The 144,179-nt window shown below is 37.4% G+C and overlaps 5 protein-coding genes and 1 pseudogene across 7 annotated transcripts; 1 reads left to right on the top strand and 5 right to left on the bottom strand.

The window, feature by feature from the left end:
- Nucleotides 1–26,085: 26,085 nt before the first annotated feature.
- On the bottom strand, nucleotides 26,086–28,185 carry LOC124100735 (adaptin ear-binding coat-associated protein 1-like). The gene is given in 2 exon segments (XM_046456352.2): nucleotides 26,086–28,109; nucleotides 28,111–28,185. Coding segments are annotated over 2 exon segments (828 nt in total). The 3' UTR covers nucleotides 26,086–27,356.
- A 10,488-nt stretch (nucleotides 28,186–38,673) lies between these two features.
- Nucleotides 38,674–106,113, top strand: Cdc20b (cell division cycle 20B). 2 transcript variants are annotated; one of them, XM_058583119.1, is made up of 12 exons: nucleotides 38,674–38,783; nucleotides 52,035–52,097; nucleotides 70,854–71,076; nucleotides 73,456–73,586; nucleotides 78,881–78,974; nucleotides 84,189–84,305; nucleotides 95,117–95,313; nucleotides 96,505–96,599; nucleotides 98,963–99,188; nucleotides 101,353–101,478; nucleotides 101,967–102,084; nucleotides 105,521–106,113. In XM_058583119.1, exons 2-12 carry the CDS (start codon nucleotides 52,044–52,046, stop codon nucleotides 105,637–105,639), a joined length of 1,500 nt encoding a protein of 499 aa, XP_058439102.1. In that variant the 5' UTR covers nucleotides 38,674–38,783; nucleotides 52,035–52,043; the 3' UTR covers nucleotides 105,640–106,113. The 2 variants fall into 2 exon arrangements, with proteins under 2 accessions (XP_058439102.1, XP_046312337.1); XM_046456381.2 differs by lacking the exon at nucleotides 38,674–38,783 and adding an exon at nucleotides 51,675–51,791.
- On the bottom strand, nucleotides 40,775–40,905 carry LOC124100772 (U4 spliceosomal RNA; annotated as a pseudogene).
- On the bottom strand, nucleotides 58,289–62,916 carry Gpx8 (glutathione peroxidase 8 (putative)). Of its 2 annotated transcripts, XM_046456385.2 has the most exons (3): nucleotides 62,468–62,896; nucleotides 61,637–61,898; nucleotides 58,289–58,867 (listed from the first exon to the last, which is right to left on the bottom strand). In XM_046456385.2, the coding sequence occupies exons 1-3, from the start codon at nucleotides 62,669–62,671 to the stop codon at nucleotides 58,704–58,706; spliced, it is 630 nt and encodes a 209-aa protein (XP_046312341.1). In that variant the 5' UTR covers nucleotides 62,672–62,896; the 3' UTR covers nucleotides 58,289–58,703. The 2 variants fall into 2 exon arrangements, with proteins under 2 accessions (XP_046312341.1, XP_046312342.1); XM_046456386.2 differs by lacking the exon at nucleotides 61,637–61,898 and having other exon boundaries at nucleotides 62,468–62,916.
- Nucleotides 106,114–106,450: 337 nt separating the features above from the next.
- LOC124100719 (granzyme A) lies at nucleotides 106,451–114,335 on the bottom strand. Its single transcript, XM_046456327.1, has 5 exons — nucleotides 114,221–114,335; nucleotides 111,155–111,299; nucleotides 109,228–109,369; nucleotides 108,558–108,827; nucleotides 106,451–106,803 (listed from the first exon to the last, which is right to left on the bottom strand). The coding sequence occupies exons 1-5, from the start codon at nucleotides 114,288–114,290 to the stop codon at nucleotides 106,642–106,644; spliced, it is 789 nt and encodes a 262-aa protein (XP_046312283.1). The 5' UTR covers nucleotides 114,291–114,335; the 3' UTR covers nucleotides 106,451–106,641.
- Nucleotides 114,336–117,982: 3,647 nt separating this feature from the next.
- On the bottom strand, nucleotides 117,983–128,672 carry LOC124100724 (granzyme A-like). Its single transcript, XM_046456332.1, has 5 exons — nucleotides 128,501–128,672; nucleotides 125,240–125,387; nucleotides 123,380–123,521; nucleotides 121,005–121,277; nucleotides 117,983–118,957 (listed from the first exon to the last, which is right to left on the bottom strand). Exons 1-5 carry the CDS (start codon nucleotides 128,589–128,591, stop codon nucleotides 118,805–118,807), a joined length of 807 nt encoding a protein of 268 aa, XP_046312288.1. The 5' UTR covers nucleotides 128,592–128,672; the 3' UTR covers nucleotides 117,983–118,804.
- Nucleotides 128,673–144,179: the final 15,507 nt, after the last annotated feature.

The following is a 144,179-nucleotide window of genomic DNA, read 5'->3' as shown; positions in this document are numbered from 1 at the left end:
TAGTGTTAGGAGAATAAGATAAATATATCCATAATAATGGACCTTCTTGCCAAAATACTCCTGTAGGAATATTTTTTGTTGGTAGTACAATAAATAATAAAGGCAAACTTATATCAAATCTATCCAAATGCATATTTTCCATATATGTTTCAATGATTTTTAATGCCTTTCTTGCTTCAGGCGTTAATATTCGGGGTGAATTTGGATCTGATGGACCTTTTAGGATATCAAATAAAGGTCCCAACTCTCCTGTTGGTATACCTAGATAAGGCCTTATCCAATTTATGTCTCCTAATAACTTTTGAAAGTCGTTAAGTGATTTGAGTTGATCTACTCGTATTTGAATTTTTGGTGGACGGACCATGGTTGAGGATAATAGAACTCCTAAATAATTAATTGGAAAATTTAATTGTACTTTATCTATTGCTATCTCTAGATTTTAATTTTTTAATAAGTTTGTAAGTGTGGCATAACATTCTAGCAATGTGTTTTTATCTTTGTGTGCTAATAATACATCATCCATATAGTGAAATACTTGTAGTTCAGGATTTTGATTTCTAAGTGGCTGGATTACTTTGTTAACATAAATTTGACACATAGTTGGGCTGTTAGCCATCCCTTGAGGAAGTATTTTCTATTCATATCTCTGATCAGGACCTTCATGATTCAGTGCAGGGATAGTAAATGCAAAATGTGGACTATCCTCAGGATGAATTGGAATTGATAAAAAACAATCTTTAATATCTATAACTAAAACATACCAGGTTTTTGGCAAAGCAGACAATTGAGGAATCCCTGATTGAGCAGGTCCCATAATAACCACCTCATTATTAATGGCTCTTAAATCTTGCAATAATCTCCATTTACCAGATTTCTTTTTGATGACAAAAATAGGAGTATTATGGGGAGATACAGAAGGTTGTATATGTCCTTCCACTAATTGTTGTTTGACCAGGTCATGGGCTGCTTGTATCTTTCCTTTAGTCAGGGGCCACTGAGGAACCCATACTGGTCTTTCTGATTTCCAAGTAATTTTTATTGTCTCAGTGACCCCTCCTGAAAATCCAATCCATGTCTGTATGTTCCTTGATCTACTTGTATTGGGGTGCTGCTATACCTTGTTCTTGTTCTCCTAATCTTTTTCCTTTCCTAAAACCTGTCTAGCCATAATAGTGGGTGCATTTGGATTGATGTTATTTGTTAATGTTAATCCTAATTGATCTAGGACATCTTGTCCCCATAAATTTACGGGAAGATGATCCAATACATATGGCTATATAGTTCCTTCACATCCTTCAGGATCCTTCCAATCTAATACCATTGCACTTCTATGGGGATTAGTTGCCACTCCTAGGCCTTGAAGCGTTTGAGTGGCTTGTTGTAATGGCCAATGTTTTGGCCATTCTTGACGAGAGATGATGCTAAGGTCTGCACCTGTATCCAGTAGCCCATTAAATTCATGTCCTTGAATATTTAGTTTTAGCATGGGGCGAGAATCTAAATTTAAAGAAAGCATAGCCCAATCTACACCTGTGGAGCCTAATCCCCTGGAACCTCTTTCTACAGTACGACTGGAAAATTTATCATGTAGGCTGGGTATTATTAGTAACTGTGCTATTCTATCTCCTGGTGAAATTATTGATATACCCTTTGGAGAACTGGCTATAATTTTTTATTTCACCTTTATAATCGGGATCAATTACCCCAGGACTTATCATAAGTCCTTTTAGAGTAGAAGAACTGTGTCCCAGTAATAATCCTACTGTTCCTTTGGGAAGAGGTCCTTTTACCCCTGTGGGAATGATTTGAACTCCCATCTCTGGAGTTATTACTGTTCTGGCGGAAGCACAGATGTCCAATCCTGCGCTTCCTCTGGTTTGTCTAGTGAGGGATTTAATGGACAATGTGTCCTGGGCACTACCTGATGGGGTTGCTGGGTTCCTCCAGTGCTCCATATATTTGTGGTCTTGGGCCCCGGAGCATTGGGCCCCCCTGTCCATTTTTTGGCAATGGAGCCCGATGCCTTTCTCCACGATATCGTGGATAAACACCTGGTCCTTGTTCGTTTTTTGATAATGGAGTACCCTCTATGGTGGTTTGAGAACGGCATTCATTAGCCCAATGTCTCCCTCTACAGCATCGTGGGCAAATACCTGGTATTCTACTCCTTTGATACCTAGTTTTGTTAAACCCTCCTCCTATGGGGCAATTCCTTTTAAAATGTCCTGTTTGTTCACAATTGTAGCATGTTTTTGGCCTGGCATCTAAAACCTGTTATACTGCAGCTGCCACGACTTGCCTTGTTCATTAATGTCTCTACATAATTTAATATATGTGTTTAAATCTTCATGTTTCCATGGTCTAATGACTTCTCTGCACCAACGATTCGCTTGCTCATAAGCCAGTTATTTTATTAATGGCATTGCTTGTTCTGTATTCCCAAAAACTCTGGTAGCTGTTTGAATAAGCCTATCTACAAATTCAGCATAAGGTTCATTAGCTCCTTGTATTACCTTAGATAATTGACCTTGTAAACCTCCATGTCCTTGTAAAGTCTTCCATGCCTTAACCGCATCTACAGCAATTTGTGAGTATACGCCATGATCATATGCAATTTGTTGCTGCGGATCCTCATAAGGTCCATTTCCTAACAACATATCTATATTTCTCTGAGGATAACCAGCTGCTGCATTTCGCCTAGCCATCTCCTTGCAAAATTCCTCATTGGCAACCTTCCATAACAGGTATTGTCCTCCATTTAGCACAGCTTTACACATATTAGCCCAATCTGCTGGTGTCATGTTCAAGTTGGTAATGGATTCGACCATGCTTACAGTGAAGGGTGCTTGAGGACCATAGGTTGTTACAGCCTCTTTTAGCTGCTTCACTGTTTTGAAATCTAAAGCATGGTGAATTCGCTGCCCTCCTGCCTGCTCAAATACAGGGCATGTTAATATTTGAGGTCCTGTCTCAGGATCCCATCTATCAACTGTGGGGGTTGGGGGCCTCCCAGCATATGGAGGTGGCGTTGTTGGTTGGACACTTACGCCCTCTGGTGATAGAAAGGTGTTAGTAGCAGTCTCCTGTTGTAACTTTTCCCCTGATGGCTTTTTCTGCTCTAAACTTTCTTCCTCTGTCTGACTAGCTTGAGAGACCTTCTCTTTTACTTGAATGTTTTTCCTCTGTCTGACTAGTTCGAGAGACCTTCTTTTTTACTTGAATTTTTTTCTCTGACTAGCTCAAGAGACCTTCTCTTTTACTTGAATTTTTCTACTATAACTATAATACAACCCAACAAGATAATGCCAAACAAAACTGAAACAGAGTGAAACAAAATTGGAACAACAAAAAATCATTATAATAGCCTTTCTATCCTCCCAAAATGTCCATCCGTCCTTTCTCCCTATCTGTTCCTCAGATGTGAGTGGTTTTTCTTCCATCGTACACATCTCCAGGGACAGGCAACTTAAAACAAAAGTGAAGCAAAACAAAAGAAGAATCTTAAAATGGCTACCCATCCTCTTGCCCTGCCCTCAGGGGTGAGCAGTTTACCTTATCACTTACCCTCAGTTGTTCCCCTTGCGGGCCACCAAATGCCACAGTCTGGCTGGGCACAATTCACGAGCCACTTGTCAAGCAGAAACAAACTTTATTTTTAGAACACACACGCCACACCACACAAGCTCTTCAGGAATTCCCTCAGAGCCCAACTGCCACCACCGGCTTCCCACAAGCCTCTCAACCTCCCCCACTCCTCCTGCTCTTGAGGCCGATTGGCTGGGTTGCATGGGCGGAGCCAAAAAAAGTCCCCCAATGAGCAGCTCTGTGGTCTGAAAGGGCGGGGAAACAGCCCAATGAGCATCACCACAGAGGAGCCAATCAGTTGGCAGCTAGAAGTTTGCTGGGGCCACTGTGAGCCAATCATCAGCTGTCAGCTGGAAGTTTGCTGGCAGCTGAAAGTTTGCTGGGGCCCCTTCAGCTATGGCTCTCAACACAAGGCAGTCTACCAGAGGAAATGTCCACTGGTCATTCCCAGACACCAGATTCTCCTATTCAATAGGCTTTGGTGCGCGGCCGCCCACATGCAGCCCCATGGATGGCTTGTAATAATTGGCCATTAGCAGGAGAAAAGATAGAAAGAGAATCCAGGAAAACAGTAAAGTGAGAGAAAAAACACATACAAAGAAAAAAATAGAAATATAAGAATATCAGGGCTGAGGTTGTGGCTCAGTGGTAGAGCGCTAGCCTAGTGCGTGCAATGCCCTGGGTTTAATCCTCAGTACCACATAAAAATAAATAAATAAAACAAAGTTATTGTGTCCAATTACAACTAAAAAAATAAAATAAAAAAGAAATATAATATACAACAAAACTGAAAAATACCATTCATATATCACAATCTTTAATAAACTGATGCATGAAACATACCTGGTTTCAAATATGGTAGAGATGCTAGAGAAGAAGCAAAAAACCTCTATGGAAAATTAAACACCTGTTTCCATCCACATTCAAAAGTTTTTCAGCCCTGTTTCCAACTTTTCATGGGATTGGCAGGCTTAGACTGGCCCACGCAGACCCAGTCACTATCCCATGGATCTGGGTTTCAGATACCCCAGGCTTGGTCACTTTGAAGTTCTAAGATCTCAATGCCCTTCCATTTTGCAGAGAGACCACCAGGGATATGTTCACATAGAGGAGTGACCCTCAGAAGAAGCAGCAAGATGACACTCCCAACAGGAAGATCCCAGGTGTAGCCAAACCTGCAGGGACCCCGACACGGGACCTACAGGTCCTGGCCTCAGACAGAGACAGTTGCATCCTGAGTTGGTGGTGGTGGCAAAACTGCTGGCACCCTGGGCCCTCAGGCCCTGGCCAGTGTCCCAAGATGGAGGTGGCTGCATGCAATCAAACCTGCAGGCAATCTGGCAGCAGACATCTGCGTGGCTATGGTTGCAGGTGTGTCTGGAGAAAAGACCTCCAAGAGTTGGCGTTGATGGTGACAGGAGGTTGGAGTTGGCAGCTTTGGCTTTGGGGCTGCTGTATTTTCTTTTAGAAAATTTTTATGGGTATGTGTGTATGTGTGTGTGTGTGTGTGTGTGTGTGTGTGAGAGAGAGAGAGAGAGAGAGAGAGAGAGAGAGAATGTATGTATGTGTGCATGGCTGTTTTTTGTGTGTATGTTTAGAAGTTTGAACCTTCATACATATTATTATTGAGTAGCAACACTTGATCATTGTATAGCAATGGTTAGGGTTATGGAGTCATACCGAGACAGATGGGTTCTTATTCTGGCATAGCTAGGAAGAGACAGCTGGGTGATCTGGACCTCATCTTCAACTGGGATAATAAGAGTGGTGAGTGAGGTGGTGCACAGCAAATGTTGGACACAATGTCTGTTATCTGTTTGTGTTGGTTTTCTATTGCTGCTGTGATGAATTGCCACAAATGTAGTCACATTTTATTGTCTTACAGTGTCACATGTCAGGAGTCTAGATTGATTCTGATGGTTTCCTTGTGGTGGGTTTTTTCTTGGAAGTCAAGGTGTCAGCTGGACTTTCATGAGGAGTGTTGGAAGACTTTTACAATAGTTTCTTGTATGTTCATCTACAACTAAATATATATTTTTAAAAAATTGAGTACCATTAAATGGAAGGAAATGGACACAGTTAGACAGGGCTTTGATTATTCTTAGATTCAAATCATTCCTAAACTTAAAGACATACAATTTTCCTTTAGGCAAACACCTGTTCAAACTTGCCAAATATTTCCAATATTTACTTTTAGCCACTTAACAAAATACTATGTAAATCAGACATGGCATTACTTATATTTATTCATGTTTTACCAGGAAAAGAAACTCCGCAGATTTACTTAGGATTTATATGAGCAGCCAAGCAATAATTAGAAGTTGAGCTTAATTATAGGATGTGGAGATTTCAACTATTTCTAAACCATACCATGGTTGAAAGTAAATACAGATGAATAACATGTTCTGTGAATGATAATAATAGCTTTGAGAACTTTGCACAAGATCAAGCCTAACTCCCAAGGTTTCAGGATTTGTATTACTTTTACTTCTTTAAAGTGGAAATTCCTAATGTAGAGGATACCTTCTGGGTTGCTTCCAAACTCAGTGATTCCTTCCCTCTTTTCTGGGAACAGACCCAAATGCCCGTGGTTGAGTTTGTTTGGTTTGGGTTTGTCACTGCCTTTCCTTCACCCCAAGTGTCCACATTATTAGCAATAGCTGATTGAGCAGAAAGATTACTTCATCAGATTTATGGAGATGTAATTCACATGCTACATAATTCATCCATTTAAAGTATACAATTCAAAGTTTTTTCATATATTCATAGTTTTGCAACAATATCCACAATCTTATTTATTAATTCTTTATTCATTTTTTGTTGTGGTTCTGGGGATTAAACCCAGGGGAATTCTATCATTGAGATACAACCCAGCCCTTTTTAAATTTCAAGACAGGTGTCTCACCAAGTTTCCCAGACTGGTCGCAAACTTTCAATCCCCTTCCTCAGCCTCCTGAGTAGCTGGCATTACATGTGCCCCTGTGCCCAACTCCCACAATCTAATTTTAGAATATTTAGAATTTTAGAATATTGTTGTCTCCCTAATAAAAATTCTGTCTCTATTAGCAGTCACTTCTTAGTCTTCTTCCTCATCATCTAGCCCTAGGCAACCACTAATTTATTCTCATAGATATGCTTATATTTATATTTAATATAAATGAGGTTCTAGAATATGTGGCCTTTTGTGACTGATCTCTCTCCTTTACTGAGCTGTTTTTCAGGGTTCATCCATCTTATAGTACTCCTCAGGATTTCACTCCTTTTTTAAAAAAAATTTCTTTGTAGTTGTAGATGGACAGCATCCCTTCATTTTATTTGTTTATTTTTATGTAGTACTAAGGATTCAACCAGTGCCTCACACATGGTAGGCAAGCACTCTGCCACTGAACTACAGCCCCAGCCCTTCATTTCTTCTTATTGGCAAATAATATTTCATTGTATGCACATTGTATGGACATTTTATTTATCCATTCATCAGTTGATGGATTCCTGAGTTGTTTCCACTCCCTGGCTACTATGAATAATGCTTCTGTGGACATTCTGTACAAGTTTTTGTGTAGACATACATTTTCATTTCTCTTGGGTATACCTAGGTATGGAATTGCCAGATTATAGATTAATTCTGTGCTTAGAATTTTGAGGAACTGCCAAACGGATTTTCAAAACAGCTGCATCATTTTACAGTCCCACCAACACTGTATGAGGCATGTCACTACATCTTTGCCAATAATTGTTACTGTCTCTTTATAATAACTGCATTAGTGGGTGTGAAGTGGTATCTTATGATTTTCATTTCTATTTCCTTAATGATTAATGATGCTGAACATCTTTTTATGTGCTTATTGGTCATTAGTTTATGTTTGAAGAATAGATTTCTCAAATCCTCTGCCCACTTTAAAATTAGATTGTCTTTTTGTTGCTAAGTTTTAAGAGTTCTTTATATATTCTAGATACAAATCCTTACCAGATATGTGATATGATACTCTCTCCCTTTTTGTGGTTCACCTTTTCTTTTTATTTATTTTTCTTTTCTTTTTATTGATGATATCATTTGTAGTGGTTATTTCAATGTAATCCAATTTATTTTTTGTTTTTGTCACTTGTGATTTTAGTGTAATAACCAAGAAATAATTGCCTAACCAAAAATCACAAATATTTACTTCTATGTTTTCTTCAAAGAGTTTTATATGTCTGTTAATTTATGCCTCTGTTACGTTTTAAATTAATTTTTACGTATAGTGGGAGGGGTCCAAGTTTGCTTTTTTTTAATTGGATATCCAGTTATGTCTGCACTATTTGTTGAAAAGACTATTTTTTCTCCATTGGATAGTTTTGGCACCTTTTTTGAAAATCAATCCAACATAAATGTAAGGGTTTATTTTTGAACTCTTAATACTGTTGCATTGAGCAGTATGTCTACATTTGAAGTATCATGCTGTCTTGCTTACTGTAGGACTGTAGTAAGTTTTGAAATCAGAAAGCATATTTTAAATTTATTATTTTTCAAGATTGATTGACAATTTTGGGTCCTTGGATTTCCACATAAATTTTGGAATTAACATAATTTTCTGAAAACAAACAGTTTTGATAGGGATTACATTGAATCTGTGAATCAATGTGGGGAGTATTGCCATCTTAACAATATTAAGTCTTCTGATACATGGATATAATGTCTTTCCTTTAAAAAGATTTAGATTTGTATTTTCTTTAATTTTATTGACAATGTTTTATAGCTTTTAGTGAATGTCTTAAACTTCTTTTATTAAATTCATGAACATTTTATTTTTCTTGATATTATAAATGGAAATAGTTTTCTTAGTTTTATTTTCAGATTGTATTTTTGGGGGTGGGGTGCTGGGGATTGAATGCAGGACCTTACACATACTAAGCATGCACTTTACCACTGAGCTATACCCCTAACCCCTATAACTAATTTTTGTATATTTATCTTATTTTCTATAACCTTGTTAAATTAGTTAGTTCTAATGATTTTATTTTTAAAAAAGAAGTCGATTAGGATTTTCTTTTCTTTTCCTTTTTTGTTGATGCTGGGGATCAAACCCAGGGTCTCCTGCATATATGCATGCACACTATCATTGGCCATACCCTCCAGTCCTAGGATTTTCTATATTCAAGATTATAACATCTGTAGTCAAGATAGTTTTACTTCTTTCTTTCCAATATGAATATCTTCTTTTCTTGCCTACTTGCCCTCTTGAATACCTGTAATGCAATATTGAACAGCAGTAGGGTGAGCAGTTTTCTTTTGTCTTTTTCATTATCTTAGGGGGAAAACAGTCTTTTACCATTAAGCATGATGTTCACATTTTTTTTTAAAGAGAGAGAGAGAGAGAGAGAGAGAGAGAGAGAGAGAGAGAGAGAGAGAGAGAGAGAATTTTTTTTTTAATATTTATTTTTTAGTTATTGGCGGACACAACATCTTTGTTTGTATGTGGTGCTGAGGATCGAACCCGGGCCGCACGAATGCCAGGCGAGCGCGCTACCGCTTGAGCCACATCCCCAGCCCATGTTCACATTTTTTATATTGAGGAAATTCATTTTTTTTCTCTAATTTACTATTTTTTGTCATGGAAGAGTTTTGCATTTTTCCAAGTACTATTTAATTTGCATTTACTGAGATAACCACTTATTTTTTATTCTATTATTGTTTTGACTTTCAGATCCAGAAGATTCTTGTTTTTCTTTCCAGGAAGACAAAATAAAACAAAAAAAAAAAAAAACCGTTGCAACTGAACGGTTTGAGATTTATAGTCATTTCGATGTCAGTATTCCAGGAGAAGATCTGAAACTTGATAACATCAACATTTGGGAGGGGAACACCATTCAGGGAGAGGACTGTGGGTGGAGCATTCCATGTGGTGACCATCAATGAAATGATCTCTAAATGTTGGAAGAAGAGCTTCATTGTGCCTAAGAGAAGTAAGTGAAACTTTCCATGCAAAGGAGCTCTTTGTAGGGGTGGGGAATGGTGTAGGGCAAAAGGACACTGACAACTAGGGGGCATAAAGCCCTTCTCCTTTTTTCCAGAACAACAACAACAACAACAACAACAACAAAAGGGAGATGTTTGGGTTAGGGAGGTCTGAGTGGAAAAGTTTCCATGCCTAGGTTAAACTCCCCCCCCCCCCCACCTCAGTGACTTCAAAGCATTGGGGAAAATCAATGGTAACTCCTGCTTATACCAAAATCAGGAAGCCCTGTAGTATAAAGTCTTCTAAATATAAATACACTTCCAAGAGTTGGAGTCCTTATGATATTATTAACTCTATTGGGTTTTGCTTTTGTTTTGTTTTTGGTTGTTACAAAGCTAAGCACCAAAAAAATCCAAATAACCCAATCAACAAATGGGTCAAGGACCAGAACAGACATTTCTCAGAAGAGGATATACAATAAATCAACAAATATATGAAAAAATGCTCATCATCTTTAGCAATTAAGAAATGAAAATCAAAACTACTCTAAGATATCATCTCACTCCAGTCAGAATGGCAGCTATTATAAAGACAAACAACAATAAGTACTGGCGAAGATATGGGGAAAAAGGTACACTCATACATTGCTGGTGAGACTGCAAATTGGTGCAGCCAATATGGAAAGCAGTATGGAGATTCCTTGGAAATCTGGGAATGGAACCACCATTTGACCCAGCTATCCCATTCCTCAGACTATACCCAAAGAACTTAAAAACAGCATACTACAGGGACACAGTCACATCAATATTTATAGCAGCACAATTCACAATAGCTAAACTGTGGAGCCAACCTAGATGCCCTTCAGTGGATGAATGGATTAAAAAAATGTGGCCTATATACACAATGGAATTTTACTCAGCAATAAAAGAGAATAAAATTATGGCCTTTGCAGGTAAATGGATAGCATTGGAGAAGATAATGGTAAGTGAAGTTAGCCAATCCCAAAAAAACAAATGCCAATGTTTTCTCTGATATAAGGAGGCTGATTCATAGTGGAGTAGGGAGGGGGAGGATGGGAGGAATAGATGAATTCTAGATAGGGAAGAGGGGTGGAAGGGGAAGGGAGAGGGCAATTAGCAAGGATGGTGGAATGTGATGGACAGCATTATCCTAAGTACATGTATGAAGACACGAATTGGGTGTCAACATACTTTATATACAGAGATATGAAAAATTGTGGTATACATGTGTAATAAGAATTGTAATGCAAAAAAGTACACGTATAAAGACATGAATTGTCATGAGCATACTTTATATACAAACATATGAAAAATTGTGCTCTATTTGTGTAATAAGAATTGTAATGCATTCCGCTGTCGTGTATTTAAAAAAATAAAATCAATTAAAAAAAATAAAAATAAAAACTGTTCAACTTAAAAACAACAACAAATCACTTTTCAGAGTAGTTTTAGGTTTACAGCAAAATTAAGTGGGAGATGCAGATATTTCCCCTCTATTTCCTGACTCCACACAAACACAGCTTCCTCCATCATCAACATCCCCCACCAGAGTGGTGCACTTGTTACCACTGGTAAACATATTGTTATTATCAGAAGTCTCTGTTAGCATTGCATTTTCTGTGGGTTTGGACAAATGTATTATTACAAGTATCCAACATTATAGTATACAGAGTAGATCCAATTCCCCCCAAATCCTGTGTGATCCACTTAATCATTCCTCCTTCCCCTCTAACCTTTGAAAACTACTGATCTTTTTTACTGTCTCCATAGTTGTGCCTTTTCTGGAATGTCATATAATTGAAATTATACAGCATGTAGCCTTTTCAGACTACTTTTTTCCCCACATAGTAATATCCATGTATGTTTCTTCCATGTCTTTTCACAGCTTGACAACTCATATAATAATGCTGAATAACATCTCTTGATCTGGGCGTTCCACAATTTATTTAGCCATTCAGCTACTGAAGGACATTTTTATCGCTTCCAAATTTTGGCAATTGTGAATAAAGCTGTTAAATATCTTGGAAAAGACTTTTTTGTCTGGATATGTTTTTTAGTTTCTTTGGGTAAATACCAAGGAGAATAATTGCTGGATTGCATGGTAAGGTCATGTTTAATTTTGTAAGAAGTTGCCAAATTATCTTCCAAAGTGTCTATAACATTTTGCTCCCACCAGTAATGAATGAGAATTCCTGTTGCTCTACACCCTCTCAGGATTTGGTATTATCAGTGTTCTGGATTTGGACAATTCTAATAGATGTGTAGTCATATCACATTATATTTTAATTTGCATTTCCCTGATGACATGTGATATGGGGCATCTTTTCATATGTTTATTTTCCATCTGTATTTCCCAGTGAGGTGTCCACTAAAGTCTTTGGCTGTTTTGTAACTGGGTTGTTTTCTTTTTATTCTTTGTTTTTTGAGATGGGGCTTTGCTATGTTGCCCAGGCTGAACAAAAACTACTGGGCTTAAATCGGCCTCCAGCCTTAGCTCCCTGCCAGCCAGCATGCCTGGATGGGTCATTTAATTATTGTTGAGTTTTAAGAATTTTTTATGTATTTTGGATAACAATAATTTATTAGAAATGTCTTCTATAAATATTTTCTCCCAATAGGTGGCTTGCATGTGACAGTGTCCTTAACAGATCAGAAAATTTTAATTTTGGTAAAGTCTAACTTATTTTTTCATGGACTGTGCCTTTGATGTTGTACCTAAAAAGTTATTGCTAAATTCAAGGTCATCTAGATGCTCTCTTATACTGTCTTCTAAGAGGTTTGTACTTCTTCATTTTACATTTATATCTGTGATCCATTCTGAGTTAATTTCTTGTGAAGAGTGTATGATCTGTGTCTAGATTCCTGTTTATGCATGTGGATGTCCAATTGTTCCAGCATCATTTTTTGAAAAATCTATCTTTTCTACAGTGGTAGCTGTAGAAATAACTTTGCTCCTTGGAAAAGATCAGTTGACTATATTTGTGTCGGTCTATTTCTAAGCTCCTTCTTTTGTTTCAGAGATCTATTTGTCTATTCTTTTGCCGATACCACATTGTCTTGATAAACTGTAATGTTATGATCAATCCTGAAATTGGGTAGTATTTGTTTTTTTTTATTTTTTTAATAGTTGTACACAATACTTTTGTTTATTATTTTTTTATGTGGTGCTGAGGATCGAACCCAAGGCCTTGAAGGTGCTAGGCAAGCGCTCTACCACTGAGCCACAACCCCAGCCCTGAGTAATAATTGTTCTGCAATTTAATTTTCTCCTTCAATATTGTTTAGCCATTTCTGCATCTCTTGTTTTTCCTTATACACTTTAGAATAAATTTGCTGATATATACAAAATAACTTGCTGGCATTTTGATTGGAGTTACATTGACTATATATTGACTCTTTTTGATAGTTGGAAAAACTGACAGTCTTACGACATCTTGACAATGTAGTCTTCCCAACATGAACATGGAATATTTCTCCATTTATTTGAAGTTTCTTTCATCAGAGTTTTATAATTTTGCTTTTTTAGATATTGTACACATTTGTTAATTTATACTTTAAGTGTTTCATTTTGGGGGGCTAATGTAAATAGTATTGTGTTAATAACTTCAAATTCTACTTCATTGCATCTTGTTCATTATTAGTGTAAAGGAAAATAATTGATTTCTTTATAAATTAATATTGTATTCTGCAACATTTCTATATTTGTTTATTAGCTTCATGAGTTTTTGTTTTGTTATTTCAGATTTTCAACATAGATGATCATTCTTCTGCAAAGAAAGATAATTTTGTTTCTTCTTTCTTCAGGTATATACCTTTTGTTTCCTGTTTTTATCTTATTGCCTTAGCTAGGACTACCAGTATGATGTACAAAAGCAGAGATGAGATGTTCTTATCTTGTTCTGATTTTAGTGAGAATGTTGAGTTTCTCACCATTAAGTATGATGTTAGCCGTATGAGTTTTGTAGATATCTTTATCAAGTTAAGGAAGTTCTTTTCTATTCCTATTCCTAGTTACTGAGAGTTTTTATCATGAATGATGAAATTTATAAAATACTTTTTCTGCCTCTATTGATATGATTAGATTAGTTGCCATGAGTGCTGAGCCACAGGGATTGCAGGTGTGTGCCACCGAGCCCGGCTAGAAGGCTATTAATTCTTGATTTAATGTCTTTAGATATAGGCTCATTTAGATTGTCTATTTCCCTCTCCAAGTGCTTTACCACTGAGCTACAACCCCAGCTTTCCTTATTTCATTTCTGATCTTAATTTATGTCTCATTTGTGACTTAGAGGTTTATAAATTTTCTTGAACTTTTCAAAGAAGCTGCTTTTGGTTTCATTGATTTTTCTCTGTTGAATTCTTATTTTTGGTTTCATTGATTTCTGCTTTAATATGTATTATTTTTTTCTTTTGCTCTCTGCAGATTTAATTTGCTCTTCTCCTAGTTTCTTATCTTTTTTCTTCTCTAACATATGAATTCAATGCTATAAGTTTCATTCTAACTAGAAGGAACTTCTAGAAGAAAATGTAGGACCGACACTTCAGCATATAAGCACAGTCAATGACTCCCTTAATAGAACTTCTAAAGCTCAGGAAATAATACTAAGAATTAATAAATGGGATAATACCAGATTTAAAAGCTTCTGCACAACAAAGGAAAGAAGAGTGTAAACAGAGAATGGGAGAAAAACTTTGCTAACTACTCTTTTGACAGAGGATTAACATCCAGAATAAAGAACTTAAAAAACTTAACACCAAAAAATAATAACACCATGGGCAAATGAACTAAAGAGACACTTTTCAAAAAACGAAATACAAATGGTCAACAAATATATGAAAAAAATGTTCAATGTCTTTAGCAATTAGGGAAATGCAAATCGAAACTACACTTTTATCTCATTCCTGTTAGAATGACAACCATCATACAAATAATAAATGCTGAAGAGGATATGGAAAAAAGGAACAATTTTATATTGTTGGATTGTGAATTAGTACAATCACTATGGAAATCAGCGTGGAAGTTCCTCAAAAGACTAGGTATTTATCCTAAAAAAATTAAGGTCAGCATACCCATGTTTATAGTAGCACAATTCACAACAGCTGAATATGGAAGCAGCCTAGATGTCAATCAATGAATGAATGGACAAAGAAAATGTGATTATATTTTCCATATACACAAACACACAATGGAATTTTATTCAGTCATAATGCAGAATGAAGTTGTCATTTATAGGAAAATAGAACTTGAGAACATTATGGTTAAGAAAAATAAGCTAAACTCAAAAAAAGGGTTTTACTGTTTCCTCTTATGTGGAAGCTAGAGAGAAAAAAGGGAAAACAAAGGTGTGTAGTTGTAGACCTCCCAAGTTATCTGATAATTATTTCAAATTTAATTTTACTGTAGTCTGAAAGCAGACATTTTATGATTTCTATTCTTTTAAATTTGTTAAGGTGTGTTGTATGGCTCAGAATGTGACTATGTTGATAAATGTTCCATCTGAGCTTGATAATGTATATTCTCCTGTTGTTGGATGAAGTAGTCTATAGATGTCCATTACATTCAGTGGACCACTGGTGTTGCTGAGTTCAATTATGTGTTTACTAATCTACATTTTGGATATGTCTATTTTTGACAAGGGGGTATTGAAGCCTCAAACTAAAATAATGGGTCCATCAATTCTTCCCTGTAGTTTTATTAGTGTTTGCATTACATATTTTGAGGCTCTGTAAGTAGACCCATACATATTAAGGATTGTTATGTCTTCTTGGTAAACTGACCCCATTATCCATTTTTTTTTATCCCTGATAACTGTCCTTGCTCTGAAGATTGCAGTATCTGAAGTTAATTTAGTCACTCTGGCTTAACAAATTTTAAAATATTTTTTAGTTATAGGTGGACACAATATTTTTATTTTATTTTTATGTGGTGCTGGAGATTGAACCCAGTGCCTCACACATTAGTAGGTGAGACTCTACCTCTGAGCCACAACCCCAGCCCCAGGTTTAACCATTTTTAAATTTTTTTAATTGACAAATAAAGATTGTATATATTCAATGTATACAGTGTGGTGATTTGATATATGTATAAATTGTATAATGATTATCACAACAAATTAATACATCCATAACCACCTTCTCCTCCGAGTTCATCTTTTTTAGGTTCCATTTATAAGGAGATCATATAGTACTTTCCTTTTTGTGTCCAGCTTATTTTACTTATGAGTTGTCCATGTTGTCACAAATAGCAGGATTTTTTTTTTCCTTTTGGTACTAGGGATTGAACCCAGAGGTGCTTTACCATTGAGCTACATCCTCAGCCCTTTAAAAAAATTTTTTTAGTTGTAGATGTAAATACCTTTATTTATTTTTATGTGGTGCTGAAGATCGAACCCAGTGCCTCACGCAAGCTAGGCAAGTGCTCTACCATTGAGCTACAACCCCAGCCCCTCAGATCTTTTTAAAAATATTTGAGACAGGGTCTTGCTAAGCTTCCTAGGGCTTCACTAAGTTGCTGAATCTGGCCTTGAACTTGTGATCCTCCTGCCTCAGCCCACCAAGTTGTTGGGGCCACAGTGTGCCACTACACCCAGCTTTGCCTCATAAAATTTTTAATGGGTTATAATTACATATAATATTGGGATCCATTGTTACATGCAAATTATATAATGATATAATTTCTTCTTTCTTACGGCTAAATCATATATTGTATATATTACCACAATTTCTTTATCCATTCTTCTGTTAATGGACATTTAAGTAGTTTCTGTACCTTGGCTATTGTGAATAATGCTGCAGTGAGTTTGGGATGAAGATATATCTTCAGGCTACTGATTGTTATTTCCCTCAGATATATACCTACAAGAGGGGTTGCTGGATTGCTCAGTAGTTCTATTTTTAATTTAAGGAAAACTATGCTGTTTTCCAAAAGTGCTGTACTTATTTATATTGCCATCAGTAGCATAAGGGAGTTGTCTTTTCTTTACATCATCACCAATTGTTATCTCTTTTAGATAACCATTCTAAGAGGTGGGAGGTGATATCTCACTGGGATTTTTATTTGCATTTTCCTATTGATTAGTAATGTGGAACATCTTTTCATGTGCCTGTTGGCCATTTGTATATTTTCTTTGGAGAAATATCTATGTAGGTACTCTGTCCATTTAAAAAATCAGATTTTTTTTTTTTTGCTACAAACCACATTCTGTTAAGCCAAAGTAAAACCAGAGAAAGCAGTAACTTTAGATTATTCTAATGTTAAAAGATGTGAGAAAGTTTCATAAAATTGAAGGTGCCAGAGTTTGATTCATGATGTTTATGGCAAGAGGCCCAATTTACATAAAATAAAAGTGCAAGGTGAAGAAGCAACTGCTGGTGTAGAAGCTGCAGCAAGTTATGAAGAAGATATTGCTATTTGATGAAGATGTGTTATGTTTTATTCACTAGGAGTCCCCAAAAGCTCACAAATTAGACAATGCAAAAAGGTTTAAAGGTGAAATGATTCGGTTTTGAGAGCCTTAACTCAATCATTGAATTAATCCTCTGAGAAGCATGAATAGTCAGCATGCATGGAAGGGGATGTCCTTGGCCTTCCCCAAGCTTGGAGGAGTAGGTGGCACCTACAGAGGCATCTATTGGCTGTGAAAGAAGTCCAGTTGCCAAGACAGAAGCAGATGGTGGCCAGCCTCAGTGTTCACAGCAGGGTTCACATGGAAGTGCTCAGCAGTGCCATTGAGTTTTTGTGAGGTATATTTTTTGGATATTAACCCCTTATAAGATAAGTATTTTTAATTTTGTTGAATTCTCCTTTGCTATGCAGAAGCTTTTTAGCTAGATGAAGCCACGCTTATTTTTGCTTTTGTTCCTTGAGCTTTCGGGTTCATATTCAGAAAATCATCACCTAGACCAATGTCTGGAAGCTTTTTCTACTATGTTTTCTTCTAAGAATAGTTTCAGGTCTTACATTTAATTTTTTAATCCATTTTAAGCCATTTTTTGTAACTGATGTAAGATAGGGTCTAATTTCATTCCTTCCATGTGGACATCCAGTTTCCCCAGTACCAGTAATGGAGGAGACTATCCTTTTCCCATTGTGTATTATTGGCAAGCTCGTCAAATGACTACATTCCCATTTTTTATTGTATCCACATGGTATGTCTATGTATTCTAATTTCTACATATCTGTATCAATAAAGTTGGTTTTTAAGATAAGTAACATAGTTGAGGGTATTGTTTTTTGATCCTCTCTGGCAATCTGTCTTTCAATTAGTATATTTAGATCACTGACATTTAAAGTGATTATTGATGTAATTGTATTAGTAGCTGTTATTTTGGTTACTGTTTTCTATATGTTGCCTTTATTATTTATTCCTATTTTTGCTTTCCATTCTTTTTCTGTCATTTGGGGTTTTAATTGAGTATTTTATATGATTATATTTCTTTCTTTTCTTAGTATATCAATCATACATTGAAAAAAGCTTTTTAAAGTGGTTACCCTAGAATTTGCACTATATATTTACAAATAACCTATGACCACTTTCAAATAATACATATGCTATTTTGTGGATAGTTGGAAATACCTTATAATAACAAAATTATTGTGATTTCTTCCTCTCCTCCCTTATGTTATTGCTACCATTAATTTCACTTATACATAAGCATTCATAAGCACATGTACACATATATTGAATACATTTTGGACAAATTCTTACTAGTATATCAATTAAAAATAAGAAAAATAATTCTTTTACCTTCACCTATTTTCTGATGTCTTCCTTTGTTGATATAGATCCAAATTTCTTACCTATATAATTATATAATTTCTTTCACTCTAGAAAATTTCTTTTAACATTTCTTGCAAGTCAGGTCTACTGGCAACAAATTCCTTCAATTTTAATTTTTCTGGAAAGATCTTCATCTCTTCTTCTCTTTTGAAGGATAATTTTGTAGAATAAAGAATTATAAGTTATTTTTTTCACTCTCAACTTAAAAGATTTCATTCCATTTCTTTTTTTGCTTTCATGATTTTCAGAGGAAAAGGGTCATGATATCAGATATCAGATATGATGTGATTATTTGTTTCTCTATAGGTAATTTTTTTAAGTTGAAAATTATGTGTTTAGGTAAGTTTTTCAGGCATTTATCCTGATTTGTGTCCTCTGAGTTTCCTGGACCTGTGGTTTAGTGTCTGACATCAATTTGGGGGAAATCCTCAGTCATTATTATTTCAGGTATTTTTTCTGCTTCTTTCTTTTCTTTTTGTATTCCAATTGTCCTACATCCTTGGGTATTCTGTTATCTGTTCTCCCAGTCTTTTTTCCTCTTTGTTTTTCAGTTTTGGAACTTAATCTATTGATATAGTCTCAAGCTCAGAGAATTTCCTCAACTGTGTCTAGTCTACTCATAAGTCCATCAAAGGCAGGCTACATTGTTGATATACTGTTTTTGATCTGTATCATTTCTTTTTTGGTTCTTTCTTAGGGTTTCCATCTCTCTATTTACATTGCCCACCTATCTTTTTTTTTTTTTTTGATACCAGGGATTGAACACAGGGTCACTTGACTACTGAGCCACATCCCCAGCCCTATTTTGTATTTTATTTAGAGATAGGGCCTCACTGTTGCTGAGGCTGGCTTTGAACTCGTGATCCTCCTGCCTCAGCCTCTGGGATTACAGGCGTGCGCCACTGTGCCCAGCTTGCACACCTATTCTTGCATGCTTTGTATTTTATCTGTTAGATCCCTCAAAATATTAATCATAATGATACCAGATTGAGCCCCCCTATCAGCTCTGTTTGCTTACAGATGCTATTTTCTATGAAAGTTAAAACTGGATGTGGAAAACCATATGATCCCAATTGCTGACCATCAAGTTTTCATATGCTCCCAATAACAAAGGAACTCCAGACTGGCTCCATATGATTTAAATGCCATATTGACACTCTAGGCAACTTTAAATTCATTGTAATCTCATTGTAATGATAAAAACACATTTGCTGGTGCCATGACAGATCTGGTCATGCCAAAATTATGACAGAAAAGAAGTGGCCACTCTGACTCCTGGAAATCTCTCTTTTCAGTGAAAAACTGATGATGGCATATATACAATGCTTTTTCAGTCCTAACAAAAACCCAGACCTGCTTGGGAAGAAAATGCCTGTAGACCAATATTTATTAACCATTAATGAAATTCTCATCTATTCCCAGAACTTTTGGTTATTTACAAATAGCATTTTAAAAAAATATTTTTGGATTAACAATTTTTATTAGCACATATTATAGTGAGATTTATTGTTACATATTTGTATATGCATTCAATATAACAATATAATTTAGTCAGTTTCATTCCTTAGAACCTCCCCCTTTCTTTTCCCACACATACCTTTCCTCTATTCTACTGGTCTCCCTTCTATGCTCATGACATTCCCCCTGTTTTCATTAGCTTTTTGTCACTATGACCAAAATATCTGACAAGGACAACTTAGAGGAAAGTTTATTTTGGTTCATTGTTTCAGAGGTCTCGGTCCATAGACCACTGACTTCATTACTCTGGGCTCAAGGTGAGCAGAACATCATGGTGGAAGGGCAGGGTGGATGAGTACTGCTCCACTCATGGTTGTGGGGTGTGTGGCAAGAAATATTAACCCTTCCCAGGGCACCCCTCCAGTGACCTTACCTCCTCTAGTCATGCCCCACCTGCCTACAGTTACCACCCAATCTGTTCAAACTAGGATGGACTGATTAAGTTACAGCTCTCACAATTCAATCATTTCACTTCTGAACATTCCTACATTAACACAGGAGCTATGGGGAAACAATATCAAAACCACAGTACCCTCTTTACCTTTTTCCCTCTTTTTTTCTCTGTAACTTCCACATAATGAGAGAAAACATATAACTCTTGACTTCTGAGTTTGGCTTGTTAGATATAATGCTTTCAAGTTCCATCTATTTTTGGAAATGACATAATTTCATTCTTCTTTATAACTGAATAAAACTTAATAGTATGGGTTTGGGTTGTAGCTCAGTGGTAGAGCAATTGCCTCTCATGCTTGAGGCCCTAGGTTCAATCCTCAGCATCACATAAAAATAAATGAAGATATTGCGTCCATCTATGACTAGAAAAAAGAATGAAAAAAAAAACTTAATAGTGTATATGTACCACATTTTCTTTACCTGTTCATTCATTGACAGACACCTAGGTTAGGTGTTCCATAGTTTGGCTTTTGTGAGTTATGCTGCTATAAACATGAGCATGCAGGTATCCCTGTAGTATGCTAATTCTTTAGGACAAATCCTGAGGAATAGCATAGCTGGGTCATATTTTGGTTCCATATTTGGAAGTTCTTTGAGGAACTTCCATACTGATTTCCATGGTGGTCATACTGATTTATAATCCCACCAGTAGAGTGAAAATGTTCCTTTTCTTCCACATATTCTCCAGCACTTATTATTCTTTGTATTTGTTTTTTGTGCCAGGGGTTGAAGGTGCTTAACTACTGGGCCCTTTTTATTCTTTATTTTAAGACAGGGTCTTGCTAAATTGCTGGCTGGCTTTGAATTTGGCAATCCTCCTGCCTCAACCTTCCAAGTTGCTGGGATTGCAGGTATGCACCACCGTGCTTGGCTTATTGTTTGTATTTTATTTATTTATATTTGGTGCTGAGGATCAAAACCAGGGCCTTACATATGCTAGGCAAGCGCTCTACCACTGAGCCACAACCCCAGCCCTTATTGTTTGTATTTGATGGCTGCCTTTCTAACTGGAATGAGATAAAAAATCTCAGTGTAGCTTTGATTTTCACTTTCCTGATTGCTAAGGATATTCAACATTTTTTTCATGTTTGTTGGCCATTAGTATTTCTTCTTTTGAGAAGTGATTTTTTTAAAGTTCATTTACCTGATTATTAATATTGTGTGTGTGCTTGTTAAGTTTTTTGCATTCTTTTATATTCTACATATTAATTCCCTGTAGTTAGCAAAGATTTCCTCTCTTCATACTCTTGTTTTCTTTGCTTTGCTAAAGAATTTTAATTTGATCCCATCCCACTTATTAAATCTTGGTGTTATTTTGTGAGCTTTAGGGATTCCTACTGAGGGAATCACTGCCTGTGCCTATGTTTTGGAGTGTTGACCTTATATTTTCTCCTAGCTGTTGTAGTTTTTGGTCTAATTCCTAGGTCATTGATCCACTTTGAGTTGACTTCGGTATAGGTTGAAAGATAGGGATCTAGTTTTGTTAATAAGGATATACTTTTGTTAATTTTATTGAGTAGGAAAAATAAGCTTCAGCTTCAATAACAGATTTCTGGCTACTCTACCAAGCCTCCCAGATTGGAGGGGTCTCCCAAGCTTCCAGGAGTTCCCTGACTCCCAGTGGTGGCACAAGCAGTGGGTGGCAGCAGCTTGTCCAGGACTAATTCTGTCAAGTTGTTGAAACTGGAGGGAGCCTTGTTGCTAGATGACTGAGAGATACCCCAAGATTGTCCTACTTAACATTGAATTTTTCCTTCCCTTGGCCTTCTTTTTCTAGGGCCAGGGACCCAAGACCAGGAAGAACTGCAACCAAGTGGCAAGACAGCTTTTGTTCTCAGCTAATTAGCAACCCCCAAAGCCACAGGAAATCTAATGGACTCATTCTTGGGTCATTGAAAGATGTCGATGCTGTGAGGTTGAGGGCTAAGATCTAAGAAGGGACCAGGACTCCCAGTCAACCCCCAGGAAGGTGCCAGAGACACTAGAGTACATGGTCAATACAGATATATTTGCAACTACCTTTTTAGTTTTTCATTTTTTTATGTGACTCTGGTTAAGATACCACTAACATCTGCTTCCTTTCCACTGCTTATTGCTTCTTAATATTTGGGGAGCCTTGCCTTCTTTTTTCTTTAATTCTTGATAGTCCCCCTATTTTTATATATTTATTTTTTAGTTTTAGGTGGACACAATATCTTTATTTTATTTTTATGTGGTGCTGAAGATCAAACCCAGTGCCTCATGCATGCTAGAAGAGCACTTTACCACTGAGCCACAACCCCAGCCCATAAGCCCCCTATTTTTGTCAGCTTTTTCACCACTTTGATCAAAAGACCTGACAAGAACAATTTTAGAGGAGGAAAAGTTTATCTGGATCTCACGGTTTCAGAAGTCACAGTCCATTCAGCCACCTCCATTGCTCTGTGCCCAAAGTGAGGAAGAACATCATAGTGGAATGGTGTGCCCTAGTAAAAGCAGCCCAGGACATGACAATCAGGAAGAACTCTTCTCACCAAGAACAAAATATATACCCCAAAAGCATGTCTCCATTGACCACCCTGTTAATCCCTATCTGGGGATTCATGTACTGATTAGGTTAAAACTCTCATAACTTAATTGTTTCACTTTTGAACTTTCTTGCATTGTCTCAGACAAGAGCTTTTGAAGGACATCTTGTATCTAACCATAATACTGCCCCCCAACCAAGAAAAGAAAAAATTAAAGATTGACCACTAGGGAGTTCTACTTAGCTATCAAAAGGAATGAAATTATGGCATTTGCCAGTAAATGGATGGAAATGGATAATGTCATGCTAAGCCAAACTTAGAAACTCAAAGTTCAAATGTTTTCTTTTATATATGGAAGCTGGAATAAAATAAATGGCAGGGAAGGATAGAATAACAAAGAACCAATCAAATACAAATAAATATATAAGTGAAAGGTAATCTAGTAGAAGGAAAATGGTTGGGGGGACGATAGGGGGAAAAAGGAAGAGGGAAAAGGGAGGAGGATCATGAACTGAAATCAATATCCATTTATGTATGAGTTTTTTTTAGGATAAACCCAACTACTATGCACAACTATAAAGCTCTAAAAAAAGAAAGGGAGATCAGTAAAGGAAAGGGACCAAGTGGTGGAAGATAGAGAAAGAGGAGGTGAGTGCTGGGGAGTGATATTGGCCAAATTATATTGTTATATCGTGCACATGTAAAATATGTAACAACAAATTCTATCATTATGTACAACTATAATGCACCAATTAAAAATGTGGGACATGGGGGCTGGGTTGTGGCTCAGTGGTGGAGTGCTTGCCTGGCACATTTGAGGCACTGGGTTCGATCCTCAGCACCATATAAAGATAAATAAATAAAGGTATTATGTCCATTTACAACTAAAAATATATTTTTTAAAAGTGTGGAAAAGCCAGGCACAGTGGTGCACACCTGCAATCCCAGTGGCTTGGGAGGCTGAGGTAGGAGGATTATGAGTTCAAAGCCAGCCTCAGCAAAAGTGAGGTGCTAAGCAACTTAGTGAGATCCTGTCTCTAAATAAAATACAAAATAGGGCTGGGGATGTGGCTCATGGTGGAATGCCCCTGAATTCAATGTCCAGCACCCCCAAAAAATGTGGGAAAAAAGACCGCCCTTTGGAATTGGTGAGTACTCAATGGGTCCCAACTAGGAAGGAATGCCTGTTGAGGAGGTTGTTAACATGGCACCTGTGCAGTAAGGGACCCACAGTAGATCCCCAGGCTAAAGAAATGGCTGGAGATCTCTTTAATCTTTAGACCACACCTGATCTCATGGTCTCTCACACTCCTTGGGATCTCTGGTCTAGTTCTGCTCTGGTCAAAAAATGCACTCTGGTTTACAGTAATTGCTTTACATATTCTCTTGTCTATAAATTTATTAGTCTGTGTTTGTGATAACTGGCTTGATAGAGGCTAAGGATTTGATGGCTACAGCGACAGTCCTATTAGAACTTTATATCCATGAGGGTCCCATTCTGGGACCTAGGCGACTAGCATCTTCATGGAGGTATCAGAACTTACCCATGTTGTGAAGCAGTCTCATAGGGAACCACATAAGAAGAATACATCTTGTTTCTGGGTTGGAGGAAAACAGGAGATGCTAAGGCAGCCTCCCCTGCATCTTGAGCTGTTCCACACCTCTTGGTGTTTAGGTTTTCAGAATACCTGGTGACTCTCTGCAAAGGAATTTCCATAAGTTGTATGTTACCAGACCCCAGACATTTCGTTAGAACTGACTCTTGCTCCAGATAAGCTTCTCACAAAATGTATCCCAGAGACAACAGCAGGCAAAATTCAGTTCTAATTCATCAAGATAATCTGCTCCCAGGATTCCTAGGAATAGTTTTGGTGGAGGTTTCCATGGCTGCTCCCCGTTTTTTGGCAGGGATTTCTCCTATACTTTTAAAATAATTGAGCTTAAGGTAATTATTTTATGGCCTTTTCCTGGTAAATTCACTTTTGGATCAGCATAGCTATTTTTTTTTTAAACAGATGTTTACTGAATAACGGAAATGACAGCACTACCTGAGCTGGGACTGGATAACTCCTAATATGTTTTGATCAGAATAGATGTCCTCTGCCCATTCCAGTTATAAACCTGTATGGTTCTGAGTTCATGAAATTTAGGAAACCCAACTCATCTTGCTCTTTGTTTTGGCATTATCAATACCTGCTTTAGGTCACCAGTCTGGGAAGTGAAATGCAACATGAATCGATCAGTTTTATTTGGTAGTGCACAGCCAGATTCCCTCTAGTGCAGGTGGGCTAGTGATGAACTGCATCAGATTGTGTAAGTCTGATGAAGTTATTTTCCCTTCAGTTTTGAAAGCTATTTTCATTGAGGTTAGAATATCAGATTCCTGTTTTTCTTTTCTTACAGTGCATTGATGATGTCATTTTACTATCTCTTGCTGTACCATTTCTGATGGGAAATTTGCCACGATCCTTCACTTTTCCCCTCTGTCTTTTTTTTTATGGCTTGTTTTCATAATTTCTTTTCTTTTCGAAAAATATTTTGATTGGCATGCCTAATTTAAAATTTTTTACTGAACATCTTTAAAATAATTCCTAGGCTGGCTTTGTAGAGTTTACATGAAATGGCTTTTAACCTTTCATCTATGTTAAATCTATTGACCTTTGCACATCTTATTTATTTATTTACTTACTTATTTTCTTTTTTTTTCATTTTCCATATTTTTAATTACCATTATTGCACCAATACAGCATACGCTTTATATACATATATCTTAAACTTCATTTTCAATTTTTCAGCAATTCAAATACATAATATATTATCATCTTGAGAATACAAAGAACACAACATGGAGGAAGATTGAGAAAATAGGTTCCCAATGTTAGTCACTAGTGATTCTACAGACTTTCTTTTTAGTGTTTTCTATTGGAATTTTAAAATGTCCTGCCATGGCTCTGCAAGAATAGAGCTGCCTGGAAGGGGAAGCAATGAAAATTATGGACCCAAAGTTAGAAAGAGTTAAGAATGGAAACGGGCTGGGGATGTGGCTCAAGCGGTAGCATGCTCGCCTGGCATGCATGCGGCCCGGGTTTGATCCTCAGCACCACATACAAAGATGCTGTATCCGCCGAGAACTAAAAAATAAATATTAAAAAATTCTCTCTCTCTCTCTTAAAAAAATTCTCTCTCTCTCTTAAAAAAAAAAAAGAATGGAATCCAGGAGAAACAATACATTTTCAAACTAAACATAAGGATCCCCCTTCAGCCAGAATGTATATCTCCAAATAGGTGCTAAGGGAAGTAATTACATCCTCCCATCTAATTCTCAAAATTGCCCTTTAACAAACAAAATAGGTAGTGCCCATTCATCTGAGGAGGTGAACTGTTTTCACAGCATTGTAAAAGGAATGGCAGGGCAGAGGGAAAGGAAAGTGAAGGGAGAGCAACTTGCTTTTAAGATACCCTAGCTAGCGGGTATCAAAGTCCAAGACAAAAACTGTCACAATAAAGCTGTGACTTTCTAACATCCTTCATAAGTGACAATATATGTAATAGCAGCTTTCTATTGAAGAGCCAGATGGATTGAAAAAAAAATGCTTATGGAAAGGGGTCAGATACCCAGGCAGCAAGGCAATGTGGGTACTGAATAAGACTTAAGTGCTTTCAACCTCTCTGTTCTACAGATCAGGTTAAAAACACAACTCTTCAAATTAGGTCAAATAAAGGGGTGAACATAAATTAATGCTGTGCTTCAAATGCAGCAACGAGGTGGAGCTGCAAGAAATTAAACATGTCTATGGAATATAACTTGGAAAGCACAGCCCCTTGAACTTCCTCCATCCCAGAAACATCCAAAGATGTCAAAGATGTTGCACTATTCAATAAACACAACAGTAGGGATGCCACCAATACAACCCTCTTATCATAGGAAAAGACATGTAAACACACAAGAGGGCGATGGAGCTGCACCTAGCGCTGGACGTTCATTGAATAGGACAAGCCTGGAGGCTATACAGAAGAGACCCAAGATACCCATCTTTCTCCAAACATACCCTTATCAAAATTCTGAATCTGTAAATACTGAGGTCAGCCTGTCCATTTTTAGAGTCTTGGGTTAGTGGAAAAGAAAGTTTCAAGGCTTTGTCTCCCCTGAAATTGTAAAATAGGGTTTCACAAAGAGGCACACAAGGATCATGAGATGATTCTAAAATAAGTTCAAGAATTTAAAAGATGGAGAAAAATTTTACGGATTAAAGGTCATTTCCCCTCAAAAAGACACTGGTCTTTTGAACCCTGCATAGCTAGCCACAAGTATAGTTAAGATCTACTGTTCTCCTGCATTGGTAATCACCAGGAAATAACAGATACTCTCTTGGCTGTATAGCAAGTAATGACATAGAAGAGTGACATAAATCAACTTGAATATAATGGAAAAGCTATGAAGAAGATTGTCCATTAATTTTGGTTTGGGGGAGGGAAGGGGTTCCTAACCTCCCTCACAGATTGGTGCCCTCAACGTCATTTTTATTCTTCAAGTCTGTCCTTACTGTCTTGCAATGCTATTCAAGACTGGACCCAGTTGGATGGCTGTGGTGCCTGGTTTGGAACTGAGCTGGATGCAGTACTAAAGTCTCCCCACAAGTCATTGCTTGCAGAAACTGGAGCTGGTGCTGTTGTTGTGACAGGTACAGGAGAATCCAAATCTAAAAGGATATCTGAATTACTACCTCCATGGTTAGATTTTGGAATGGGTGGTGGAGTGACATGATTACTGATGGCAACTGAGGAAGATGGTGGGGGAATAGTGACTTTGCCTCCAGGGGGAGGAGGAAGTAAACTTAGGCCCCCAGCTCCTGTAGTCCTGGGCTTAGAAGCAGCTCCTTTCTTGGTTGTAATGTTCCCAATACTCAACTTGATGGTCTGTCCTTCCTTGAAGCTTAGATCCAACTTGGGACGAGTATCCATTTCCTGAGATTCTTTGGAAATCTCAGATTCCTGCTTTACCCACTTGAAGTGATCTTGCAAGGAAACATTAAAGTCAAAGGCATCTCCCCGATCTGTGAATCCAATGCCAATGAACGCACTTTGACCAGTACCATCCTGGATCCGAATTACAAAGTAGCGGCTAGAATCTGTCACTGTCTCCACAGCAATACCAGGATATTGTTCTACTGGTGCCTGAGCAAAGAGCTCTCCTGAAACTTTATCTTCAAGTTTGATATAGGCAATCTTTCCTTTTGAAGTAATTCCGAGACGACGGGTCCAATCAGGTTGGTCTAATTTCCAGTCAGATGCCCTGTAACCGCGTTTGGAGGCCCCGGGGTGGAATCCGGTAGACGCTGACTTCCGGCTTTACACACAGCACAGATTCATACTCCAACTCGGCCGCCATCTTGACTCCGCTCTCCGCGTTGCCAGGGGCGGCCTTACTTATTTTCTTTATTGGTACTGGGATCTGAACCCAGGGGCACTTTACACTGAGTTACATCACCAGTCCATTTTGTATTTTATTTGGAGACATTGTTTCTCTAAATTGACAAGACTGGCCTTGGCATTCTAAGTAGCTGGCATTACAGGCAATGTTGGACCAGATCAGACCAACAACTAGGACAGGTCAATCCTGGCAATGGACAATCAACATGGATAAGATTGTTGATCACTGATGTTTTCAGAAAATGAAAGGAAGAAATGTAAAAAAATTGTAAAATTTGTCAAAATAAAAATAAGGGTTACTTGTGTCAACCTTACCAACAGGTAAATAAAGCCAGGAGGTTATAAAGGAAGGCTACTTATGCATGATTGCTTGATAATATCAGAAAAGACCACAAGTGTGTATGGAGGCCACCATAACCATAAATAAAAAGTACTACTGATAATTATTCTCAATTACCTGGTAGCAAAGGAGGTAACAGTTTCTAATGCTTTTTCTTATTTTTCATCTTCTTTCTTTCTTTGGTATCAGGAATTGAACCCAGATATGCTTAACCACAGAGCCATATCCCCAGCCCTTTTTCTTTTTTCTTTTGAGAGAGGCTCTCACAAAGTTGCTTAGAGCTTTGCTAAGTTTCTGAGATTGGCTTTGAATCTGTGATCCTCCTGTCTCAAACTCCCAAGTTGCTGGGATTACAGATTGGTGCCACCATGCCCTGCTTATTTTTTATATTCTTGATAAGTTTTGAGAAGCATTGGTCAAGCATATTGTAGGATGCCCCTTTATTAAAACTTTTCTGATATTTTTCTGATGATTAGATTGGAATAATATTTTTTTCAGAGAAAGAGTATATCATATCAGGAGCATGTTCTTATCAACACAATTTATGATGACTGATGTTCACTTTGATTACCTGATGGAACACTATTTGTCAGATTTTGCCATTGTAATGATACCCTCTTATCCCTTTCCCTGCTGTACTCTTTGGGAGGACATCTTTATATGTAGTCTGATTTAGAAGTGAGGGGTTGGACATCCTCTTCTTTGGAACACAGCATGTACATAAATTATTTGGAGGTCTCTTGAACAGGAAATTTGTCTCCTATCCCCCAGACACTCATGTTTTAATTCTATCTATTTATCTATCCAACCATCCATCCATCCTTTCCTTTCCTGGTTAAACAAGGAAAACAGTAAAATATGACCTTGTTCTATAAGGCTTAATTTTGTTTCTTAATCTAGAATGAAATGTTATTTCTTTATGCCAAAATTTAAATAGAATAATGCCATTATGTTTGCTTCATCTTTACTAATATTTGATTTTTTTACCTAAAATATTAAAATAAAATTCTCTATTCCTTTTACTATTTAGTTTTTCAAGAGTTTGGCCTATAGGATAGAGCTATTAATCTTGTTTCACAGATGAAAAGACAAAAGTGCCATTACTAAGTTCTGACAACAAATGTATTAGCTGCTGCAAAAATTGATTCTTAGTGTGGCCCCCACTTCACAGTGTTGTTACTTAATCAGCTCTGTCAATTTTAGTAAATTTTTTTTTTTTTTTGGTACTGGGAATTGAACCCACAAGCACTTTATCCCTGAGCTATATTCCTAGCCTTTAAAATTTTTTTTTTTTAGTTGTAGATGGATACAACACCTTTATTTTATTTATTTTTATGTGGTGTTGAGGATTGAACCCTGAATTATAACCCCAGCCCCTGAGCTACAACCCCAGTCCCTCCCCAGCCCTTTTTATTTTTTATTTTGAGACAGGGTCTTGCTAAATTGCTGAGGCTGGCTTTGAACTTGTGATCTTCCTGCAAACCTCCTAAGCCTCAGGCATGTGCCACTGTGCTTGGCTAGTTGAGTTTTTTGACATGTAGTTACAGTGGGAAGATTTGGGCTGGACATGGTATGTTGACCAGGATAGTGTCTGGAAAGTTCTCCAAATACCTGTGTGTTGAAAGCTTAGTTCCCACTTGGCACTATGGGAGATGATGGGAACTTTAAGTGGTATAGTCTAGAGGGAGGTCATCTGGTCATCTGAGATGTGCCCCTGAAGGTGATAGTGGGACCCAGGGCCCTTCCTCTATTTTTTGCTATTCTGACACCAGGTGACGGATTTTGCTTTACTGTGAGATTCCAATATGATGTGCCACCATAGGTCGCAGGCAGTGGGGTCAACTGATCAAGGACTAAAACCTCTAAACTGTGAGCCAGAATAAACCTTTTCTCTTTAAGTTATCTCACTTATTTTTTACAGTAATGAAAAACTAACTAATTTAGTATCTATGGATATTTGTTGGGTCTACTTATTTTTAGTGCTTCTCCTTAAAAATGCCTGAAAAGATTCTTTTACTTTGAGAGATTATAAAGAAAACTAATTGAAGAAAATCTCTACACCAGATGAAATAAATCATGCATGATTTATATACAAGTACATGCATTTACACAGTGAATGACAAAGGGCTGATAGCCCCATTGTGTGTCTGCACACTTGATAACCAGCCATTTCCCACAAAGGTAATGACTAAACCTTGGGCCAGAATTACTTAATATAACCTGCTTATTATCTCCTTTTTAAAATTTTTCCTCTTTTATATAATTTCCCATTTCTGTATTCTTATAGTCTACACTAGTTCATTTGAAATTGACTGCTTCTTTGAATAATCTGCTAATTGCAGGATTTGCATTCTGTTCATAGTTGCTCTTTCAATTATAGATTTTTCTACCTAAACTAGGGAGAATCCATTAATGATACTCCACAGTGTTGTCTGTTTATGTTTTTATTTCTTATTCTGCAAATTTGTATGGTATGGGAAATTAGGTGGTATTAAAAATTATCAACATGAATAATTAATACAGTAGAATTATTAAATTATTATTCTGTAAATGCTTATTAATACTTATTTATTCTGTCTATAAAACGAACCAACTAAATTATCACTGTTGCATGAGAAGAGGTTTTATAAATTGCGTTGGCTTCAGTCAAGAAAAAAAATCTTCTAGGCTCAGTGTTAACCAGAAATGTTTTTTTTTTATTATTTCAGAGATTATGTAATTGAGTAAACAAACCTTGGGTTTGTTCCTCACCTGAAAAGATAAAAAAGAGACTAGGCCTTATGGGCATTTTCCTCTATGATCAGAGATAAATTCATAAACAATCCTTAAGAATTTAAAAGGGGGTATGATTAAGTTAATGCAAGCAGAAAATATTTTCTTTTTTTTTTAAATCAAAGTAATGACCGCTATAAGTATGTAGAATGACATTTAAAAACACATGGTTATTTTGGTTTTGTCTTGAGACTGAGTTATTGCCAATATAAATGTTGAGAAAATTTAGTTTTTGTGTGCTAGAATAATCAAGAGAAGCAAAAAAGCATAAGTTAAAGAAAAAAAAACAGATTGAGATATGTTTGGATTTAAGACTACTCCTATCAAGAGTAGTAATGACGTTTATATGGTCAACACATGAAGTGTGGATGCCTGCATTGTTGAAAAGTTCAGGTGAATGTTGTCAATACAGAACAGTTTTAATGCAAAATTGGAAAGACAAAGGCTATTCCTATACACATAAAGTGAAATTGAGGCAACTGATTTTCTAGATGTTTTCCACAAAATCAATTTTGACTTGCAAAATTCTGAAAATTGCTCAGTGACCCCTCTTCCTGCCTATACAAAGATAATGTCTAAGGTGTTTTGTAATGGAGTTCCTTATTCTAATTTTAGCTTTTAAGTAAACTATAGGAAATTTCTACTATTACTAGGGTCCGGGGAGTCTTCAATTTGTAAAGTGGTTTTATGTTGTGGAAACAGGTGGGTGTTTTGGAAACATTTTTGGATTCAAAAATGACATTGGGGAAAGAATTGCAAAAAGTACTGTTTGCTTAGGAAATCTCATGTCAAGCTAGGGAAGGCCTCTTGCCCTGCCCAGGTACACCTCCTTCAAGTCTTTTCAATTCTTTTAGACAGACACATTGTTGGACTTTCCTTTGATTAATAATTAATTTTGGTTAATAAATAGACTCTTAAAAATATGACTTCCCCCATTATAACTAGTATGTGTTCATTAATATTGTTTTAGAAAATAGAGAGTTTCCCTAGTTTCACCTTCCAAACAATCATTGTTAATATTTTGGTGCATTTCATATTGGTTTTTGGTAATTATTGGTTTTATTTTCCCCATAGTTGTGATTATCCAGTCAATAACACTTAGCAATTTTGTTTCACTTTTTAACATACCTCTCTCCCATAAATTATTTTGACAACTTCAAAGAAGGAACATGAGACTCCATAGCATTCCTGACTTAGTGCAGTTTTTTATACCAGGTTATTTCTCTCCTCCTACCTACCCAAGATATTGTGTTTAACAGGTGCTTTGAATGAAGGCAGAAGCTTGGTCCTTGAGGAGCTCGTGGACAACTTGGGAAAAACTATCAACCAAAGGATGAAAGTTTTGACAAAGAGGGAGAACCCTGGAATACTTGGGGAGATATGACAGATCAGGGCAGAACTATGAAAAGCATGAGGATTACATCTTCCAAGATCATCAGAGAAACGAGTACAGAAATAAAGGGGGGAAGTTACCAAAAAGAACTCCTCAGTATGACATTTTCCTAGGTAAATCTGAGGGTGTTGAAGTCAGAGTAACCATTGGCGAGAGGTGTTGACCAGGGAAAGAGGATGAAGAAACCTCATCTTTATCTAAATGCTGGTTGCATAGGTGTATTCACAGGAGAATCATCATCAAGCTATACACTTTAGATTAGCACACTTGATGGGAGTTATATATCAGCAAAAAACCTCTTGGACTGCCCTTCTGCTCCAGTGGGAGAGGCTTAGAGTTGGTTTCTTCTGCTCTCTCCTGAGCTGCATCTCACTGTTCACAGGCACTAGGACTCAGGCTTGGCAATTAATATCATGGCTCTGCTATAAGTTGAAAAGCCTTTTGTGAACTAATTTTATACACCTTTTAAAGTTAACTCTATAGGGAAATGCAGTTGACTTACAAAAGAACATCAGGGAGGTAATTCAGCAAACATTTATGGAACATCTCTACTGTGTAAAAATGGACTTTTGTGCTGCAAATGTCTACAAGATGAATGAGACCAGGATTCTATTGTCAGAAACTTGTCCCTCGGTTAGGGTCTTTCCCATATTACTATTGGGACAAGTTTTAATTTTCCAAGTTTTAGAAATAATAAAAAATAGTGTTTTATGATAAGATACCATCTTGTGCTGCTGTCGCAGAATACCATAGAGTGGGCAATTAATAAATGATTTTATTCTCTTATAGTTCTAAAGGCCGGGAAGTCTAAGATTAAGGTGCTTGTCTTAGCACCTTTGTTTCTGGTTCCAAGAAAGGTGCCTGACTGTTTCATGTTCCAGAGACAAGGAAATTGTGTCCTCATGTGGCAGAAGAGAGAATCCCTCTTACAAGCCCTTTTTACAGTAGCATTGCATTTGTTTAGGAGGGCAGAGGCTTCTAGACCTAAACACCTCCCCAAAGGCTCTGTCTCCCAGTGCTGTTGCCTTGGGGACTGAGTTTCTAACATATGCATTTTTTTTTAAGGAACACAATCAACCCATAGCAGATGCAAACATCATTAGCTATCATAGAAATACAAATAAAACCACAATTATATTCCACTTTATACCCACTAAAATGGCTATAAGTGTTGACAAGATATGGAAAAATTAGAATCCTCATACACTGGTCTTGGCAATGTTTAAATGGTACAGCTGCTTTGGAAGACAGCTTGGCAGTTCCTTAAAAATAGAGCTACTGTATGACCTAGCTTTACTCTTTTAGGTATTTATCTAAGAGAAATAGAGACATAAAGGGCAAAACAAAACCTTTTGCATGAATGTTCATAGCAGCATTATTCACAATAGTCAAGAGGTGGAAACAACCTAAATGTGCATCAATTGATGGATAAATAAAATATGGTTTATGTCCATACATACAATAGAATATTATTCAGCAATAAAAAGGAATTAAGTATTATATATTCTACAACATAGATAAAATCATGCTAAATGAAATAAACTAGTCACAAAAGATCATATATTGCAAGTTTCTATTTATGTAAAATGTCCCATAATAAGCAACTATGCAGACAGAAAATCGATTAGTGGTTGCCTAAGGCCGGGGAGAGATGACTGCTAAATGGTAAGTAATTTCTTTTGGAAGAATCAAAATATTCTGTAACTGATTGCATTTATGGTTCTACAATACTGAATACGCTAAAGATCATTAAATCACACACTTTAAATGGCGAATTTTATACTATGTGAATTACATCTCAGTAAAGTTGTTTTAAAATATTGGCGTCTTTGAAGAAAGCACAAGTTAACACCACCATTCAGTTAAAAATTAAGAGGTACTCGGTTAAGAGGTACCCTGAAAAAGACCACTTGTGTTTTAACCTGGGCTAACTATCTGCTAGCTGTGGGATGGTGGGCATGTTATTTATCCTATCTGTGCCTCAGTTTTCTGTCTGGAAAATGGAGATAATGGTATGGCCTACTTCAATTGTAGGTAGATATGCACACAGGCCTTATGCATAACTGTAGTAATAAAATAAGCTCATGAACAGCATTCTTGATCAGTGCTTAATAAATGTTAGCTATTATTTGTAGAGCACTCTAACATTTTAAAAACACTCTTATACATTTTTTCATTTCATAATACAAGTACTCAGGGAACTTTCTTTCCTTCTGCCTCCGTAATGTTTTGAGCAACTTGTTTTTGGCACTCAAAGCTCTGCTCACATCTGTGGCTCTCTTACCACTCCTCCACCCATAACACCCAGGGTTTGTCACTATTTAATTCTTGCTTTCACCTAATTTCACAGTCCGTTCTTCTAATAAGTGTTTGAAGAGTAGATGGGTTTACCCTGCTTTGAACATTATACAATGTATGCATGTCTCAAAACGCTGCCTGGTATTTGCTCCATAAATATGTAAAATTGTTGTGTATCAGCTAAAAAATGTGACCCAGCCAAGGACATTTCCATGTTAAAAGCAAAATCTTAAAAACCAAAAGAACTTGTAGCATCCAAAGCACCGGAAAATCCCCAAGCACATCATTAGAGAGGCCAGTTCCAATTACTATGGTTTTGACTTTTTTGGGGATTAGCTTAGTATTTGGTATGCAAAATGTGTCTACTTTAAAATTAGCTTAAAAGTTCTAAAATTTAAGAATCATCTCCTTTTTACAATGTATACTTTTTAGGTTTATGAGATCTCATGCTAATAATTTACTTTAACTTTAAATATTATGAGGTATCTTAGTTTTGTCTTCTTTCAAAATAAAGCCAAAAAAAAGTCAACATAAAACATTCATATTCCTTCCATTTTGAAGGAGACTTCCAGACAGCCATGATGATCCCTCCAGATCCCCTCCTCCTCCTTCTTCTTCCTTTCCCTTTCTCCTCCTCCTTCTTCTTCTTCTTCCAGGGATTGAATCCCTGGATGCTTTAACACTGAGTTGCACCCGAAGTCCTTGTTTTTATTTTAAGACAGGGTTTCACTAAGTTGCTTAGAGTCTTGCTAAGTTTCTGTGCCTGGCTTTGAACTTGAAATTCTCCTGCCTCAGCCTCCCCAGTCATTGGGATTACAAATGTGTGTCACCAGACCTGGCACTTCCAGACTCTGTGTGTATAAAGCACATATACATACATATAAATAGAATTTTGGTAAATTAGGATAGGAATCATAACCCACTGTGTGCCTTCTTCTTCTAACTAGCAGTGGTTATGGTTCTTTTATGATTTTTCTGATTTTTTTTTTGGTTCTGGGGATCAAACTTTGGGCCCTATACCTGCTAAAACTGCACTCTACCACTGAGCTGTATCTTCAGCTGACATAATTTATGACTTCATTTCATTATATAGATATTATTTAATCAATTTGCCCTGACTATTTAACAAATATGCACTGGATCATCATCACCATTTTTCTGGTACACAGACTGAACCCAGGGACGGTTAACCTCTGAACCACATCCCCAGCCCTTTTTTGTATTTTATTTGGAGACAAGATCTCACTAAGTAGCTGAGGGTGGCTTTGAATTTTTAAACCTACTAAATCAGCTTTCAGAATTACAGGCCTGCACCACTGCACCCAGCTTGGATCATTAACATTTACTATAATTATTTCAAAAGTGAATGAAATGCTAGCAAACTAAAGTAAGCAAGACATTTCTTCCAAAATTCAACCTTTGAACCTGGTGGTAAAATTTTGAGTTCTATAATCTAAGATAAATATTGAAACCTGAGGATTCAGGAGGACAGTAAACAAAGCATTGAGAAATAGAAATTGAAATTATTTAAACTTAAGAACAGAAAGCTTAAATATGGTTAGAGTTACATTTACAATATATAACTCCTATAATCCCTGATAGCACCTTGTATTTTCACTATATCACTCTCACATTCTGTCCATATTAGAATAATTATCTTAAATACCTTTTACCTTCTGGCCCAAGATCTCCCAGAGGAAATTATTTTCTATTTCCCATGCAGTGTGTGCTGTTTGAAGCATATATTTTTAAAAAAACTCAAGTTGAATATAATCATGATACTTCAAAGGAAGAGAGCAGGGATACTTTGGTCCTGCCTCTAGTCACAGTGTTAACTTTTATGAATTTCTAAAGGAATTGCCAGGAACGTGACCATAAATCTTGCTAGTATGCTCTTATTTGTTTCCTACTCCCATGAAGAATTATTTAAGGGCTTTTCCTCACTGTCTTGCTCTAATAAATCAGGTCTTTCTGTGTAATAGTACTGAAATGTCAACACATTTGTGTTGAAATAATGACCCACGTGCTAATATGAACTTCACGAAATGTTAACTAAATGCTTCTGTATTTACACAGGTATGTTTACTTGCTGGATAAGCATAGTTGGAAGTGTTTCATTTAAGTGTGATGATCTGCTAATCTTGTGGTGCAGCTGAAGGGTAAGTTTTCCACACTGCAATGTAAGTCAATTCAAGTTTTTGTTTTATTTTTGACTAAATATCTAGGAGATACCAAATTCATGTATTCAAATTATATTGCCTCAAATTTCCAGTGATATTGTAAAATTTTAGTCTCTCGAGCAGCAACATTTTGGGTTGTTTGAATCACAACTTCCCATATTGGATGACAAAATTTCTTGGCTGGCTTATGCCTTGCTAAACTAGGTCTGATTCTAGCATTGTTAGTGGCTGTTTGTTCAAAGAAAACAGAAATTGTCTTTGATTTGATCTTCTTTTTCCCTTTGCCTTTCCTTTTCTTCTTTCCCCTCTCACTCCCTCTACCCTTCTTTCCTCCTTTCCCTCCTTCCTTCCCTCCCTTTCTCCTTTTTGGTAACAGGTAACAAAAGAATCAGATCTTCATTTAATAAAAACTTGATGTTTTGTTTCCTTATATGTTGTCCCCCCCCAAAAAAAAGCAGAGAAACAAGTTTATAAACTCTTAATTTCTCTACAAAAATCAAATTAAGTTAAAGCTATAGGACTCAAATGCTCTTTCCTTGAAACTGGGGATTAAACCTAGGGATACTATCACTCAGATACACCTCCAACCCTTTAAAAATTCTTTTGAGACAGGGCCTTGCCCAGGCTGGCCTTGAACTGTGTGTGATCCTCCTGCCTCAGCCTCCTGAGTCATTGGGATTGCAGGCGTATACCACAGTGCCAGGCTCAAATACTCTTTTTAAAATAGCTCCTCCTGGGCTGGGGTTGTAGCTCAGTGGTAGAGCACTTGCCTCACATGTGTGAGGCACTGGGTTCGATTCTTCAGCACTACATGTGAATAAAATAAAGGCCTATCAACAAACTAAAAAGATTTGACTCTTCTTTTCTGAATTCCACTACTACTTAGTATAGTGTCTGAACATAGTTACTATTCAATAAATTTTAGCCATTAGATTTTTAAAAAACAGTATTTTAACATTAAAAATTCACTCAAAAAGTTAATAATGGGATAGGAGTATAGCTGAAGCTTAGTGTGTGCAAGGTTTCAGAACAAAAACAAAAAGAAAAAAGTTAATGGGTACAGTTACTATAGACAATATATTTGATTTTCAAAGGGAAGGAAAAAGAATTGCTATTTTCCTTCCATTTTGATTAAGATTATCAAAATCATCAAAATAATCGAGATGCTTATTATATTACCTTTAAAAAATCTAAAAAAATAGTCTTATAATTCCAAAATAAAATAGTGAACAGAGCTAAGTACTTTTTATGTTCACAGCACCACCTTCCGGAAATAAAAGTGTTCTTTTAATTTATTCCATATGTATCCTTTGAGGAGGCTAGATCAAGTACCTAAACAGGTGTGATAATAATAATGTTTTAGTTTGTCATGATAATGTCTATTACTTCATTGTTTTGGGAGGTACCAGGGATTGAACTTGGGGGCACTTGAGCACTGAACCACATCCCCAGCCCTATTTTGTATTTTATTTCGAGACAGGGTCTCACTGAGTTGCTTAGCACCTCTCTGTTGCTGAAGCTGGCTTTGAATTCGTGATCATCCTGTCTCAGCCTCCTGAGCCGATGGGTTACAGGTGTGTGCTAGTGCTCCCTGCTGATAATGTCTATTCTCAATCTTTCAGCCTTACTGTGTTCAATTTAGAAGAACAACCTGTGAGTCTAACTTTTGCAATGAGGCATTGAAAAAAAATGGGTTAGAGATGAAATGTATATGATTTCTAATTTATTCTGTTTGGAATACCAAATTTAGATAATTATATGTAAATTATGGGAATTTTATAAATCTCCAGGAGATTTAAGGATCTCCATTGATAATCTGTTCTTTTAACCAGTCTCATAAGGAAATCTTCAATTATATAAATAATGGGATTAAGCAATTACTCACTTTAAATACCAGAAATCGTACCCAGTGAATGAACAATTAGTTGAGGAGGCCAGTGTGAATCAGATTAGACAGCAGACAGCCTGAGGGAAGAGAAGGGGAAAAGCTACTAGAACTCTCTAGGGCTACATTGTCTTTTAATACTGTAGCCACCAGCCACCTGTGGCTATTGAACACATGATATCCAGATGGTAAGAATTGAGGTGTGTTGTAACTGTAGAATACCCACAGGATTCTGAAGAACTAAAAAATAAATAAAATATATCATTAGCAATTTTGTATTGATGACATGTAGGAATTATATATGTGTGTGTATGTATATATATGTATATATTTTGTTGTTGTTTGTTTGTTTTGTTTTGTTTTGTACCAGGGATTGAACTCAGGGACACTGGACCACTGAGCCACATCCTCAGCACTATTTTGTATTTTACTTAAAGACAGGGTCTCAGTGAGTTGCTTAGTGCCTCGCCATTGCTGAGGCTGGCTTTGTACTTGCAAACCTCCTGCCTCAGCCTCCTGAGCTGCTGGAATTACAGGCATGCGCCACCACACCTAACTGAAATAATAATATTTTATGTACATATTCAGTTAAATAAAATGTTTTAAAATTAATTTTACTTATTTAATTTTATATTTATAAAATATTTATATATTTATATTCATAAATATAAAATTAAAATATATTTATAAAACCTTGGCTATCACAAGTTTAAATATGTGGCCTAAATTTTATTTCTATTTGCCACTTATGCTCTGGGGCATATGAATTATAGTGGAAGCAGCACTCAATCACAATAGGTGTTTTGAGCACACGACATGTGTTTGGTGCTGAACTAAGTGCTCATAAGAAAGCTGTATGGTAAAGTTCTCTGATTACTCCTGTTTTTACCTGGTAATTGAGGCTGACATTAAATAACTCTCTAAGATATCATAGCTAGTAAGTAGAATAGGTATTTGAAGTAATTTGATTCTATTCTAGACTACACTCTACACCTATCTGGAATAACCTTTACTTGAAATCATAGAATGCAGAAAAATATAGAGAAGAAAGAAATTTTAATTCAAACTCACAATAGCTGGGAGATATGAGGCCAAGAAAAGTTAGGTGACTTGACTGAGATCTATTGTAGTTGAGTCTCATGTGACTTATATCTTCATTTGGTGTGGGTTGAATCATTTATACATCCTAAGCAGGAAAAGATGAGACTGTCAGGAGAGCAAATGATTTGAGGGGTGGATATGTTCTGAAAGATCAAGAGAGGAAGTGATGGGTAAGAGCAGAAATTAACTAGGTCAAGGAGGAGGGACATTAAGAGGGAAAAATACACAATGAACTCTAGGTGAAAAGGAGTACGACTCTTTCAAGGGAGAATGCAAGGGCAAGTGTGGGTCCAGAGCAGGCTGCTGAGGCAGGCTTTTAGGTCTTATTAAAATGAATCTGCTTTTTTGTTCACTTGTTTTTTTTTGCTGTCCTGGGGACTGACGCAGGGCTTCGTACATACTATGCAAGTGCTCTACCAAGGATTCTGGCTTTTGGAAAGTCAGAAACAGTGGAGTGACATGATCTTATTAATCTGCTCTTAAATGAGATCACTATGGGCTTTATTGTTAAAAAAAAAAATAGAGTCGGAAGCAGGCTACTATGGCTGTTGTTAGAAGCAAGTGATTTTCACCTCCAGCAGCCTCTCTGCAGTTTCATGGCATGGATTTACTTAAGGGAAAATGCCACACATTTGGGAAAAGTTTTCAATTAGCAATAATCGCGCCTCGGATAAACCTCATTGGCTATGATACTGCCACTGCACAAAGCTAATGCCACACATTTGGATACAGTCTTAGGACTTTTGTAACTGAAGAGAGAGCAATAGGAATGTAGTATTATTGTTCTGCATATGAATATATGGTGGTGCTTTTTAATCATTACCTCTCTCCTTCCTCCATAACAATATTTGGAAGAATATGTTTTTGATTTTTTTAAGGATAATACAGATTTTTATATTTGGCCCAATGAAGTGTTATTTTGGTAACTGATGTATTGCTCATAGCCTGTGAAAGTTGTTTTAGACTTTTGTATTGCTCCCAGACATGTTGACTCTTTTTCAAATCATATAAATATTTGGGATGATAGAAAAATATATTAGAAACAACAAATACACAATAAAATACAAATGACAAGCCATAACAGCTAATGGGCTAGCTACTAAATTGAAAAGATGGACTCTATAATATCCTACATATAATTTTTCTTTTTTTAAATGAAACATTCAGCAGTCTCCTCTTTTTATTTTTTTAGAGAGAGAGAGAGAGAGAGAATTTTTAATATTTATTTTTTAGTAAATAAACAATTTACGGACACAACATCTTTGTTTGTATGTGGTGCTGAGGATCGAACCCGGGCCGCACGCATGCCAGGCGAGCGTGCTATCGCTTGAGCCACATTCCAGCCCCCATATAATTTTTCAAAGATAAAATTCGGCCAGGTGGCACACATTTGTAATCCCAGCAGCTCAGGAGGATGAGGCAGGAGGATCCTGAGTTCAAAGCCAGCTTCAGCAACTTAGTGAGGCCCTAAGCAACTAAGTGAGACCCTGTCTCTAAAATATTAAAAAGGGTTAGGGATGTGGCTTAGTGGTTAAGCACCCCTGGGTTCAATCCCTAGTACCAATAAATAATTAAATAAATAATAAAAAATTTGGTAATTTTTCTCTTCTCTTTTTTTGTGTGGTTCTGGAGATTGAACCCTTGCCTTCATGAATGCTAGGCAAGAGCTCTACCACTGAGCTACATCTCCAGCCCTAAGGGTAAAATTTGGACCATTAATTATTCCCTATACCTCATTTGATCTCAAATAATAAGATTTTTTAAGAATGCTTAAGATATAATTTCTACATGGATCAAAGTCATATTTAATTTGTGTTGTGATTCATGTAGACTTATGTATTTGAGTGAACATTTAAAAACTTAAGTACTATATATGGATTAAGTTTTTTCAAAGATATGAGATATTCTCATGTTCAAATTAATAAAGGTAAGCTTATAGTTTTAAAAATAATTTCAATTTTTAAAAATGCAGCAACTAAAACAATTTAAAAAATAGTTAATATCCTCATGAGGGAAAAACCTCATTTAATCAAAAGATCAGTATACTAAAAACCAGAAGAAATGATAAAACCATAATATATTCTGATATTTCTGGATCTTAGTGTTAAGAGTAAAGATGAAGAAAGTGGAACAAACTGAAAATGAAATTGAGAAGGAGTTAGTGAAGCTTTCACAGGCCGTGGAGATGATCAGTCTAGAGATTTCAGAGTAAGACTTCCTTCTTTACTCAAGAAAAACTAAGTTTCCCTCTTTTCTGTCTACCACTGCATCCCACAAATTATTAAAAGGATAAAAGACAAAGGCTTAGTCTTTGAAAATGCCTTAGTTTGCCTAGTAAGATTGTACAGAATTTAAAACAAAAACAAATCAAAGAGAAAGGCTTTTCTTGATATGACATATTTCATTAATGCTAAAATATATGTAGTAAGCAAAATATAAGTGAACATAATTTTTTGTTTCAGAATCAGAACATTATAGGCCAATTGTACTTTGAACACATTGTTTCAATTAGAATAAAGGAGGTATAATGGCTTAAAAGGAATTATAGCAAAATCCTCAAGCAATGTAAGTTTTATTTATTTAGAATGCAAAATTTTAATGCATTTTTGGGCTTTTTGATTCTGATATGTCATATTTGAATTAACTGAATTTTAATGAAGGTAGTCAAATGATTTTACTATTTAGAAATAAATTTAATAAACTGAATAGTCAGGAAATTGAAGTAATAATTTCAACGATGTTAATATTTTACAAACCTTGTGGGTTAACAAAATTTCAATGACATCTAAATTTCTAGCCTGTCTGGTGGTGCACACCTGTAATCCCATCTACTCAGAAAGCTGAGGCAAGAGAGTTTGTAAAATTTGAGGCCCGCCTCAGCAATTTAGCAAGACTGTCTTTATAACAAACAAATTAAGAGCTATCTGTAGATATCTTGAAATCAGACTGTGAAAATGATATAAAGGGAAACAAAAATTCTGTGGCCATATAGGACTCAGTTCCCTGCTCTCATGATATTCTGTTACCTAAGGGTATGGATAATATTCATTCTTAGAAAGCAAAATGCTTAACCATTTTCACTAACTATGTTTAAATAAAACATTTTATTGAGATAATTGTAGATCCACATGCAGTTTTAAGAAATATGGTGTGATTCTGTTCATCTGTTACCCAGTTTATTCGATCATAACATCTTGCAAAACCACAGTACAATACTATAACCATTGACATTGATAGAATTCAATGACTTTATTCAAGTCTTTCCTAGTTTTACTAACACTTATTTTCATGCACATGCATTTAGTTCTATACATTCTTTCACATGGGTAGGTACTGTGTATTTACCACCAAATTCAATATTCAGAACTACCAATCTGCTTTCCAGTTCCAAAATTTTGTCTTTTCAAAAGTATTATCTATGTGGAGTAATACAGTATATAACCTTTTGGGATTGGCCTTCCCCCCCACCCCCCAGCATAGTTCCCTGGAGATTAAAGATAGTTTGTCCTTTTTATTATCGAGTAGTACTCCGTGGTATGGATATATCACTGTTTAACCATTCACCTGTGGAAGGGCATCTGGGCTGTATGTATCTAGCTTTTTGCTATTACAAATAACTTCCAGATAATTTTTAAACAGATGTAGGAAATTTTGGCATATTTCAGTTGTTTGCAATTTTTGGTGATTGGCTCTTACCTTTTGCAAAGTTTTCCCCTAAATTTGTCTTCCACTTGATATTCATTCCAACATGTGTATTATTATTGCTATTTTGCAGATGAGGAAACTGAGGTTTTTAGAAGGGATTGTTAAATGACTTGGCCAAGTTCACACAGCTAGTAGATGGAAAAGCTAGGATTCCAACAGATCCTCTGACTCCAAAGCCTGTGTTCTTTCTACAAGTCTGTGCTACAAAGGAGCAAAAGGGAAGAGGGTGTGATTTTTATGTCAGTCTAGGCTTAAAGGAGGTAATACAATTCTACAGAAATAAAAGCAGAAACCTAACATATATTTTGGAAGATGCTCTTCAGGGTCTCTAGCATTCGTACATGTCTTGCTGGATATGCCAAGGATGACCCTTTATTGTTTCTCAGAATTGACGTGCAGCAAGCCACCCTGAGGGCTGAAGTAACCTGGGACAAAAAACAACCTTGCTATTGCTGACTATAAAAGCATGAATTCTCCAAGCTAAGTGTTCCGCTCTTCTCTAATGCAGTCTACAGTGGGTGTAGGCATATATATTTGGGCCTTCTGCATCACCTCTGTGGGATATGGGAGCAAAGTGAATTGATGTAATCAGATGCTCATGCCTCTTGCTATTTTGTAATAAAGCTTTTTGTCTCTGACCCAGGATTCGTTTATCTTCTGCTAACTTCCACGAAACAGTAATAGGCTAATTTATTAGATTATAATTAGGATAAAATCAAATCCCAGACCCAAAAGTTTGTATCTAAAAGTCTCTGTAGCCCCTGGAAAACTTGGGAAAAGAAGGTACACGATCAAGCAGTCACAAGATAGTTAAAAAAGAGAAAGCTGGATTTTAAATTAATCACTTTTGGCATGGGTTTATTTAAACTGCCCCTTGAACTCTTCACCCTATGGCTTTGTAAAAGAAGACTTTTAGTGCTTCAGGCTCCAAATTGCTCCTTGGGTGGTACTCTGCTCCCTGTATGTTAAGCTCAGGAATGCAAACTTCTCATGTGTTGGGGGCTACTTTTTCAGTGGGTCTTAGTGTTGTCATGATCATATGTGTTAAGAGGTTGGTTGACTGATTCCTGACAGTTTCCCAGTCAGGAAGTACTGTGAGGAAACACTACTTGGTAATTTATTAGCTGCAACGATAGGGCAGAGCTCCTTCTCTCTCGTCTCCTCCTTTATAAGTAACTAGACTTTAAGAGAGGAGTAACCAGGCCAGTTATCACACTGCAAAATTTATGTCTGGGGCAGGTGGGCAAAGCATGTTTCCCACATTGCAGAATTAAAGCTCTACCTTCCTGATGTCAAAAAACAAAACAAAACAAAAAAGTTCATAACAGAGCAAGAGTGTTTCCTGGAGCCAAACCCAACTGTTCTCACCACTTCAGTTCAATTCTAGTTCTCCAGAAGTGTTCTTAATTAATAGCAATTATGGGGTACTTACATTAAGTAAGCTCAAGTCTGGTGAAAAAGCTGGAATGAATTCATTTACAATTAAGAAATATATAGCTGTCTAGAGTAGGGGTACTTCCTTGTTAGGGGCAAGTCTTCCCGGGCTTCAGCTCAAGTCACAAATCAGTTGCTTGGTGAACACAGAACTGAATACATTTACACGCAAATATGTACTCTCTAAAGTGACATAACCATCCAACTAAAGCAGCCACACAGATTACTCTTGATTTACTAAATTTCTATCTAAAAATTGGTGTGGAAGTTTAGAAATCACTCATAATATTTACTGACCACCTATTAGGTCAGACACTTAAACTACATGTAAGTTCTGAATGTGCAGATCTATTTTCTCAACAAGTGCTTTATTTTTTATTTTTAAAATATTTATTTAGTTGTATATGAACACACAGTATCTTTATTTTTATGTAGTGCTGGGGATTGAACCCAGTACCTCACACATGCAAGGCAAGCACTTTACTACTGAGCTACAACCTCAGCCCCAACAAGTGCTTTATAATGACATATTTATTATCCAAATGCCCTTTTTAGTTCATCATTTAACCAACATTACTTCATCCCCAAAGAATGAAATTTATACTTTTAGGGGCTTTATATTTTCTCTCTTGATCCTCATCATAAATCTGTATAGTATATAATAATCATCTCATTTTACAGTTGAGAAACCTGAAATTTAAAGGAGCCAAGTAACATGTTTCAAGTTACACAATTAGCAAGTAGCAGCCATGGGACCTGCCTTACTCCATGGAACCTTTGCTTTCCATTCTACAAAGATCCAGATTGATTCAAGGAACAAATTATTGAGCACCAACCAAATGCAAAGCTCACTATGTGCAAAGTACTGAGCCAATCTCCAAAGAGGACAAAATGGGTAGAAAAGCTCCTTGTATTCTTAGACCTTGCAGTATAGTGGGGAACACACACACACAGACACACACACACACACACATGAATTAAGCAGATTAGAGGTCAAATAATAGACTATGGGAGCATAAAGAAGATAAAGAAAATCTAGCTAGCAGAATTTGAGAAGGCTTTTTGGAAAAGGTAGCTGAAATTTGAATAAAAAGATTTTGCCAGGAGAATATGGAGAAAAAGTCAAAAAGTGAGGCAGCATCAGCAAAGATCTGAAGGCAGGGGGGAACTGGACATCAACTACATTATGGAGACAGAAGGTATTGGAGGCATTGTGGGAGATGAGAATGGCAGAGATAAGTTCAATTATAGAGGGCTTTTGTGTGAGTCAGAGAACTAGGAACTTTATTTTATATGTAAGGCAAGGATACTGGGCAGGGGAAGATTGCTCAAAACAATTTTCTTCTTCTTCTGGATCTCCACTGTTTTGCATAGTGGAGGGCACTTTCTAGATGCAAATAAATATGTTAAATTAATGGACTGGAAAAGGAATAGACTGGAGGTTGAGTTATCACGTTATTGTTATTGTCTGAGAAGATGGCAGATGTAATCAACACCACAGAGGGAAAAATGACTATGATTTGGTCATATGGGAAAGAAGGCTGACTGAGTCTGGCCCATCAGAAAGATAGTTACATTGGCTATTGGCAACAGGGCGCACACATAGGAGGTATAGATAGATGATCTGGGTAGAATAGGAATAGAAAAGATTCTTCCCTTAATTACGTTGCTTTTGAAGTGCTGGTAGAATATGCAGTTTTTCTGGTAGCTGGGAGAAATGTAAACTTTTTGGGTCCAGAGCATTCACCAGCCAGCCTTTCTTTGAAGAAGTTATCCTCATATGTCTGATTTCATCTATTGCATTAACACATTTTTTGAACCAATTTCAGTTTGATGTTCTTCTTACATTGCCATTTTGTCTTATTTGGGTAGTAAACTAAGGAGAAAGTGGGGAGAAAAGCATTAAAGAAAATGAGGGGTTGGAGGTGAAGTGATCTGATTACCATGCTTTAAAAGCTGGGCAGACTTGACTCTCCGCCTTCTTTAACTGGGGTATGGATGTAGAAATAAAATTTAAAGGACAAACCCTGTACTTAGGAATCAGGGAGTAATCGAATAGCATATACACGAACTATACCAACCCCCATCACAAAATAAGCCACATAACCCCAGGTGTCCGATTACTTTATTGACTACTCTTCTGACTGGAGCGTTTATATTGCAAGTTCAATGTTTGGGAGATCTACGGTTAGTAGCGCTATTTTGAGCTATATTACGCTGGGGAGCTGACGCGCCCTGAGAATTTGGTAGTCTGGGACAAGAGGATTTCCTTTCCCTTCTCTTCCCTTGGTGGCGACCTCCTCGCTTCACCAGAGAGAAGCTGCCCGCCGCTTTCCCCTTGGTCCAGTCCTTCCCTAGCCCACACCCACTGCAGCTGTACCAGCCCAGCCGCGTGGCACTTTCCCTCAGACACCCCCAGCTCCGCTGCACCCGCCCCCCGACCATCCAGGCAGGGCACGCGCCCCTGGTACCGTTGAAGCAAACTCCAACCGTCCCTTTTGTCCAGTAGGCGCGCGCGGGCGGGGCGGGCTGGCGCGCGAGCTGGGGGCGCAAGCCGCGGCGGGCGGGCGGGCGCGGGAGCCGGGCGGGGGCCAAGCGAGCGCGAGGTCGGGGGGCGGGAGCCCGCGGGAGCCCGCGGGAGCCCGCGGGTGCAAGTGCGCGCGGGACCAGCCTCGAGCCGGCGGGAAGAGCAGCGCGCAGAAGGGGCGCGCGAAGCGGCCGTTGGAGTCGCGGATGGGGAGCTCTCCCGTTTGCACTTCTGGTAGTAACTGAATACAGTGAAGTAGAAAAAGCAAAATGATAATTATAACGGATCCCATTTTATGTGGGAAGATTCCTAGGGCCAAACTGTGTGTGCCCACGGATGTGGGTTAAAGGCACCAAGAATGGTCTGAGGATGCTATGGGGGAGGGAAGAGGTCCGGAGAACGGATGAAGGGAGTTAGCTTTTTACGTTGTATATTTTTGATACATTGAACATTATTATTGAGAATGAACGTATAATTGTGTAGTTAAAAAAAATCAGCATTTGGGAACTTTGGATACCCTCTTGGTTCCCATCCATAGGGATCTGCTTAGTCTCTCAGAGCAAAGCAAATTTGAGGGTCAAGAAAAATTTTCTGCTCTTTTATCTCTCTTCCTCACCGCTCCACCTCTTCTCCTGACCCTGAAATCCTTCCCTTTCGCCTTTGCCAAGGAGTCTCCCTCACAGCCCGACCTCTCACATCCTCCCTGCAAATCCGACTCTCAAGGAGGAGATATTTTGAAGCTAGTTAATTACAGGCACAGGAACATTTGAATTGACTTCGTTCCTGAATCATATTTGATAAAAATTGAGATAAATGTTTACAGGATATTCCTATTCCTTCTAAATAGTGTGCCTTAATGTTTTTATTAGAATGACCACATGATGTTAAGATTTTTTTCTCATTTTGAAACACTTTCAGACTTAGAAAAAAGTTACAGAATTTGTAAAAAGAATTCCATTGTTTTCTTCCCACAGCTTCCCCAAATATTGACAATTTATGTAACCGTAGCACGGTGATTATAACTAGGAAATTAGCATGACTACTCCTCTTTTAACTAATTTACAGATATTATTCAAACGTCTACAATTTTCTGACTAACCAGTGTCCTCCCACCCCACCCCACCACCCCTTAATCCAGAATTCAATCCAGAATCTTACAATGCACGCAGTTGACATGTCTACATAGTTTCTTTTAATCTGTGACAGTTCTTAGTCTTTCTTATGACTGTGACGCTTTTTGAAGAGTACTGTTCAATTATTTTGTGGAATGTCCTTCAACTTGAATTTGTCTAGTACTTTCTCACAATTAACTTCAGATTATGCATTTTGGGTAAGAATACTACAGAATTGAGTTGTTCTCTTCTCAGTGCACTATATCAGGAGGTACACAATACCAATAGGTCCCATTAACGGTGATGGCTAACTCTGATCACTTGGTTAAGGTAGTATCTGCCAGGTTTGTTTATTGAAAAGTTGTGGGTTTTCTTTTTGTATTTAATTTTAGGGGTCACATATTTTTATTATATGCACAATAATTCAGCACTTATTATTATTTGGTACTAGGGATTGAACTCAGGGGGCACTCAACCACTGAGCCACGTCTCCAGCCCTATTTTGTACTTTATTTTGAGACAGGGTCTCACTGAGTTGCTTAAGGCCTGCTTTTGCAGAGGCTGGCTTTGAATTCAAGATCCTCCTGTCTCAGCCTCCCAAGCCGCTAGGATTATAGGCGTGTGCCACCGCGTCCGGCATTGCCAATGGATGCAATACCTTTATTTTATTTATTTTTATATGGTACTGAGGATTGAACCCAGTGCCTCACATGTACTAGACAAGCCCTCTACCACTGAGCTACAACCCCAGCTCTGCATTCATGATTCTTGATTGCAACAGATTACCGAAGTATTTGTCAAATGATGATTCTATTTCTACTATCATGATGGAAATTTAAATCTGAATATTTAAATGCACACTAATTTTAAAGAAAGATTTTTATTTACTATTTTTTCATGTTTTGCACTTGAAAGAAAAAGGCATTTGGACACTGCATATGTGTGCTGTGGAATTAATGACTAAAAAGTAATTTATAAATGTATTACAGATAACTTTATTCTAAGGAATGATTTACTGTTCTTAGTACTTGTAAGACCTTGGATTCTAAAAACCCCAATTTACATAGATTTAAGAGCTCAATAATTGAGTTGGTTTTATTCTTTGTACAAAATATGTACATTTAAAATGAAACAAAGATAAAACAATTTCATATTATTTCCAACCTATTGTTAATTTTAGTTGGCATTTGCAAAATTGATCATTTAAATTAACAATGCATTTGTCTCAAACAATGATTGTTCACTTTATTTAGCTTCAATGTTTGCTGAAAGGATTTACTGGAAGTTGGAATGAGTACACCTTTTGAATGCACTGCAAGGAAAGTGGAATTTTTGTGGTAAAACTTAGAGGTCTTTTGATCTCAGTTGTTTGACTATCAAGCATTTTGGTAAATTCTCATTTGAAGATTAAGTTACCCTGTGAAGCAGTTTCCTTAACCTTTGTCATTGTGTATGGGAAACTGATCTAATATTGGGTCTTAAATCTTGATGCCATGCTTTTATTTTTTTTTTCTTATTTTTTGCTACCATGGAAAGCAATAGAATGAGTTTTCACTTTTTTTTTTTTAAATCATGAACCCTTTCCCCAGAAAATGCACAAACCCACGTACTGCATTAGAGCAAAATGCAATCTGATGTCAAATTGTGTGTGTGTGTGTGTGTTGCAGGAGTGAAAAGTGGGCTGCCAGATCATAGTTTTTCCAGACACTATTTACACTCCTGCCATGTGGCACAGCTTGCCTTTCTAGGCAGCTCAGATGGGCAGCCAAAGCAACAGCCCATCTGTCTCCTCCTTATTCCCCTGTAGATCCCTTTCTCACCACCAACATCATCCTCTCCTCCATCACCGAGCCCCTACTGTGCTCAGCTTTCTTACTGGCTCTTCGCTCCTTATCTCTGTAACCGGTTCTTTCCCCTCTCAGAAACCTCTAGTTTAAGAAGATAGCTCAAAAGCTCCAGTGACAGAATCTGACCCCTTCCTAATGGATGGAGCTGAGAATTTATTGAATATGTATGTCAATGCTTTCCCTTCTCATCCAATAAGACGTCTTGCTACCTTTTCCCTGCTTGAAATAGAGGAAGAGCTGATAAGCACGATTGGGAAACAGGTCTAAGAATCAGTAGCTTTCCCAAACGGTGATCATTATCGAAGGACAGAAGATCACGGGTTAACAGGGTCCCTAAAATCCCTCGAAGGCAAGACGGGGCTGGAGGAAGATGGAGCTGAGGAAAAGGGACCAGAGCCCATTAGAACGAAACGTTTTGTTTTTGAAAAAGGACAGGTGAATTGCGGGAACCCGCTCCTTCGCCCGCCAACCACTGGCCCCCTGCCGCGGGAACAGCCCACCGCGCCGGTCCCAGGCTCGGGCCCGCCACTTCCCGCGGCTGAGCTTGGCGCTCTCTCTCGCGCCGCTGCAGCCGTAGCTCCGGTGGTGGCCGGGTGGGGCCGCAAGTGAGCGGAGGGAATCCCTCCCGGGCTTGACGTCACCGAGCGCTGGCCAATGAGAAGCCCGAGACGGGGATTCCCGCTCCCGCTGCCGCCAGCCCGGCTTTTTAAATGGTACCCAGGGGAACGCTTCTGGAGCTGTGGGAAGAATGGGGGAAAAGAAGGTAGGTGGTGAAATATGAGTGACCTGGGGAACGAGACTCTAGGGGTTTGACGATTAGACCTTAAGTCTGGCTTAGGCGGGGGGGGGGGGGTGACCGGAAGTGGTCGCGAAGAGGCCAAACTCGGGTCCCGCGAAGTCCGCCCGAGATGGAGTGGAAACTAGAGCGCACCGCCCGGCGGCGGATCCGGACGGAAGAAGAGATGCGGTGGGTGAGTAACGCCCTCTTGTTTCCTCGCTCAACGCTTTAAAGGGGCTTCTCGACGAAGGCACTGCTTGTAACCTGCTTAGAACCAAGAAACTATTACCTGGTCTTAATTTTGAGTTTTCTGATTCTGGAGGTGCCTCACAAAAAGGTGAATGTGGTTTTGATAAACTCATGAGCTAGAAAAATTCCACACCTGAAATGATTTTCCTAAACAATTTCTCTCTCAATGTGTTACCTGTTTTCAAAGGAGAACGTCATGAAGGTGCTCTCCAATGACATGAAGCAGAAGAGAAGTCAAGTTTCTCCCAAGGTATGTGTCCAGGGCTTGCCTTGCTGTCTTCATTCTGATCTCGAGCAAACTAATTCTTGCTGAAAAAGGCATTTAGAGGAAGTATGGGCTTGTCAGGAAATATGAGAATTAAAAAACCTCCATAATCTCAAGTGCAGAATCTAATTACATACCTTTAAAAATTCAAGAAACTGAAGATCTCTGACAAATAATGGTATCTGAATGGTGCTGTCTAGTTTTTTATCTGAATGTATATGAGTGATGCTGTAGTTTTGCCTCAGTAGCAAAGGATGAAGCTTGGATGTGTCAGGTAGGCAGTGCATTGCTAGCTGGCTGTTAGAATTTCATCTTAACAGTTGCTAGTTGCACTCCCCTCTGCTGCATTCTGAAACGTGCTTCCTAAAGAAATGAAAATGGTGCCATCTCGTGGACAATGCGGAGAAGTGGCATAATGCATCGCCCTTGAAAGATCCAGCCCAAAGGCTGTAAAAATCTAAAAAATTAACCTAACCCAAAGGCTTTTAGTTTCTCTTGTAATCACTGAAAAATCTAAAAATTAAAAATCTCTCCACATAAACAACCCTCATTTGCTTTAAATCTCTAATTTTGACCATTTTCATGTTTCTCACTGTTTTAATAAAAATTTCTAGATAATTTACAATTTTAGTTTCTATATTAAAGTGTGACACTCTAAATTGAACACATAGCCAAACTTTCAGAATGTAATGACTACTGTTATTTATAGTGGAAGACAACTAATGACTATTAAACTTTTAAATTTTTTAAATACTTTAATGTTAAATACTGGAATATTCCACTTTAAATACTTTAATATTGATTTCCACCTCCCAGTTTGCTGGAGTTGTCTCTCATGCCCAGCTTATATATTATTATGACTCCTAGATATTTTACTGCCTAATAAGACAACTTATCTTTTAGTTAATAAGTGGAAGTAATTTGAAAAGTTATAGTAAGTAAGTAACTTGGTTAATTTGTTTGTGTTGCAGTAATGTATGTTCATTATCCAATAGTTTAATTGTAAAAAACCTAAGCATAAGTATTCTGAAAGTTAAATTTTTTTCTTCATAACTTTTTTTTTACCTAGATTAAGGTAAATAATGATATTTCTCATGGTAGTTGTGAGAAATAAGATATGCATATAAATATGTAAAATTAAAGTTCTGTTCTGTGTTTCATATTGTGAATTTAGCCTCACTAACTTCATGGGATGTGAAAAGCAGCAATGACCTGAATCAGGTAGGCAGTGTATTGTTAGCTGGCTGCTTTGGTCAAGTCAGCAGCCACAGCTACCCTGCCACTTGCTTCTGGATAAATTCCTCTTGTTAATGAAGTGCCTTGGTGACCTGTGTGTGATGGGTTGGCAGTGTATTGTTAGCTGGTTGATATATAAATGGCATCAGCTAACATGCAACTGCTATCTTATTGCATATACAATGAACATCAGAGTGTAATTAAATCTGTAATTAATGTGTGTATTGTTTTGCTATGAAGCAGTGTACTATATACCATAACAGTTATTATTGTTATTGGTTACTTAATTATAACACAATGGGCAGCCTCATAATGGTGAGGGAAGTACCATAGTTACTTTAAAAATTTCAAGTAATATTTTTGACTGGAGTCTTAGCTAAACAATATTAAAGTAATTGTGAAATTATGTATTTTTTAAAATAAAATATTTAGAACATAAAGACAATTTTATTTTTCCCCAAGTTTTCAACTGAGTCTTTTGTATTCTTTCTGGACTATCAGTTTCTTAATTTGGCAGTAGAATATATCTCTATGACCATGTATACATACAGCTAAAGGGAGAATTGAAGTAATTTCTTAGTAAGTTGACTAAAACATTTTAACTCAAAATATGAAGAAAACTGTGGATTTTTTTTTTTTTTTGCCGGAAAATGAGTTGAATTTGGAATACTTACCTCCATTTTGAAAAAAATTATACTTCATATATTTATTATGTAATATTTGGAAATAATATGAGATTTGGCTTATGAAGTAGGAAGAACTGACCATAAATATAATTTTAAATATTTTCTCATTCCCTTGGAGGCCATTTTGACCTATGAAGCAGGGTCAGATGTATGTTGGGTCTCAAACATATGGTGTCCTAATGTGGACATTTGCAGCAAGTTAGTGCAACTGATTTTCATGATCTGGTTTATTAATTACTCCTAAGAGAAATATAATACAATAATGTAAACATTGTACTATATTTCTTATAAGTTAGTTGGTAATTTTTGTGCTTATTTAAATTTAAACATTTCTAGAACATAGGTTGAATAGGTACTGTAATTTGATGTTTATGCATCTTACTACTTTCAGATTTCATTTCTGTTTTTGTTATTTGCCCAATCTGATTCTATTTTTAGGGTATTTGTGTTTAAGGATGCCTAATATGTAGATATTGTTTTCATTTTTTGTTGTTGTTGAGGATTGAACCCAGGGGTGCTTTATCACCAAGCTACTTTCTCCAGTTCCCCCCTTTTTTAACTTTGTATTTTGAGACAAGATCTCACTGAGTTGCTTAGGGCCTCACTAAGTTGCTGAGGCTGGTCTTGAACTTTCAATCCTCCCGCCTCAGTTTCCAAGTCATTGGGATTGTAGGCATGTACCACCATGTCTGGCTTCTTTTCATCTTTTTCAAAAGATTACATTTTGATGTGTTATTTCCTATAGATAGTCACTGACTTATCAATAAAAATAAAATCTACTGAATTTAGAGGGCTTGTCATTTGTGTTTTATTCTTTTTAAATTAAAGAGCAAGACACAAGACACCAGTATTTGTACTCAATTAGCAGAATACATATTTAAGCTTTCTTTAATTTCATATTATTGAGATGATGAGAAAGGAAAGAAAAGGAATAAAATGAAATAAAAATAAGTTAAAGAGATCAATGGGTAAGGGGAAAGATGAACACATCAATTAAAAAAGAAAATGTTTCCAAAGGTATGAGAAAGCCAGGGATACATGCTGGGAAGTCAAGGGGTAAGTAGAGGGAAAAGGGATTGGTGGAGTGGAAGGAAGCTCTACTGATGGTGAAGTATTTGCTCGTGGGCAGCCATTATGCTGTTCTCTGAGCTGAGAACGTAAATGCTCCCCATCACTGACCTCTAACTGGCTTCCTTATCTCTTGCTCTTTACTGCTCTTTATTCTTCCAAAAGAGAATGTGTCTCAACTCTGCAAAGTACGGCCCTAATAGTTTAGCTGGAGAAAGGGAACAAAAGGAAGAAGAGCTTGATGGGTTAGTCTGTATTTGTAACAGCTAGTTGACTTTTTTTTTTGTGGTTCTGGGGATTGAACCCAGGGCCTTGTGCATGTGAGGCAAGCACTCTACCAACTGAGCTATATCCCCAGCCCCAAGCTAGTTGACTTTTATTATTCCATGGAAAAGATGACATCAGTCTAAGGAATAAATATGGACAGAACATCCCTTTATCAGTTCTATCCAAATGTCTGTCATTTTTCTTTCAAAGAAATACTGCTAATTAAGATGCTACTTTGTTCAGAAACCACCTAACACAAGGCAGTCTTCTGAAACAAATATTTTTAAAGAAAATATAGTGAAAAAATTTTTTTTGGAGTGGGGGCTTTGTCTTTCTGTCCTTTCCTCCCTCTCTGCCTTCAATTCTCTTGGAGTTTTTTCTTTTTCTTTTTCTTTTCTTTCTTCTTTTTTTTATCTGCAGACAGCCTAGTTAAGTTGAGAGATTTTAGTGTAACTTCATATACTCCTACATTTTTATATAACCTGTCAAAATAGTGTATAACAGAAATAGAGTATGTATGATAGATTTTTGCTCTAGACTTTTCTCTTTGGAAATCCTTATGATTCCTTGATCAAGTCTTAATTTTTAGGAATTTTGATGTGCTAGAGCCAGTTTGTATTATTGGTCTGTGAAAATAAATTATTACATTTTCAGAAAATTTACAAATTAGTTATTAAATAAACCATTGGTAGACTGAAATTGGCCACAGGGGAGCATTCATCCTTAGGGAATCCTGAATGGACACATTCCCTTTCTTTCAAGGAAATACATAGGACACCATGGAAATTGGCTAATTCCACAAGTCCAGGATTCCTTCCTCCTCCAGAATCTCTTGTTGAACATTCACCAGCCACCACTATAGATGTGCTATATATGCTAGAATTAAGACTTGTATATATGTACATATCCACATACTATAGATACACTAAAATTATTAACATTTAAGAAAATGAAGTACAACTTTCAGGTAAATTCATACTTATTTCAGCCCCCAATACTCTCTTGTTAAATCTGCCAAGAAATGATGATCAGGAATTATTATAATTTTTTCTCCACCATCCATCCAATGAAACTATCAAACTTCAAGTAAAATTATTGGATAGGAAAGATGGTGAAATGAGACAGACATCATTACCCTAGGTACATGTATGACTGCACATATGGTGCAACTCTACATCATATACTACCAGATAAATGAAAAGCTGTGCTCCATTTGTGTACAATGAACTGAAATGCATTCTGTTATAACTAATTAGAACAAATACAAAATTATTTACCTCAGTTAAAACACATTTGATTTTGCCCTTTTGCTTTGTCATGAAGAGTTAAATACCCTTTTATGTAATGCCTGATATTTTTCTGTTATACTCTTTAGTTTAGGGATACTATTGCATTATGTGTTCCAGACAAGATTACAAGAGGACTGCTTAAGAAAATATGCGACTTTTTCTCGGCACGTGTTTGTTTAGCAGTATTTGTGTAAAACATTTGACTTAAGGGTGGCAGCATATTAGCAAATGGCTCCACTCTCTCTCAGCACATGTAGCCTCATCCTTAGGGAATCCTGAATGGACACATTTCCTTTCTTTCAAGGAAATGGATAGGACACATTTTTAAAGCCCCACCTGCCTGCTGTGAATAGCCAAAGCCTAAGGGGAGACTGGCTATTGAAGAGGCAATAGGTTGGATAAGGCAACCAGGGTTGGAAATTTTTAAATGAGAAGTGCATTTATATGGCTTTGGAAAGAACTAAGGCAGGGTGGGCATCTGAATAACATTTGTGGGGACAGTGAAGACCATCTCGCAGTGCATCTGTTACAGTCTGGCATTGGGGACTTGCCTGTGTGGGGCTGGCACATGCAATTCTGCTCACACCCTTAATGAGGTACACCAAAACACCCTGGCAGTGCCACTGTGCTGAAGGGGAGCTCAAGGAAGTAAGTGGGGGCATGAGGCAAGAATGCTCTGGAAGCAACACTTGAAGGGGTTACCTGGACTAAATTTTTGTTTAGAGGCTCAGAATTCAATTGCTAAGACTCCGGGGTAAATTGCAAAGGATACCTACTAGAAATCTAGTTAGGTAGCTCCTGTGTCTTTGCCAACATCTAGGCTAGTTCTGATTTCTTTTCTGCTAAGTATATTCATTGACTTTTAAGGGGGCTCTGTGTTTCTTTCCGTCCTCTACTTAATTTGTAGGTGAGGAAACTGAAAGTGACAAGTCACATAGCAGCTGAGAGGGGAGCAGGTTTGCTGATACACTAATCTGGCGTTCTTGAGGCTATCCCTGTAAATCACTAGGATGGAAACTGCCTCCACCGCCACCTACTATTACACTACGCACACTTGAAGCTGAATAGTTGCATGGATACTTTAAAGCAGAAGGTACTCCAGGAAATATTTGTTGTTTTCCTAAGAACTTAATCCAGACCTAGAACTATAAGCTTTGGTGGTGTTACTGAATTCACCACAAAAATCTTTCACCTATCAAATCAGAATTTGGGAGTCAAACCACAGGCTATTAGGTCTTCTTCCTCCTTAGCCAAATTTTACATAAGTGCATTTTTTTTTCTCTCATTGTCATACAGATTTTGCTTCAGTCTTTAATCCTTTTATGCAGTGAAAACATATTTCATGAGGTTATAATTAACCTTCACCAACTTGGCAGGTTGTTGCTAAATGATCACATGCTCATGGCCTTTTTCCTACACTTGGGATTTTTCACTCAAAAATAAGGCAGACTCAACTGTTCTGTCTGGAATTTGGATTGCTTCCAGAAAACAATGGTGGTGTTGAAAATGACAGACTTTTTAAAATACTATAATATCATTTAAAAAGACTAAGTATAGTAAAACACACTAGAAACCTATACTTAAAAGAGCAAAATTCTGTACATGAAACAAAGGTATGTAAGGATTTGAATGTATTTTACATTTTCATTATTTGTTTTATTGCATCAACATAGCCATTTATAGTTACATCAAAAATTTCAGTCACACAGAATTCATGAAATCCAAATAGTGGTCTAGGGTGTTGGCATTTCCATAAAGTACAATCCAATAAAATGTCAAGTTGGACAATGGGATATGGAACACATTGGTGACTGTGTATTCTGAAATTTTTAGTATATCAGATGAAGTATTTTAATTCTTTGGCTACTTTTTTTTTTTTAAGCTTTGGGTTACATCTCTGTCCTGAGGATGTTCATTACCATTGACTAGCAAGATAACATTAAAAAAAAATTCTTCAGTGCTGTAAATGCTGTCAAAGTATTTAAAAAGAGATCAAATCCTCATGGAGATATTTCTCTGTGAATTAGAGTGGCTTGATGGTATTTTCATAGGTCCTCTTTCTTTTTTAGGATGAGTTTTCCAACCAGATTTGCTATCTCAGGTCTGATGGCTTCAATGGGCTCCTCTGGCCTCCAGAACTTCACGACTTGACCCTCAGGGTTGACTAGATACTTCCAAAAATTCCACCGTGGTTCCTTCTTTGAAGAATCTAAAATATACACAACATATTTTCATGAGCATAACTTTATTCTTAAGATTTTCTTTTCTTTTTGTATTTGCATAAGTGACAACTTTAGAATCAGGTTCTAGAAAGCAAAACAAAACACCCAAACAAAGTAGAGCACAAGTTTGAGTAATGAGGTTTTAATATACTCAATGGGTTCACTGATGACTCTACTGATCTGGAACCATAAAATGAAACAAAGTTGTTTAATTTTTAATTTCTTTTCAGTTCTGGGAATTGAACCTAGGACCTTGTGCACGCTAGGCAAGCACTCTACCCCCAGCTCCCAAAGCAGTCTATTTTAGATTTGTTGATCTAAATAAGAAATTTACCTTGTCACTAACTCAAAAATTTTTAAGAATAAGTCCTTGGTAATGAAAATGTGGGAATTAATTTTCATGTTAAATATATGAATGTTTTAAAAACTATTACATAGCTGAAAATGACAAGGAATTTAGCCACTTTATTTTGAAAAATTATGAATCTTTTGATAAATCTAAGAAATGTAGATTTTTCCTCCTGTATATTATCCATAATTTATGTTCAGATCATTGATATACATCAGAACAAGATATAATAACTATAAAATTTATCAAGTGGGGGCTGGGGTTGTATCTCAGTGGTAGAACACTCGCCTAGCATGTGTGAGGCACTGGGTTCGATCCTCAGCACCACATAAAAATAAAATAAAGTTATTGTCCACCTACAACACATACACACATACATATACATATATATATAATATATAATATATATATATATTATATATATATATATAATTTTTTTAAGTTTATCAAGTGCTTACTCTGTGCCTAGTAAAGTATGTTCAGTGCTTTGAATAGATCCTCTTTTTTTTTTTTCCCAGTACTGGGGATTCAACTCAGGGGTTCTCTAACACTGAGCTAAATTCCCAGCCCTTTTTATTTTGCACTTTGAGGCCAGGTTCTCATCAAGTGCTGAGGTGGGCCTCCAACTTGCTATCCTCCTGACTCAGCCTCCCAAGTTGCCAGAATTACAGGCCTGGACCACAGTGCCCGGTCTGTTGTAGCTTTACAGAACCCCTCTGAGATGGGTATTATTATTTAATCCCCATTTTGCAGATGGGGAGAAGGAGGCCTACACTGAAGATGATGTGGTTAGTGATTGACAGGGCCAAGGTTGATAGTCAGGCCTTCTTCTAGTGTTTGTGCTCTTAACCTCTGGGCACTATTACCTTCCTCTCCCAAGTGCAGGTGGAAGCTTAGTCACTGCCAACTTTTTTATTAGTGCACTTTAATTATACAGAGTAGTGAGTTTAATTGTGAACTATTATCTTTTTGATTATACAGATTAAGTGGAGTTGTATAAACAAGCCTTTTTTTAAAAAAAATTTTTTTAGTTGTAGATAAACACACAGTATATATTACATTTATGTGGTGCTAAGGATTGAACCCAGTGCCTCACACATGAGGCTACAGCCCCAGCCCCTTACAAGCTTTTTTAGTGATGAAGAGGAATAACCTATGAGCTACTATGTCTAAGCATTTGGCTACTATAATTGATGAAAGATTATTTTAAGGACATATATTCTGGATTTTCTTTTTTCCACTAAACCCCAGAAATAAAAGGAATAAAGACTTCCTGGTTGGTATTCATGATGTTAGGCACTAAATCAACTTTCCCTACAAATTGAATATAATGTTTTTAGAAGTTTCTTATTACTTACATAAAATATTATTGAACATCTTGTTTGTTGAATTGAAGCTTGATATGCCTGAGGTCATGGTTTTATCAAAACTCAAATTATTTACAGTGAAAATAGGTCTGAAGATGACATCAGTATAAGGTAAGAGACCATTAGCTGAGTGCCATTTAGAGTAGTATCTGGTACAGAGTGAGCAGTGTGTAAGTGTTTGACTATGAATATACTTAATCCTCCCAAAAAACTTAGTGAGTAGGTACTACTTATAGCCCCATTTTACAAATGAGGAAACAGGTACAGGAAGTTAAGTTGTATGCTTGAAGCCACACAGCAAAAGCAACTGAGCAGGAGTTTGTACCCAGGTAAGACCAAAGTTTCTATCCACACTACCTTTTTTTTTTTTTTTTTGGTGGTGGTACTGAGAATTGAATCCAGGGCCTTGTGCATGCAAGGCAAGCACTCTACCAACTGAGCTATATCCCCAGCCCCTATCTACACTACCTTTATGCTAACTAACCTTAGGAAGTCTTTAAATAAATTCTTCTGTGCTAGCTTAATTGTAAAGAAAGCCTAATATTAATGCTTTCTGCAAAAAAATTCAAGTTTTATTTTAGTAAAAACCTGGTAAACTGAGAAATTCATCCTTGAGGATAATGTCTCAGATAAGAAATATAAAATCAACCATAAAGATATGTTCAGTTGATAATGCTCAGTAATAGTTATGAAATGTGCAGATTTAATAATGGGGAGGGACATTTCCCCAAAATGCTACTTAAGCAAAAGGAGAATTATGATAATTTGTTAAAAATGTCACAGTCATATTTCAAGTAAAGTCTTCAGGAAGATGGTCGTAAGAAATTAAATACATTGGAGTAAACTTCTTTTGCCATCTAAGAATACTGATTTTTATGGTAGCATAACTTCTAGAAAGTTACAAAGACTCTGTCTTTTTGATCGTTTTATGAAAATTTTCCCAATAAAAAATTTCAAATGAAATAAAAAGTATAGTCCTGGTATATTTGTGTAAGAATGAATAGCAATTAAAGACATACTGGTGAGGCAAATATATTTACCAACAAGAAATCTAAATGCGGGTTCTGCTTCAGATCCTAGGATCTTAATCTTGTGGAAGATGGGGAATGTTATTCCGTAGTTTTGTCTTGCAAAAGATTCTACTTCCTTGCTCGAACGGGGTTCCGATTCTCCAAACTGATTGCATGGAAACGCCAGGACGCTGAAGTGGAATGGTCCAAACTCTTTGTGCAGTTCCTTCAGTGCTAAGTAATTTCTGTCTGTGAGTTGGCAGTCACTAGCCACGTTTACAACTAGTGAAACCTCCCGGAAAAAGAAAAACATCCAACCGGAAAGTGAAGCAAAAGATTAAAAAACCCCTCCCCTCCTGCATGTAGTTAAAATCCTAAGCCATTTTAGGGGAATATAACCTCTGATGGATGATGATTTCATGCTTTTTAGACATACCGTTTTATTGAAAACTATACCTAAATGCACAAGTTCAGACTGATACATTACTGCCATTAAAAAGCATTAGGGATGCATGAAAACTTATTTAAAAATAAATGATAATATCATCACTGATAGGGTGCTTTTTATTGTTAGATTATAGATGATACTTTTACTAGTAATCATCACTATATTCACATTACTAACTATAAGCATTTTCTAGACAACTTAAAACACAAAAAATAGAGCATTTTTGTGAAAAATAAGATAATTAGAAAGCATATAAACTCTCAAAACTGATAACTAAAGTGATGTACTAATAACATTACGTTGAAGACCAAATTTTAACTAGTAACTATGCAATGGCAAGGCATTGATTCTACTAAGAGAGAAAGCAGAGACATGGAAAATCAACAGATATAAAATCCGAAAATTCTACTTACTTTGCCTTTAAACTTTTCCAGAGAAACAGTTCTTCCTTTTGCATCTTTCACTTCAAAGGCATAAAAGCTGTTGATTCTAGGTTTTAGGAATTTTAGTTGTAGGAGAAATAGCATCATTGTGCACAGAACCATAGAGAGCAAAACTGCAAATATTTTCACTTTGGGCCCAGAACATTTTAACGGATGAGCAGCGAGAGGCTCCATTTTGGTTGATTCTACAGGGAAGTTTCATCAGGCTGGAATTCAAAGGAGGAGCTGAAACTTGAAACCCGCTTAATCTAACAAACCAGGAAGGATAGACTAGCTCCTTTCACTGCTGAGGAGTAGAAGAATACTTCTCAGAAGGCAGATGTAGTGAAACTTCCAAATGAAATAAAGAGCACTACAGAATTTCAACCTATTAGTGATAAAACTGCCATTTTTTTGTCAGAAAAATCAGGACATTTTTGGTATTTCCCTAACTCCTTTCCTACAAAGAAAATATTTCACCAGAAGATGGTGCTCTTGTAATTTGGAAACTGAAATCTTAACTGCCCTAGTAAGCATCCTATCTTTATAGAACTATTGAGAACTGGGTAGGTATGATGCCCAGGTATAGAATGTAGATTAAGTGTGAACTATGAACATGATGTATGACCTGAAGGAACTTTATATTATCTGTATGGATTAAACATATTACATGAATTCAAGGAATTTATAGTGGAAAGCACCATGATATATTTGAAAAGGCTATTTATTCTGGTCTCATCTAGCTAAGGCAATCCAATTCCAGAAGAATGCAGTAAAAGTAAATAGAAAATAAGACATTTATAGCATAACTTAGCACACACACACACACACACACACATAAATTGCCCTGAGAATTTTCCTGATGTAATACTTCTCCTTTGAACTGCAAGACAACTATGTCCATTGCATTTTTAAGCAGCCTGATTCTGCCATGAAAATGATTTCACAATTCACCAACAGATGTCACGTGTATATTTAAAAATACTGAACTCTATAATAGATCTATTTAACAGTTAAAAAATAATTCTATCAAAACCCCCCAAACCCTCATTTACTTGGGTCCTTCAAGTATTTGCTTTATTTTTTATCTTTTTTTTCTTCTGGCAGTTGCCTGTTTCAGGAGGTCTGACTTTAAATTGCTAAAGATCATAGATTTTAAGGGGAGAAAGAGTTGCATAGCCTAAAATTCATGGTTCATCAGTCACCTTAGAATCTGCACTGTTTAAGACAATGCACGTTCTGAATAAGGTGTGTCCACTTGGGCACAGTGTTATGGTGAGTTTCCAGAAAGTGCACAGAGTGAGCTGAGAAACTTGTGGGAGTGCCCTTCCTTCCACCTTTTGGGTGTTGGAGCTTTCGAGCTGGTGCTCAGGTGGAAACCCTGCTCTTCCTCTGGTCCCTCCTTCTGTGTGTTTGGGGGTAGCTGAGCTTGGGCTTAGTAAGAGGACCCATTTTAATACTTCCTTCATGGCCTAAGAATGAATAGGAAAACAAAAACCAAAAATCAATCCAAAAATCAAACAAACCCCAAACCTTAGTATTTCTTTTGAACATTTTTTCTAGTAAAGAACAAAAATGTACACAAACTGTGTTGTGTTACTTCTCAACTGTGGTAATTTACTTTGGTGAATTCTGGCTGAGTTGTTTAAATTGTTAATGTCCCTGTGTTACCTGTTCCATAAGAACTGCTATGGTATCTATCTGGTCTTGTTTTCCAGGTGAGATTCTTGGGCCTACAGCATGGCTATCACCTGGGTATTTTTTAAGAAACATGGCTTGTAGGTCCCACCTCAGATTTCCTGAATCAGAACATGTAGTTTTATAGATTTTGTACATTTAAGTTTGAGAGCCTTTACATTCCAATCTTGTTTGGGTTACACAGTAGATATGTTGCAGGTCTCCACGAATATACTAGATGTTTTAATTAACTCCTTGGGCAGTCCAAGCAAATGGTTCAAGACTTGCACTTTAAAAGTTAATTCATAGAATGCATGCTATACATGTAAAACTGTCCGGTTACAGCTGTGCTTTGAGATGAGGAGACAAAATGCTTATGTCTGGGAAGGGTGTTGACTGACTGTTCCCCAGGCAGGATCCCATGGGATGATATTATTTTGATAAACTCATTATGATAGTTGCTGGTCCATCGTTTTAAAAGCACATTGAGCATTGAGTGACCCAGAGCTGAATGAATCTGAGAGATCCAAACTTACACTGTATAAACTTGCCAGTGAGGGCTGGGGATGTGGCTCAAGCAGTAGTGTGCTCGCCTGGCATGCATGGGGTGCTGGGTTCAATCCTCCTCAGCATCACATAAAATAAAAAGATGTGTCCACCGAAAAAACTAAAAAATAAATATTAAAAAAATTCTCTCTCTCTCTCTCTCTCTCTCTCTCTCTCTCTCTTTAACAAACAACATCAACAAACTTGCCAATAATTGCTGTATAAGCCAGCATGCTTCATAAATAAGAATGATTATGCAAGTCTGATGCTTAGGTAGGCTTGACCTGAGATTTACTAAATATGAACACTACTCTGAAAGTGTAAGTGTACGTCTCTTATAAAGGATGAAATAAGAATCAGTGTGTAATTAAATGATCCTAAGTCTTGAGAATCTGAAATGATGAAATCATAATATATGAATGTTTACTTAGGTCTGTTAAACGATGGTTTGGAGAATTCTGGTTCTAGATATAGACAAATTTGGCCCCTGCATATACCTCTTTGTTCATTTAGCAGAATCTTTCTCTGTATATGTTTTGACAACATCATCTCTCAACTTCTGGTGATCTGTTCTCATTTTCCATGTTTTTTTCCTATAGAAAGACTAATCTCAAACTATATATCATAATTGCAGATTTCTCTGTATAGCGACAGTATGCTAAAAACATCCGCAAATACTATTTTAAAAAAGTTTTTTTTTAGTTGTAGATGGACACAATACCTTTGTTTAATTTATGTTTATGTGGTGCTGAGAATCGAACCCAGTGCCTCACATGTGCTAGGCAAGTGCTCTACCACTGAGCCACAACCCCACACAAATACTCTTTTAGTAGATTAAGGGAAACTACCTAAAGGAGAGGAAGAGAGTAAAGGTCAAGTCTAGGGGAAGACATGGAGTCCACAGTGGGATAAAGCAATTGACTCAGCTAACCAACTCAGGCTTTGTAGAGGATATAAATAAAGTGTTAGTGAATGAGCTGGCCCTTACAAACTAAAAGCAATTTTGGAGATATGAGAGCATACATGAAACAAGGAAGAATTATAAGGCAGAAAATAAGTGAGTGCTAAATAACTTATGTTTTAGCTTTATATTGACCCTTGTACAAAATTACTTTTCCTTATGAGCTTTATACTGTATGTAATCTCCTTTAGTATACATATTATTTCCCTTGTAATAATCATTTGATATAGGAAGAAGGTAATAACTCAGCCAAGATCACAGAACTCATGAATGGAGTGGTGTTTAGGACTTTCAACTTCATAACTCAAATTATTTCTTCTGTATTCAAGCATTTCTTTGTAATTGATAAAATACGTTTAGAAGAAAACAGGAGGCAAGATTGCTGTAGTACTTTGGTGAAGGGGTTTTATTCATCTGGAGACATTTAGTTTTATAAGAAATCACTGTAGGAGCTTAAAAAGGGGAGAAAGAGGAAAACAACAGCAAAAAATTTGTCCATGTGTACTGAAGTTATCTGGAAGGTGTTCCAGGAGGTCTGCAGAACAACAAGTCAAGAGAAGACAGTTTCAGTGAAGGCAGCCTTTGCCAGTGAGATGCAAGAAAAGGGAAGGATGCTATCGATGCTCTGGAGCCCCCGTGGTGGGCATTGGCAAAGGAGCACAATAGTACCTCCCACCTGAAAATGGTCTTGTTGGTTTTGATTTAAAATGTATTTATTTATTTAAAAAGATTTTTTAGTTGTAGTTTGACACAATATCTTTATTTTATTCATTCATTTTTATGTGGTGCTGAGGCTCAAACTCACTGCCTCACATGTTCTAGGCAAGTGCTCTACTGCTAAGCCACAAACCCAGCCCTTGATTTAAATTTATTTTTAAACTGATACTTAAAAACTTAAAAATTAGCTTGGGCTTGTAGCTCAATGGTAGAACACTTGCCTGGCATGTATGAGGCACTGGGTTTGATCTTCAGCACCATATACAAATAAATAAATAAAATAAATGTATCGTGTCCATCTACAACTAAAAATATTAAAAAACCTTAAAAAATTATTCATATTTATGGGCTACCTATGTGATGCTTCAATACATGTATATGATGTATAATGTTTGAATCAGTAAACCTTTTTTATCTCCTCAAATATTTATCATTTTATTATGGTGAAAACATTCAGAATCCTTTCTTTTAGCTGTTTGAAATATACAGCACATTATCATCATCTGTAGGATCTTGACAGTTTCAGCTTGTGCTTTATTGCCTATCCAATAGGATGCCAAGGCAGTTAGGGATTCAGATATAAGAAGAGGATTTTTTTTTTTTTGGACTTATCCAAATGGTCAGAAATTTAGGGTCAGAGACCCTAAATTTGAGATGTCTCGTGAACAGAATGCTGCTCCTAGGGTGGTTGATGGTGGGTGGCAGCAGGGGCAGACATCCAGAGGTTAGGAAGGACAGGTGGGGTTATGCCTGAGCCCACAGGCCATCTTTGCTGCTTTAGACTTTGTCGTGAGGTTCTCACAGTCTCCAGCAACATCAGCATGCCTCCTCTGGAATGTCCAGGTTTTCCCCACCCTCTAAATGATTTGTGTGTCAGATTAGATAGATCCATTTGTTTCTGTTTTCTTAGTTGTTTCATTTTGTTACTTCCTGACCTTATTTTTAACCTCTCTAGGCTCCTTTCTATTTATTTGTTGGCCCTGGTGCTCTGAATTCCTCCTGATACAGTGTCAGTGTGATGAGAATCTCAGGGTAAACAAGCTGAACCCATGTGCCTGGACTACGGAGTCATTCATCCTTTTTCCCTTCTTTGTCTTATTTTTCTTATCTTCCTCTTCCTCTCTATTAATAAATACTTGAGTCATTTGAAACTATGCGACAGGCATTTCCTCAGCAGGAGATAGATCCTGGAACAAAAGTTTAAAAACATTGAAACTCAGTGTTTCCTGAGCTGTGGTCATTTGCATGAGTCCTCTGACATTTTTTTATAATTGCATATAATTTATTTACTTAACATTTTTATTTGAATATATTCACTTATTTTGCTATTTTTTTTAATAAGGGAAACTTTATGTCATTACTAAAAATTAAAAACATTAAACATTTACATTGAAAGTATGGAACTATTAAAACATTTTCATCTGTACCACTACAAACACTATATACCTAGTGGAAGGACTGAGAATTTTATTTTATATTCAAAGTGTTAAGAGAAGTTGTTCTTTAATTCTTTGAAAGTTCTTTGTGTTGAATAAAAATTTATCTCCCCCATTCATTGGTCCTGTTTTGGCCATAGGGGGCAATGCAGAGTAAGTTTTTCTTGTTTTCATAAATTGCATCATTTTAATATGCGAAGACAGTTCCTTTTGAGTCTTCTTTATTTTAGATTAAACATCCTCATGTAAGGAGGACCTCACATATGTTGGGGGTGATACTCTGCTACTACCATCACTGTGATCCCCGATTGTGGTTCCTTTCCTCCAATGAACTTGGGTTTTGAATCCTGTCATATCCATCTCCCTTCTTGAATCACAGTTCAGAGTCCAGAAACTGTTCTCCAGATGAGTTCTGACTGGTCCAGAAACAGTGGGATTTTGCTTGCTACTATTCCAAACACCGTTTTCCCCTTATATTTCCTAAAATTATACTGTTCTTTTTTAAAAAAGGCAATTTCACTACTCTGTTGACCTATACTGTAGTGGTGGTGGTCTTAACCTGCAAGTGGTTCTCTCCCATCTTTTGCTTGTACAGTGAAAAGAACCATACATTTAATTTTATTGGCTTTTGATCTCACATTTTATTCTGAATCCCATTTCTATCTTTTAATATTTTAACTTAAAACAATCAACCATTTTGATAAATAAATGTCCACTTCAGCCACTGATGAAGTTAAATAGTGTATGGCCAGGGACAAAACCTGCAGCCCATCACAGGGAACGTATATAGGATAACATGGATCTAGAAAGACATGTGCCATTTAGGACCCTGGCTGCAAATTTATTTTATTGCTTGCTCTTCCTATTTGAAGACTACGAAAAATGTTTGTCTGTAGGAGGGGCATTTTCTTATTTGTCATGTTTATTTTTTCATAGCTCACTAACAAGTATTGGTTTTGGAAGGGTTTTCGGTTATCTGCTTTAAAGACTTGCCCTTATTTAAAATGCCCAGATGCATCTTGTTGCTTCATTTATATCAGTCCCTAGTTTCTAGAGAAATGTTTCTTTTACCTCATCCAATTTGAAAATTGTTCTTATTAATGGAGAAGAAAGAAATTAGCCTTGTTTCCTTGCCTCTGGATTCTTTCTTAAATCCCTTGTGCCTTTTTAGCACCAATGGTCTCTAAGAGAAGAGATTCATTCATTTATTCATTATGGAGTTCTGAGATGCTAATAAATAATTCTATGCCCCAAAGCTATCAAGGTAAAAGACAAAGTCCCTGGTCTTCAGGAGTGCATAATATAGTAGGAGAAAAATAAAAATAAGCAGAAAAGTGGGAGGATGAGCCCAGGAGCTCAAAGCACAGGGATTAGATTGATTTGTCAGAGTTCGAAACCTTGGCAGGGTCACCCTTCTTCATTGTGAAGATTGAACACTGCATATTCCAAAGGCTGCCACTCATGGAGGCAATGTGTGTATAACCGTATGCAGTGGCCTGAATCTTGGATGCACCACTTAGCTCTACACTCTTGCTTATTGAGCACTTGATAAATATTATTGTTAATAATATAATGTGGTGGTGCTGTTTTGGAGGCACACCTGGTCAGCTGTGGAAGTCCAATGCAGGCTGCACATTGATTCCCTACAACTGCTGTAATGAATTACTATAAACTTGGTGGCTTAAAACGCATATTTATTCTCTTATGGAGGCTAGAGTTCTGAGATCAGTTTCACTAGGCAGAAGCCAAGGTGCCTGCAGGGTCTTGCTTCACCCAGGGGTTCCTGGGGAGGATCCATGCCTTGCTATCCAGATTCCCATGACTGCCAGCATTTCTTGATGTGGGAGCATTATCACTCAGGCCTCTGCCTCTGTGATCATGTTGCCATCTCCCTGTATGTATGTAGCCAAATCTCCCTCTGTCTTTCTCTTAGAAGGACATGGAATTGCATTCAGGACTCAAAAAGATAATTTAGGATCTATTCTTCCCATCTCAGTTTAGATTAATCCTTAATCACATGTTCAAAGTCCCTTTATCATGTAAGGTGACAATAGCAAGTTCTAGGAACTAGGATCTGGATATCTTTGGGGACCATTACTTGGCCCCAAACAAGTTGCCTGATGAAACTTGAATGGGTAGGAATGGAAGGTCAGAGATGCTTTCCTGAAGGAGCTGTTGGAGAGCATATTGGTAAAGATGGGCTAGGAGATCCAAAAATGAGAAACATTCAAGATTGACAGAGTGACAGAGCTGAGCCAGAGGATAATGGACCTTATTTCCCCCTTTTCAACTCAGGATCATTTTTTTAAATGAATATTTAAGTTCTAGGATGCCAAGGAAACCCTTGAGCAAGTTAATTTTTTTTTTTTCAAAATTAACTACATCTTCAGCGATGGTGGCTCCTCCACCTGCAAGGGCAGGAGCTGCTTGGCTAGTCTTAGGCCCAGATATCCTCTGTTTGGTCCCACAGTGTCTTAAAAATTAACTTTAATCAGCTGAAAATTTGGAAAAATAGAGAAATCTATATAATTACTTCCTAAACTATTTTGGTTTGTCTACAGATTCTTCAGTAGAGGCTCTAAATATATAATGGGTTTAATTTTTTTTGTAGTTGTAGATGGACAGCATGCCTTTATTTTATTTGTTTCATTTTTATGTGATCCTAAGGATTGAACCCAGTGCCTCACCCATGCTAGGCAAGTGCTCTGCCTCTGAGCTACAGCCCCAGCCCCATGTATGTTCCCCCCTTCCCTCACACTAGAGGTTAAACCGAGGGACTCTCCACCACTCAGTTACTCTTCAAGCCCTTTTGATAAAGGGTCTCAGTTGACCAGACTGGCTTTCGACTTGTGATCTCCCTGACTCACCCCCTGTCTATCTAACAATCTAATATTCTCCCAGGTCACAAAAATTAAAATATTTTATACCCACATATTCTGTGTTGTATTAGATAACTCACTTGTAATTCTCTTGTAAGGAATTTTTATTTTTGCATCATTGAGTTTGCTATAAATTGTGGCTTTCTTTGTTGTTAAAACAGGTATTGGATTCAGTTACTACTACATATTCTAACTTCAAGAGCAACTTTTTGAAGCGCCTGTCAGCAGAGCTTCCTGTTGCCAGTAGCCCAATCGCCACAAGATGGCAGCAAAGGCAAACCGGGGACTTGGCCTGTTCCTTTGGAGCTGAGCTTTCCACCACTGACATCCCTGAATCCCTTCAATCAGTGCTGGGAACACCTGAGAAAGACACCTTGACTCCAGGTGAGCCTAGTTTTGAAATGTTAAAAGGAATGTATTCCTGAGAGAATCTTTGCCTTAAAGAACTATTTAATGTCATATCTAGTCAACTGCTTTTCCCTTTTTTCCCCCTCCCCTCCTCCCTTTTTTGGTCCCAGGGATTGAACTCCAGGTGTTTAACCACTGAGTCACATCCCCAGCCCTTTTTCTATTTTTTTTTTTTTTAATTATGAGGCAGGGTCTCACTAAGTTCCTTAGGGCCTCTTGCTAATTTGCTGAGGCTGGCTTTGAACTCGTGATGCTCCTGCCTCAGCTTTACGAGTTGCTAGGGGGATTAGAGGTGTACACCACCACGAGCCACCTTTTCCCTCCCTTTGAATAAGAAATTGATAAGCAAAATTTGCCACCTCTCATCTAGTGATTTAATTCCTGTTCTTCCCTTTAAAAACCCTAGGGAACATAATTTTTGACTATCAGCATTTTTATAAAGACAAATGTTGACAGTTGTGCCAATTCTTCTCAGTGAGGCACTGTAGTTCTACAGATTGAAAGGGAACCCAAATCATTTTATTTTTTTCCCTTTTTTTATTGGTTGTTCAAAACATTACAAAGCTCTTGACATATCTTATTTCATACATTAGATTCAAGTGGGTTATGAACTCCCATTTTTACCCCAAATACAGATTGCAGAATCACATCGGTTACACCAATGAAATTCCTCTGTAATGACAAGTATCAATTCTGAAATCAGCTGAATGCAGCGGTAGGAGATACAGGGTTAAGAAAGATCAGTGTTATGACTATCTTCTGAAAGAAATCTTTTGAGTCCCATTGTAATTGGGGAGCAGTTTTTATGCTGATTGTTTTAGGGGCATCTCTGGCTAAAATTGGGGGCTTCCCTTTTTTTTTTAGGTTCTAAATCAATTTATTGGTTGTTTCTTAGTAAAACCTTATGTGGGAAATTTAAAATTTCAGACAATATGTATTAGTCAAGAAGATTTTACAAGAAAGTCCACTTTATTTTCTATTTAATTTAGTACTGGGCATTAATCAGATAATTTGATTTCTAAGTGTTTTGCTGCTGGTGTTTCTTTTCTTGGTTTCAGAAGTGTAAGGGACACATACAGAGAGGTTCATTTGCAGTTATGCTCGCCACAGGAAACCTGAGAGGTCCCTGCTTTCTTTGGCTGGTGGACTTGACCTCTTTGTTTATGATAGGGATGATTGTCAGTACTTGCATCCAAGTGCACTTTTCCTTTTTCATTTGAGGTTCTGAGAGCTAGCCTTTTCTACTTTATACCCTTGTATAAATGGCACAAGGAAGAAAGCATGCATACTTTCTCAGGACAAGGAATAGGACATAAAGCTTTGAGGAACATTTCATGTTTTCATCCCTCCTCCTCCTTTAACGTAACATAACACCTCTTAGATTTTGAATATCACAGGACTCGAGGTACCAGGCTCTGAGAACATTAGCAACATCTTACCAAGCCCATGGTTTTCCAAATGAAGAAGGGATTGTCACATTCAAAAGGCCACAATTTTCCAATGGTTTCTTGGCCCCTCTGATAAACAAGCAATATGGCATATATTTAGTCTTAGAGGATGCCTTCACAGGTTGCCAGTGCAGTTAAAAACCTGTTAAGGGCTGGGGATGTGGCTCAAGCGGTAGTGCGCTCGCCTGGCATTAGATCCTCAGCACCACATACAAACAAAGATGTTGTGTCTGCTGAAAACTAAAAAATAAATATTAAAAAATTCTCTCTCTCTCTCTCTCTTTCTTTAAAAAAAAAACCTGTTAAAAGGCATTCTCAACCTTGAGAAGGACACAAATGTGAAATAATTAATGCAAATAACACTTCTGTTTTTAACTTAGTGTTACATTGATGCTATCTCACTTGACTTTTGTAACATTTCTTTGCAGTAGGAAGGGGTGGGGGATGACAGTGATATTCTCATGATCATGCAGTGAGCACCAATGATTGACAACACAAAAATTTCCTGTAGTGATTTCCTGCAGGATGATCATAGTATGGGCAAATCAGATAGTCTTTGCACCATCTTTTTAAATTATTGAATTCTTCCCATCCATTCTTCAAATGTGCAAGCCTGTACTTCTATGAAGAGGTGAAGCATTTCTACCACTGATGCTGCAGTTGGAGTCAGACCTTTAATCCAGCATTTCTTCCCTTATTCAGAGGCTACTAAAGCAGTTTCTCATGAGCATTCACTTATGAATCCAGTGCTCTGTGTAAGGCCCTCTCTCCTCCTTTCTCTTACCCCCATCCTGGGTTTTCATGCTGGACCTCACATTCTGTTTTATTGTGGGAGATTCTGTGGTGAGACCTGCAAAGTGATTGTTATATTAAAAACCAAATTTAAAGCTAAGTGTCTTTCTTGTAGGAATCTACAAAGAGCCACTAAAGTTTCCTACCAAAGAAGGTTATGAAAGGAATAACTCTGCTCTCTGTGTTTGTGAGGCACCTCATGCTCTGGACAGAGCTGTAAAGGAAAATGTTGCCTCTAAAAGTCAGGTAGGTAAGAGAGAAAAGTGAAGATCCTATAGCTTAAGAAGCTTGGATAATTGAGACTCAAATGTGAGTAAAGAGCTGCTTAGCTGCCCTTAAAAATCAGTAAGAAAAAAATGATAGATTATTGACAGAAAAAAATGAGCAAATGAATATGAATAGAGGCACTTCTTAAGAAAAAAAATTCCACCAAATCATGTTGTTAGAACCAGTCAAAAAAGTGAAAATGAGGAAAACTATCAGTGAGGTAAAGATCAAAAATATAGCACAATTGTACATACTATGGTGTATATATATATATACATAATGTGGCATACATACATTTTATATATATATATATATATATATATATATATATATATATATATACATACACACACACACACACACATATGTATAGGTGTTCATGTGTTTGTGTGTGTGTGTGTGTGTGTGTGTGTGTATCTGTATCAATGTGTTAGAGCAGGTCTTTTGTTGGATGCCTTATTGTAGGGCATAGAGTGAGGGATGGTTACAGAGTTCTATTGAGATAATTAAGGATGTTGTTAGCCTCATGACTGGACCAGGTTATTTTTAAAAAATGATTTTTATTACATTATAGTTATACATGATAGTGGGGTTCATTTTGATTTAACCATACATGCATAGAATATAATTTGCTCCATTTTGGTCCCTTGTATTTCCTCTTTCCCTTCCCTCCTCCCTTCCTGAATTCTACTAATATTCTTTATGTTTATTTATAATATTTTTTTAATTTTTTATTGTGGGTTGTTCAAAACATTACAAATTTCTTGACATATCATATTCCACACTTTGATTCAAGTGGGTTATGAACTCCCACCTTCACCCCATACACAGATTGCAGAATCACATCAGTTACACATCCATTGATTTACATATTGCCATACTAGTGTCTGTTGTGCTCCGCTGCCTTTTCCCTAAGATACCATCTCACTCCAGTAAGATTGGCAGCCATTATGAAGTCAAACAACAACAAGTGCTGGCGAGGATGTGGGGAAAAGGGTACACTTGTACATTGCTGGTGGGACTATTTATAATTTTTTAATTGGTGCTTTATAGATATACATAAAGGTGAAATTCAGCCTGGTATGTCCATATAATGTACATAGAATAATTTGGTCAATATCATCCTACAGTTCTGCTCTTTTTCTGTCCCTTCTCCCTCTCCTTCCTCCCTTTCCCTCTAGTCTCCTGATCTCCCTTCTATTTTCATGGAATTCCTCACCTACTTCCCCCTCTTATTTTGCTCTAGCTTCCACATATGAGAGAAAACACTTGATTCTTGACTTTCTGACTCTGGCTTATTTTACTCAGCATGATGTTCTCCAGTTCCATTTATTTACTAACAAATATCATAATTTTGTTCTTCTTTATGGCTGAGTAAAACTCCATTGTTTATATACCTTATTTTCTTTATCCATTCATTTGTTGATGGGCACCTAGGCTGGTTCCATAACTTGGAATGAATTGAGCTGCTATAAACAGTGAAGTGCCTGTTAGTACACTGATTTTAATTCTTTTTTAAATAAAATATTTATTTTTTAGTTTTAAGTGGACACAATATCTTTATTTTATATTTATGTGGTACTGAGGATTGAATCAAGTGCCTCAACTATACTAGGCGAGCACTCTACCACTGAGCCACGACCCCAGCCCTCTGATTTTAATTCTTTTGGATAAATACCAAGAAATGGGATAGCTGGGACCTAATGTGGTTCCATTCCTAGATTTTTTTTTTTTTTTTGAGGAATCACTATACTGCTTTCCAATGTGGTTGTACTACTTTAAAGTCCTACCAACAATGTAGATGTATACCTTCCCCCCCACATTCTTGCCAGCATTTCTTATTATTTGTATTCTTGACGATTGCCATTTTAACTGGAGTGAGATGAAATCTCAATGTAGGTTTGATTTGCATTTCTCTGATTGCTAGGGATGTTGAACACTTTTTCATATTATCTGTGGATCATTTGTATTTCTTTTTTTGAGAAATGTTTGCTTGGCTCTTTTGCCCATCTATTGGTTGTGTTATTTATTTTATTTTGGGTGTAAGGTTTTTGAGTTCTTTATGTATTTTGGATATTAATTTTCTGTAGGAGGAATAGCTGGCAAAGGTTTTCTTCCATTCTTCAGGATCTTTCTTCTCGCTCTTAATAATTTCATTTGCTATTGAGAAGCTTTTGAATTTAGCATCATCCTACTTATTGATTCTTGATTTTATTTCTTGAACTTTATAAGGGTCTTATTAAGGAAATTGGTGCCTGCACCAATATGTTTGAGTGTTAAACCTATGTTTTCTTCTAGTTTTTGAGCTAATTTCTTTTTAAAATTTTTTTAAATTTTGATTTGTTATACATGACAACAGAATGCATTACAATTCATATTACACATATAGAGTGCAGTTTTTCATATCTCTGGTTGTAAATTTCTAAGGTCTTTGATCTATTTTGGTTTGACTTTTGTCCAGGGTTAAAGATAAGCATCTAGTTTCATGTGTCTACATAAGGATAACAATTGTTTTCATCAGTTTATTAAAAATTTGTCTCTGTGTCTTCTATTTCATTGATCTTCATGTCTATTTTAATACTAAATCATGCTGTTTCTTTTATTATTATAACTTTGTAATATAATTTGAGATCAGGTATTGTGCAGCCTCCAACATTGCTCTTTTTGCTTAGTATTGCTTTGGTTATTCTGGTCTTTTAGGCTGCTTTTTCATTGTTTCTTTTTTTTTGATGGAGATTGCATTGAATCTATTTAATGCTTTTGGTAGTACGGGCATTTTGACAATATTAATTCTGCCTTTGTAAGAACACAGGAGGTCTTTCCAACTTCTGAGATCTTCCTCAGTTTCTTTCTTCAGTGTCCTATAGGATTTATTCCTAGGTATATGTATTTTTTAGATTATTGTGAATGGGTTGGATAGTTTTCCCAATTTCTTTCTCAGCAGATTCATTACTGGAATATAAAAAAGCTATTGATTTATGGGTATTGATCTTATATCTTACTACGTTGCTGAATTTGTTTATTGGCTTTAGATGTCTTCTGGTGGATTTTTTTTTTTTTGAGACTTCTAGTTATAGGATCATACCATCAGTAAACAGACAATTTGACTTCTTCTTTTCCTCTTTTTATCCCTTTAATTTCCTTTTCTTGCCTGTTTGATCTGGCTATAGTTTTAAGGGCTATATTGAATAGGAATGGTGAGAGGGGACATCTTTGTCTAGTTTTTGATTTTCGAGGAAATGTGTTCAGTTTTTCTCTAGTCAGTATGATGTTGGCTTTGGGTTTGTCATATAGAGCCTTTATAATGTCGAGATAAGTTTCTTCTACTTTTAGTTTCTCCAGCATTTTTAACATGAGTGGGTGCTGGATTTTGTCAAAAGCTTTTTCTGTATCTATTGAGATAATCATATGATTCTTGTCCTTAATTATATTTAGGTGGTGAATTTAGTGATTTGCATATGTTGAAACAACCTTGCATCCCTGGTATGAAATCCACTTGGTCATGGTATATTATCTTCACAGTGTATATCTGGATGACCTATCTAATCCTATCTAATGGTGAGAGAGGTGTGTTGAAATCACCCTGGGCTAGGTCATTAGCATCCACACTGATGCTTGAAATTTTTACTCTCCAGGCCCTCAGAAATTCCCTTTTCCTTCCCCATATCCCGTCTGGTAGTTGGTGGCAGAAAGGTTGGTGGCTCTGTAGGCTCACGGTGGTGTTGGAAAGATCTTTCTTACAGCAATTGTCATGCCAGCTAGTACATCACTGAGGGACCTTGGCAGGGGATAGTAGAAACTGTTTTACAGCTCTATGTAGAGCATCTGTTGTCATGACCAGTAGGAAGTCAAAAAGCACCAAGTGTGGTAAAGATACTTTCCAGTAAATACATGTGGTCTTCATGCAGTCCTCACTGATCACCTGGAGAATGTTTCTACAGTGAGGGCCTGACTGGCTGTGGAGTCTTTGAGAGTTCATATCAGTGAGCTCTGGGTTGTTAGTTAAAGTAATAAGTAGATTTCACTAGTAATGAGCACCTCTGAGTAGACAGAACAGAGAAGCATGTGTGGGAAAATGCCTTGTTCAGCTTTGGGGATTCTATGGGATTCTGAATAAGTGAATCTGTAAAGAGTTACATTGAGGGGCTGAGATTGTGCTCAGTAGCAGAGTGCTTACCTCGAACATATGGGGCACTGGGTTCGAACCTCAGCACCACATAAAATAAGTAAATAAAATAAAGGTGTTGTGTCCATCTACAACTAAAAAAAAAAATAATAAAAAAAAAAGAGTTGCATTGAGCTACTACTGAACAGCAGGCCATTTTAGAAATGCTATTTAATGTGAGTGGTTCTCACCTCAGGGTAATTTTGTGCCTCAGGTGGCATTTTGCAATGTCTGAGAATGGTTTTGATTGTCACAGGTCAGAGAGGGGCCTCCTGTGGGTAAAGACCAGGGTGCTGCCAAGCACGTGCTTAGGATAGTTTCCACAACAATGAATCCTTTACCCCAAATGCATCTTTCTACCTTGGACATATATATAAAAAAACATGATTCAGTGATGGGCAATGTTTATTATGTCCGATAAGACTGAGAGAGAAACCAAAATATTAAAAAGATGCCTGTCAGAGAGATTTTGGTCTGAATCATTGGAAATTTAGGTATTGCCATACATATAAGATGCTGTTGTGAAGGAACAAAAATGAATTTTATCTGCCTTAACTATTCATTAGTATGTTTTTAGAAAATTCCAATAAGCTTTTTTTCTTTCCATTTATTTATTGCTAATTGTCCTAGCTGGTTTTGATCTAAGTTGGATGAAGGAATGTCAGAAATGTGCTTTATATACTGGCCCAGTTTAATAACAGTTTTTGTGCTCATGAAAATCTGGACAAATTTCTTAAGATCTCTGTCTGTATTTTAGTTGGTAAAGGTGTAATAGTATGAGATTGGTTTATAGGTTAAGTAGATTTTTAGGCTAAAAAATAAAAAATAATTTTAATTTAGCTGATGAATATCTGCTGTAAGGGTTGTTGAGATTATAAATAATGTATAAATATATAAGCAATATATATTTTTATTAACCCTCAGCATTTTTTATTGAACAGTGATTAGTTAATAAATAATAGTAATTATTGTGGTGTTAGCTATAGCAATGTGTAATCTTTGAACTTCTTAGTGAATCATCAGTTATAACTCTGTATTCATTTATTGCATCTGAGATGTACAAGTGTGTTTCTAAAGATGCATTCTCTTTATGTGTGTTTATTTTCAGAAATGCCCAAACCAACTATTTTCTACCCAGAAAGTGGTTCAGAAAACTGATGGGAAAATGCAGCTCTGTGATAAATCCCAATGTATTTGGAAAGGTATGAGGCAAAGACTTTTCATTTGTCCTTCTTTCCTATTACCTTGCATCCTTCAATTCTTCCTTGTTTTAAAATATATTAGGTTAAACGTTATTGTAAGATATGGATGCTTCTCATAATCTTCTACCTTAACCACCTCTACCCCAAGTTTTATTTATTTTTAATAAATTTTTTAAAATGACAGCAAATCTCTTTCTCTCTCACTTTATTTTATTTATTACATGGTGCTGAGGATAGAACCCAGTGCTCTACCACTGAGCCCCAACCTCAGCCCACAAGCCCTGTTTTTCTAGAGGGTACCACCCTTAGCTTTTCCAGTGATTCTCCTGCTATTTACATATATTTTTGTATAATATTGGCAAACTTTTATTTCTTATAATTTTGGACTTTATCATGACCTCCTAGTGTAGTAGATAAGAACTTGGTTCTTTTCCTGCTTCATTCTTTGGTTTCTGGACATGGCCACATCATACTTTTAAAAAATCAAGTTAGTAGTTGGTGTTTATATCATCTTCCTATAAAACTATATTCACCACCAAGCCAAATAGTGTACCATATGTATTCTTCTTTTTTAAATATAGCTTTGTTTTTCCTACTTGCCTCATTTAACAGATGTCCATAAACTATTAATGTTTCCTCTAAATGCTCCAGGGTGTTTTTTTTTTTTTTTAGTGAGAGAGAGAGAGAGAGAGAATTTTTAATATTTATTTTCTAGTTTTTGGCGGACACAACATCTTTGTTTGTATGCGGTGCTGAGGATCGAACCTGGGCCGCACACATGCCAGGCCAGCATGCTACCGCTTGAGCAACATCCCCAGCCCCTCCAGTGTTTTTTCTACAACTATTGATAATATTTTCCACGCGGTTACTTTATTCTGTTTTCCTCGGTAACCTCCTTCTGAACCTGCTAAACAGGCTGCTTGTTCCCTTAGCCAATTGCACAGTTATAATCCTGGGACTTATCTTCTTGGATGTTAAGTCCATTATTTCTGAGAATGTCCTTTTTCTACTACTATACCTGATCCATAGTTCAAGTGGCTATAAATTCTAGTTTTGCTTAGAATTTTGAACTTTATTGTGTTCTAGCATTAATTGTTGCTGATGAGCAGTCATATGTTATTTTAATTTCCAATACTTTGTATGCCGTTATCATTTTCTCCCCGGATGCTCTTAGAAATATCTCTTATCACCAGTGCTCTAAAATTTCAGGATGAGGAAGCTTGGCATTAAAAAAAAGTACTCATGGGCTGGGGATGTGGCTCAAGCGGTAACACACTCGCCTGGCATGTGCGGGGTGCTGGGTTCGATCCTCAGCACCACATTAAAAAATAAATAAATAAAATAAAGATGATGTGTCTCCCAAAAACTGAAAAATAAATATTAAAAAATTCTCTCTCTCTCTCTCTTCTCTCTCTCTCTCTTTAAAAAAAAGTACTCATTGTGTTAGTTAGGCTTTCATTGCTATCATCAAAATCTCTGACATGAACAATTTTGAGGAGGAAAAGTTTATTTTGGGCTTATGGTTTTAGAGGTTTAATCCGTGGTCAGTCAACTCCATTACTTGGGGTCCAAAGTAAGGCAGAACATCATGGCAGAAGGGCATGGCAGAAGAGAGTTGTCAGCTCATGGTAGCCAAGGAGAGGAGGGGGGGAGGGAGTGAGAAGGGAGGAAAAGGGGGAACAGGCGAGAAAGCCAGGGACAGCATATAAAATCCTCAAGGGCACACCACCAGTGACTTACTTCCTCCAGCCTTGACTTACCTGCTTATAGTTACCATTCAGTAAACCATTCATATCATTAGTCCATCAAATGGATTAATCCACTGATTAGTTTATGACTCTCATAATTAAATAATTTCACCTCTTTCTTTTGAGGGATGCCTCATATCCAAATCATAACATTCCACATATGGATTCCAAAAACTCATGTTCATCTCATAATCCAAAATACATTCAGTTTATCTCCAAGAGTCCATATAGTCTTAACAGTTCCAGCGTTGCCCAAAAGTCTAAGTCCAAAGTTTCATCTGAGTCTCAAGGCCAACTGTTGGTTGTGATTCTCTATAAAAATCAAAAAGCAAGTTATATGTCCAATATTTAATGGCAAAGAGTAAACATTTCCATTTTAAGGAATAAAATTCCCAGGAATAGGCACATAGAAAGAAGGGATGGGATCAAAACAAGACTGAAACCTAGCAGAGCAAACAAATTTTGTAGTTCCATGTCTAGCTTCTGAGGCACATGATGGCAAGATATGATCCCCAGAGGGCTTTGGCAGCCCCACCCTTTTGATCTTGACAGTCACACACCACCTGATCTCTCTCTTAGACTGGTTCTATTCACAGTTAGCAGCTTTTCTTGGTAGACTTTTCACATTATTGGCATGCCTTAATTTATGGAGTCTCTGTTCCAGGTTTGGCATCCTTCTTATATCTTCCTGCATTGCCCTCTCAGGGGCTACCTGCAGAGATTACAATTCTGCCACACTCTGCCTGGCCTCCCAGGCCTTTCTTTGAAATCCTTAACTCCAGCATCTTGCATTCCTGCAGAATCAGCACTGACAGTAATCTCTTCAACAACCACACCTTCTTTGGTCCTATTTTATACATGATTTTTTTCTGGTCAAACTGCAAGTTTTTCAAATATTTCTTATCTGCTTTCTGCTCCTGATTATCACAGTAAATTTAACTAAAAGCCACCAGCAAAATCCTGCCACCACTTGAATGCTGTGCTGCCTTGAAATTTCCTCCACCAGATGAATTCATCCATCATTTTAAAATTCAGACTCACAGAAAGGACTTGGACAAGATGTAGGCAACTTCTTTACTAGAACGTAAAATGAGTGGCCACTAGTCCAATTCCCAATAGATTTTTTTCTCATGAAGCTTCATGAGCAGTCTTTAGTGTCTACATTCTGTTAGCATTCTGCTCTTCTAAACTCACACCAGAATTGACTATTAAGCTTTGCTTACAATAGTCTAAGTCTTCTCCAGCTTGCAACTCCAAACTTTTCTAAACTTCTCCAACAATTAGTTCCAAAGATTTCTAAACCACGCAGTCAGGTTAGTCACAATGATGACCTACTTCTCAGTACCTATTGTGTTACTCAGCTTTCAATTGCTGGGACCAAAACACCTGACAAGAACAACTTAGAGGAGGATAAATTTCAGAGTTCCAGTCCATGGTTGGCTGACTCCATTGTTCTGGGTTTGAGGTGAGGCAGACTATCATGGTGGAAGGGCTTGGTGAAGGAAAGCTTCTCAGTTTATGACAGCTAGGAAGCAGGGGGTTGGGAGGGAAAGAATACGCAAGGAACCAATGATAATATATATAATCCCCAAGGGCACACCTCTAGTGACCTACCTTCTTCAGCTATACCTTACCTGCCTTCAATTACTACCCAGAAATCCATTCAAATTATTAATCCATCAATGGGTTGATCCATTGATTAGGTGACAAGTCTCATAATCTAATAATTTCATTTTGGAACAGTTCTGCAATGCCTAACACCATGAGCTTTTTTGGGGGAAACACCTCATATCCAGGCTATAATACTCCTTGGTGAGCCTTTTCAATCTTAGAGATTCATAGTCTATAGTTCTTAAAAAGTATCTTTAATTTATTCACTTTTGTTTAATTTTTCTGTCTGAAATTACTTTAAAAATTTTTTTGTAGTTATAGATGGACAGCATGCTTTATTTTATTTTTAGTGGTGCTAAGGATTGAACCCAGTACCTTACATGTGCTAGGCAAGTGCTTTGCCACTGAGCCCCAGCCCTCTTACTGAAATTATTATGTTGATCTTTCTGTATTGGTTTTCTCACTTTTCTATCTTCTTTGTTCCATTTTTTCACCTGTTTTCTCTCTCCTGAATTATTACCTCAGTCCTGTTCAACAGCCTTATTAAATCTTAATTTTGGTTATCCTAGTTTTAATTTTTAAAGAGTAATTTCTTTGCAATGTCCCCTTTTAACAGCATTCTATTCATGTTTCTTGTCTTATTTCTCAAATAACATTATTTTATACATTTTCAGAGGTATAGATGTTCCTTGACTTGTGATGTGGCTATGTCCCAATAAACTCATTGTCAGTTGAAAATACATTTAATAAAACCAAACATAATCTATTAGTCTGCCCTACTTTAAACATCCTCAGAACACTAAATTAGTCTACACTTGGGCAAGTCACCTAACACAAAACATATCTTATAAATAGAGTTGAAACTCTCATGCAATTTATTTGGAATACTGTACTGAAATGAAAAACAGAATAATGATGTGAAGGTGAAAAATTATTAAGTAGAACCATTGTTAAGTTGCAGACCATCTGTGTTCCTGCAGTAGGAATTTATGAGTAATAATTTGGTGTAACGGTATAGCATTGTGAATCTCTCATGCCTTTATCAGAAGCCATTTGGGTCACAGTGACCACAAATCACCTGGTTTGTCTTGGTTCCTATTGATTCTTTCATTCTCAGTTTGATGATAAATAAGTGGTTGAAGATGAAAAGACAGTGGTCTGTGGTTTGAACTTAGTGGAGTCTTTTAATGAGAAAAGAGAACAAAAGATGCCATCATGACTTAGGTAGTCCTGGTAAAATGAGCCCAAAGTGATAACTCTGTATGCTTTGGTACAGAAATAGAGAAAAAGCTAAAATCAATGAATCAACAAATATTTATTGACAAAGAATTAAAGGAGGGTGTATGTCCACCAGGTAAGCATGGGTGTGATGAACATTGATGTACAAAATTCACTTTAGTTTTAAAATCTCATGTGAAAGAATAAAATGTTCAAGCCTGATGTAGTATTTCTGTGTGTTCCCCAGAAGACCTGTTATCTACACTTAAGTCTGGCACTCATGTACTTTTTATTAAAATGTGCCACAGGATAATTTTTAATGTTCTTGTTTAAATTAATACTGAAGTCCTCTTCATTTTTATTTATTTATTTCTTTATAACTTTATTTTGTTTATATGTGGTGCTGAGGATTGAACTCAGGACCTTGCACATGTGAGGTGAGCGCTCTACCACTGAGCCATAACCCTAGTTCCTCTCTTCATTTTTTTTCTCCCCAGTTCTTTGTACTACAGTTTCTATAATGATGACCACTTTCTTTTTTTGCTTTGTATTCTATTAATACCTACAAGGATAAACATTATATTTTCAGACTTTTAGAGATATTTAGAACTTTGTTCTAAATGTTTGTTCTTTGTAGGTTGCCAATATGGAGCCGGAGATGAATTCTTTCATCTTAACAGGTTCTGTGATAAAAACTATCCCATATGTCAACCAGAGGTGAAGATTCATCTTACTGGTCTTCGAAATGACTACTGTAAGTTATTGTTTAGATTGTGAATTAAAAAGTTGAATGAGCTGGCCATGGTGGTGTACACTTGTAATCTCAGCAGCTTGGGAGGTTGAGATAGGAGAATCATGTGTTCAAAGCCAGCCTCAGCATTCAGCGAGGCCCTGAGCAACTCAGTGAGACCTGGTCTCTAAATAAAATACAAAAAAGGGCTGAGAATGTGGCTTAGTGATTAGGTGCGCTTGAGTTCAGTCCCTGGTACAAAAAAAAAATTGAAATGACAATATTTTCTGTGCTCTGACATAAACTAGAAGTTTGATTCTGAAAGAATCAGATAGTCCTTTTGTCTCATATTCCAATGAAGTACCATGCAACTATGGTTAATGTAGTAATGTAGTTGTTTTTTCCTTGTGCACCCTCGATGTTCAGCAAAGGGTGTTATTTTATTGGTAGAAGAACAAGAGGATTTTTACTCATAAATACTTTTTTTTTTGCCATACTGGGGATTGGGCCCAGGTCCACTATACCATTGAGTTACATCCCCAGACTTTTAAAATAATATTTTTGAGACAACGTATCACTAAGTTGCTGAGGCTGTCTTTGAATCTGTGATACTTTTGCCTCTGCCTGCTGATTTGCTGGCAGTATTACAGATTTGTGCCATAGTACCTGGCTCATAAATGCATTTTTGTTTTATTGTATTAGAATGAACTGTACTAATGTTGGCCTATTCTTATGCATGTTTTAACATGGGTAAATCAAATCAGTTACCATATTGGATGTGCTTATTAAGTGCCTAACTTATAATCTACTTAGGAAGACAGTACTAACTCACATGAAACTGATACCAACATGCCAATGTGGAATATAAATAATGAACTATGCAATATAATGAGCTATAAGGGGATCAGTGAGCTCTACAGTTGTCCAGGAAGACTCTGGAGATATTCAGACTTCATCTGGGTCTTAAAAGATGGGTAGGATTTGTAAGTGTGGAGGGGAGAAAGAGAAATTTTGGTGCTGCTAACAGCATGATCAAAGACAAAATATTGGTAATTAATGATAATTAATTGCAATGAAGACGCTACATTGGGGACTGGTGCATAGGTAGGTATGTACCTATCTATGCAGATCATGAAGAAATTCAAAAGTCAGGTAGAGAAACCTATACTTGTTTGGGGACTTGTTGACTAGGAAAAATGTAAAGTAACATTCATGGTAGAGTATACAGAAAGCATTTAGCAGGAGAGAATTACTAAAGATTAAGGGTTTATTTATACTCCATGAGTAAAAATACTGGGCAAGATGGATGAATTTAAGATGATTCTATGTTTTTTTGAAGCAGGAGAAAGGTGATGTCTCTGAAAGACAGGGTGCAGGGAGGTGTTCTAGAGGGTGGGGGGAACTGTTCTTGGAATGTCATAGTAGAGGAGGCAGTGAGGCATGGCAGAGGCTTGGCCTATCATGATAAATGAAGTTAGAAGAGAGAATGAACCAGCATGCAAGCTGGATGATTAAGGTTGAAGGCAAGGGCCAGTGTGAACTCTGTAGAGGAGTGGGGAGCAGAGAGAAGGGAAACATCTACAGAGAGGAATGAATAGAAAAAGGCAAAATCACTAAAGGGAGCACTTTTCTGTCCTCTTTTGTTTTGTAGTTCTTTTTCCAAGGGAATTTATTGTCAAGACCACCTAAGGAGGATAAATTTTCAAGAAATATTAAACAAACCACAACATTATAAAGCAAAACACCCTCTTTCATTCCCACTTTTCCTTCAAGCTGTAGCCCCTTTCTTTTCTCCCCTCACAGCAAATTTGTCAAAAGGTGTCTATACTATTTCCCATTTCCCCACATTGTCCTGAGCCCACTATAGTCGGTTTTAAATCTCACTGTTGAACTGAAACTGCTATTCCAAATATCACCAAAGAAACCCTCCTTGTTAAGTCCAACAGTTGCTTCTTTTTTTTTTTTTTCAGAGTAGAAATTAGAAGTTTATTAAAGGACAGCAGAAAAGACTTCTCCCAGAGGAAGAAGGGGACCCAAGAGGTGGAATCCGTGGAAGGGATGTTGTCTCCCCTTTTTATAGTTCTTTCAGTGATGGAATGTAGGTGGGAAGGCCCGAGGGGTGGGACACAGGTGGGTCAAAGAAGTAATCTGGTCAGGAAGGACTTCTGAGTCAGCACCTTTTTGCTGGGGGCTGTTCATTAACATTTCTTTGAGGTGGACTTTGGCCTAGGGCCTTTTCGGGACTTCATTAACATTCCATGAGTTGTCCTGTGTTTTCCCTGAGTCATTCTCAGCATGGTCTCCATTTTAGATTTCACTCGGCATTAGACCCGAGTTACCTAACTACACTGACTACCTAACTTTAAATCTGGCTTCATTCCCCCCTCTAAGTTGGGAACTTCTTACTGCTATAAGGAAGGGGGGCGAAGAAGATCTTTCTGGCTTCTTCAGGCTGAAAAGGGACGGTGTGGGGCAAGCAGTTTGGAGTCCCCCTTTAAAAATCGGGTCTATCGAGTGGTCTATGATAGAAGTCCAATTGAGAAGTAATAGTCTGGAGGGCCATTTGAGTGATGGATGGTCTATAAGAGAAACAAGAATTCATTAGTACTGGAACCATATTGATGCAGCAATAAATGCCATAGCACAGGAATATGCCAATGAGTATGATGGCAAAGACAAAGACTAACAATGTTTTCCACCAGGAAGTACCAAGAACCAGGAGCTAAGATATTGTTTCCATGACAAAGTTGTTGAGGACATGGCTTCTATCTGAGCATGTAAATCTTTAAGGACATTTGTCACATTGCCAGAAATGTCAGGGATGTAAACACAACATTTAACTTTTAGGGTTATAGACATTCTTTCCCTTAAGATATAGTTTAATAATTTAATGTCATCTGATCTTGCAAAATCCTTTTACTAGTATAACCTCTGTGTCTAATAGAGAAATCTTTAATTCTGTTACTTAGGGCTGGATAACCATACTTGCAAACACTAAGCCTACCTGTGTAGGTTAGAAATAAAGGCCTTAAACTAAAAACTACTCTGGTAGTTCCTTTTGATAGTTATCAGGCATTCCTGTCTGAGAATCTCTTTTGCAGCCTCCAGTTTACTTATTTTTGGAAATTACATTTAACTATTATTATTATTTAAAATGCCCAGGAACAGCTGTGCTTTGGCTTTGACTGTCTTTGCTAAGTGTTTAAGATGAAGCAAGTCAAACTGACTTTTGTTTTTATCTATTGTTAACAGTCAGCTGAGCTTCCCTGGGAGTCCTCGGGGAACTTACAGCAGCTTCTCAGTTCCGCTAGTGCCATTTGCGCTAGGATGGGTCCAGGCCTTGCTTGACCATGTGGCTTCCCTTGGAAGCATCAGGGATGTCTCCCTTTTCTGATGACCCTCCTCTTCACAGCAAATGCACTGATTGGCTTTCTGTCCTCCACTGGTCTCATTAATCTCTCTGATCGGGAGGTTATGTGGCCTAGAGTTGCAAAGCTCTTTGGAGAAGTCCCCTATTCCCTGATTCAGACTGACTCAGAGGGCAAGAGCCAAATATTGGTTTTCTTGGCCCTTTTAATTTAACTTTAATTTTAAAACTTAATCTTAAACATCCAGAAAATAAGTTTCAACAGCCTTATACTAAGAGTACTGGGCTTTAATGTCTATCTCTCTCTCCTGTAGGTGATAACTCCTTATCTTAAATTAACCCAGGTTGTGTGTTCTTAAAGCAGTACCTCTGCAAAACATTAACAGGCAATCTTAAATCATTTATAAGAAAACTACAAAATAAAATTATCAAGAGTAAAAACATATTTAGTTCATGTAATAGCTACCTTGAATTTTGGTAGAGTTATACATTATAATCCCTTGTTTGAGATCCTGGTAATTGTGACAAAAACCAACTTTTGGACACAACTTTAAATGTACTGAAATCTGGCCTACTTCTTCCATAGTCACTTTCACATGTAGTGAGATGGGACAGAGCCTTATCTCAAGTAAGGCAGGGCTCTTCATAAATCTTAAGTACTGTAGTTCTGAAACTGATCTTTGCTTTTTAAACATCATTTTACAAAGCCTACATAAATTGTTGCTCAAGTTCACTTGAATATTAGCTAACACAATATCACACCCAAAACATGAATTAAAGAAAGGCTGAAAGCTTTTAACCTTTTGTAGAAAAGTAGCAAAGTATTTTTGTGTTTTACAAGAAAACCTTTACACAGATTAGGCTCTCATTAATTTAAAAATACATTTAAATTGTATCTCAGTGTAAAAAGTAACATGGAACTTTACATATCTTATTGATAACAAGTCCAGTTATAGAACACAAATGATAAATAAATTTCCAACATGTTTTTCTTTTAAGCCTAAAATTACCATACAACTTTAGAACACAGCTTGATATAATGCTCTTTCTAAAGCTTCTACCTAACAGACTTGTATACCTGGAAGATATGAACACATTAATAGCACCAATTACATTGATGTTTTTATATTAACCAAGTTTAGCTTTTAAAGAAATAACATAGCACAATTCTCTAAAACAACAGCACTTGTTTAACCATCTGTTTAATTTCTTTAAGATTACTTGCTCAAAATCTTACACTTATAAGCAACTTACACAGACCTTCTTTATATCATTTACTTAAACACTCTTAATTGCTTAATCATATAGACTCTTATCCAAAACACATTTTCCCTCTATTAAATCCATATCTATAACCTTCTAATTTTTCTTTTTCATCTGTTAACCTCCTTCTGTTCACATTTTAAAACAATACTTGTAAATTTTATAGACATCTTTTTTTTCATCTATTTACCAAATTTAAATTGAGCCATTTGAATCACGTGAATCAAAGATATTTGGATCCATTTTTTTTTAATTTTTCATGAGCGCTCCTCATCTGTCAATTGTCATATCACTGCATGATATATGGACATACACACATACAGACACAGACATACAACACATAACACAAGTGTAACACAACATAGTAGTAAAGGCCTTGTAGCTTTTTCAGGTGAAATCTCATTGCAATGTTTAAAAAAATTCCAGTTGATCAAAAATAGAACTTATCAGAAAAACATTAACTTGTCTGTAGGATCAAAATCATGAGCTCAAAAAAAAAATACAGAATCTAAGAAAAAAGCAAAGTCCTAGAAAAAATTTGACCGGCCAGTAATTAGTAAATGCCATACAATTTACTCTTTGGTTTAATCTAGTTTGAGTTCCCATAAAAAGACACTTTTACTCTTTTTTTTTTTTCTTGGGCCTCAGATCTGTCTCCTACTGAGTGCTCCAGACTTCTATTTGAATATCAACTTAAGTCCTGGCTGAGGTCTGGAAGGAACTGGGAAAACTGGAATTCTGAGCAGAAACCTCATGCCTAAGGCATTTTAACCATAAGTCACAATTTTCAGGTTTGGATGTTGAAAATTATGATACAAGTTTAAGATACAATTTACAAAATTTCATACCTTTACATTTTCCTACACTAGAAAAACTTGCTCACACAAAACTGAAAATAGGATCTTTCTTGATAATATAAAAGCCACCATCAGAAGAAATTCCTTCAGGATCATTAAGCTACTTCCTTTGTTCTGAAGTTCCTAAAGTAGTATTATGTTACATTAAATCACCTGAAAAAAAATCTTAAAAGAGAACCACACACTACCATGTATATCCAAAATTAAGCTTTAAAAATTTAAGACTGTTGCTATTCAGTGTTCTTTCAATAAGCCAGACCAACGTTCCAATTCAACATTTTTTTCCTAAATCTTACACACTGAGGGGAACAGATACCATATCATAATTTACTATCCTTGCCCAAGTTAATGCACTGGTACACCTAGTGAAATCTTCTCAGGCTACCCACTTCAAAATAAAACTAAATGATTGGGAGTTACTTGCCAACTTGGAAGTAGAGTTCTTTTAATTTTCTATCCTAAGTATTTAAGTTCTCCGGCATGAATTATCTGGAATCACAAACTAAACAATTACCTAACCCCAACTTTTAACTGCAGGATTATGCAATGCTTCAAACTCATTTAGATACCAGATGTTACAATTAAAAAATCATCTTTTAGACACACATTTAGCCAAGATCATCCCCAAGAAACAATCTATAATAACCTTTAAAATAGAGAGACCAGATAAGAGAAAAATCTCTCCAGGTTTTTAACTTCCATTTAATTATGACTCCTATCAGTGGCACCATAGATTTCCCCATGAGTGGACCAGATGTTTTCACATAGGGGCAACTATAGGTGTAAAATCAAGGGTCTCAGTGTGACTGACTTTACTGCATTCAGTGTCCCTTCTTTTTAAGTGGACAGAGATGGAGCAATCCTTACAGTGCAGGGAAGGATGAGGAAATTCCCCAAAGCGAAAATGGCTCTGGCAGCTACTGGGAGTACCTCAGTTTCCCTTTTACTTACAGGATTAGCTCCTTTGGATAGATCCAATCCCAGGCAATCTGGCACATCTCCTAACTTTCCAGTAGAGTCAGTTTTTATCTGCCTTAGGTCTTGAAGGGGGAAGAGGGTATGTACTTTGATCAGCCCAAATTTTTCTCTTGATTCTTTTTCCTCAGTGAATCCAAGATTTTTTCTCTTCATGGCAGATATCATAGCTAAGTCTACTTTACACTGTTGGCATAATTTAGGATTTTCCCTTAGAGCAAAGAAAATCTGAACATACAGCACCTCACACCATTTCCTTTTTTGTAAATTTTATCAAACTGTAAAATTGTATTAAAATTGATATTTCCCTCTGGTGGCCAGGTTTCTTCATCAGAGAGTTTGTATTGAGGCCAGGCCAAGAAAATGAGGCGCTTTTTCTTGAGCGTCTGAGGTTCAAATTTATCCCAATTTTTCAATACGCAGGCTAGTGGTGCACCTGGCGTATTGGAGAGAGAGAAGCTCCCGTCTGAGTGAGAAGAAAACAGGACTCAGGCGCCCACGACGCACCAGAGAAAACTGTTCTCATTAGGGACGTCTCCCTAAGTTTGAGCTTCCTAAACAGTCCAGAAAACCCGTCTCTCACCTTGCTTTGCCAAGGGGTTTCTGGTCCCCTTTAGCAAAGTGCTAGGGTCTCAGTTTGCCCTGTGCCAGAGACCCTGGGAGGATTCAGACTTAAGGGCATTAGTGCTTATCCTCCCAGCCACTAAAAACCCATTGCAAAAGAGAAACATGCGCTCTTTTGTTGCCTTTGCTCTGTAGACTAAAGGAGCCGCCTAAGTGTTAAGGGATATCTACTGGTTGTAAGGTAGCAGATTACCGGAGGAGTTGATTCTAAAAATGCCTCTCTAGTAGCTTAAAGAGAACACAGCTCATTTTAAACATTGGGGCGGTAAAACAGACTAGTTAAAGTTACCTATGCATCTTAGGGAACCTGGGCAGATTTTGCTAATTATCCCATGCCTTTCTCTCAGTCCTACAACCTGAATTGCTAACATTTCTGACCTGCGAAGGAAGGGGAGCATCCAGGAGGAATGGATGCAGGGTTGGGAGTGTTGCGTAGCCCATATGGAGGCAAATGTGATTGGGGCTTTCCCTCCGTGCCATTCATCTACCGATCACCCTAGATACCCCTGAGGGCTGTCTGGAGGGGGCTCAAGAGAAAGGAACCTTAGGAATCGTCTGAGTGTAGCCCAGACCGGAATTCCGCAGTTGTTCCAAACTCCTTCCTCCACCTCCACGCATCCGAGGCAGATTGGGATTCGGGACACTGTGTACTCACGCCAATTGCTCTCCAGGCCCAGACAGAAAAGTTGGAAGCGGCTTTGGCAGAACCCAACATGCCTGCTCTGTATTGAACAGGTGATTGAGAGCTGCCTAGGCCGGGAAACCTCTCACCCGAGTCTTGAAGAGTGGCGGCTGCACTAATTGCGTTTAAGCAGCCGTCGGGTGCCCACCTTACCCTCCAGAAAGAAAGAGAGAAAGATGCACCTCAAACAGACATGGGGTGCGTGCACTTACCTCGGTGTAGAATCTCGGTCTGGGACCTCCAATATGTTACCGCTGTTGACCGGTGACGAGTTCTTGCTTCCCCAATGTTGAAGAATAACACCAAAGAAGCACGCCGAGGCAAGGTCAGAGTAGAAATTAGAAGTTTATTAAAGGACAGCAGAAAAGACTTCTCCTGGAGGAAGAAGGGGACCCAAGAGGTGGAATCCCCCAACAGTTGCTTCTTAGAGCTCATTTACTTTACCCTGTCATCCACATCTGAGACAGTTGATCTATGCCTCCTCTTTGATATTCCTCTCTCTTGGGTTGCCCCTAGGTTTTTTTTTTAATTGACACATAAACTTCCTAGTTTTATGTTCTGTCTTTTCTGGTCTTTTATTTTTTCTCTCCCTCCTTCCCTTCTTTCCTTCCTTTCCTCCTTCTCTTCCTCTTCTGTCTCCCTGCACTCTAATGTTGGAGTGCCCAATGCTCATTTCTTGGACATCTTTTCTACTTCTGTCTTTTTGGCTGTATTTCTTTGTATTGTTTTTTTAGTTGTTGCTGTAGGGATTTCAGTGTAGTCCAAACTTTCTCAAGTCTATTTATAGTTACCATTGTACATTTAACTCAAGATGCATATAAAGATCTTGTAGTTCACAGGTCTCTCCTACTTCCTGTTTTCTAGGTTACTGAGTTGTCATGTATTTTATACCTATATCCACTGAAAACCTCACCACTGTTATAACTTTTACTTTAAACAGTTAAAACTGAAAAAGTATTTTAAATTTCTTAAGAGGGAAAAATATTTACCAATTCCAATGTTCTTTTATCCTTGAAGATCCAAGTTGGAAGATTTTCCTTCCAATATTTTAAAGATGTTGTTCTATTGACTTCTGGTCTCCATGGCTTCTGGTGAGAACTCATGATCATTTGAAGGCTTGTTCTCCTGTTTCCAAGGTTTGGTGGTTCCAATTACCCATATATTAGATTTTTTGGATAGCATTCCACAAGTTCCTGGGGCTCCATTAATTTTTTTCCTTTTCATTTTCTTCTCCATATTTTCCTTATTAATTTATGTTGGTTTGTATTTAAATTCACTCACTCTTTCCTCTATCATTTCCATTTTGCTAGTGAGCCTGTTCACGAAATTTTTCAGATGTTGTATTTTTCAGTGATAAAATTTCCATTTTATAGTTTTTGTACTTCTATTTCTATTGTTTTATCTTATAGTTTCTATTTTATTTATTAGAAAAAATATTTTTCTGCTGAGGTTTTCTATCTTTTCATTAATTTCAAATGCATTTTATTTTATGTAAAGTATAATAGTTGCTTTAGAGTCTTTGTCTGATAATTTTTCTTTCTTGGTCATCTTGTAGTTTTCCTCTATTGATATGTTTCTCTATATGTGTTCAGTAATTTTTAATTGTGTTCTGGACATTATACTCTTATGTATTTACTTTGGATTTGTGTAGAATGTTATTGTTTTGTCATAGTTAGGTTCACACTTTAAGTTTTATCTTGCCATTTATGTGTTGTATTTTAAATCTTAGATTAGTTTCTTAATCCTTGACTATGTTGGTTTGGGTCTGCCTTCCTATATGTGTACCTAAGTCTAGTCCAAGACTTACTTATATGAATGTTTTAAATCTTGGTTCATTTTTGAAAACCTCTGCTAGGCTATGTTGAGTTTCCCCTGCACTTGTATGACTTAGGGGTTAGACTGAGGTGTCTGTGAGTTCATATACTCACAGCTGGAGGACATTTTTCTGAGGTTCTCTTCCCTTTAGACCTTCCTCTCACATCTTGGCCACTTTAAACTCCTTTTCTTGATTTCCTGGATAAGAAAGATGGTGGGCTCTCTGACAGCGTCTTTGCTGCAGGTGGTGTTCAGTGACTGGAGCACTTGTCCTCAGGGCAAAGCCAAGTGAGGAAAAAGGTGGGACACTCTCACTTGGGCAGGTTTTCCATGTTTTGACTCCTTACTTAGTTTACCTGATTTCACTACCTTTCCAGGGTCCTCAGGTGTTTGTGTTTTACATTTTGTCCAAAGTCCATATTTGTTTTAATGGGAGGAATATGTTGTAGGAGGCTTAGTTCACTGTAATGGAACTGGTGTGCATCATAACTTTGTACTGATATGTGTTGATCAGGATAAGAGTTTCTGCCTTAAAAGAAATAAGAGTACATTTTAATAAGTGGTTATAAAAATATGGCTTCTTTTACCAGTCAGAATTCTTGTTAGTATGAGCTGGAGGATGCTACAGACAACTTATAGGTGCCACAAATGAGCCACCATCTCATCTAGATGTACTTCAGTTTCTGGTGACTTTTGGTTAGAAATGATGATGGCATTTCCAACATAAATATCCTAGGTTTAAGGATTACTCCAAAATAATTGTTTGCTTTCATATTTTAATGATGTGTTAGACAGAATTCATGTATGCTAATAATGGTAGATGAATCTTCCCTGTTCTTTAAATGTCTCTAGATTGGTATCTTTGAGCATAAGTAATAAGTGTTATTGCTTATTAGACAATGAGTCTGTGTGTGTGTGTGTGTGTGTGTGTGTAATTTTTAACTTTTTATTGGTGCATTATGATTGTACATACTGGTGGGATTTGTTGTTACATATTTATACATGCACACAATATAACAATATAATTTAGCCAATGTCATTCCCTGTGAGTCTTGAACCAGATTCTATTCCAGTTGTTATTTTTGAACTTCTGATAATCTGCTTGGATTTGTAATTCTATTTTATGACTGACCGTGGGAAGATCTTAATATTTCTCCCATAATCTATAAACAAAATTATTTACTTGGGAAGTTTTTCTTTGGCTATATAATCACCCTAATTTTAAATGTCTTTTTTTTTTTTTTTTAAATAGATCTGAATATCCTGGATTGGAGTTTTAAAAATGTTGTTGCTGTAGCCCTTGGATCTGCTGTGTACATCTGGAATGGGGAAAACCACAATGGGGTTGAAAACATAGACTTGGGTCTCACTTGCAACTATGTGTCTTCTGTATCCTGGATAAAAGAGGGAACGTGCCTGGCAGTTGGCACCAGTGAGGGAGAAGTGCAAGTATGGGACAGTTTCTTTTCTCATAAAGTTCTTGTGTGATTATCAGAAAACTAAAATTCATTTTTATAACATGTCACTAATGTATAGAGAAACTAGCTTAGAGTGGCACGTAGGGCTGTGGGAAGCAAGGGGAGATACCACTTTGTTTTTTTCCTTTTTTCTCTGAATGGCATTTCAATCGGACTTAAGGGTACTCTGCTTAGTTTCCTCCACAATATTTCTTTCTGTCATATTTAATTTATTGTTGTTTTTGAAACATTTTTTCTATCAAACTGAAGTTGGATTTGTAGACTCCTTAGTTTTGGAACTTTGGAGAGAGAAAGCCCTTTCACTTCTTTTTTACCTGAAGCTGTGATTTGGAGTAGAGCTATGTGAAATGAATGGATTCTTTTTCCTGATAGGCTGATAATTTATTAAATTTTCATCTATGTAATTTTTCATATATCATTCTTATTGTTTATTAACAATGGTTTACACAGTGTTGCCCATGTTCTAGATGATCTAGGAGGGCTACAGAGGGCTCACCTGTTCCTCATCTTCGCAATGATAGAGGATACTATGAAGGTCATGTCACGATTTCTTCTTAATTCAAAGTTGTCATTCCATATCTGGGTCAGATTATCATCTGTGGCTAGTAGGAAAGGAGTCTCTTAGCAGTAAATTAAATTTCTGACTCTAGGAAGTGTTCAGGCACCAAAATTTTATTTATGCAATTAATCAAAAAACTTTAGATTTTGGAGAATTTGGATTTTGGATTTTTGGATTTAGGATCCTCAGGTGATAAAAATTCTATGCTCAACCTGTTCATACATATTTTGGTAACTGAAGTTGGATTCCAAAGTTTGGAAGTCCCACGGCTTAGAAGAAGCTGGAAGTGTGTGTGTGATGACTATCAACCCTTGGTTGTACATTAATACAGGGAGCTTTAACAATAAATGCCATATCCCCAGGTTCTACTCCACCAGTTAAATCAGAAGTGCCAGCATCCAGAGTATTTTACAAAATCCCAGGTGATCCTAGCATGCAGACAGAGTTGAGAACTTCTGGTTATAGTTAGGGTGCTGAATTTTCACTTATTTGATAACAGACTGGCTACATTAAGAGCAATTGGAGGTCAGGTCTTTAAGAAGACAGTAGGCTATGAGAAGGTCAATGCTATGTAATTCTGCTCATTCATTTTTTTTTTTTCAGTTATGGGATGTGGTAACTAAAAAGCAGCTGAGAAATATGCTTGGTCACTTGTCAGTAGTTGGGGCCCTGAGCTGGAATCATTATCTCCTCAGCAGGTAAGAAGTGTCTTATTTGAGCCATCTGTATTTATATCACCAATTGATTATGGGGACTGAGTGAAGAGAACTATAATATTTAAAACCCTAACCAAATGGAATGAAATGAGACATTAGGCTTTTTATTTTTTTTTTCAGTTCTGAGCCCACCCTCTCAGGTATTCAGGCCTTCTGTGGTGTACATATTCCAGTGCCCACACACACCAAGGCAGCTGTGTGTCTTCAGATTGTTCAGATAAAATGCAAAACTCTCTTCTCTACCAAGTAGTATCTGCTACAGTAACATTTTGCTAAAATCAAGTGTTTATTTCCATTGGCATCAATATTATGGAATATGTTAGGTTTCTGGGGTATATTTCCAATATACAGACCCACTAAAGTCTGTTGGAAGGAACCTCATAGATGACCCTGTTCAGTGATTCTCAAACTTGAGTGTGAATCAGAATCATCTAGAGAGCTCCTTAAAACACCAATCACTCTCTTCACTCCAGGAATTCCTTATTCATTAGCTCTTAGAGGGGGCTGATCATTTGTACTTCTAGTTTCCCAAGTGATGATGATGCATCATTTTGGGAACTGCTGATGTAGTCTAATTGCTTATTTTTAACTAGAAAAGTAAAGTGATTTGTTCCTATGGTCCTACATAATAGGCTTAAATAGATTTGCTATTAACAATAGCCATTCATCTCTGTAGTGTATTTCCTAAGGTAGACTTATGTTACAAAAGCCTTTAACAATTTCTTTAAGTAGCTGTTGTAGTTAGTTCAATTCCATACTAAATTTCCTTTTGTAGTCTTCATTGTTAAAGATTAGTTTCATTATTCATGAAAAGAATAAACAGATCCTTTCTTATAATGATAGCAGATATTTTTAACTGCTCTGTTCCAGGCATTGTGCTATATTTTTTATGTGTAAAATCTTGATTTAATCCTTGTAATAACAATATAAGGTGATTTTTTTTTAGTACTGGAGATTGAACCCAACTACTGAACCACATCCCTAATTATTTTTTAAAAAATATTTTATTTAGAGAAGAGGGTCTTGCTGAGTTGCTTAGGGCCTTGCTAAATCACTGAGGCTGGCTTTGAACTCATGAGCCTCTTACCTCAGCCTCCTCAGCTGTTGGGATTACAGGTGTGCATCACCATGCCTGGCTTTAAAGTGGTTTCTAATCCCTAATTTTTTTAGGTGAATAAACTGAGATATTAAATGGAAGTCACATGTTTAATGTGGGACAGAGTTGGGATTTGAACCCACTATGGTTCCAGAGCCCATACTGTGAATCAGAATGCTAGTCAGTGTTGTGCCTGAATAAATTTTAAAAAGTGACATTGGGCTTTGAGAAATTCCAAATATAGTTGTAGGAAGTTATTTTCCTGCTCCTTAGAGAACATCAAATTGGCCTTGAAAGAGTTCATTGTCTTGGAAAAAGTGGTATGATCTTCATCATTGTTTGGATCTAACTTACTGGGAGTAGGTACTTTATCCTCTGATTTTGAATCATTGCAGTTTACAATGACATTGTTAGTTTTAAATTCCTTTTACATTTTAGTAAAAGGAATTTATTGTCAAAACTAAGAGTAGATCTTTTGATTAGTAGGAATATACATTTTAGAAAAAGGAAACAATAAATTTTTATGTCTAATACTTTACTATAAATATATTCTAAAACCATTTCAGTGAGAAAATAAAATATTCTGAGTTTTGGAGAAGTAATATTTCACGGGTCCAGTATATAAACTACTTGCTGGGAATGTCTGGTAGCCTAAATTTATATTTTCTATGGCTGACTACTTTATTTTAAAGCCATTAGAGACATTTTTCTTTAAATTTTTTTTTTAGTTGTTGATGGATGTTTATTTTATTTATTTATATGTGGTGCTGAGAATTGAACCCAGAGCCTCACATGTGCTAGGCAAGCACTCTACTGCTGACCTACAATCTCAGCCCCTAGAGACATTTTTCAAAAGATATTTTTTTCTTTTTTAAAATTTTTTTTCAGAGGTTTATGGATTTTTATTTTATTCATTTATTTATATGTGGTGCTGAGGATCGAATCCAGTGCCTCACACATGCTAGGCAAGTGCTCTACCACTGAACCACAATCCTAGCCCCAAAAGATAACGTTTTGATGCCAGTGAAACTTTGCCAGAAAACCCTGTTTCACTTGTGAAAAGAGTCATTGGGACAGAATACGTCATCTTTATTAAACTAAACAATTTCCATCTATCTTTGGAAGAGTTCTAAAGGGTCTTTCAATAGTTTACCTTGAACTGTGCTTTCCTCCATGTTTTCAAATGCTTATATAGAAACAGGTCTTGATTTTTCTGTTATGTAAACCTGCTACTTTACCTCCCATGCAGTGGGTCGAGACTGGGGCATGTATATCATCACGATGTACGTATAGCCCAGCATCATGTTGGAACACTTTGCCACAAGCAAGCTGTTTGTGCTCTGAAATGGTCACTGGATGGCAGGTTGCTTTCTAGCGGCTGTAGTGATGGGCTGCTGACAATATGGCCCTATGATCCGGGTGCCAGTGCACGGGCCCAACCACTGAAAGTACTGCCTCAATCTACAGCAGTCAAGGTAAAAAATCCAAAACCATTCCAGATTTCCATTTCTCGGAGACCACTGAGTATCCTTCATATATAAGAAGAAAACCATTAAGCCAATAGTTTGAAAATGTTTTCTTCTTCCAGAATTTGTTTTGGATTTTGTCATCACTCTCCTGAAAGACAGGGCTATTTATATTTCCTATAAGTCAGACTTTTTGGCTATAGAAGACTGAAATCAAAGTCAAGCTCAAGCATAAGCAGAAAAGTAAATTTATTTTCTCATGTAACTGTGGAGTCCTGGGTACATGCAGTTGTTTCAAATCTTGGTTGGATCTAAGATAATTTTGAGCACTGTTACCTGAGTCCTGCCTCTTTGGCTCTTGGATCTGCTTCTCTCTGTTTAGTTCCAGTCTTTCTTCAGACTCTGTTGAGTGGGCAACATGGCTATTGCAGCTTCTGATTCAGGTTCTCCCAGATGGGCTCTGGATAAGAAAGTCAACGTTCCTGTGACTCCAGTGGAAAAATGCCAGGGAGGACTCTGGGCTGCCTTTGGTCACATTTTTATGTTCAGTTGGTACTAGGCTTTAAAAAGAGCTCCTAAATATAAAACTAAGTTAAATATTCTACTTAGTTTTCATAGAAATAACAATTATCTTTAATTATCAATGAAGTAGATGATTTACTTACATATTTACATATGATTTAATTAAATCACACAAATATAATACCACGCTCCCCTGTCATAAACAGGTTTGGTAAAATACAGTGGACTAGATACATCTACGATTTTATCCACAGAAAAAGGGGTATGGAGCACTCTAGAGAATAAACTACAAGCTTATCAAGGGTAGGAATAAATATCTTTTATTAAAGTAATGGAGAACTTTGTAAATTTAACAAGTTGGTTAAATGCAGATTGGTGAAGAGAACAGCTATTGTATACTTAGGTGTATGTTTTTGAAAAATATAATCAAATTTATAAGAAAAACATTTAGGTGCAGGTATTTAGATGGACAAAAGGATAAATAATTCATGTGGGGAAGTGCTAGAAGAATACAAATGCATAGGAAGTAGCTCATTATGGTTAATAAGAGAAATGCAAAATAAATTCCCCTTATCTGTTTTATAATTATTATAATTTCATTAGATATTGAAATATCTACATTGACAAGTATTTAAATTACTAAGATTTCATTAGTAATTTAAAATCCAAGTAATCTTTAACCAGGAAGAATTACTATCTTACATTAAAAAAAAAAATAAAAGCAAACAACAAATGAAACACACGAAAACAACAAAAAATTCCATTCCTCTTTAAAAAAAAATCAATACAACCCTATAAAACCAAACCAGAATAAAATAAAAAAACAACAACGTGGGTTTCATCATTAGAAGAACAAAATCAATTAGTGTACATGATTATATAGAATGAGATTATTAAAATGATAACTATAAAAAGTATGTTAAAATATAAAAAACTGTTTATCAAGTAAACAAGAGAAAATTAAAATAGCATAAACCCAGAGTTTTCTACTTTATAAAATATTTTCATGTACAGAAGATGATATGCAAAAATGAGATTAGTTTTTAGGATGACTGATAAATGTATATAGATAAAGATAAATAAAATGTTTGTTAAATATTTTTAAAAGTTATTGTTACTAGTCATATCAATAATCAATACAAATGTGAGATGCCAAATCCTATTTTTCAGAGTTAACTATAGCCATTTATAAAATAAATTTTCTTTTCTGAAATGTGTCAGGATTTGAAATGCATTTTAAGATTTTAGAGTTGTGAGTAATCACTTGTAGCTCTTTTTTGTCTGACCACTACCTGGAACCCAAGGACACAGGTAGACAAACTAGGGAAAAGATGCATTTCAGAACCATATTCTGGGGCACACATGAGCCACTCCAGTAGCAGAGTTTTGCCCCATAGCATGTGTTGCATGTAGTTTTCCCCCACATGTTATCGTTGTAATCTTTCTATAATAAAATATCCACAATTGTTAGTGTAATTTGAAGAAGAGTTGTAATGGGTGCCTTTCCTTCCAGAAGTGGCTTCTAGTTCCTGAGAAGTAAACTCTGGAAGGTGCTGTTGCTCCTACCTTTGGGTGGCAGGACCAGAAGAGCGGCCATTGCTGCAGACCCCTGAGTCCTGACCTACCTGTGCTATTATTCAAAACTTTAAAGGCTATGGATTGGTGTCCCTGGCAGTCTGCGGTCCTTGCTGTTGGAGGAGGAATGAAAGATGGATGCCTGCATATCTTGGATATAAATACTGGGAAGAGCATCCAGACTCCAAGCACAAACTCACAGGTAAAAATCTCCTCTGGAGTTCAATTTCAATCTAATTATCTAGTTTCTGGTGAAAATAATTTATGATAAAGCATAGAACCCAAATACACTTCTCCTTACCTACTGAGTCCATAGGGAATTTCAGTCTTCAAGAGTTTCTTTTTTGTAAAACCTCCTAATCTGTAAGTCCAAAGTTAGTTTAATTTATCCCCCACCACCCCATTTCCCTTCTTTCTCACCACTGCTTTGATTGTAGAACTTGACAGCAGTCTGGCTCTTCCTGGCCAGTGATCCTGGTTCCTGTAAACTCATCAGTTTATTGTTTTTAAACCTACTTAATATCCTTGGTCTTTTGTTGCTATGTGATAAACTTTCTTAAAACTAATATAATTTCCTAACACCAGCTGTGAATGGGGGATGGGTGGTAGAAAGAGCACACTGTCTAAAATCCACTTAAGTACATTGAAAATGAATCAGAAATTGCTAAAATTTTATGGTCATCATTGCAGATTTGTTCTTTAATCTGGCTACCTAAGACAAAGGAGATTGCAACAGGCCAAGGTACTCCTAAGAATGATGTGACTCTGTGGACCTGTCCCACTCTGTCCAGGTCAGGTGGATTTTTTGGTAAGTGAATGGGTAAGTAAAATGCTGTGTACCTATGAAAAAGTGGGTTATCATTGGTAGAAAAAACCTGAATGAAGAATTTTTCTCCTTCTGACTTGTCAATGTAGATATTTCAAAAGAGGAAAAAGTCCTACATCTACCCCACCTTAGAGAGTGTATAGATTAGTGTTTCTGAACTTGATTGTAATTGTTCATCATTTAAAATTGTCAAGTCTTCTCTTTGTATTTTTGTATGGATTATACATTTAGCACCATAACATCTTATTCTGAAGAAAACTTAGCAGTGTAGAATCAAGGAAATCTGAAAGGGCGAGAAATTGATATATGCAGGGAAGCCACTAAAACTCATGAGGCTTCCTCTGTGAATATCTGTCCTTTCAAGGCAGACTGCTATTTTTTTTTTTAAATTTTGGCGCTGGGATTTGAACCCATGTGTGTACTAAGCATGTGTTCTATGTCTGAGCCAAACCCCCAGCTCCAGACCTTTATTCTTTCTCAATTTAGTTCTACAAACTTTTATTGTGTCTTTTTTTCCCCCTTCTGTAGTATGATGACTTTAATTCTTTAGGATAAATACCAAGGAGTTGTATAGCTAGGTGGCATGGCAGTTCCATTCCTAATCTTTAGAGGAACTTCCATGCTGATTTCCATAATGGTTGTACTAATTTACAATACCACCAACAGTGTAAAAGTGTTTCTTTTCCCCCACATCTTCCCCAGTATTTATTATTATTTTTAATATTTATTTTTTAGTTGTAGCTGGACACAACACTTTTATTTCACTTGTTTATTTTTGTATGTGGTGCTGAGGATTGAACCCAGGGTCTCATATGTGAGACGTGAGCACTCTACTGGTGAGCCACAACCCCAGCCCATTTATTATTATTTATATCCTTGATGACTGTCATATTGGGTCTTTTTTGAGACTTATCATGAGAGAGGAAAGAACCAGGTCCTGTCCTCAGGGTCTTGATACTTGAATGTTAGAGGGGGCCTGGGGCAAGTAGGTGTCTGCTTCTACCCAGCCCTGAGAGACAGGAAGACAAAAGTGGTGGCTGAAGAAGGGACAGAGCACTGGCTCCTCTAGATCTCTGATAGTATATCTCATTTTTTCCTTTGTCCACTTGACCTTGTCTTCTGGTCAATTCTACTATATTCCCAGAACATTGTGGGATGCAGATGATATGCAGGTAAAGGAGAGAGACGATGGAGGAGGCTATACTTTGTGAAAGGAGACATACAGAAAACAAATATATGCAAAATTAGATAGTGCTAATACCACACCTCTCTTTGGAGATTGTGAGAATGTTATTTGGCAATAACAAAATGTTCTTATCAGATAGACTTCCTGCCTCTGCTGGCCAGCCCTGCAGACCCCTGGTTAACCTCAGAATGAACTTTTCTTCAACTCTCACACTGTGTGGTCTGATAAACAAGAAAGGCAACTTTTGACAGAGCCACTTTGGTGACAAGGTACAAATGTAGGAGGTGAATGAATTGATCCCTTCCTTATTTTAAATCATAAGATACAGAACTCCCTGGGATTTTTCAGAGAAATATTTCCAATCAGGCCTTAAAACCAGGTTCTTTACAATTCCAATAGCTGGTAGGGCCTTAGCTAGGTGGAGGTATGGGATAGATACTTGAATCAATTTCCCTATTCTTGGAATAAAGACTTCATACAGGTACATTTTTTTTCCTCTTTATTGGCCTTAACAAGCTGTTAAGTACTTTAGTTTTAATTCTTTGGGATTTCTTTTGCTATTATCAGAAAAAACTTCAAATAGTTTGTTTAACCTTTTCTTTTCTTAAAATGTTGGTGGTTGAAGATGTGGATATTTTTGAGCTCTGAGATACTGGTTTTCATTTCTAACCTAGTCGTTCTTTTTATATGGAATATTTCCCAAAAGTGTTTAGCAGAATGATTGTTACACAAGCACACATCATGTGGTCAGATGACTTTGGAGTTCTGGGTTAAATGAGAACAGTTCTTTCTTAAGGATATCTCAAAGGCTTGGATACATTATATGTAGTGTTATTCTTTCAGAGGAGGTTCTGGTATTTTTTCTAAATAAATCTGGGGTGCATCCTGAGGTACTTGTTCTATGAACCACTCTATGGATCATAGCCCTTTGGCATGGAACTGCTCTGGTGTTTACTTTCTATGTGTTTTCATCTTGAGACCTTGACTAAGACCTGGATTAGGGACTTCTAAACCTGGGGTTGTGAATCATTAGACTATCAATGTAATAAGTTAAGATCAAAATTAAAAAATGAAACAGAATACTACAAAATAGAATATGATAGTATAAATTGAATGGAAAAAATAGAAAAATAGGTGTTGGTTTGTGAAATTTTTGTTAGAGATATGCACTAAATTTACCTATCTAGATATAGGATTGCTGCATATAATGTAATTTTGACTGTGAGTAATGGTCAAAGAGGAAAAAAAGCTATTCTAGATTATAGTCATATCTTTACTAAGCCTCACAGTGTTAACCACAGTCATGATTCTGTAGGGGGTAATTTTAGTTAAAGAGGCCTCACCCATATGACTACAGGAGAAAGATAACTTATAATTATTCCTACCTCCAAAATAATTGTAACTCCTAAGCTTTCAAACAGGAGTAGTCAGTTTCTAGCTTCCGTGTGAGAACTGGTCTTTGATTTGGTTTCTGAAGTCCATAGCAAATGTGCCAATATGTGGTCTCATTTATGACCACAACAACATGAAAAAAAAAAACAAAACAAAAACAACATTTCAAGGCTTCTAGTGACAGTATTCTTGGAACTTGGGAGGTAATCGCTAAAAGTGGTTCTTTGTCTGAGATACAGATGGCATTTCCCAACTATACAGTAAGTAGATTGATGTAATTACTGTGAGTTCAACCTGGATTATCCAGGTGAACCCTAAGTCCAATGAAGAGTGTTCTTATAAGAGAATCAGAGGACAAACACACAGAAGAGGAACTATGTGAACTCAGAGACAGAGATTGGAGTGATGTGGCCACAAAACAAGGATTGCCAACAGCTGCCAGACACCAGGAGTGCCAAGGCACAGAAGCCATACCCCAGTCCCCTGAGGGAGTGCAGCCTGCTGACCCCTACATGTTAGACTTCCCATCTCCAGACTGAGAGGATCATCTTCCCTTGTTCTCAGCCATACAGTTTGTGGTCATTTGCTATGGTAGCCCCAGGATATTGATATGGGGGAGGAGCACCTAGAGGAGAAATGCTTGTCAAAACCTCAGACACTTGGAGCTGCTTCTGAGTCAGATCTGGCTGGTGTTTCCCAGGAGCCAGCTCTGAGTGGTGGAATGGGGAGGCCTTTTACCCCTGGATGGAATGTATGGCCCCACATGAGGTTGCTTACAGTCTTTAACAACATCCCTGGACACATAGAATATGAGAATATGAACTGTTCTTGTTCTCCCAGGTCACAGAGGCAGAGTGCTGCACCTGGCCTTGAGTCCAGACCAGACCCAGGTGTTTTCTGCTGCAGCTGATGGGATGGCCACCGTGTGGAAGTGCTGCCAGTCACCCAACCCTTCCTAGATGCAGTTTCTTCCTTTTAAGTGAGAGTAGTGATACTGGTTTTTGTTCTCCATGTGATTGTTATGAGTATCCAACATGATGAGGGCTCTTTCCAGTGTGAACGCCTGCTCCTCTGACCTTCTCTCTCAGGCTACTTTATTAGCCCTGCTTCTTTCTTTGCATCTCCTAGAGATCATCTCTCTGCTTCTCTCTGCTTCCCTCTCCCTCCTTCCTTCTCTTCCCTCCTCCCAGACTTCCTCCTTCTCTGCCTTCTCTTTATCTCTTCCTTTTTAAAGATCTATTTTCACTGCTGAAGTCAGAATAATATATATAGCAAACCTTGGTTCTTTCCCATCCGACTTTTCCCTTAAGTTCCAAATTCATATTTCTTAGTGCTTCAGATATTTCCTTTTTGAAAGAGTTAAATCTTTAGCTCAAACTCAACCCATTCACTTGAAAAATTCTTATTAAAATCCTCCTACATGCTGTGTGTTATATTATGTGTGCATATTATTTCCTCTAAAATAGCTCTTCTGTAGCATTTCCTTTTTCTCCATGTTTTAGTCTGTTATAACAAACAGCTGATGGGACTTATAAATAATATGAGTAACTTATAAATAATATGAGTTCATTTAGCTCATGGTATTGGAGGCTGGGAGGTCCAAATGCATGGCACTGGCATCTGGTAAGGGTCTTTACATGGTGTCACCCTATGGCAGAAAGTGAAAGTGACACCCACAAGAGACCAAGAAAGAAGAGGGGGCTGCTTTTATGACAAACCCACTCTCATGGTCATCATCTGACTCCCATAATAATGACAGTAATCCATTCGTGAGGGCAAAGCTGTCATCACCTTTTATTAGACCACAGCTCCCAATCCAGTTGCATTGGAGCTTTCCAACACATGAAATTTGGGAACACATTCAAACCCACTAACATTGTAGGAGAGAAACAGTCATACAAGTTGATTTTATTTGCAATATGATTAAGGAAGTGACAGCAAGTGAAATAAATTACGATCACCTAAACTTCTCCCTTCACAGTCTTCATTATCCAGTTGAGGTGTTTCTCTGAGAGGAGAGTGTAGATGCCAGGCCCTTGAGGGGCTCCACATCTCCCTTGAAGGCCAAAGGCAGTGGTGCCTCTGAAAATGCCCTCGCATAGCAAAGGGCTTCCAGAATCTCCCTGGGGGAAGACAAGAGGGGTTGGGACTGGGGTCAGTTTTGTGAAACACGACTAGAGAAATGGAGGAAATTCTACAGCATTTGTTATAGAGGTAAGAACAACCTTGGGCTGGGATTGTAGCTCAATGGTAGACCGCTCACCTAGCATGGGCGAGGTCCTGGGTTCAATCCTCAGCACCACATAAAAATAAATTAATTAAAGATACTGTGTCCAGTTACAACTAAAAAAATAAATATTAAAAAAGAACAACCTTGACTTAACTGAAAATTAATGCTTAAAAAATCAAAATGCTTTGAATTATTTTAATATTTTAAAACTGTATATAAATAAACTTTGTTTATTTATTTGTTTTGTATAAATAAACTTTGTTTATTTATATACCAATGAAAATGGAAATTTTGAGGTTGATTCTCTGCTTCTAGCACAAATAGTAGCTTCCAGGCCCCCTCCTGTTTGTCATCTCCCCTAAAAACTTAGTGACTCAAGGGATACGTTTTCAAATGCAGATGATACAATAAGGCAAAGAATAAAAGCCATGTTTTCTGGTTCCTCTAGCAGACAACTGTCTTCACACAAAAACAAAACCAAAATCCTTTTTTGGAAGCTTGGTTTTATGACTGCATAAAATAAGGAACCATCTGAGAAATTGGATTCCTCCCTAAATAGATTGATTTCCCCTGCCTGTTATAGCACCTGGAATTTGCAGAATTAGTCTTTTATGCTTAACTTATCAATGAGCAGCCCAGGGTATTGAGAGAGTAGGGTGGGATTGCTAAGTGCCATTGGTAGGGATTGGCTGGTAGGAGGGGACTAGCATTTGTGGAGACTGCTGTAGCCTCAGGATGTGGTATATGAGATCCAAAAGTAGGAAGTTCTGGGTTCCTGGGTGCCCAAAGTGGAGTATGTTGAAGTACGTGGGAGGGAGGCTAAAGAAGAGAGTACAGAAGAGTGCTAAAGACAAATGCCATCTTTCCCTGGGATCTGGCTAGCCTTGGTCCTGAAGGCAGGATATGGTACCTGGGAGATGGAGACCTCTGGCTCTCTCAGTGTCTGGTAATTCTCCAGACATGCATTGCACACACTTCTGAGAGTTCGTAGGGTCTTGGTGAAAGGTGGGAAATGACAAACCAGTACCTAAGCTTAAAAATCTGGAAAGTATTTTTTCTGTTCCTGTCTTTAAACAGAGTCTGTCCCTTTTTTTCTCAGGGGACCTTGGGATAGAAGCTTACATTTTCTGTGGTGTGGCTCAGACTTGGAAGTTGTTTGCTGGGAATTTACTCAGTTCTAGGAAGCTCTGAGGTTTAGCCTAAGGTCCTCAGACAGGCTTGGGAATGACAGGCTTTCAAGATCGCTCAGGTTAAATGACAGAGGAACTTTTGGGGTGGTACTGAGGATGGAGAGGAGACCCAAGGCCTTTGAGGAGTCCCGATTTAAGCTCTCCTCAGTGTTGTATATATCTTCAAGTTTAGATCTATTTGAGGTAATATGAAAAATGAGAAAAAAAGCATTGCTTCTTAGTGGTTTTTGATACAAAACCAGGACGATGTAGTAGGTCAACCATGCACTAGCAGAGAACTTCTTATTTTCAATTGCTCATTTAAGCTGAGAACATTAATATATTTCACTGGGGTTTTATCAAATTCTTTGAAAAATCACTAAAACCCTGTAGAAGTTGTGACAAGACAAAGCAGGCCATTACATTGTATCTGCATGCCTTACTCCATAGCTAATGTGTGAGATCTTATTTTACTTACATTGCATGAATCTTTTCCACCACGGGGGCTTCCAGCACAAACCATGTTCAGTCCAATCACAGGTTTAAAATCATAGTGATCTTTATCATTGCAGATTTTTCTGTCTATGATGGTAATATTGACTTCTCTCAAAGTATCTGATGGAGGTGACTTATTGTGAACCATGCCCCACCCTGCAACTCGACACACAGTTCCTGGTTTCACATCGTCCCCCCTTTCAGGTAGTTGAAGGATAGCCACATTTTTATTAATTTTTGCACGTTTCTTCAGCTGTTGGATGACAAGCATAATGAGTTAATAGAAATAGATAAACATTGACTTTTTTTTTTTTTGTACCAAGGATTGAGCCCAGGAATGCTTAACCACTGAGGCTAATACCCAGCCCTTTTTATTTTGAAACAGGATCTTGCTAAGTTGCTTAGCACCTCACATAATTTCTGAGGATGGCCTTGAACTTGCAATACTTCTGCCTCAGCCTCCTCAGCTGCTAGAATTACAGTGTGTGCCACTGTGCCTGACAAAATTGACTTTTTTAACTGAAATTCTAGCCCAACCCACTGTGACCCCCTTGCATGATATTATACAGTAGAGGCACTGAGGAAAGGCTTCTATGAAGGTGGCCATATTGAAGAGGGTTCTAAAACAAAAGAACATGATCAAAGGCACATACCTGTAGAAGTTTAAGATCACCTTCATGTGTGTATTTATCATAGCATGGGTAGGGAAACTCTTTCTTGACAGACATTATCTGTTTTTCTGTCTCATGCTTGGTAATTGAGTGAGCCCCAAGAATGACCTGAGATCTTTTGCTCCTAGAATAGAAACAACGCTATTTACTGGGTTTATTCTTTAATCAGAACCAGAGCATATTATGTGTTGATCAATTTCATTGTATTGTTTGTAAATATACTTCTGTAGAAATACTTCATGGCTCAAAATAAAATGTGTGCTTTAAAGGGTAGAAAGTAAGATGCTTATGAATCCATTGTCATCATTGTCTTAGTTTTATGTTGCTGTAACAAAACACCCAAGGCTGAGTGACTTATAAAGAAAAGAGGTTTTCTTTTACTCACAGTTTTGGAGTCTAAGAGCATGGCATCTGTTTAGCTTCTGATGAGGGCCTCATGCCATGTCAACTCATGGCAGAAAAGTGGGAAGCAGGCATGTGTAGATGAGAAGGTGTGTGGAAGTGTAGGTACAGAATGGAGGAAGCAGAAAGTGAGTTGAGGAAGCTGAACTTGCTTTATAATAACTGCTCTCGTGGTAATTAGTCCACTTTCAAGGCTGCATTAATCTCTTCATGAGGGTAGAAACACTATGATCCAAGTACCTCTTAAAAGTCCCACTACCTCTCAATATGGTTACACTGGGGACCACATTTCCAGCACATGAACCTTTCAGGGACAAACCATATTCAAACCATGACAGTCATCATCATCTACCAGCTTATTTATAAAAAGCTAAACTAGGTTAATTGAAAAACAAATGAGAATTCCATGACAGGAAAGTCAAACTGTGTTCTAGTTTGCCCTCTCCCCTCACCCTGTTTAGCTGTGATAGAGAATTAGGCTGCATAGTATAGGAAAAGAAAATTTTCAGTAATCCAGTGACAGAAGCAAAAGGCACTAGATATAGTTGTAGGTTAAGGCACGGAAGAGATCTTTATAAAAGAACAATGAACTCGTCTTAAATAGAACAACTTCTAGCAACAGATGGCTCCAGAAAGGCCCCTGTTTGCATGGTGTTGAGGAGGTGTGTATTGCAGGGATGGTGATCTGAACGAGGGGCCCAAGTTTCATTTTGGTTAACAAAATCAAAATACTCTCTTAACAATTAATGCTTAGTGCTATTACCATTCACAGTCTGTTATAAATTATGCCAACTGATATTCATACTGTCCTTTTACCATCACATCAGCTGGGATTGGTCTCACTCAAGACATTAGAAATGTGCTTTTCATTAGAGCATAGGGAGCTGTCTAAATCTGCGTGGTCCTGTATGGTAGCTAATAGCCACATGTGGTACCTAAGGACTTCAAATGTGGCTAGGGTGGGACTGAGGAAGAAAATTTGCAATTTTATTCAGCTTTAATTGATTTAAGTTTGTATAATCCCATGTGGCTCTCATATTAGACAGCCCAGGTTTAGAGGCTTGGTTTAGAGAGTGGAGAAAAGAGTAGGCCTGGGAAGAGTTTCAAGGTAATAGCTGACAAGGGCTAAAGGATGGCTGAAGGAAAGAGAGGGGTCCACTGAGGGACACAGGAAGGCATTGGAAACAGATTTTCTTTATCTGATGGCTCTACCAGCCCGCTGGGCAGTGGAACTTTAACCCTTCCCTGCTGTGGCAATGTTTTGCAGTACCTCTACCCAGTAGCTGTAGCAGATACCTTCAGAAAGAGTTTGTGGATACTGTTTGTACATTGGCTTGATTCTTTGTGGAAAATCTGGGCTTAATTTCCTTTTGGGTTAAAGCAAACACCCAAAGACTTAAGTGATCTGAAAATAAATGTGAATCTCCCGGGGCTTAGTAGAGATTTTTTATTATTTCTCCAAATTAGAATATCTTCACAAAAGTGTTTTTAAAAACTAAGCACTTACAGGATACAGTGGGCTGCAGTCAACACCCAGTTTGTTGCAATCAAAGAGCCAGCACAGATGTTGCTTTTGTCAAGTTTAAGTAAGACCATGTAGGGTCTCGAATGAGGAGTTACTTCATTTCCTCCAATAATTCTTACACAGCCATCTGCTCAAAAGAAAAAGGTGAATCAGATCCATGCCCATCACAAAGAGCTCTTCATAAAGCTGTGTTCGTTTGTCCCTTGTTTCTCTCCACGTAGACCTGTAGACATCTGACTGTAAATCTTGTCCTGTTGAACTGTCTGAAAGCTCCCTGCTGTTGTGGCACAGAAGCCATGCCGTTGGCGTTCCAGGGACAACAGGTTGGAAATCTATCACCAACCTCTAACCTCAGGCCCTGTAGAAGGCAGAGAGCTGAGTTTTGGTCTATTCCAGCAGCTGCTTTGGAACATGCTAGTGGTGGTGCTGACTTGTGGGCTGAGTATTAGTTTGGGGAAGCAGAGGGGGCTTTTGGAAGCATGAGGACTTACCTTTTCAACCCAGGCCCTTTCAGAAACACAGCACACAACTTGATATCACCACCTTTTAGCTATGATCTTTGGTCACTGTGAGGCTATTGAATTGCATTGTGCTCATTCATGGGTTGAGAACATCATCTATTACATTCAAAGATTCTCTTCAATCTCAAAGCCAACACACATGGTTTAATCTAAGATCTTTCCAGTGATACAGGGGGAAAGGGAGAGAGATGCCACGACTAGAGAATTCTGTCTTAGTAAAATTTCCATGATGGTAGGTTAGGAGTATAGACCGATTTTTAGAGAAAAATGAGACCTAAACACAGGCATATCATACACGTTAGTCAAGAGGACCTGTGTCTATGAGTATGTGAATACTCTTGGCTCTCCACTTTCTATACCAGATATTCTTGAAATCTAAAATATTTCTCTTGACTTTTGGCTAAGACTCATATTTCCTGAATAGGTCACAATGCCTCTTATTCCATAATTAAATTTAATTCACTGCCAAATTCACAGAAAGTTAACAATAGAAAGTTAACATAGAAGCTTTTCATAAGGTTTGATGAGGGTGAAGGTAAGGGGAAAGGAATGACCACAAGGGCTCTATTTTCCACAAGGGAAATAGGAAGGCAAAATTCTAGGCTTTAGAAATAAGAAGGTTAGGACACTTTAAAAGAACTTCAGTCACATTCCCTTTTTTCCCCTAGGGTGAGTCAGATATAGATAGATTTCAGAGGTGCACTTTTGGACTTGTGGATTTTCAGGACTGCAAAAATCACAAACTCAATAAATACTCTCCTTTGAAGAATTCTGTGATTGTTTGGTTGAATACATATACTGGCCTCAGAAACACATATCTAATTAGTTATATATTATAGTAGAATGCATTTTGACATATCATATATAAATGGAGTATAACGTCTTGTTCTTCTGGTTATATATGAGGTAGGTTCACAACAGTTGTGTAATCATATATGCACATAGGGTCATAATGTCCAATTCATACTATTATCTTTCCTATTTGCAGTCCCACTAGCAATGTATGAGTCTATCTCCCCACCCCCACATTCTTGCCAGCATTTATTGTTGCTTGTATTTATAATAATTGCCTTTCTGAGTGGAGTGAGATGAAACTCACTACTCAATGTAGTTTTGATTTGCATTTTCCTAATTGCTAGAGATGTCGGACATTTTTTTCATATATTTTCTATCAATTGTATTTCTTCTTCTGGGTTGGGGTTAAAGTAAGTGGGAAATACTGAAATCTCTGTCCCCTCAGAATTAAATTAAATTAGAATTTATGAGGCAAGTGTGAAGTCAGTACTTTAAAAATGTTCTCCAGATTGTTCTATGTGTAGGAGGCTGAGACCACTTGGTTCAGAGCATTATGCCCTGCTCTGCTGTGTCTGTTCCCTCTATGGCACAATACTATGCTCTCAAACACAGGAAACAGAGTGGAGCAGAGAAAGTTGCTTTTGTTATTTCCTTTGAACAAAAGAGATAGTTGGATTAAAAAAAAAAAGGTCCTATTTTCACTGTTTCATGCTTAACACTCCTGAGTGTGGTCATAACATACCACGCTTAATGCTTACTGTGTGGTCCCAAATGTTCTGCAACATTGTTATTTTTGATTTTTTTTTTTCATTTTTAGGTGCAATATAAACCAGGGAACTTTCTGAGAATTCCTGGCATTCAGGTTGTTACATAAGCCCCCACTCTCCATTTCTACCAAAGCTGATGGATTTTGGGGCAATGCTGGCTGCCTCCATATTTATGAATGGCCCCAGGTAGTTCTCATTTCCTGGTAGGTTCCTCAAGGAAAATCTAGAACTACTCAGGAGTTAATAGCCTTCCAGTGACAACACTATACATTTTACAGCATCACAACCCATGTTGTGTGTGGAACTCACACAAAATCAGGGATATTGGTTACCATTTAGCACACCAAAGAGGTAACTGAATTGAAAACACTCCAGCTCTCCTGAGCTGATGTAAGGACTTTCCCAACATCCTGATCTATGCCCGTGGAGACTATCTAGCCTAGAGAAATAACTCCTGAATTCTAAGCAGCCCTGATTTATCTCTGTGTCTCGGGCAGCTTTGTCTTAATCGTCTTTAAGACTAATCTATGCATTTTCTGCAGCAAGAAAGGCTGAACTGACTAAGGTACTACTATTCTTTTCCCAAAAGGTACAATTTGTTTTCCTAACTCAAGATTATTTTGTTTGGTTGTCTGCTCATTTTTACATTATCAGTTTTGGCAATTTCCAAACTATAGATTGGCAGCAATAAATATTAGTGAGTCTGTCTTTTTTGTTTTTTTTTAAAAAAGAAATTATGAAGAGAAAAGAATATTTTTCTTCAAAATAAAGAAATATTTAGAACACACACACACATACACATAAGAATGCTAAATACACACACACACATACACACAAGAATGCTAAACATTTTAAGACTTAGAGAAAAATTTTTTCTCAGTATAATATTTTAGGTAATATTATCAAAGATTCTCTGCTCCATTTAGCTTAATGGTTGTGATGGAAATGATAAGAATCAGTCTTACCTTCAGAAATTAGCAGGAGAAAAATGACAATTGAGAGAGAAGATGCGAAAAATGTACGGGAGTTCCTCATTGTGGCTGGTGTCCCACATCAGTCAACATGAAAATCTGTTTTCAGCTCTTGGCTACCTCTGTCTTATTTAACAGAGTTCAAAGGATGTGGTTTCCTTCCCTCTCTTTCTTTGAAATTTCAAAGTTTACATTAGAAAATGAAACTCAAGTGAGAGCAGCCAGTGAAGGTGGCCAGTGGGCATGCTGCCAAGGGAGAGCATCCTACCCCACAGAGCAGGGCATCAGGGAGCCACATTCCCATCAGAACACAGTACAGCAGAAGGGACTTCAAAATGTCTCAGCTAAGATTTTAAAGCCTTTTTCATCATCAGCAATATTAATTTTAGTATCCATGAATGAAAGTTTTTTAAGACTTAAAAATTAGAGCTTTTAAAAAAATCCTTAAATTGGTCACTAATCAATTTTTTCCTAGCTATCTCCTTGGGTTATGTAAGAATTAGTAGGTCAAGTGCAAGAGGAGGTCAGGGGGAGGCTTATGTACACTTAAGCTCTTGCCTTGATTTCCCTTCCCTGCTTTGGGAAGAATGGTTTATTGTGCTTCTACCTAGAGTCTGTGGCAGGCTTGGGGTCATGGGATGGTGGTGTAGGAACTGCTGGTCCTTTTCAGCCCTCCTGTGTGCCTACATTCATTTTATGGTCACAACTCTAGATACTAAAGGTATGTCGAGTTTTCCTCCCTACCTATTTCTTTTTTCTTTCTTTCCTCCCTCCCTTCCTTCCTCCCTCCATCCATCCTTCTTTCCAGATTTAGCTGAGAAGGGAAATGGGAGTTGGACATGAATATTTTGTTCCAGGACTGGAGAATGTCTCACTCTGAAAAGAATCAACCTCAGTCCCTGGAGGAACAGTATGGGATATGCTTGCCATCAGAATGCCTTAGCCTTTTCTGAGCAGAGGTTGTGGTCTCTACTGTGATACATGTGGTCATGTGTTCTGTCAGTCCAGCTGGTGTTGAGCTGCCAATCCCATGGTTAGCACCCTTGACCCGTTACCCTAGTGATAACTCTCTTCTTTCCCCTCCCTTCCTTTCCTTTCCTCTCTTTCTCTCCTTTCTTGTAAAGAAATCAAAACTCTCATGACTTCAGATCTAGTGGTTACTTTTTTAGAGAAATCATATGACCTTACAAGGGAGCCCTTTGGAGACCCTGTTTCCTTTTTCCAGATCTTACTACGGTATCAAAGTTTAATCATTTTCACTACAAGGAGTGGGATACGCTTCTGGTTTGGGTGAGTAATTTTAATGCACTTTTAAAAAGTCAAACTTTAATTGACTGCACCTACTAAAAATTTCTTAAAGGAAACATTGACAATTTTGGTTTTATGTGCCTGCCTGGGGTTGCCATTTTCTATTTATGTTGATTTTAACAGCTTTATGATATAATTTGCATACTATAAAGTCCATCTATTTAAGATGCACATTTTGATGGATTTCAGTATACTTACAGAGCTGTGTAAATATACTAAAACACCATAATCTAATTTAGAACATTTTCATCATCCCCAAAGAAGACTTGCACCTCTTAGCTGTCACTCTTGTTAGGCAACTTCTAACCCACATTCTGTAGATTTGCCTATTTGGACATTTCAAAAAAATAGAACCATATAGAATATAGTCTTTTGTGACTGACTTTTTCATTTAGCATAATGTTTTTGAGGTTCATCCATATTGTAACATCTATCACTACATTTCCTTTTATTGATGAATAATATTCCATTGAATAGAAATAATATTTTATTTATTCATTCTTCAGTTGATGAATGTTTGGCTTATATCGACTTTTCAGTTATTATGATCTGCCTCTATGAACATTCATGGACAAGTTTGTTTTTTCCATTTGAAAAATATTTTTAGTTATATTCACCATCCAGGATACAGCCTGACATAATCACAAAACCATGGAACACAGCCCACTCTAATTCAATCCCTAGCACTTCCCAGCCCCCCTGCTCCCCTCCCTCCACCCCACCAATCCTTTTTTATCCATTTACAGTTTAATTTTTTTTTTAAACTTAAGTGTCCTGTGGAACAACCAGGACAATGGCAGGACCCACTGTGCCACATCCAGGCACGCACATATGGAAGCTCAGTCAGAATCAGTCCACTGCTCTTCCCTTTTCCTGTCCCTTCCTCCTTAATTCCCTTCATCTACTCTATTGAGCTCTCCTCTATTTGGATAAAATTTCCTCTCCCTTTTTTTGCCTTTCCTTTTTTCCCCTTTTATTCCCTACTCCTTTATTTTGGATTAGTTTTTGCATATCAGAGAAAACATTTGACCTCTAACTTTTTGGGATGGGCTTATTTCACTTAGCATGATTGTCTTTACTTCCATCCATTTACTGGTAAATGCCATAATTTCATTCTTCTGTATGGCCAAGTAATACTTCATTGTGTATTTGTACAACATTTCTTTATCCATGCGTATCTTGAAGTACACAGAGGTTGGTTCCACAGCTTGGCTATTGTGAATTGTGCTACTATAAACACTGAAGTGGCAGCATCACTGTAGAATGCTGATTTTAAGTACTTTGGATATATACTGAGGAGTGGGATAGCTGGGTCATAGGGTGGTTCCATGTCTAGTTTCTTGAGGAATCTCCATAGTGCTTTCCAGAGTGGTTGCAATAATTTGCAGTTCCACTAACAATGTGAGTATACCTTTTCCCCCACATCCTTGCCAACATTTATTACTATTTGTATTCTTGATAATTGCCATCTGTCTGGAATAAGATGAAATCTCAATGTAGTTTTGCTTTGCATTTCCCTAATTGCTGGAGAGGTTGGACATTTTTTTCATATATTTGTTGGCCATTAGTGTTCCTTTTTTTGAGAAGTTTCTGTTTAGTTCTTTTGCCCGTATATTGATTGGATTATTTATTTTGTGTGTGTGTGTTAAGTTTTTTGAGTTCTTTATATATTCTGGATATTAATGCCATATCTGAGGAGCAGGTGACAAAGATATTCTCCCATTCTGTAGGCTTTCTTCATGCTCTCAGTTGTTTCCTTTGATGATCATGTACAAGTTCTTAATGCAGATAATGTTTTTTATTTCTCTTGGGTCTATATCTAGGAGTAGAATTACTGGGTACCTGAGTAATTACATAGTAAGTATATATTTAGCATTTTGAGGAACTTCTGTTTTCCAAAGTGGCTGTGTAATATTATATTCTCACTAACAATCTATGAAGGTTCTAATTTCCCTATATCATACCAATATTGTTTTTTTTTTTTTGATAACTGCTATTCTAGTGGGTGAAATAGTCTTTCATTGTGGTTTTGGTTTACATTTCCTTAATGACTAATGGTATTGAGATTCTCATGTGCTTATTTGCATTCATATATCTATGGTAAAATATCTATTCAAATCATTTGTTTCAGAATTGGGTTATTTATTTTTTTATTATTGTGGTATAAGTTCTTACATATTCTGTGTTCTTTATTTATTTATGTGATTACAACTCATATGTAAATCCATTATAACATATATGATCTGAGGAGGTGATTAGGATGCTTTGTTATATTTTCTTCAGAACCTGAAGTAGGTATCCTCTTATTTATGTCTCTCCCTCATCTAGACCTGGAGCCTTTGAGGATGGTGATCATGACTTATCCCCCTCTGAATTTACAGTGCTGGGCATAGTGCCTAGTGCATATGAGCCCTTAAGAAATGTTTGAATTAAACTGGACAAATCAGAATCATTAAAGTGTGGGTTTATTGTAAGTTAGCTCTTTGGAGAAAAAGCAAAACAAACAGATAAGATACAAATGGTAAATGGTAAAAGAAGTCAGTTTTCTTTGCTGTGTATCAATTTATTAACATAGAACTAAGTTTAGTGCTCATGTGTAGAGCCAAGACCCAATGCACTTCTTTCTGTAAGTTGAATGAACTGAGGCCTACTGGCAGATGAAACTTTATTCTATTTGTAACTAATAAATGATACAATTTCCTTGAACTATTGCTTGCTTGAAACTTCACATTTTTCAAATATCTAAAACATACACTGAATCTTTCTTATTGTCTTATATTTAGAATTTAGTAAAAAGTTCAAATATATAGAAGTATAAAGTAAGAAATAAAAATACCCCTCCATCTCTTTCATAATTCCATACTGAATAAAATCTCAAGCTCTAAATTCTAAGGGTCACAGGAATTTTGGAAAGTTGAAGTATATTCTGTTTTTTTTTCTGGGATCAGATTCTTTTCAACAGCAAATACAGTAGGGACAGTCCTCAAATTTTGAATAAAGCAAGGGGTTTCTGAATAGAGGAACTTTTCCCCAAAGGATGTCTCTTGCTATGGAAAGAGAATAAGTGCGAAGAAGATGCAATCTCAGCAAAGCATGCCGGAGTGACGGCAGGAAGCCACTTCTTTGACTGATGGCTCTTCAGACAGACTATAATTCACGCACAAAGTTGGGAGGCTCTCTGAGGTGCTTCTTAGGACAGGTCAAGTTTAAGCCCCCTTTTCTTGGAGTCTCCTGGAAGTCACCTCAGATGTCTGTTTTGAAGAAGCCATGTCATATGGCTCCTGCAATGGTTTTCTTTATCCAGTTGAGATATTTGTTTGTAAGGAGAATGTAGACACCAGGTTTCTTGGGGTTACCACATTTTCCAAAGGAAGTGACACCGATGAAAATGTTATTGCATATCAGAGGACTTCCAGAATCCCCCTAGAATAGAAAGTCATGTATTAAATAAGAGTGCTTTCCTGATGTATTTATTTGCCATTTTATTTGTTCATTCACACTTCACCTATGTCTTCTATTTCTCTTTCCTATTTAAGCATAATTTTATTTTATTTTATTTTTTTATTTATTTCTTACATACATGACAATAGTGGAATGTATTACATTCATAATTATCCATTCATAGCACAATTTTCATAACTCTGTATATAAAGTATGTTCAGCCAAATTATGCCATTATACATGAGCTCTCTTATTGTTTTTTTTGCATTATAATTCTTAATACACCTTTATACCACAATTTATCATATCTCTGTATGTAAGGTATGTTGACACCAAATTCACATCTTCATACATGTATTTTGTATAATGATGAGGGTTTCCTTTCACCATCCTTGCTATTCCCCTTCTCTCTCCCTTTCCCTCCCACCCCTATTGTCTATCTAGATTAAACCTAATTTTAAATTTCGTATTACTTGCCTGCACTTAGCACCAATTAACATAAATATGCTTATTTTACCCAATCATTTTTCCTTCTGAAGAAGGCAATTCTGGAGATGTGCAAACTCATCTTCATCAATAAAATCAAGAAAGAGGGCTAGGGTTGTGGCTCAGTGGTAGAGTGCTTGCCTAGACACTGGGTCAGATTCCCTGGACCACATTGAAATGAAATGAAATGAAATGAAATAGTATTCTGTCCATCTACAACTAAAAATATGTAAAAAAATAAAAAAAAGAACCAAGGAAAACAAAGAAATCCTTTAGTGATGAAAAAAAATTGTTTCTTTCAGTTGATGCATGTCCTTTTTTCTTGGTCAATAGATGTCTGGGGGAGAAACTGAAGGTTGGGGCTACTAAAAGACTTGAGTTGGGACCTCAATTACTCCCTGTTCTGAGGAGGGCACTAGCTAAGCCAGCTCAGACAGAGAGTATCTGTGATATTTCAGACAGTTTTTAGGGATCCTCCACCTGGCCCAGAGATTCATCAGCTCCCATTTATATATTCTCTCTGACCTGACAAGCACCTGTGCTTAGTGAGTTCTAAATAGGTTGAAACCTTGGTCAAGTCTGTTCTTGGCACAGTAAGAGGCAGAACAGTGCAGGTGTCAGGAGACAGACAACCTTGGTTAAATCCAGGTGCAACCTCTGATAGCTGGGTTATTTAACTTGGGGAAATCAAGTAACTTTTTTTTTTCTTTCCCAAAAATCTTTCATTTTTTTTAAAGAGAGAGAGAGAGAGAGAGAGAGAGAGAGAGAGAGAGAATTTTTTAATATTTATTTTTTAGTTTTCGGCGGACACAACATCTTTATTTTATTTTTATGTGGTGCTGAGGATCGAACCCAGCGCTCTGCGCATGCCAGGTGAGCGCGCTACCGCTTGAGCCACATCCCCAGTCCCCAAAACTTTTATTTTTAATACAACATAAAAATCAATCTTTACGTTTTTAAAAACCATATTGAAATAAAGCCTTGAGTGAATAAAAAGTTTAGGGGAAACTCTTTGGATATATCCGAGTGACAAAGGAGTGCTGTTTTTGTGACAATACAATCATTCATTCCAGCCAATTTACTTAAGAAAGCAAATCTACAATAAATGAAATAAGTAATCTTTGAGAAAAAGACTGTAATCTAATCAGGATTAGGAAATTAAGTAACTTTCTACACCTTTTTCTTCATCTTAAAACAGATGACAATAGTGCCTATCTCATGGTGTTATGTGAGAATTAAGTGGCATATCAAAGTGTTGTTGAGTTTGGTACAGTTCTCTGTTCTTACTCCTGAACTAACTATTCTCTAGCAGCAAAATTGTTACCCATCATGATTAAAACCATATACAGAAAGTGATCATTAGTAAGCTGGGAACACCCTCGAGCAGAGGGTTTCACAAGGCACCAGGCAGCACGATACCATACCAGTGTCAAGCTGTAGTCCTCAGGCCTTGTACATGAAAGATAATAACAACTTCTACCTCGTTCTTCTTAGGTACTCTTTTACCCTTTTATTTCCTGGTTAAAATTTTTAATTTACTTACTTCACATGAATCATCTTCACCTTTGCTACCACCGGCACAGATCATACTGTTCTCAATAACTGGCTTGAAATTATAATGCTCTGCATCATTGCATATTTTCCGGTCTATCACGGTGACATTGACTTCTCTCAAGACATGTGAAACTTTGCAAGAGTCTTTTTTGGTGCTTCCCCATCCTGCCACATGACACTTGGTGTGGGGTTTGATGTCTTCTCCTCTTTGGGGTAGCTGAAGTATTCCCACAGCTTTGCTCATAGTTGCTTTACCTTTCAGCTAGAAGACAGGAGATGGAGTTGCTTATGCTCCAGTGAGGGAGGCAGAGGAACAACACAGCCTAAACTCTAACAGAGGGTATTAAATATTTTGGGTAAAAGTGCAGAAGGGACTGACGCCAGGTGGGGCAGGAGGGGAGCTATCTTTGATACCCAAGAGGGAGTTAGTGTCTGGGGGCATGGAGGAGGAGCAGAGGCCTGAGGGTGAAGCCAGGCCTGATGGTCTCCAGGTGGATATTGAGGAGGGCTAGGTTGTCAGTATTGGGGACAAGGAATGTGGAGGTTTTGTCAGAGGCACATGAGTCCCAGGGCCCTCTGTGCTTCTGATGATGAGGGTGCCCGAAGGCCCGGGTAATCCTTCTGCTCATGCTCCATCTTCCAGAGCTGCCTTCCTATTCCAATTTCTGCACAGCAGCCAGAATGATTATTCTAACAAGTCTGACAATGTTGCTACCCTGCTTAAAACACCTTCCCATTTCTTTCCCCATACCTTTCAGACTCTTAACAAGGTTTGCAAGGCCTGGCTTTGTGGTCTATATTCTGCTAACTTCCTTTTCTCAAAATTCATAACTCCCTTTTCTCTCCTCTTCCTCCAAGCGATCCCTCTTATAATGCTGTTCTTCCTACTTGGAGGCCCTCCCCACTTTTTTCCTGGCTGCCTAGGAAATTGCTCTGACCCCCTGCTCTCCCCATGTACCCCCATAGAGCCCTCTTCTTTATCTTTGTCACTGATGAGCAAAATGCCATCAGTGCCTTAAGATCAGAGCTGGTGATTTGTCTGTCTTTCCCTCTAGGCTTGAGTGCCTTCAGGGGAAGTTCTGATTATTACTTATCTTCTGAAGAAGAAAAAAGCAGGCTGCCACTAACAGCTAAGCACTCAGAACTGGGTCTCTGCTTTTCTGGTTGCTCATAAATACAGATTGTCACTATCAAACAAGGTGACCCTAATGAAATAGGAGGGAAAAAAAAGGCAGCCACTGCCAATATTTTTCTGACTGTAGAATGATGTAGAATTACATTGGTCATATAGTCAAATATGCACATAGGAAAGTAATGTCCCATTCATTCTACTATCTCTCCTATTCCTATTCCCTGCCCCCTTCCCTTCATTCCCCTTTGTTTAATCAAAAAAAAAAAAAAAAAAAAGACAGCCCCACTGGCAGAAATGACATCATTGTTCATATTATAAAAATGACAAATGCTCCTCTCTTGGATGAAATCCACGACTGTTGCATCTTTACCAATTACAACGTTAGCTTTTTTTTCCTGTTCTTTCTGCCTTTTGGATAAGATTTATTTAAATGCACAATCATAGAATTGTCCCACTTGCTGACACCCTGCATTTCAGAGCACACTGCTACTTCCTTGAAACTTCCCCTAAGTTGCTGGACACAAGCTCAAATCCTAAAATAAGCCCCTTCTTACACAATCTGAGTGGATTGTGCCCTCGCTAGCATCAGTCAAATCTGTTTGACTCTGGGTGGGTTCCTGGTGCTTTTTAAAAAATTTTTTCTTTTGTTCTTATTAGTTATATATAATAGTAGAATTTTTTTGTCATATTATACATATATAGAGTATTACTTTTCATTTTTCTGATTGTAGAATGGTATAGAATTACATGGGTTACATAATCATATATGTACATAGGATAGTAATGTCTGATTCATTCTACTCTTTCCTCCTATTCCTATTCCTCCTCCTTTCCCTTCATTCCTCTTTGTCTAATCCAAAGTATTTTTGTTCTTCTCTACCATCTCCTTATTGTGAGTTAGCTGCTAAGTGAAATAAGCCATCAAGTGAAATAAGCCAAAAACCAAAGGCATAATGTTTTTCTGATATGCAGATGCTAACTCCTGGTGCTTTTTGATTAATGAGCATCAACTCTTTAAATGGCCAGGTCCTACCACAATAGGGGGAAGGAACACTTGTTGCAATAGTGCTGGCCTTGCTGTTTAACCTCTTACTCGTGGTGTTAGCTAACCTTGTGAGGTCAAGGGTATAGAAATTGGTTTCAGGTTACACTGATCTTTCTGCCTTTCCACTCTTTCAAAATAGTTAATGGAAAAAAAACCCACAACTGAACAAAACTGCAAACATATTTACCTGAAGGAGTTGAAGATCCCCTTCAAATGTCTGTGGATCATAGCATGGATAGGGAATTGCCTTTTGAATAGAAAATACTTGGTCAAGTTTCTCTTTAGGGGATGTAGAGTGGGCCCCAAGAATAATTTGAGGATTTTCCTTCCTAAGAAGAAGAACAACAACATATAACTTATGCATGAGAATGGATAAAGTTAAATTGTGGACTTAGTTTCTTCAAGTTTGATCAGTGTTTTTAAATGTCTCCCTATTTATAAATAAGCACAGCAAGACAGGGAACTTAGGGAGAGTCTTGGGTGTTTTAGTGCCTCTACTTCAAATCTCAAGATATGTATTGGGGGATATTGCTTCAACCTCACCGCATCTTTTCAAGGGAGACAACAGGAATGGAGGCCCAGACCTTCTGGAAGAGGCAAGAGTACTGGCTGGAGAGACCTGGAGAGGTCTGCTGGGCTCCAGCTTGGAGTGGGGGCTTCCACTGGGGTGGACAGTGCTGGAGGTCCCCACGGGAGGAAGGTGGGCTCTGCCATTTGGAGGCTGAAGGAGCAGCTGACAGTTTCTTCATCTGCTTCAGATTTGTGGAATAAAACTTTCCCCCATTGGCTTCTAGGTTGTTGACACCTAATGGGAATGAATAAACTCAAGAACTAAAACAGAAGTAGGTGGTTTACTTTTCTGGGCTTTAGGGAAATAGTTTGCCTTGCTGAAGTCTTTAAAGATAAGAAAGGTTGACCTGAGTCATGCTTTTTAGAGGCTGGAATGAAGAAAGGAATCTTGGTTTGGATTTTTTTTTTTAATTTGTTTTTAGTTGCAGATGGACACAATACATTTATTTTTTATTATTTATTTTTATGGGGTGCTGAGGATCAAATCCAGTGCCTCACATATGCTAAGCAAGTGTGCTACCACTGAGCTACAACTATGGCCCAGAACAGTGGTTTTATAGTTAAAATTTAAAGCCAGGTTTATATAAACACATGCATGCATAGGACACACACACACACACACACACACACACACACACCACATAGAGAAGCAAGCAAAAGTAGAGCTAACCATAAATATAGTTTATGAAATTAATAATAGCTATTACAGAAGAGGGGGGCAAATCTTTTCACCAAATAGGCCTATTAATTAAGTGTATCAGAGCTAATCCCTCCCTCACCTCCTGTAAATTAAGCTGATATTCATCCCTGACAAATTCTTATTTTACACAATATAATATAAATCTGTTTGAATTTCCTTTGTGAGAAGCTCATTTTTAATGTTCTTTTTTGTTCATGCAATTTGTGTAAGAGAGAAAAGGGAAGTGACAGGTACTGGTTACCAACAACAGGTACTGATTAAGAAAATAGCAGTATATCTACATGATAAACACTAGTCTGCCTTTCAAATTATGACTAGAAAAACTATTTGAGCCACAGGAAATTGCTATTTTTTTAAAGTTAAACAAATAGCAGTAATTTCATATGGACTGGCTAATCACAGATGACATTTAATTTGTTCAACCTTGTAAATTATGCTTATGAAAAAAGTCTGGGACAAAATATACCAAAATACTAACGGTGATTGTGTGGGGTTGATGAGATCAAGTATTATTACTTTTAAACTTTCCTATTGAAAATATTCAATAATGCTGTTATTTATAATTTAAAAATAACAAATAATATGAGAAAATGGTCAGGCATTTCATTCTTACTCTACAGATTCTGGCTTTTGCTCAGAGGTAAACATTATAATAAGACATAGCACTGAATGTGCTTGCCTGCTTTCTTCTCCATCTTAAATTTTGGTTTTGGACTTGATAGCCATTTCCACTTCCCTGCATCAACCTTGAGAATGAGAGGGACTGAGATTACTTACATATCACAGTGAGCAGCTGTCAGCACCCAGCTGTCTTTGATCAGAGCCCCTGCGCAGATTTCCAGCCCTTTGATAAGAGCCATGTAGCGTCTTGCATGAGGTGCTACTTCTTTTCCTCCTATGATTCCTTCGCAGGATTCTAGAAAAACTAAAAGAGTGATCCAGAGTGAAATCTTACCTTGCACAGACATCCTTGTCCTGAGAAAACTTGGCTATAATGAATAGATTCAGTGCGAGTTCATAGCCATGTACTTTGATGGAGAGAGGACCAAGCAGTCCAGGTGGTGGTGGAGGGTGCTTTCTTCTCTAGAACTCTCCTCTGTGATTGCATCCCCTACAGCACTTCATGTGCGACAGTGTTTTTAAATTAAATGCAGTACTTGTTTTTTGTGTTAATTTTATTATAAGCATACATTCCTATTATTTTAGATCTAAAGCTCTTTTTTTTTTAAATTGCCACATGTTCAAATTGATTTTTCTCTCTGTGTCATGTTAGGGTAAAAAAGATAAATGTATAGAAATGCTCCTTTTTCTATTATGTTTCTCAAACTTTAGTGTAATCATAATTGAGTACTTCTTAAAATGTGGATTTTCTAGACCCATCTCCAGAGAGTTTAGTTTAGTACCAGAGAACCTGCATTTCATTTTTTTTTCTCCTTTTCTTTTCTTTTTTTTCCCTCTTGGTACCAGGGATTGAACCCAGATGTGCTTAACCACTGAGCAACATCCCCAGCCCTTTTCTTTCTTTCATTTTTTTTTTTTAAAGTTTTGAGATCAGGTCTTGCTAAGTTGCTTAGAGCCTGGTTAAATTGCTGAGGCTGGCTTTGAACTTGGGATTCTTCTGCCTCAGCTGCTGGGATTACAGGTTTGTGCCACCATGCCCGGCTGGAACCTGCATTTTGAATCATTTGGAATCATTCTAGGACCTCTTTTCTAAGCAATTTTCACACTCCCTTTTTTTTCCATGCAATTATTCCACAATAATTTTTGAGTAACTACTGTTAAAATGGTGCAAAGATGAATGAAACATCATTCTTGACATTGATGAGCTTTAGTAGTAGAAACATGCAAAGAACAAAGCTGTGGATAAATGCATAAAGAATGACAATGCTCGAAAGTGCCTGGAGAGGGTCACAGGAGGAGCTACAGGGCTCAGAAAACGCCTTTGGCAGGAAGGTGGTGAGGTCTCTGTGAGGACTGTTTTTTCCTTGAAGGATATTGGAAAGTGGTATAAATCTTTAGCAGGTGGAGCTGGAGGAGATTTCAAGTTAGGTGTGATATAATTAAAAGTCATCATGGTCAGGCATTATGAGAGTGAAGCAGATCATCTACAAGTAACATTAGACTAAATTTAACAATTCATCATGTTTAAATGCTTTTGAGGGACAGATTTGTCATGTGTCTTAGAGCTAGTCCTTAACATTTTAACTGTTAGCGAAGTGATTTTTATTTTTAAGCTCCAACTTAAATTGTTCCTTAATAATTTAAAACATTTTTAACATAATATTTATTTCCTGTATTTATCACTACTTAAAATACAGGTAGGAATTGTCCAGCAATTTCTTTCTTTTTCATTTTTTGGTACCAATGACTGAACCCAGAGGAACTTAATCACTGAACCACATCCCCAGCCCTTTTTATATTTTATTTTGAGACAGGGTCTGCTAAGTTGCTTAGGGACTTGCTAAATTGCTGAGGCTGACTTTGAATTTATGATTCTCCTGCCTCACTCCCTAATGCTGGGACTACAGCCATGTACCACTATGCCCGGCTGGTCCAGCAATTTCTTTTTTTGTGGGGCTGGGGATTGAACCCTGGGCCTTGTGTGTGTTAGGCAAGAACTCTACCAACTGAGCTATATCCTCAGCCCTTCAGCAATTTCTTAAAGATCAAGAAACCAAAAGATTAAAGACCCAGTAACACATAGTCAGGGCAGAGTGGTAAGGACCCCCCTTCTCCTGACTCCCTACCCTTCAAGGTTGTCACTTCTAAGGACAGGATTGTCTCAATCTCAGGCTGAACACTGTGTTATTAGCCTTAAAAATCTCACAATATTCCATAAAAAGGTTATTATTTGGAATTATAGTTTAGTAAGTTATATTAAAAACAAAGAAAAAAAATCAGCAACTATGGTAACAGTAATGAAGATATTTAAGATATACCAGACACCCGTTAGTGTTAGACACTTGCTATAATACTTAACTACAATAGAAAGTGGGTATTATTATTTCCATGTAGATAAAAAAGATGAAGTAGACAGATTAACTAACTATCTCAAGTTCACACAGCTAGTGATGGCAAAGTGATGTTCTAGCCTACTTGTGCATAGTGCAAAATCCACATTTTTTTCCCCTTGTTAATCACTGCTTCTTAAAGTATTGGCTCTTTTTTTTTTTTTAAATACAGAGTTGTGAGAAACTGATAAAATAAAATACACATATTCAGGTAAGTATTTGCATTCAGTGTCAAGACTCAGAATTTTTAATGCCTCAGTATGGCTTTGAATGAACTTATAGATCCCACAATAGGAATCCCAGCTCTGAAGGTATCACTGAACTATATATATCATAGTACGTGAATGTGAACTCTGAGTTCGAATCCCAACCCTACTAATTGCTAGTTGGTAAACCTTAACACATTTACTTAATTAATCTCCCTGGTCTTCATTCCTCATATGTAAAATATGGCTGATAATAATAGTTAAGAAGATTAAATGGGTTAATATGTGAAAATCAATTAGAATATTAATATTTTAATTGTGAGTTTTATTAAGCATTCACACACACACACACACACATTATAGTAGGTAATTTTATACCAATGTTTTTCTTCATGGACCCTGATCCCCTACTAGAAATGGACATATCTACAAACAAATCCTGAAATTAAAAGTTTTAAGGTTTATTTGAGAGCTATGACATTCAATTACATTTGTATGATTGAGAGGTCCAGTTAATAAGTAAACTATTCATATCTAATTTAATGGCTTTGTCAATTTTTCACTTAAAGACTTTGCTCTGTAGATCTGATCTGGATTTATAAGAGCTACCAGATTCAGTTAATGTTTTCATATTTTGCTATGGTTACATAGGATACATTTTTGTAAAAAGCCAAAGTGATTTTTAAGTGAAGACAAATGGTTGCATTAAAAATGGTTGGAATTTGTTATTTATTTTTCCTTTTCATGGGATGTAAATTAAACCAATCAGATACCCACTTTCTCACAAATGAAACTAAAAATCATATGAAAATATGTCTTACCTCCAGGAAGTAGAAGAAGAAAGATGGCAGTAGGGAAAGAGAAAAGAGAATGCATTTTCGTTGCCTCTGTTATCCACACTATGGAGAGCATTCAGTTTCAGGTATAGACTTTAATAATATATAATGAACACCCAGGATGTGGTTCTCTCTCTCTCTCTCTCTCTTTCCTTCTTTGCTGTAGTGTTGAAGATTTTGGTGTTTTATTACTGGAAAACACAACCTTAATCTGTGGTATGGTTACTTACTTGTTTCACAGTAAGGTCATTTCCTTTGGGTTTAGATGTCTCCGACCTTAAAGGGCAAATGTGAAGTGATGAGACCATGTCAACTTAAGAATATTAAAATAAAAACTATTCTTCAAATGAAACCATTCAATTAAAAATGGGCTAAGGCATTGTGGCTCAGTGGTAGAGTGCTTGCCAGGCAGGTGTGAGGCACTGGGTTTGATTCTCAGCACCATGTATAAATAAATACATAAAATAAAGGTCTGACCAAAAAAAAAAAATGGGCTAAGGATCTGAATAGATGCTTGTCAAAAGAAGACATACGAAAACATGTTCAATATCATGAGTCACCAGGAAAATGCAAAACAAATCTACAGTGAAATTTCATCTTACCTCTGAATGACAATCATTAAAAAGATAAGAAATAACAAAGGGAGGCAAAATGAGGACAACTCTTATACATTGTTGGTGGAAATATAAATTAGTAGAGTTATTATGGAAAACAGTAGGGAGAGTTCTTAAAAAACTAATAGTAGAATACCATATGCTCCATGCATCCAAAGACAATATTTTACCAAAGGGATATTTGCATGCACATTTACTGCAGCACTGCCACATAGCTAAAATATTGATCAACCCAGTTGCTCATCAGTGGATAAATGGATAAAGAAAATGTGCTATAAATACAAATGGAATATTATTCAGCCATAAAAACAATGGAATCCGGTCATTTGGAGCAACATGGATGGAATTGGAGGTCATTCATTATGATAAGTGAAATAATCTAGATACAGAAAGACAAATACCTCCTGTTTTCATTTGTGGAAACAAAAATGAATTTCATAGAATGGAGTAGAAAAGCGTTCACTATAGGCTGAAAGGGCACAGAAGGAGGTTAATTAGGGGCACCAAAACACAGGATAAATTAATTCTGATTTTCTATAGCCAAGTAGAGTAAAAACTGGTTAAAACAATCTGTGATGTGTTTCAAAATGTCTAGAATTTAGAGTTTGAAATTCCTAATGCACAAAATAATTAATGTTTGAAGAAATGGAAGTGCTTGTTACCCTGATTTGATTATTACACATTGTATACACATATAATATTATTATAAACCACAAAGATGTACAAAGATTATGTTTCAATAAAAAATTTCCAAAAAAGGACATTGCTCTCCTTTGAAAACTTTTTTACTTTCAAATAAGACCTTATTTCAGAGCTGAGAATTTAAGTTGTCTTAGCATGTTTTGTGCTGCTTATAGAATTCTGGAGACTGGTTGATTTATAAACAATAAACACTTTACCCTACATTCCTGAAGGCTGGAAGTCCTTGCCCATATCTGGCAAGAGTCTGCTTGCTGCATTATAACACAGTGGGAAGCATCATTTTTCTGGAGAAAACCTTGTGCAGTAAAAATGTAATTTAAAACTCTTAGGTACTATATTTTTCTGACAAATTTCTAAAGGTTAAAAAAAAAAGAATCCTTTCTGTGGTTGGGAATTCTTGTGTGTTGATTGTATTTCAAACTGCTACTATCTTTTTGGTGGAAGAGAATAGCATATAAAGGGCAATTAAGTTTTTTGGTCTTTTTAAAATTTTTATTTGTTCTTTTAGTTATACATGACAGTAGAATGTATTTTGATGTAACATACATGCATAGAGTATAACTTCCCATTCTGTGATTGTGCATGATGTAAAATTACACCGGTCATGTAACCTAACAAGTCATGCCTATGACTTGAAAAACAATTGGAACATACATTAAAATTTAGCTATAAGAAATTCTACTGCATTATTTTTCGTAATGAAAAGAAAGTTGAAAGCAATCTAAATGGATTAACAAAGGATTGGGTAAGTGTGTTAGTTTCCTATGGCTACTATAACAATGACCACAAACTCGTTGGTGGCTTACAACAATGTGTAGTTGTGTAGTCTGTAGGTCAGAAGTCTGATTTGGGTCTCACAAATCAAGGTGTGGCAAGGCAGAGATCCTTTCTGGAGGCCGTGGCCTTTTCCAGCTTTCAAAGGCTGCCCATGTTCCTTGGTTTATGTCCCCATCACACCTTCAAAGCTGGCAATGGCCAGTGGAGTCTTTCTCACATCATATTACCCTGACACAGACTCTTTTGCCTATTGCTTCCTCTTTTAAGGGTCCTTGAGATTGCATTAAAGACCCTTTTAATAGCATAGAGTAATCTTCCTATTTTGAAGTAAATTGATTATAATATTAATTCCAACCCACAATCTTGCTTTTTGTTATGTGAACTAACATTCACAGGTGCTAGAGATTAGGTTGTGGGCACCATCCAAAAACAGCCAGCATGATGGAACGGAAGAATAGACTAAAAAGGCTCAAGAAACGTGGCAGCTGAAGAAAAACTTCTGGTGGGTTTGAGATGTTGAGACAATGGCTCACATGTGATGATGTGTCTTCCAAAACTAGAATATGGGAATCTCTACGGATGAAGACAAAGGAGTGGTTCCTCTCATCAAGACCCCCTGTGAACCTTCTGCATATTTTTTTTCTGTCTCTATGACATTGGGTTCTGATGGGTTTAGAAGTCCTGGTGACTCTTCTGTTGGGACAAAATAAAGCACTGAGAGCTCTATTGAACAGGAAGTTGAGAATAATGGGTCAATTTAGGGTTTTCATGCCAGTGAAGTAGCAGGGAAAGAACAGACTTACTCTACTGGGTTGGGGTGATTGCAGTGGACTGGCTTATCACAAGGGAAGCATAAGTGAGTTGGGTGAACATGGGAGAGTGTGTATGGAACCCAGGGGCATTCACTGGATATCACTGGTACTTCTGTGCCCAAGGACAATGGTGAAAGAGCAATTGCAATGCCATGACCTGACAAAGGCAAGGACTTAGGTTCCTTGTAGAAGAAGGTCTGGGTCATTAAATGAGGAGAGAACCCAAGAGCAACCAAATTGCTGGCTACAGTTTATAAAACTTTGGATTGGGTGGCAGAGAAGGGAGATGAGGCATTTCATTGACTGATGGTGGCGGAAGAGATCATAGCTTTTCCTACTATCTTACTTCAAGTCTTTTTAGAGATTGCCACTGGTCACAAACCTGGAGGAGACTCTGCCTGCATGTCTACCATCTTCTAACTCCTCACAGGTATCAGGGAATCCTGTTCTCTTAAAAATGGAGGTACCATGTAGTATTATATAGAGGCCAGTCATAATGGGAGGGCACTAAGAACGTGTATTACATACATTTGAGTATAGCTTTGGTGATCTCTGTTTTATGTGCCTGGGCCACTTACTCCCTCTGAGCTGCTATTTCAGCAACCAGCTCTATCTGGGTTATAACCAGCATCACATAGATGCTACCAAATGTTGCCATAACTAGGCCCTCACAGTATATTTCTCATTTCTGCCTCTTACCTTTCCCATTGCCACTGGGATGTGGGATGTCAAAGTATCCTTCTAGTACCCACACATAAACCAGAAGTGAAGAGGGGGCAGGAAATGCCCCGTGAGGAAACTGACCAAGTGAGACCACCAGTGTAAAAATTCTCATTTTCCTGCCCTAGGTACACTAAATTGGGGTTGTTGTTCAAATAAAACCCAGAAAATGGTCCAGTGAGATAAATTATCACTGCACCTCACACCAGAGGAGGCCATCATGGCAGGACACCCTGCAGAGACTTCTTGCCTGCCTCTCGTTTGTCCTTGCTTCACTGTGGTTACACTGCTTAAGAAAATAGCAGCATCTGAGCTTGTGCCTCAGGCTCTGCTTTTTGGAGGTAATTGCTATAAACAAAACTGGTTAGCTAATATTATTATTTTGTTTATGTTGTATATATACACATACATGTAAAAATTCAGAAGGAAAAAAATCTGAGGACATATTTTATTTAATACCAGATCAAATTGACAATCAAAATTGACCATTACAGTGTATACACACACACACACACACACACACAATGTCACCATGCAGAAGGGAAGCTCTCTTAATGTTACTTATATTTTCTCATAGTCTTTCTGTCCCTTTGTCCATCCTTTACCCACATAACAATTCACAATTCACCAGTCTTTAATGAGGGTATCTTGTATTCCAGGCACTGCAATAAGCTTGAAAAGTAAATATTGCACTATCAAAATGGTAGGATAAATACCATTTTGGAACTGATGTGGAATAATTTTGTTAATGTATGGAATTGATATATATTATGATTTCAAAAAAATGCTTCAGTTAATATATATTTGATTAGGTGCCTCATATATGCTGGGCTCACTGCTGTATGAAGACGTGCATCCTGGGGCTGGGGATGTAGCTCAGTTGGTAGAGTGTTTGCATCACATGCACAAGGCCCTGGGTTCAATCTCCAGCACAAAAAAAAAAAAAAAAAAAAAAAGGAAGAAGAAGAGATGCATCCTGGCCCTTAGGACCTAGATTATGTGGGGAAATAAAAAACCAGCCAACTGTTTCAGGAACCTCAGTGTGGGAAGTAGTTGGAGATGAGGTTAGAATGCTGAAAACATTATAGAGACTTTTAGCACCATGATAAATGAGATCCATGGACTGTCAAAGTGGGAGCCAGCAAAGGGTTTTAAGTGGGCACAGGATTCTGTCTTCATTAAAGAGGGACCAATCTGGTACCAATGTGGAGGCAATGCCAGCTCCTGAGTGTCTGTACATAAGAGGTTTCTGGGACAGCAATCTGCTGGAAGTTGGGAATTTGGGAATTGTCTTGGAGCAATGTTTTCATAGCAATATCCAGTTTTAACTTACAGCAAGAGCTTATTCAGAATGGGGTGCTTAGTAGAGAGTATGGCAGAAGTCTCATAGTATGGGGAGAGGCTGAAAGTTCAGTGATGGAGGAGTGGGTGAGGCTAGAGAGACAGAAGGTGATTAGTATGGGAATTATTGTCAAGGTCTGAATTGACAGATTCTGTGGGGCTGGAAAGGAAGGATTTGATGATAATGAGTTTCAACAAGACAGATTTGGTGGATAGGGAGGCCAGGCCCAAGGACAAGGGGCTGGATTGGAGAGTGGAGAAGCAATGGACTCCTGTACTTCTCTTGCCTAGTGGTGTGAGACAGCAGCTGCTCTATCCCCTGCCACTGGTGATGGAGTGTGGTGCTGAATGTGCTGTCACATGCCCATAATCCCAGCTACTGGGGGTGGGGTGCTGAGGCTGGAGGATCCCAAATTCAAATTTGATGCCAACCTGGGTCACACATTTAGACCCCTGCTTAAAAAAAAAAAAAAAAAAGAAAGAAAGATGGACCAGTGTGGGAATAGGGTCTCCCTAAAGTGGGGCTGGGGGAAGGGTAATTACAATTAGTTTGACTTTCTGAACTGTGGATTCAGATTTAACTTGGTTATGAGAACAAGCTTTTATGGGGTTCTCACCAAATCCTTTGGTCACGGTTTGGTCAGTTAGATGTGGTCTGTTGTCAGAAGTTTTTATCTGGTGGGTTTTCTAGCTGCCTCTCCTGATCTCCAGCATGTAGCTCCGCATCTTCTTGTCACTATCTAAACCACTCACCGCCTCTCATTGCTGCTGTATCTACTGTGACCATGAAGACCATACCTCATTTCATTTCTTTTAGTTAATTTTTCTTTGGTACCAGGGACTGAACCTAGTGGCACTCAACCACTGAGGAACATCCCAGCCCTTTTTATTTTTTACTGTGAGACAGAGTCTCACTAAGTTGCTTAGGACCTTTCTAAGTTGTTTTGAACTTGTGATCCTCCTGCCTAAGCTTCAACTGCTGGGATTACTGGCGTAGACCACCATACCAGGCCATTTTCTTAAAAAAACAACACTTTATTGATATATACTTCACATACTATACAATTTGCCCATTTAAAAGGTACATTTCAATGATTTAGGGAATAGTAACAAAAATTTTAAAATATCACTTTACATAAAATATAAAATTTGCCACTTTAGCCATTTTTAATTGTATGACCTAGTGGTATTGATTATATTCATAATGTTGTGTAACATCATTCCTATGCATTTCTAAAACTTTTCATTACTTTAAACAAAAACTCTAACCATTAAGCATACCTCCCTCTTCTGCCTTTAGACCCTTGTAACCCTCTGATATACTCTCTGCTTTATGAATGTGTCTTTTCTATATATTCATATAAGTGGAATTGTATAGTATTTGTCCATTGGTCGGACTTATTTCATTTATACAATGTCCTTAAAGTTTATTCCTGTTGTAGCATGTATAAGAACTTCTTTCTTGCTGGGCATGGTGGCACATGCCTGTAATCCTGGTGACTAGGGAGGCTAGGCGGGGGGATTTCAAGTTCAAAGCCAGCCTCAGCAATTTAGTAAAGCCCTAAACAATTTAGTGAGACCCTGTCTCAAAATTAAAAAAAATAATGACAATAATAATAATGATAATAAAAAGAGCTGGGAATGTGGCTCAGTGGTTAGGTGTCCCTTGGTTCAATCCCTAGTATCAAAAAACAAACAAGCAACAAAAAACTTCTTTGTTATAGCTGAATAATATTCCTTTGCTTACCAGTCATCTGTAGATGGCATTTGGATTGTTTCCACCTTTGACTATTGTGGTTCATGCTGTGTAAGAATCTGGATCTCTGCTTTCAATTCCTTCGGGTACTTACATAGGAGGAAATTGCTGAAAACTTGTACATGACACAACAATTTCCTTTATACTCATCCTTATTTGCTGTCATCTCTTCTTGTGGCCTTAAATTTATATTTCCGTTTCAGACCTCCATGACATTTCTGCTTGGAAGTCTACCAAATATTTCAAATACTACAAATATGTAGTATCTCTAAAATTGAACTCTTGACTTTCTTCCCCAAACCTGCTCCTTCCATAGTTTCCCCCAATTCTAGCTGATGGTAAATTATTCTTTTAGTTGCTTAGGAAAAAATATTTTAATTCTCTTTTATCTTTTTGTATCCAACATTCAACTATGAGGAAATTCTGTTGGTTGTACATGTATCCAAAATAAACCACTTGCCACTCACTACCTTCTGCTGCTTTCATGCTCCTTGTCACTTATATCTTTTGCTTGGATGCTGAAGTAGCTTCTCCTAGGTCTCTGTTCCCACTTTGACCCACATCAGTGGTTCATCAACAACCACCATACTGATCCTTTAAAAACATAAATCAGTCTTTGGATTTCTGCTTAGGATGAAGAAAGGTGGAAAGAGTGTTGATCCCACCCTTACAACAAAGAAAAATTTGGTTAATCTACAAAATCTTGAACTTCTCAGAGAATTTCAACCTGAAATTTAAGAAGTCAGGCACCTCCAGGGAGAGTTGAATCTTGCTGACCTGGAGTGAAATATGATAGAAGGGATACTGATCATAGGAGCTGTCACAGGGAATTGTGAATTTTTAAGGGCAGAGTGTTTTTAAGGGTTAACTTGAGAATATAGCACTTATGGAATCTATAGACACAAATGGAATACATGCCGCCAGCAAGCTTTTCTCTGTGGATCTCACTGTCAGAAAGACTGAAGTGGGGGTAAGGGAGGAGGCTGGAGAGAGCTCTGTTGTGGGGCAGGGGAGGGCAGCCCTTACTGCAGGAAAGGAATGAAGCTCTCCCCAGATGCCTATTTCTTCACAGAACAAAAGCCCCATGTTGTTGAGGAAAGTGCAGCTCACCTTTAGGGTATATGTAAAGACACATTGTGATTGGAGGAAGAGTAAAGAAACCCACAACCTTTCATTCCTGGTGGACAGACATTAGGGGAGGTATAGGATCAATGAGGTCTTTCCATACCTGAGAGACAAAGGCCCACAGTGTAGGCCTAAGACTGAGACTAAGCCAGGGACACAGAATATGGCCTACCCCAGGCTAGCAAGAACTGAGTAACAGCAGCAGTTTACCACAAGGGGAGGGTGCAAAGACACACAGAGATAATCTCTTTGGGGTGCAGGCTCAAAGGAAAAGCCTAAGGCTGAAGTGGACCAGAACATTGAGAAAAACTCTGGTAACCCTACCCACTGTAAGCACATGGTCATTAGAGGAATTGTATTGGTGGGGAGGCTCAGAGCCAGGAAACAGATTTGGAATCCTGGCAGGTGGAAGAGGATGCAAGATGCAGTCAGGATAGTAGATATTATTTATTCAGAAGCAATAGCCGCCCCCAGCCTCCAGTTCCAGTCCCACTTTGCTTCATGAGTTCCATTTAGCCCATCAGTTCCATTTAACCCCCAGTCATATCTATAGGAGATATATATATACAGTCCAGATAAAGAAGACACATTGCCAACAGGTTACTTAAGTGAATGCATGCTCATAAGCAAGTTTATATAACCTGAAGTATATACATTGAATCAGGATATTTATGACCTTGGCTACATACTAAAAAATAACTTGCAAGAAGCCTTGGCGAGGGAGCCTAATTGTAGTCATTTGGGGACTGCCCTACAAACTGAAAGCCTGTGGTGTACTGAGGGTAACAGCATCAAGAATAAGTGCAAACCAAAATGAACTTCAGAGTAGAGTGACTCAGTTCCTCACAGTAGAGTTCTAGAAAAGTAAAAATACTCATGTATCGAGACACCAAACTACCTTAGTGGCTATTGACTTACAAATTATAAGATTCACAGAGACAAGGAAGAATAGCAAAGTTAAGGGACAAAGCCATCAACAGTCTTGCACAGATATAATCTGGATGTTAGAATTATCAGAAAGTGAATTAAAATAGTTATGATTAGTAAAGTCTCTAGTGGAAAAGGTGTGTAGAATGAATGAACATATAAAGGATTTCAGCACAGACATGGAAACTATAAGAAGGGACCAAATGGAGATGAAAACATGATGAGAAATCAATAACTTTGATATGCTCAGTAGTAGACTCAATCAGCTGAGGAAACAGTGGACATGAAGACAGGTCAGTAGAAAGTGCTCCAACCGAAACTCAAAGAGGAAAAAAAAAAAAAGTGAAAAACCAAAGCAAACAAAAAGTCCAAAAAAACAAACCCAAATTCAAAGTAGATTATCCAAGAGCTGTAGGACAATATCAAATGAATAGTCATATAACTGGAATCTCATTAAGAAGACAGGCAAGGGGGACAAAGAATATTAGAAAATATGATTAACAGGGTCAAGGTTTTTATCCCTAGTGAAGGAATGAAAGGTTTTGTAGTATCTACTGTGGATCTGGGAATTACTGGCCAAATGGATTTAATGGTTATAAGTTTCTAGGCTGTGCTCATAATAGTGTGGTTATTTTTACATTAAATAGTCATACCTGCTCTACATCCCAGCCTCATAATTTAACATCTATCATCTCTGGGCACAGTAGAAGCTAGTTTAGGGGACTATCCTGTAAAGTAATCATCTTGACTATTAAATACTTGGTCTTGGCTGACCCAGAGCATTTCCCCCAGTTTCCAGGTGATCGTAAAGTGGTTGTCATGGTAGAGAAGTGCTCCTAAAAAGTGTTGCCTGGCACATAGTTGACAGTCGCACGTAGTGCACTTCTTGCCCATCAACTCAACCTGGAATCACTTCCAAATCATAATCTTTGCCAGATGAGTCCTCAAGGGTAAAGTTGGCTACATCTTTATTATGACTGGGGTGGAAGATGGAGTTAGAGTTAAGAGAGTCAAATCCAAGATGGGCTGTAGCTGCCCAAAGCTTGTTTCCCAGGGATTACAGTTTTGTAATTCTTCCTTCACAGCTTTTCTCAGCACCTGAAGCAAGAGCTTTAGCCCAAAGAAATGTAACTTTGCAGTCAGGTCCTACTTGTTCCTGGGGGGTAGTACTCTCTTCTCATTTCTCTGAGACTTAATTTAGTTTTATCCTCTGCCCTTAAAACAATTAGGGTACTTTATTTATTTATCTATCTATTTATATATTTTTGGTGAAAACACATACATTAGGTTATAGTATAAGATTTTATAAATCTACCTATCAGAAGTCCTGAACTGGTAAAATTTGATAACTAGTTTTAATGGGGGTTGGATGATGGATCTTTAGGAAGTCCTATATTATTTTCTGTCTTTAAAACATTACCTATGTTGTCTCTATTTTAGACACAAGAGTGTCTTGTAATATATTTTGTCATTTATATATAGAGATATTATTGATCTTGGTCAGTTCATCAAATGCTCCTCCATATGCACACACTAAAAGAATTGAATTAATTAAAATGAATTACAGTGTAAACAAATCTTTTAAGTCCAGCTTACCATTTAATGTTTATTATTTGAACTTTGTCTTTTTTTTATTAATAGTTGTGAGATAGCTGATTTTTGGGGGTCTCAGTGAATTTGAAGAAATATGTAGGCATATTTGACTTTTTATAATGCTTCTAGAAAGCAATATAGACAGTTTTTGTGGTCGTGCACTGAGTCACTTGAAAGCACAGCTGCTGGGCAGGAAGTTAGAGCTCCTTGGCTGTTTGTGTTAAATACAGCACATTTTACTGCAATAAATATTCAGAGGCTGAAAACCACATCTTATGTGGTTTCAACTAAGCTGAGAAAATAATGAATGAGGTAATTCATGAGAAGAGGTCAGTGTAGGAAAGTGTTCGGGATGGCACCCTTTGTTTAAAGAAGAAGATGGAATAGCATTTAAAATAGAGCTGAGCTATAAGAAAGAACTTTTCTTCTTTTTTTCTAAACTATTTTGAGTGACTTTATTTTATTATTATTAAAGAACTTGTCTTCTTTAATAATAAATATACACATATAGACCTGTCCCTGTGGTGATGATCTCTTATAGTGTTCCCATCTGTCCACTTACTGGTTATAGTTAGGGAATTGTCATCTAGAATGCAAACACAGGCTGATTCCAGAGCCTATTCTCTATTTTTCCTTTCCTTTCCCTCCCTCCCTCCCTCCCTCCCTCCCTCCCTCCTTTCTCTCTCTCTCTCTCTCTCTCTCTCTCTCTCTCTCTCTCTCTTTCTTTCTTTCTTTCCTAGGGATTGAACACAGCCATTCAACCACTGAACCACATCCCCAGCCCTTTTTATTTTTTATTTTGAGACAGGGTCTTGCTAAATTGCCTAGGGCCTCGCTAAGTTGCTGAGTCCAGTTTTAATTTGTGCTTCTCCTGCTTCAGCCTCCTAAGCAGTTGGAATTACAGGTCTGTGCCATTATGCCTTGCCCAAAGCATGTGCTCTTAACCACCATGCAACAGCAATGTCTGCAGTGGTGATGGGTATGCAAAGGAAGGTCTGTGCAAATTTCTATGCAATAGTGAGGTCTGTACAAGACTATGGAATAGTGATGTCTATGCAAGAGTACATGTACCAGTGAGGCCTATACAGCAGAGATGTAGATGTAACAGCAATGTCTGAGCCATCTCTCTATATGAGGGAGCTGGTCAATCCATCAACCTGTATCTGCAGTGGACACAGAATTTCAGAAAATACGGCTTCCAGTCTTGACTCTTATTGCCCTATGGGCTTTGCCCATTTCAATCCATTCATTTTACTTTTCAGCTGCAGTTTCTGCCCCTTGGTAGAGGGTATTTAGACATGAAGTCACTCTGGAGGAATGCTTTGTAAAATTACTTAGCAGAACATTGTTTTGGGAAAATGTAGACTGATGTACATATTTATTGTGATTTGTCTTGGGCACAATGTGGAATTTCTGAAGAAATAATAGATGCTGAGTCCCAAAGGCTGGGGATCAAGGTGACTGAGTGGGCAGCTGCCTGGGGCTCTGTGAGCTGCCTGACTCTCTGTCCTCTGGAGAAACTGCCCACCAGTCTGTCAGTTGGGATTTTCCTGTAGAAGAACTGGATTCATGGGTCTGGTTACAGCCCAGCGACAGCACACTGGCAAGGCCTGTCTGCTGCTTTCACTGGAGCCTCTGACATAATTGTAGTGGTGGATATTTTGGGAAATAGAGACACCTACTGTTTGGTTTGAGGAAGGCTAACTTTAGTTCTTTGAATTCAAATGTGTATGTTTGTGTGTGTGGTGGTGGTGATGGTAGTGGGGAACACTGTAAGGACCAAGGCCTGGTGGTGGGAGCAGTGAGGCTGGAGCTGGTTATTTAGAGAATTCTAGAATGTCAGAGCCTGAGGGTACTTAGAATTCATGTTCTAGAGCTGTGCCCTCTAGTTGCTGTTGTCAAGCAGCTATTAAAATTAAAAGAAAAGTAATTATAATTTAAAATCCAGTTCCTTGGTCACAATAGCCATATTTCAGGTGTTCAATATTCACCTAGAGCAGTGGCTCTCATACTGGGCAGTGCAAATACAAATTACTTTTCACATGTCATCTGCTTAGGTCTGTTTGATAGTACTGTCCTGGAGTCTTCTAGATCAACCCCGTTCTTTTGAAAATGAGGAAACTAAAGGTCAGAGAAGGGACTTGCCAGACAAGGACCCTGGCAATTGGCACTTTTTTGCCTGATGCCACTAAGATACTTCCTAATTAACCTATGGCTTTGGACCAGGTATTAGGAGATGGTGGTATGATTCTGATCTCTCCCTTGCTTGCCTGAAGGACATACAGACATGGCTAGACTTATGCTTTTCAAATATCTTTTTGTTTTTTTAAGGGAGAAACTTTTTTCCCCATGAAGTCTTCTGTGAGTAGATAAAATAAGAAATAGATGGACACTAGAGCTATTCTGGCTGAAACCCAACCTAAGTGTGTATGTATATATACCTGGGATCTGAAGACCTTATCATTCCACTTCCACTTTGTGGCTCTTTTGTCTTCTTGGAACTATGGGGAACAGAAAGGAAATGTGTGATCCTCAGTCTTTCTGCCTGGTAGGACCTGGATTCCCATGTTCAAAGTAGATATAAGGCATGGGGATGGGAACATGCAGAGAGAGCAGGCCACATGGCTTATTGTATGCCATGTTTCACATTCTCAAAGGGCAGAGGTGGAGGTTTGGCAGTGATGACATTCCATTGCAGCATCTGGTTCCTGCAGAGATGGGGAGGAACTAAGACACTTCCTAATTAACCTTTGGCTGGAGCAGGAATATTTGAGTAACTGAAGATTGGTGCACATCTCTTTCCAGGCTTGCTGGGCTTTTCTTGTAGGATTTCAATTAATTATTCATTGGTTTAGTCATTGATTTGTGAGATATTTACTGAGTTCCTATTATGAGACAGATGCTGAAGTAATATTCTAGGGATACTTCAGGAAGAAGAAATTACTTTTCACTGTGCACTTGGAAAGGAATGGTGCATGAGAGGCCTTTGGTATGAGTGTTGAATGAAGCAGATCTGTATATGCAGGGATTGGGTAGAGGGCAGAGGCCCTCCTGGGAAAGGAGGCTCATGCAGAAATGTAGTAAGCTGGGAAAGTGTCTAAGAAACAGCGAGTGATTCAATTTGACAGGAACACAGGTAACTAAATGCATCCATAGGGTTTCCTCTTGCCCACTCCCTACACCTTCAAGAATTCACATCATGTGGAGGAGAGCATTTGTCTCCTTGCTTCAGTTGGTACTAAGGAGAAAGGAATGGAGTACCAAAGTAATCCTCTGTCCTAGAGTCTTTTGAGTCCTGCCAAGGAGATCAGCTTCAAGCTGCCTTTCTTGGTGACGTCCTCCTTGGGATTCTGAAAGCATTTGAAGAGGCATGCGAGCAGCTTTCAACATGGCCACCACAGGTAAACCTGTGCTGCTAGCCCCTTATGTTTCTTAAGCCAGCTTCTCTCCACAGTTACTAGAAACACACTGCTGTTAAGTGAGCTGAGTCTTGGAGAAAAACCTAAAGTGAATCTGTTGCATTCTTGACTCTAATGCTGCCTTGATTCTGGCATTAGGAAATCCTTGGGTGTATGAGTTGACAGTAAGGATGACAAGAGCATCAGAGAGCCCCAGAATGGCTATTGTAAGATATTTTCACAGGCTCTCAATGCTATTTTCAGAAAACAAGTATGCACAGCATATCAGATGTTGGATAAATTAATGTGTATGTGATATATATATGTACATATATATACATATATATACACACACACACATATATATATGTACATATATGTATGTAATTATACATGTTGTTACATGCAGAAGTTATTCATTCTTTTAATTCTCGCCCCCCATGCCTGGGATTGAACCCAGAGATTTATGTGTGCTAGGTAAGTGGTCTATCATGGAGGCATAATCACAGCCTCATTATTTTCATTTTTAAAAATGTTTGCAGGATTTTATTTAGCATACACACACAAACAGACACACATTTTAACCATTTGCAGTGTATGGTTCAGTGTCATTAAACATATCCATGTTGTTATTTAACTATCACCATGATCCATCTCCAGAAATTTTTTTATCTTCCCAAACAGAAACTTTATACCTACTAAGCAATAGCACCCCTTTCCCTTCTCTCCTGGACCCTGGGAACCACCATTCTTCTGTTTCTGTGAATTTGATTACGTTAGGTACCTCACATAAGTGGAAACATATGTCCTTTTGTGACTGGCTTATTCATTTAACACAATGTCCTCATTCTGTGTGGTTGCATATGTCAGAATTTCTTTCCATTTTAAGGCTGAATAATATTCCATTCATGCATCAATGGATGCTTAGGTTGCGTCTACGTTTTTGTTATTACAAGTAATTCTGCTGTGAATGTGGGTGTATAACTATCTGTTCAAGTCCCTACTTTCAATTCTTTTGGATACATACACAGAAATGGAGTTCTTGGGTCATGTGGTCATTCTATTTTTAATTTTTTGCTGATCTGCCATGCTGTTTTGCGTAGAGGCCACAGAATTTCACATTCCCACCAGCATAGCACGTGTTTCTAATTGCTTCATGTTCTTCCTAGTATTCCTTTCCTCCCTCCCTCCCTCCCTCTCTTCCTTCCTTCCTTCTTTCCTCCCTTCTTCCTTTCTTCATCTCTTTCTTTCTTTCATTTATAGCCTTCTTAAGGGATATGAAGTGAGCAAACACTTTTTGAACAATAACAATAATATATGAGCTTTCCACAGCTTTGATGGTAAAACAATTTAATTCATGTCTTTTTCTCGGTCACCAGTTCTAAGTTTTACATGGACATTACACTAACTGGCTTTTTTGTAAATTGAAGTCTATTCTCAAAGGAAGTATAAAAAATAATAGCATAGTAATGTGATGAATGAAATATCATGGTTACTGTGCCTAATGCTCTGTGTACTAACCACAGGCTGTCAGGTCTCCTTTTTCTTGTGCTTGCTAACCAGCAAAAAATTGTAAGCATCTGCCAGTCTTTGCCTGTGAGCTTTCTGTAGCTACTGAAGCCCTCTTAGTTGACAAGCTGGGTAGCCTTAAAGTTCTGGGGATTAGCATCACTCATCTGTTGATGGACAGGAGTTAGTCGATTAATACCCCAGCTGCTTCACTCCTTGGTGGAGCTAACTCCAAGTTATTGTTCTTCACCATCTCCCAACAGTCCCAGTGGGGATTGAGCTCTGGGGGCCCACACCAGTGTTAGCCTGTTCAGTGGTGCATCCTTCCCTGACCTCCTTCCCTTCCCTATTTTACTTTCTGAATTTTCTACAAGTTCATTTTGCAATCAC

This window comes from Marmota monax, unplaced genomic scaffold (assembly GCF_021218885.2).
Source record: "Marmota monax isolate L192 unplaced genomic scaffold, Marmota_monax_Labrador192_F-V1.1 WCK01_AAM20220418_F8-fsc00037, whole genome shotgun sequence".
Lineage (NCBI taxonomy): Eukaryota > Metazoa > Chordata > Mammalia > Rodentia > Sciuridae > Marmota > Marmota monax.
Note: the sequence above shows the minus strand (reverse complement) of the source record. Positions and strands in the feature narration are given on the sequence as shown.

Bases quoted from the DNA above. Each gene is read 5' to 3' on its own strand.
- Gpx8 (XM_046456385.2), bottom strand. From the start codon at position 62,671: ATGGAGCCTCTCGCTGCTCATCCGTTAAAATGTTCTGGGCCCAAAGTG. The intron at 61,899-62,467 runs GTAAGTAGAATT...TTTTTCCGGGAG, and splicing joins TGGAAAAGTTTAAAGGCAAA to GTTTCACTAGTTGTAAACGT. The intron at 58,868-61,636 runs GTAAATATATTT...TGTATATTTTAG, and splicing joins CGCATTTAGATTTCTTGTTG to ATTCTTCAAAGAAGGAACCA.
- LOC124100719 (XM_046456327.1), bottom strand. From the start codon at position 114,290: ATGAGGAACTCCCGTACATTTTTCGCATCTTCTCTCTCAATTGTCATT. The intron at 108,828-109,227 runs GTATGTGCCTTT...GTCATCCAACAG, and splicing joins GTGATCTTAAACTTCTACAG to CTGAAGAAACGTGCAAAAAT. The intron at 106,804-108,557 runs GTAAGTAAAATA...GTCTTCCCCCAG, and splicing joins GTGGAAAAGATTCATGCAAT to GGAGATTCTGGAAGCCCTTT.
- LOC124100724 (XM_046456332.1), bottom strand. From the start codon at position 128,591: ATGCTCTCCATAGTGTGGATAACAGAGGCAACGAAAATGCATTCTCTT. The intron at 123,522-125,239 runs GTAAGTAATCTC...TCTTCTTCTTAG, and splicing joins ACAGCTGCTCACTGTGATAT to GAAGGAAAATCCTCAAATTA. The intron at 118,958-121,004 runs GTAAGTAAATTA...TTTCTATTCTAG, and splicing joins GTGAAGATGATTCATGTGAA to GGGGATTCTGGAAGTCCTCT.
- Cdc20b (XM_046456381.2), top strand. From the start codon at position 51,729: ATGGAGTGGAAACTAGAGCGCACCGCCCGGCGGCGGATCCGGACGGAA. The intron at 51,792-52,034 runs GTGAGTAACGCC...CTGTTTTCAAAG, and splicing joins CGGAAGAAGAGATGCGGTGG to GAGAACGTCATGAAGGTGCT. The intron at 78,975-84,188 runs GTATGAGGCAAA...TGTTCTTTGTAG, and splicing joins ATCCCAATGTATTTGGAAAG to GTTGCCAATATGGAGCCGGA.